At 33.3% G+C, this 136087-nt stretch overlaps 3 protein-coding genes and 1 long non-coding RNA gene across 6 annotated transcripts; 2 read left to right on the top strand and 2 right to left on the bottom strand.

The window, feature by feature from the left end:
* The first annotated feature begins 9478 nt into the window (after positions 1-9478).
* Positions 9479-14355, top strand: LOC126723607 (probable LRR receptor-like serine/threonine-protein kinase At3g47570). Its single transcript, XM_050427188.1, has 4 exons — positions 9479-11732; positions 11805-12673; positions 12940-13353; positions 14017-14355. Exons 1-4 carry the CDS (start codon positions 9970-9972, stop codon positions 14028-14030), a joined length of 3060 nt encoding a protein of 1019 aa, XP_050283145.1. The 5' UTR covers positions 9479-9969; the 3' UTR covers positions 14031-14355.
* Positions 14356-35759: 21404 nt separating this feature from the next.
* LOC126723608 (uncharacterized) lies at positions 35760-123398 on the bottom strand. The gene is made up of 2 exons (XR_007654386.1): positions 122751-123398; positions 35760-36218 (listed from the first exon to the last, which is right to left on the bottom strand). It is a non-coding gene; the product is annotated as an uncharacterized LOC126723608 (long non-coding RNA).
* On the top strand, positions 95948-100458 carry LOC126723604 (probable LRR receptor-like serine/threonine-protein kinase At3g47570). 2 transcript variants are annotated; one of them, XM_050427184.1, is made up of 3 exons: positions 95948-98819; positions 99092-99505; positions 100169-100458. In XM_050427184.1, the coding sequence occupies exons 1-3, from the start codon at positions 96116-96118 to the stop codon at positions 100180-100182; spliced, it is 3132 nt and encodes a 1043-aa protein (XP_050283141.1). In that variant the 5' UTR covers positions 95948-96115; the 3' UTR covers positions 100183-100458. The 2 variants fall into 2 exon arrangements, with proteins under 2 accessions (XP_050283141.1, XP_050283140.1); XM_050427183.1 differs by lacking the exon at positions 100169-100458 and having other exon boundaries at positions 99092-100147.
* An 8940-nt stretch (positions 123399-132338) lies between the features above and the next one.
* LOC126723603 (uncharacterized) lies at positions 132339-135053 on the bottom strand. 2 transcript variants are annotated; one of them, XM_050427180.1, is made up of 7 exons: positions 134457-135053; positions 134177-134263; positions 133831-134067; positions 133552-133716; positions 133382-133435; positions 133112-133258; positions 132339-132758 (listed from the first exon to the last, which is right to left on the bottom strand). In XM_050427180.1, the coding sequence occupies exons 1-7, from the start codon at positions 134643-134645 to the stop codon at positions 132396-132398; spliced, it is 1242 nt and encodes a 413-aa protein (XP_050283137.1). In that variant the 5' UTR covers positions 134646-135053; the 3' UTR covers positions 132339-132395. The 2 variants fall into 2 exon arrangements, with proteins under 2 accessions (XP_050283137.1, XP_050283138.1); XM_050427181.1 differs by having other exon boundaries at positions 132619-132761; positions 134457-135051.
* Positions 135054-136087: the final 1034 nt, after the last annotated feature.

Below are 136087 nucleotides of genomic sequence, written 5' to 3'. Positions count from 1 at the left end.
ATGGATTTTTTTTTTTTTTTTTTGAGAGAATTTCAATTTATGGCGTTTGCTTTTTTATGATAACTTTTTATTATCAAACCAAGACACCTATCGATTTTTTGTATAAGCGGTTTTGAATCTCATATCATTCTTATTCAACCATCAGAGACTTTACCAATTGAACTAAATGAATTAGGTGAATAGGTGTGAATAAAAAACCATTGGTTTGTTTATGGTATTAATCCATAATTAATCTTCAGGACACATAACGATCATAGAAGTGTATGGTCAATTGAAGTTTCAATATAAATTAATTTACCGAGTATGGACACTACACTTTTCCAAATATTTAATTGTTCAGGGGACAATTAGTAGTGTGGCATGTGAGAATTCAGGAAAAACTACAGCATTCCATGTGGATAATGGCTCACCGTCTAGGCGTTTATTACACAGTTTGATTAATAAAGATTATCAGACCGACCACACATCTTGCTACAGATCAAACTATAGCAGGATGTAAAATTTTTCCACTCCTAAATGTGGAATGTGTGTTGTGCATTTTTATAAACAATGAGAGCTATTTTGCATTTTTAACTCCCCGGATGGATGGGAATGCTCATTAGATAGTGTTCAATAAAAATAAAAAGATTTTCCAAACATGGGTTCATCCCAAAAATAGAAAAAGAAAAAGAAAAAAAAATTCACTCTTGGGTTTCAACTTCAATCGATCATTCAAGAAGCGACCAGCAAAAATAATTTCCCTTGAACACAACCATTGTACAATTAGCCAGCCCGCTCAATTTTTACTGCCTTTCTCTCTCTTTTCTGCCGGTTAGTTTCTCCTCTCTCTTCTTTTTATTGTGTAAATAGTGATTTCGTTAGTTTTAGAAGGTCACGTGCTTCTCACATGCTTACATTCTGATAGTGTTTTAACATGAAACTAACTGGTGTAATGATTTGGCAAGTTTATATGGTTTAGGGAGTAAATTGGCCAATAATAAAGTTTAGGAGGTGTCTTCACTAGTAGTTCAAAATTTAGGAGGTGTATGAGCTTTTTTCCAAATTAGTTCACATAAAATTGCAAAGTATGATGAAAATGCACAATCAAAAGGCAAAAGCACATTTACTAAAAGGATTTTATTAACGTGTACCTTAAGGGCACACAATAATATACTATTTTTTAAAAATATTTATTGGGAATTGAAAAAGTTTTAACAGCTTTTTCAATTTTCGGTAAAATTTTTCTAAAAACAAATTTGTTAATGTGTGATCTTAGGGAACACATTAACCAAACCCTTACTAAAATACTAATATAATGGTTGTTAGGTTTTTGGAAAATCCTTGCAAAACAGCGCGGTTACCTAGTTCGAGTCCTGCTACCTGCACTTTGAAAAGAATTTCCTAGGCTAGTGCTTTACCCCTTCGTGGACCCACCCGGCACGAACAATGATTAGTCTCTGGTTGAAAGCCTTGAGGAAACACTGTGGGAAACCAAAAAAAAAGCACGTGAGCTGTTTCCCGATGCAGTAATAGACATCAATAACTCTCTCTCTCTCTCTCTCTTCTATCTCTTTCTCTTTGCCATTCTTACACACACTAGCACTTCCCATCACACTCTCTCTCTCTTTTATATAAAGTATTTTTCTGATACGTTTGGACCCCACTAAAACACCCTATCATGTCAAACGTTAAGTCCTTTGATTTTGACCTCTATGATCATGTTTGGTCACCAAGTTCAAATAGCAATTTTCTCATTTTAAACAACATTACATACTTTTTTATCTACATGTATTTTAAAAAACTCCAAAAAACTTTAAATAACAATTTTCAAACTACTCTAACAAACACCCCCTATATCTCTCGTTCTTTATTTTCTTTCTTGCTTTTAGGGGTGTGCATGGATCGGGTTGGATCGAGTTGAGGGGATTTTTTAACCCAACCCACCATAGTGAGTCAAAAAAAATTCAACCCAACTCAATCCATCACATAAGTCCAACCCAACGCAACCAAACCCACATGGGTCGGGTTGGGTTGGGTTGAACAAATTTTTATTATTATTATTATTATTAAATTGAGTATAAAAAAAATATAAATATTAATATATTAAAAAAACCCAAAGATTATTATCAATGTAACTCCTTAAAGGTAAACAACACTAATGACTAAACAACAATAGTAATTTACTAGGGTTTGTGTGATAGGATTTTATATAGGATAGGAAGAGTTGGTTATTTTTAAAAATGTATTAATTATATAATATTATATATATATATATATATATTAAATATATGGGTGGGTCGACTTGGGTTTGGAGAGTTTGAAATTTTATTACCCAAACCCAACCCGACCCGCTATCAAAAAAAATTTTGTAACCCAACCCAACCTACCAAGGCCTAAAAATCGACCCAACCCAGCAGGTTAGGTTGGGTCGAGTCAGTTTTGGCAGATTGGCGGGTTGGCTACATTCCCCTACTTGCTTTCTCTAATTTGTGTGAGCTATATAGTGAGAGAGTGAGTCATTGTGTAATCGATGATGGAATGGGGAAGGTGGGTTTAGGCTAATGTGGCGCCAGGAGTCCGGTGAGGATTACTGTGCACCCATGTGGGAACTGGGGTCTATGGTATGGAAGGAACTAGGTATTTAGAGAAATTTAAGGGGTGTTTGTTAGAGGAGTTTGAGTAATGATGTTTGGGTGTTTTTGATATATGTGTGGGTGAAAAAGTGTGTGAAAAAGTGTGTAATGTTGTTTAAAATGCTCAAATGTGTATTTGAACTTATCTACCAAACACTCCCTTACAATCTGTTTGGAAAGGCCAGAGAAAAGAGGAAGAGAAGAGAAATGAGAAGATATGTAGTCCTTTCCTCTGTATGGTTACCATGGAAGAAATAAAAAGGAGGAAACCATTTTTCTTGGATCCACATATTTGCAATCAAATAAAGTTTCTCTCCAAACTTGTTTAGAAAAAAAACTCTATAAACTCCTCATATATATCTGTATTGAGTGTGAATTTTGAAAATCAAACTGTTAGATTGCATGTTCTTATTATATTCTTCATGCATGTAAAATTTCAAGAAGATCAAGGATCAATTTCTATTTCATCAAACAAATGTTAAAATTTCAAATTTTTATGATCTAAAATTATGTATAAAAAATAAGTTTATTGATCAAATAGTAAATAATATCTAATTTGAGCAAAATTTGATATATATGTTAAGAACACAAGGAACATGAAATTAAACGGTTAGATTTTCAAAATTCACACTAGAAAAAGAAACATAAGAGAAGTTTGAAAAGTACTTTGTTCTTTGCAATCTGCCCAAATTGGGTGGAATTGAAGGGAGAGAATGGTTTTTAAATAATAAAACCCACATACATAACATAATATGACATGAAGTTACATATTTGCCCATAAATTTTATGTATCTTTTACATTTATATGGGTATATCCATATAAAAAAAAACATTTATCTAGGTATAAAAGTAAAAAGAAACATATATTTTCTTTTCATTTTCTTTCTCATTGCAATCCAAACAATGGAAAAAGAAATACATTATTCTCTTTTCTTTTCTCCTTCTCTCCCTATTTCCAAACATACACAAGACATTTGGGGCCCGTTTGGTACATGTGTTTAAAAACTAAAAATTGTTGTTTGAAAACATTTGTGAAAATATGTATAAGTGAAAAAATGTGTTGAAATACGTGTAATGTTGTTTAAAAACTGAAAATTGTTGTTTGAAAACACAAACCAAACACCCCTTGATTTCTTTTCTTTTCTTTCTCATTTTCTTGCTATTATTCATTTCTTTTGTCTTATCTTCTCTTCCCTCTTTTCTCTTTAGTATTTTGAAAAAAAATGTATATTCCTAACTCTAGTTAATGCTAACAATACATATTTTCCCACACCTAAATCTAGTATCTTTATGTGTCAATTAGTGATTGAATTTTAACACCTTCACATAGGTAATAGGTTAACTACAATTTTTTTAAAAAGCTAAAATCTCTTATTGACAAAAAATTATTGTGCACCATAGGAATGATTTAATTTTGAAGTAGGACCCACATATCAGTGATACATGGGTCTCATACTTAGTCATTACGCTTTTCCAAGTAATTCTACTGGGCGGTTCATGATAGTGACAATGGTCACTTGCATGTGGAGTGTGGATCTTGGTTATGAAGTCTAGCAATTTTTTAATTCACTCAATATCTATCTTAGACATAAAAATCAAATAAATATGAATAATGTTAGAGATAAAAAAATTTTTACAAAAATTTTTACAAATTGCTAATGTAGTGAGTAATTATTGGTAAAGGAAAAAGTAATATTAATAGTAGGTCTGGATAAAAACCAATAAGAAGTTGGTCATATTAACATTTTGTAGAAATATTGTAAAATAGGTTGTAACTCTAGCATTACTCAATAAATATATCTCATGCAAAAATTTCATTTATTTTAATATAAAAATTTATTTCTTTTTAGGCCATTTTTCAAAAACATTCACATAATAATATTATTTTTTATTTTATTAAAATTTTAAAAAATTTTAATTGTTTCTCTCTCATTTCGTACATCCATCAAACAGCATTCCACAACTAAAAATTAAAACCTTATCAACACCAATATTCTTAAACAATAACGTGGGTTTTGGTCTTTTGGGTGAAGATTACGAATTTATTAATCTATAAAAAAAAAAAAAAAAAGAATTGTCCTTGCTGACAATAATCAATTGAAGCATTAATTTTTTTTTCCCCTGCTATGTTAAAAATTTCTTCATAGGAACATGATGGATTGGAATATAGTTGGTAATGGCAATTTAGAAAAAAATGAACGTGGTCATTTAGAGACTGGAGACCCATTAACCATCATGCACATCTTGTAGAATTCCGAGTCACTAATCCTTGTATAATCTATAACTACAAGAAAATTTCATCCTTTCAACTGAATTTTTATGTGGTTCAAAAATACCTTCATCAATGAAAGGTCTCTTAAAAATATAGTTAAAAATGTCAAATAACTAATTTCATTTTGAATTACAAAGGAGACTCCTAAAATTTAGAATTTTTTTTTTCTTTAGGTTCATCTTTTTATTTCCTAAAATTTAGCATTTTTTTATTCATTTTTCATCCAATAAAAGTAAAACAAGCCCCCAATTTAAAAAAATAAAAAACTAAGAGAACCTCTAAAATTCAGTCTTCTTTTACATTACATTCATCTTATTTTTCCTACCCAAACTTTTCTCTATATATCACTATACTACTTTCAAACACACGTCTAAGAAAGAAATTACACTTGCTTATTTCTAAAATTTATCATTTTTATTTGTTTGTAAAAAAATATATTTTCAAATTATAATAGATGCAAATTGTTAACCTTTAACCAAAAGAAAAAAAAGAAGAAGAGTTTTTGAGCACGAGGCTAGTAACTAACTAAATTAATTATATATGTAAATCAATGAATATTGAAACTTCAATTAACAATAAACCTCTACGATCATTATGTGTCCCGAAGATTAATTATGGACTAAGACCATAAATAAACCACTGGTTTTCTATTCACACCTATTCACCTAACCCATTGATTAGATGATAAAGATGCCTCATGGACCTACATGTCATGTTACTTTTCTTTTCCTTTCTTCTTTTATTTATTTTACACACACACACACACACACACACATATATATATATATATATATATATATATATCAACTGCAAATGAGGAACTAGACCCATTTCATGATAGACTTAATTCATCCGTTAATCATTTCAAGTTAACGACATTATGACAGATTTAACTAAATTGACAATATATTATTGGACAAATTTTAGCTACAAAGTTGGTTATAGCCTAAGGTTACAACTTTATTTAACATCATTAACATTACTACATATTTCAAAAAGCTAATTATTGAATTGCATGTTCTTTACGTTTTCAATACACATATCAAATTTTGTACTGATAAAATATTATTTACTATATAATCTATAATATTATATTTTACGTATAAATTTAAAATACAAAAACTTACAATTTAAACATTTTATTGATGACATAACTATTGATTTTTAATTTTTTAGAAATTTTGCAAGCATGAAAAATATAAGAAGAAAATTTAATCCAATGGTGGATTTATTAAAATTCATCTTCAATAAAAAGATATTGAGTAAGGTTGTACCCTTTGGCTACAATTAATTTTGTAACTAAGTTTTGTCCTATATATTTTCATTTGATGGAATTATCCATTCAGTTTGAAACAAATACTAGTGCATTTCCATCAATAAGTAAAACTCTCATATATAGTGCATTTGATAAATTATGTTTTATAACAGTGTACTCTTGGCGGGATAGTCACTTTACAAGTATAAGTGCTTGTAGGCAGTGGGGACAGGGCCAGAGTTCCAAGTCTATAGGAGAAAGCTTCACTCACATATATTTAGGTAGAGTTTCGTAACCTACTTTTGTTAAAAACATGGCTCAATATTTGATTTTGCTCCACTTTTATATCTCTCTCCTCTAAAAACACAAAAAAACATAGAAATACAAGATCAAATAAAATAAAAAAGAAACCGACGGAAGATTTGCATCATGGGATTTCAAACCACAAGTAGACAACTTAAATTTTAGTCAAATCTTAGGTAGGTAAAGTGTCAAATTCAAGATTGTTGATTCCGTACCGTACCAGCCGGAATATACCCTACCGGCCAGGAATTCGGTATGCTCGACCCCCCTGTTTCGTATCGGAAAAAATACTGGCCGTACCGGCCAATTTCGGGCGATACTGGTCGGTACAGAAAAAATTTTTTTTTTTTTTTTTTTTTTTTTAAGTTTTGTAATTTTTGAATTTTTGTTAGGACAGAATGATAACTTATTTGCATTAACTTATTAATATTATGTGTTTTCTTAGTATGCAATGGTAACTTTTAAGCTTTCTATTTTATTTTTTTATTTTTTTCCCTTTTAATTGATACTAAAGTCTAAAACCATGAATAATTAGTTCTGAATTGAGAAAATGTTTTATGATAAACTTTTATATTTATTATAATATATATATACAAAGACACATACATACATACATATATATATATATATTTATTTATTTATAAATATAAAAAATAGCGGTAAACCCGAAACGATACACCGGTATTGACCGGTATCCGAAAAATATCGTACCGGTGGCCAAACCGGTACGGTATTGACATCCTTGGTCAAATTTCAAACTACAAGTAAACAACTTTTATTTCAACCAAACTATAGGTGGGTAAGTTATAATTTGCCAAAAAAAAAAAAAAGGTTTTATTATACTACACTTTACAATTTATTTTATCCTAGTTGGATTAGAATTTTTATTGTAGATCTTGTTTATTTTATTTCTTCATATTTTTAACCGATAAAGGTATATTAAAAAATATGAATATACATACTTTAAAAAAAAATTAGAGAAAGAATTAATTGAATCTAAAAAAGGATCTCTTAAGAAATTTGTTACTAGTAAAAAAATAAACAGTTAGATGAAATTTTTTGTGGTATAGATTTGTTATCAAAACTACAAGTTATAAAGAGCTTTTAGAAATTGACGAATATACTTTGATTAAAAGATCTAAAGTTATATAAAATGAGTAGTCTAATTCTTTTCCAAATGCATTTATCGCTTATAGAAGTTTTTTGATAGCCCTGGTTACAATTTCTTACACAAAAAGAAGTTATAGAAGTTTTTTGATAGCACCTATTACATTTCTTACACAAAATGAAAATTTTTAAAATTAAAAATGGAAAAATCTTACTTAAAAATAACTATACAAAGTGTATGTTGGATGGCGGCCAGTGTTTTTGCGCGTCTAGCATTTTTTGTTGGTTTTGTGCATTGTTCATAGAACTCGCAATTCATTTTTTTTAAAAAACAAATTTTAAACTGAGTTTCATGATATTATTCATACATTTCAAAATTATTTTATTATAGTGTTTTCAGCTTTCAATAATAAACACTATTCAAACTGATTTTAAGAATCTTATAATTTAATAGTATTATCTGCTCATCTTTATGAGAGGTATGGTAGGAATAATTTTTTTTTTTTTTTTTTTGGTTGTTGCAACCATCAAATTTTAACAATAAAAAAGATGTTGGGTGTGTGGCACACGTCCAGCCCACACTTGATGGAATTGCTCAATTAATCAGCTTGTCTCTAAAGCCTTGAAGTCGACAACAAAAAAAAAAAAAAAAAAAAAAAAAAAAAAAAAAAAAAAAAGCCTTGAAGTCGACCATCTGCAACCATGTCTCTTAATCAGACTCAGGCGTGTGGGACACGCTGAAGGAAGAAGAAAATTGGCTGAAGAAAAAGAACTTGGCTGTACAAAAGTCAAACTTGTGTGGTTGCATTTATTGTGACTTGATGTGAAGACCGAAGAGTGTGGAAGGAAGAAAAAGTGAATAAATAAAAGGAAAGGCCATTCGGCCATTTGTTGCAGAAGAGAGAAGATCGAAGAGGATTAGGTATTTAAAAATAATTATATTAAGAGTGTGTTTAGATATTATTTATTTTATTAAAAATTAAAAATTTATTATTAAAAATAATAAAAAAATAATTTTTAGGTTACTATTTATGTTTCATAAACAGTATAAGAGATACTAGTAAAAAAAATAAACAAAAAAAGGAAAAAATGCAGACGCGTGAATTTTCATTCATATCTAAAAGGATACTAAGGGTATGTTTAGATTGAACTTATTGTTACTGAAACTGAAAGCTGAAAATACTGTAGTAAAATAATTTTTAAATGTATAAATAGTACCATGGGACCTATTTTTAATATTTTTTAATACGTAAACAGTGTATGCATAGTGCGTGAACAGTGCATACACTGTTCATAATAGTAAATGCTGTCTCCCAAAGTCAACAAATGCGGAAAAAAAAAAAAAAAAAAACGTAAAACTTTGAAAACGCAGACGCCGGATTCAGTGGAATCCAAACGGCCTCTAAGTGCATGGTTGGACAGCTACCACGTCCAGCATTTTTGTGAGTCCAGCATTTTTTGTGGGTCTTATGTACTGTTTACGAGACTTGCAAATACTTTTTATTAAAAAAAATATATAAAACTAGATCTTATAATATTATTCACATATTTAAAAAATTATTTTACTACAATATTTTAAATTTTTAATAATAAACAATATCCTGATAAATTTTAAGAGCCTTCTAATTTAACAGTATTGTCACTGCTCATCTTTACGAGAGCTATGGTTTGAGTAATCTTTTATCAAAATTTAACAATAAGAAAGATGTTGAGTGTGTGTGCCACACGTGGGTTCCAGCCCACACTTGATGGAATAGCTCAATTAATGAACTTGTCCCAAGTCTTCAAGCCAACCTTCTGCAACCATGTCTCTTAATCAGACTTAAGCGTGTTGATTCTCAAAAAAAAAAAAAAAAAAAAAAAGACTTAAGCGTGTGGGACACGCTGAAGGGTCTGGAAACGTGTATTTTGGACTGAGCCCAGTACGGACGCTGCACTTCCAAATCCTCAATTGTTAAAACTTAAAATACACCAAACAAACACACCTTTGGTTTAATATAAAGGGGGCAAAACTATAGCATTCCACGTGGATCATGGGTACACGGTCTGATTAATTAAAGATGATCAGACCGACTATAATCCCCAAAATTCTAACACCAAATTTCTTCTCTCTCGCCCTCTTTATAAATTTGCCACTTCTTGAGATTCTATACACAGCCAAATTAGCCTTCCCTCACAATACACCCTTGTGCCAACTGCCTCTTCAACCATATTGCATATGACTTTTCCAGTGGAGTTCATGAGATTCTATACACAGCCAAATTAGCCTTCCCTCACAATACACACTTGTACCAACTGCCTCTTCAACCATATTGCATATGAGACTTTTCCAGTGGAGTTCATGAGATTCTATACACAGCCAAATTAGCCTTCCCTCACAATACACACTTGTACCAACTGCCTCCTCAACCATATTGCATATGGGGCTTTCCCAGTGGAGTTCATCTCCACCGTCCTCTCCTTTTTTCATGCATGCTTTTATCCTTCTCTGGTGGTGTGGCTTGTTAGTCACCTCTGTTGTTGGCGGGAATAATGAGACCGACCGGTTGGCGTTGCTTGAGTTCAAAGCCAAGATCACTGATGATCCTCTCCAGGTTTTGAGCTCTTGGAATGACAGCATCCACTTTTGTCAATGGCGAGGGGTTACTTGTGGCCGTCGACATCAGAGGGTCATTAAGTTGGACCTGCGAAGTTCGAAACTGGTAGGCTCTATATCACCACATGTTGGTAATTTAAGTTTTTTGAAGAATCTAATACTCCAAAACAACAGCTTTCATGATGAAATTCCTTCAGAAATTGACCGTTTACGCAGATTGCAAATCCTATACTTGTACGGTAACATAATTAGCGGCAAAATTCCGAGAAATTTATTCCATTGCACCAACCTCAAACGCATTTATATCGGTCGCAACCTCTTGTATGGGGAAATCCCTACAACTCTTGGCACTTTGTCAAAACTCCAACACATTAATTTTGAAATTAATAATTTGACAGGAAGTATCCCACCTTCTTTCGGCAACTTATCCTCTCTAGAAAAGTTTGCTGCATATTCTAATAACTTGGGTGGGAGTATCCCTACTTCTTTTGGCCAATTGACGAAACTTACATTTTTTGGTGTCGGTGTAAATAGGTTGTCTGGAAGAATTCCTCCTTCAATCTTCAATTTGTCTTCGTTAAAATTTTTTGATGTAGGAATCAACCAAATCCGAGGGCATCTTCCGTCGGATATAGGTATCACCCTTCCAAATATCGAAAATTTTAGCGTTGACGGTAACCAATTTATTGGACCTATCCCTATTTCAATATCTAATGCCTCAAATCTAAAGTTTCTTCAACTTTCCGAAAATAAACTAAGAGGTGGAGTTCCTTCTTTGGAGAAGTTATATAGAGTTTCAATTTTTACCATATTTAATAATGAGCTTGGAAATGGAGGGGCAAATGACTTGAGTTTTCTCTGTTCTTTGACAAATTCTACATATCTAACCGATTTAGAGATAGACTACAATAACTTTGGGGGAGAGTTGCCCAAGTGCATTGCCAATTTCTCAACTACTCTCATCTTTCTCAGTCTAAAAGATATTAAAATATCTGGAAACATTCCTACTGGAATAGGAAATTTGACCAATTTGGAGGTACTAGATATGGGGAATAATAAATTATCAGGTCATATTCCTTTTGAAATTGGAAAGCTTCATAAATTACACATTTTGGATTTATCTGCAAACAATATCTTTGGGAACATTCCTTCCTCTCTTGGAAATTTTACTCTTTTGATAAGCTTGTTTTTAGAGGACAATAATCTTCAAGGAAGCATCCCTTTGAGTCTTGGCAAGTGTCAAAATATGATGGAATTGAATCTTTCTAAAAACAATCTCAATGGTACCATATCATATCAAGTAATTGGTCTCTCATTCTCATCAATTTCTCTAGACTTGTCAGCCAACAGATTTACTGGTGTCCTTCCTACAGAAGTAGGAAATTTAATAAATTTAGAACACTTGGATATTTCTGACAACATGTTGTTTGGAAAAATTCCAACAAGTCTTGGTAGCTGTGTAAAACTAGAATATCTAGCCATGAGAAGCAACTTCTTTCAAGGGGTCATTCCCTCATCTTTGGAATCATTAAGGGGCCTTCAACTTTTAGATCTTTCTAAAAACAATTTCTCTGGCAATATTCCAAAATTTTTGGAGAGTTTTATCTACTTGCAGTTATTGAATTTGTCTTATAACAATTTTGACGGTGAGGTACCAACAAATGGAGTTTTCAAGAACACAAGTGCAATTGTGATTAAGGGGAACCGTAAGCTTTGTGGAGGCATGCCTAAGTTTCATCTTCCTGTATGTAAATACAATAAATCCAAGAAGAGGAAGTTGACTCCTTCCTTGAAGCTAATAATCTCTATATTATCTGGCCTTCTTGGAGTAACTTTGGTAATGTTATTTTTACTTCTCTGCACTTTGAAAAAAAAAAGAAGAGAAAGTATTTTAAGTAATTCAGGAAATTTACTTTTGAATGTATCTTACCATAGTCTCCTAAAAGCTACAGATGCATTCTCCACCACTAATTTAATTGGTGTGGGTAGCTTTGGATCTGTATATAGAGGAATTCTTGATCATGACAGACGTAAAGTTGCTGTCAAGGTGCTCAACCTTTTGCAGCATGGAGCTTCAAAAAGTTTTATTGCTGAATGTGAGGCTTTGAGAAATATCAGACATCGGAATCTAGTGAAGGTACTCACAGCATGTTCAGGTGTTGACTATCAAGGTCATGATTTCAAAGCATTGGTATATGAGTTCATGACTAACGGCAACCTAGATGGGTGGTTGCATCCAGTTTCAAGAAGAAATGAGGTTCCTGAAGAACAAACACATTTGAATTTTCTTCAAAGACTGAATATTGCTATTGATGTTGCAAATGCATTGGAATATCTTCATCATCATTGCCATTCACCAATTGTTCATTGTGACCTCAAGCCTAGTAATGTTCTTCTTGATGATGAAATGACTGGACATGTTGGTGATTTTGGCTTAGCAAGGTTCCTTCGTGAGGCCACCCAAGAGTGTTTCACTAATCAATCAAGCTCTATTGGATTAAAAGGAACAGTTGGTTATGCTCCTCCAGGTGAATATCTTTTCCATTTTTGAACATTAAATACTTTTCTTTTCATAATATTTTTTATTGTGCAAATTTCAAGCATGAAAATAACTTAAGGAATCCTTTTAGACGATGGAGCATGTCCTATAAAAAGTTCTACATGTCATAATTTTTTTTCATTTTATATGCCGATAGAAATATCTTTCAAAGTTGTGCTATTATATTATTATTATTATTATTATTTTAACATGAAACTACATCAATCATATTCTAAATGCTATGTGCAATTGCAGAATATGGTATGGGAAATGAGGTGTCAACTTTTGGTGATATCTATAGTTATGGTATATTATTATTGGAGATGTTCACAGGGAAAAGGCCCACTGATAACATTTTCAAAGACGACTTGAACCTTCATGATTTTGTTAGAGGAGCTTTGCCCGAACGAGTGATCAACATTGTGGATCCTATTATTCTTTTGGAAAGAGAAGATATGGAAACTAGGACAAATGACACTCACATTCAAAATCAAATAGGATGTCCCAAAATTTTGGAGTGCTTGATTTTGATATTTGGAATTGGAGTTTCTTGTTCTATGGAATCTCCAAGAGAAAGGATGAACATTAGTGATGTTGTAGCTCAGTTGCATTTGATTAGAGACAAGCTCCTCAGAACAAGAAGACGCCGAGAAAGACTTCAATTTACAGGTAAATTGTTCATGACATAGTACTTGTTGCTCTTAACACCCCCTCCAAACCTTTATGGAGGGAGGGGGATCATATATCCAACACAATGCTATGTGCTTGTCACGGTACTTTCTTTTGTTCTAGCGAAATCGATAATATTGATGCTATGTGAAATTTGAATACATGATGGTACTATTCATATGATTAAGATTCATCTAATATGTTTTCTATGATTCAAAATATGCTCTTCTTTGTCCCGTCCCCCCTCAAAATGTTTGTTGTAAAATACATAAATGAAAATGACATTTAAGCTATTTTCGATTTGGTGATTTCTACCATTAGTGATTATTGGTATTGTACTTACACTCAGTACTTTTTATAGAGATGCGTTTGATGACTTTGATGTAGACATAGGCTTGAATTACTCTAAGTATGGAATTTTAATGGGTAAGAAGTTTAACTAATTTACTGAGAATTATTTAGTTGTTTATAATCTTATCTATCTCTCAAGTATCAGGATAACCATTTCCATAAAACATTTAATGAGTTTAGGATTCGAAAATTGAACCTTTTTGCATTACTATGAATCCCCTTTACTATTTTAAAAACCAAAACTTCTTATACATAGAAATGATTTCCCTTAAGTCAATGATTTAGAGAGATAATTGTCCTCCTTGAATGCAGGTACAGAGGGCTAGTGACCCTATTGGAAGGCATCATGACGTAATGAGGTTTTGATTTTGTATAATGTTGGAACAGAATAATCAGATTTGTAGCACCTCCTTTTGTTTCTTTTAACACTCACTTATTAGCTTATCTTGTATTTGTCATAGTTTTGTTTGTTTGTTTTTTTTTTTTAATATCCATGGAATAATTTGTGGCTGTAACATTACTTTTAAAAAATGATAGAGACTGTGGATGTAGGCTTTTATGGCTGAACCACGTTAAAATTGTTGTCTTCCTTCTTTTGTTTGCCTTCATTTTTCACAAAGGAATTTTACAGTTTCGAGCCTTGGATAGCACTAGTAGCCAACAAGGCTTCTAGTTTGGTAGTTACTAGTTCCTTTGTCACTGCAAATTATTAGCACTATAAAGATGTTTGTCACCCATAATTTGATGATTATCTACAAGAAAAAGCAATTTGTACTTCAAGATCATACCATTAAGGTTGGTGCTTATTGCCAAGCACCGAATAGTTTCTTATAGATCTTATAATGAAAGTCCTTTTATGTTGATAGGAATTTTTTTCCAAATAATATCTTTTGAAGTTAATTTACTTGAAATAATTAAAGATGGTCTATTTCATAGTTAATTTAGATTTTATTTTAGGAATTTAACTATATACAAACTATAACGTTATTTTAAAATTTAAATAATGCAATACTAAATATATTTTTAAATTTGTAATATTTAATCTTAATGAAGAATTTGATCAATTTCCAATTCAAGAAATACTCAAATTATGTTCAGAAGTGAGAAGAATGTATATAAATAAAACATCTTTGCATTTCTTGAATTTAAAACTTAGAAAAGATATAGAAAAAACTATCAATGTCTTGACACTTGATAGGCTTCTTTTTGTTCAACTTGAAAACTCTAACCCATCACGTACATCCCCTGCTTTGGGCCTTGGTTGAGGATGATGATGGTTGGTTCCCCTATATTGTTCCTAATAAATTATTATCCTTATTTGCGAAAGCAGTTGCATGCATACCAAATATGAATTCATAATCATTTTTGGTGTGGTTTAGAAGCATATCCTTTACATGAAAAGTGAAGGAAAAAAAAAGACTGTTTATTTCTCATAATTAAAATTTCAGATTTCTATTGGTTCATATCAAATTCTTGTAATGAAATAAAAATTGAGGATTTTTCCATAAAATAGGTTTAAGGCTTGTAGAATAAATGGTCACACATTTGGCAATTTCACTAAAAGTATTAAGGGAAATCTTATATTTTAAAACAGCTTAAAGGCTAAAGTTAATAAAAACTATTAATTGACATAAATTTTTTTCTTTTCAAAGTGACACATAATGATCCCTAATTTTAAAAGATAATGGTTGCACTAATAATAATAAAAATAAAACAACATTTTTTTTTTTGAGAAACAAAAATAAAACAACATTGACCATTGATTGAATTGATTGTGTTCATGTATGAAAATACAAAACATTGTAATATTTTATATTTTTTGTTTAAATCTTTAACCATTGGTTACCAAACAGTATTAATAACATTGATCAGTAATATAGTAATATAATGAACTATGAACTTACAGTTTAAATTAAAGACATTCTTTCCTAAAAGAAAAATGAGACTAGGCAAAAAGGCCCGCAAAAAGGTCCGCAAAAAGGTCCACAAAAAGAGCAACAAGTAACTGACTTTAAACAAATTGACTACACGGTAAATCCCCCTAACCAAACATCCATGTATCCCAAAATAATAATAATAATAATAATAATAATAATAATAATAATAATGGACACGTTAGTATTCAAATTTATTACATCAATTCAAATAATTGGTGAATTTTATCACTGAAGTTTGTTTCATTATTTAATTAATTAATTTTTACGGAAAGTTGTTTTCATGATTAGTATCATGGTGTCTTTATTATTATTGTTTTATTTTGTAAACATTTATAGTTTTGAGTCACTATGTCATAAAAATAAAATTCACTGTTTATTAGCATCTTCTGTTATATTTAATAAACATATCTAGAATTTAAATCTTTCCTATGGTGTAACTATAAAATAAAAAAAAAAGAATCCACTGTGCAAGTAATTAAGTAAAATCAAATTTATATACGTACTAAGCATGCTTCAAGTCGTAAGCCATTATTTTTTAGGGGAAAATAATAATAAATTTTTTTAGTTAGGGTTTTGTCTCGGTCCTTTTGGAAGATGTAAGGGGGTTCGTTAATAAAAAATGAAAAAAAAAAAAAAAATGTAACAGGTTAGGTTTTCAAGATATTGGGCCTCTCTTAGAAAAGTTAATGGGTTTCTTATTCAAAACCTAGCCTAAGTCCTGATGGACCTCCATTCTGTTTGACCGCCCATCTAGCCCATAAAAAATCCTTACTCGTTTTTAGTTAGTATCAAAATCTTTTTTCTTTTTCTTTTTTTCCTTTCACCAAGATCCATCTAACAATATACAACCTGATGGTGGAAAAAATCGATCATGTTTCAACTTAATACCACCACATTTGGATGTAGTGGATGAGATATTAAATATGAATTTGTTATTCTTGAAATAAATTTTATCCCTGCAACAAGGGCAGAACTACATTTAAGGGTGTGAGGGCCATCCCCCTCCAAATTTTTTTAAAATTCCTTTATAATATTTGTAACTATTAATCATTTTTTAAGTTATAGGTTACAAAAATAGGAATTGGCCCCTCAAGCAAAAATACTTAATTTTGCCACTGCTTGCTGACAATAATCAATTTCAGCATTGATATCTTTCCTGCTATGTTAGAATTTCTTCATAGGAAATTTTGGAATATCGTTGGCAATGAATTTTTTTTTTTTTTCAAAAATTTTTAAATATTTATAACTATTAAACATTTTTTAAGATATAACTTTTAAAAATAGGAGTTGTCCCCTCAAGCAAAAATTATTGATTTCACCCCTACATGTCAATAATAATCAATTGGAGCATTGATATATTTCCTCTCATGTTTGAAATTTCTTCCCAAGAATATCAATGGATTCAAATGTCGTAGGCAATGAAAATGTAGAACAATCAATGTGGGATTTGCGAAACCCTTCAATCATGATGGGGTGCACGGTTGCACCTAGAAGTCCAGCCCACATGGAATTCTATTTCAAGGTGAAATAGGTGAAGTTGGCTTGCATGAATAAAACTCCTATTCCTAATTATACTAGAAGTGTCAGGCGATGGCAGGTACTTTATATATAAAGCAAATATTGTGTGCCTGTGGTTTTTATGAGAGAGAGAGAGACTGCAAACTAAGACACAGTTTTGAAACCGACTGAAGGAAAAAGAATAGTGGTTTGTACAACACTAAGGGAAAAAATAAAAGATGATTTTTCTTTTGCTCAAGACACAAGGAAGATAAATTGGGGGTTTTCTCTAAATCGATTATTTGAGTGCTACAATCACATAGAGTTGAAATATTCAGAAGAATTCCAATCTAGCATATTAGAACAAGTTGATATATTCCTTGAACCAAGCATAAGAGAATCAGACAAAATGCGTAGCTCTACATTTCAATGCTAGAAGCTATGTGCACTTTTTTTTTTTGTGTTTTCTATATTCATTCATTGTCGCTTGCTTGCTGTGATATTATCCTCTTATTGTGTTCCCTCTGAATTATATTTGGGTTTTCACCATTCTTTTCATACTTATAAATCCATCTTATTTTGATAAACAATCAGGTCGTATTGTTACTGATGGGATCGATCATCCTTTGACTAAAGAGCCTGGTACTGAAAGTTTGACCTTACTCTTCCTTGCTAGCCAAAGGATGATTTTCCCTTCAACAATTAATAATGGGTATGTGTTGTGCATTCGAAATGGCTAAGGTCTAATCCTAGGGAATTTTAACATTTTTAACAACTTACTGTATAATTCTAAATTAATTTTAACAATGTGAATGGAGTAATGAGTAATCAAAATAATTTTGGATAATCTTAAAAATTTAAGTGTAATTCAGTTAATTATGGAGAATTTAATTTCAACAATTGAAGATGTAATTTAAAGTTATTTTGTGGATTTCAATCATTCAAGATTCAATTCAAAATAATTTTGGCGAATTTTAACCAATTAATAAATGTAATTTAGAATTAGGTTGTGAATTTTAACAACTCAAGTGTATAAGAAATTAATTTTTATGAATTTTATTTATTGAAGGTGTGATTCCAAATCATTTTGGGGAATTTCAACTGTTCAAGGTGTAGTTCAAATTCCTTTTTAGTGAATTTCAGTCATTATTTAATCCATTCAAAATGTAATTTGAACCAATTTTATAAATTTTGTGGGAAATTTTCTCTTTTTCTCTTTTTTCTTTTTGTGCACTTGAGCATTTGGTTCATTTTATGTGATTTGGGATGTTGTAGACTTGTAGTGTACCAATTGGTCTTTGCCCCTTTTTCTTGATCTCGGTTCAAGCATTTGATGCAAGCTCAACTTCGGTTTGGCCCAATCACTTTTGATCAATTGCCAATTAGAACTGGGCTTATTCACACCTAATCAAATTTTGAACAAAAGTTAGTGTGTTTAGGCCTAATTTAGTTCGGCTTGACTAGTTTAGATCGGGCCTAATCTTATGTTAATGTGCCATTGCAAAGGAGAGACACAGTTAGGCTTAGCCAAGTCTATTTATTATTGTCTTTACCTTATGAGCTAGATTTTTATTTTATTTTATTTTTTGTTAATTTAAGGAGAAATTTACGTGTTTGAGTGCATGAGTGCATTTAGGCAATATGATCTTTTTTTTTTTTTTTAATAGAGAATTTCAACTTATAGCATCTACTCCTGATGATAGATTGAACTCCAGATCTTTTATTTATCCATTAGAAACTTTACCGGTTAAGCTAATTAAAACTCACATTTAGGCAATATGCTTGTAAATGGGTTTTGGATGCATAGGTTCTAAGTTCAAATATCAAAGGAATTGTTAAAATCCTTGAATGAACAATTTGGTAAAATTGTAGTAGGATGTAAAATTGTTTGCATTCCCAAATGTGGAATGTGTTTTGTGCATTTTTGTAAACAGTATTGAGAGCATTTTTGCATTTTATAATATCGGCATACACAAGGAAAATTGACTTCGTACAAAACGACAACATATGCAGTAATTAAGGGGAATCTGGGCCAATGCCCTTTTCACACAAATTATACAGCCTTCTGCCCCCTTTTCCAAATTAATTTGGAAAATGCTCCTCTTTTGTAACTCGATTTTCTCAAAATCGAGTTTCAATGTAAAACTCGATTTGTAGAAAATTGAGTATGGGGCGATCAAACTTTAAAAAAAAAAATTAATAAAAAAATAAAAAAATTGCATGGAACTTGAGCATTGCCCGAACTAGTCATTAACATTGTGGATCCTATTATACTTTGGGAAAGAGAAGATATGGAAACAAGGACAAATGATACTCACATTCAAAATCGAATAGGAAGTCCCAAAATTTTGGAGTGCTTGATTTTGATATTTGGAATTGGAGTGTCTTGTTCTATGGAATCTCTGAGAGAAAGGATGAACATGATTGATGTTGTAGCTCAGTTGCATTTGATTAGAGAGAAACTCCTTAGAACTAGAATATGCGAAGAAAGAGTACTTTAACTTACAGGTAAATTGTTTCTTATAGTACTTGTTGCTCTAACCTTTATGGAGGGAGGGGGATCATATAGCCTACACAATGTCATGTACTTGTCACGGTACTTTCTTTTATTATAGTGAAATTGATAATATTGATGCCATGTGAAATTCGATTACATGATGGTGCTATTCATATGATTAAGATTAGTCCAATTCGTTTTCTATGATTTAGGATAAGCTCTTTTTTGTCCCGTCCCCCCACCCCCCCCCCCCCCCCCCAAACAAAATGTTTGTTGAAATATACATAAATCAAAATGACGTTTAAGCTATTTTCAATTTGGTGATTTCTACCATTGGTGTGGTTGAGATTATTGGCACTATACTAACACTCTGTACTTTATATAGAGACATCTTTGATGACTTTGATGTAGACATGGGCTTTAATTACTTCAAGTACTATTTTTTTTTTTTTTGGGGGAGAATGTCCAAGTATGAAACTTTAATGGGTAAGAAATTTAACTAATTTATTGGGAACGATATAGTTGTTTATAATCTTAACTATCTCACAAGTACCCAAAATCCATTTCTATAATCTATTTTGAAAACCAAAGCATGTTTTTCTTATACATAGAAATGACTTCCCAATTCCTCACGTAGATTGGCGGTATGGAGACTCGCCCGAGAACAAGTAGGATGCTATTATGGTTACGCCCAAATAAGGAAGCCACACTGGTCAACCTTGCTCCTTTCAAAAAAAAAAAAAAAAAAATGACTTCCCTCAATTCAATGGTTTAAAGAGATGATTGTCTTCCTTGAATGCAGGTATAGAGGACCAATGACCCCATTGGAAGGTGCGATCAAGTTAGTACACAGGGCCAATTTTTCCATTGGAAGGTGCGATCATGACTTGATGAGGTTTTGATTTTGCATAATATTGGAAAAAAATAATCAGATTTGTAGAACCTCCTTTTGTTTCTTTTAGCAATCACTTATTAGTTTATTTTGTATTTGTCATAGATTTTTTTTTTTTTTTTGGTAATCATATCTATGAAATAATTTGTAGCTATAACATTACTTTAAAAAATAATAGAGACTCCGTGGATGTAGGCTTTTATGGCCGAACCACATTAAAATTGTTGACTTCCTTCTTTTGTTTGCCTTCATTTTTCACAAAAGAATGCTACAACTTCAATCCTTGGATAATTTGTCATCAAATTATTAGCACTATTCAGATGTTTGTCATCCATAATTTGATGATTATGTACAAGAAAAGATACGTACTTGCAATATCATACTGTTAAGGTTATTGCATTACACCCAATAGTTACCTGTAAATCTTGTAATGAGAGTCCTTTCATGCTTAACAGGATCATTTTTTCTCTCTCTTTTTTTTTTTTTTTTTTTTTTTTTTTTTTTTTTTTTTTTTTTTCAGGTAATATTTTTTGAAGTTTACTTGAAATAAATAGAGAGAGGCGATTTCATAATTAATTATATTTTATTTTATAAATTTAACAGTATACACAAAATAACGTTATATTAAATTTTAAATAATGCAACACTAGATGCATATTTAAATTTCTAATATTTAATCTCAATGAAGAAATTGATAATTCAAGAAAAGAACCAATGAATGGTCAGCAATGTCCCCAAGTCATGATTTTTAAAGAACATTTGGGTCTAGTTTATAGCCCAAAAGAAATACCATTATTACTATGTCAAAGCCAAAACCAGAAGGCAGTTGCAGTGAAGCAACTTGGAGATTCAACTAAGGCAGCTGAGGAATCAATAGCAGAACAAGTAGAGTTGAACTCATCCAAGCAATTTGAACAAAAACAGCCTCCAGGGACTCAAGCTTCGAGTTGCCAAGTGAAGAAAATGAAGTTACTGCATAAACGGCAGTGCAGCATTTGTTCTGTAAATGAAACTCGTACTTAACGACCTGTAGTTTAGCTTTTAGAGTTAGTTAGCTTTTTTTTTTCACGCGTGTAGCAGTTAGTTATTACTGTGCCAGCTAGGATTAGTTGTTAAGTCAGTTACAGAGTATGTATTTTAGCTTTGTATATATAGTTTTCATCATCAATCTATGAAATAAAGAAATCAGTTTTTACCAAATTGATATTTCTCACATACTAGGCTATTAGAAACTCAAGCCTGACCCATCAATTTCATTCATTTTAAATTATGAAAATTTGAACCCAAACAACACTTGGGTCTAGTTTTGAGCCCAAATAAAATGCTCTGGGTTGTGGTTATATAACTTTGGGCCTATTATTTCAAGTATCCTTGGACCTATTTATGACATTTTGGAATTTTGATCTGGTAAACACCGGGTTCTTGTCGTATAAAGCATGCTGTTTTTGCTACTTCCTGGACTAAATGGCTCCTATCGTATCTAATCACTTGCATCCAGCATGGTAATCTATAAAGAATGAAGATTAATCATATTGAGTAAGGACGTTACAAAACCTTGATTGCTAATTTGAAAGAATTGGACCGAAATTGAAGGAACTTGTCTAAGAAACTTGAATGCCAAATAGCATGGACTAAATTAGTTGCACTCTGCCAGTGACAACATTTAAGTTGACAAGAGTCTGGTTAGGAACAGTTTATTTAGTTGAAACTAAATTTTTTTTCTAAAAATAATGTAGATGTTTGAGATGATGAGAACACTCTTTGAAGAGATGAGAGGAAGGCCAAAATATTTGAGATGATTAGAACACTCTTTGAAGTCTTGAATGCTTAGATTTTCTGTTTGAAATTTAGACTCTCAGAGAATATAACCTCACTTTTTGATGGATTCATAGTCAGGCCAGACAGCTCATTGAATTGTTAAAGCACCTGCTGCTTAAATTGTGTATAGTTCTCAAACATAGATGTGAAAAAGCCACTTTGCCACACCTAGGATGAAACTAGAACCAATCAAATACCTACACGTGGCTAATTAAGAGACTGACTTCAAAGCGTGAACACTGAATAGAGAAGGTGAAAAGGAAGAGGAAGATGAAGAAGAAGGGAAATAGATAGACCCACGGTAAAAACTAAAAATATTAGAGAGAAAGGCTGGAAGAAACTAGAAAGTAAAGAAGGACAAAGGTTACAAATTTAAGTAAACAAAATGAGTAGGTGGGGATGTCAGGATGTGGGTGCATTTCACGTGGGTGCATCTAGGAATTTGGAAAAAGTAATTAGTTACATTGTTTAGAATTACCTAATTCGTGGTACCATATCATATCAACTCAAGTTATTGGCCTCTCACTCTCACCAATCGCTCTAGATTTTTCAGCCAACAAATTTATTGGTGTTTTTCCTATAAAAGTATGGAATTTAAAAAATTTAGAATACTTTGATACTTTTGAAAATATGTTGTTTGGAAAAATTCCAACAAGTCTTGGTAGTTGTGTAAAACTAGAATTTTTAGCCATGAGAAGCAACTTCTTTCAAGGAGCCACTCCTTCATCTTTCGAATCATTAAGGGGTCTTCAAGTTTTAGATTTCTCTAAAAACGATTTCTCCGAAAATATTCCAAAATTTTTGGAGAGCTTTATCTTCTTGTAATTATTGAATTTGTCCTATAACGATTTTGATGGTGAGGTACCAACAAATGTAGTTTTCAAGAATATAAGTGCAACTGTGATTAAGGGAAACAATAAACTTTGTGGAGGCATGCTTAAGTTTGATCTTTCTATATGTAAATACAATAATCCAAGAAAAAGAAGTTGACTCTTTCCGTAAAGCTAATAATCTCTATAATTTCTAGCCTTCTTGGAGTAACTTTGGTAATGTTATTTTTACTTCTCCAAACTTTAAAAAGAAAAAGGAGAGAGTATTTTAAATAATTCAGGAAATTTACTCTTGAATGTATCTTACCAAAGTCTCCTAGAAGCTACAGATGCATTCTTCACCAGTAATTTAATTGGTGTGGGTAGTTTTGGATATTTAATATGTATTATATTGGCAAACCATGATCAAAACATAAAGTCTAGGTTTAAGCTTGCTCAAAGTGTGATTTATTGTAAAATTGGAATCGAGTGATTGCAGAATTTATTGGACAAAATCTACAAGGCTCGATTTATTGAAACTCGTGCAGATTTAATTTTCTGCAGAATTTCCAATTCAGCCCAAGCCCAATAAACGTGTAGGGTTAAGTGTTTTACTCCCAGTATATAAAGGAAACTCTAAGCACGTTTTTCTGAGTTTTTTGAAGAGATTAGAGTGCAACTTGTTCCTCTTTTGTAGATCTAGGGTTTTGTACCCAAAAGCTCTCTAAAGTCTTTGTTGAGTTGTATGTTGAATTTTTTGTGAAATCTAAAGGTGTTTACCTTTATACACACATTTAAAGTTGTCAAGATCAAGATTGATGTCAAAAACTTGGTGATCTTTTCAGTTGCTGCATAAAGAACTTTCATGAAGATTTGAAACCTTTGAGTGGAGTCAAAGTCACAAGTAGGAAAACTATTGTTCCAGCTTTTTTTTTAAAATTATTAATTGACATAAATGTTTTTCTTTTTATTTTTTAAATGAGACATAATGATCCCTAATTTTAAAAGATAATAGTTACATTAATAATAATAATAAAACAACATTGGTCATTGATTGAGTTGATTGTGTTCAAGTATGAATATATATATATATATATATATATTTATATATTTGTTTCTCACATAAAATGACTCTCTAACCATTGGTTACCAAACAGTATTAATAACATTGTCTTGTAGTACAATGAAGTTAGAGTTTACGGTTCAAAAGACGTTCTTTCATGAAACAAAAACGAGACTAGGCCACAACAAGAAGTTAAGAACAAAAACAGAATTCAAAACAAATCTCTACAAGAAAAGACATTTTTCCCATACCAAAATATTTAGATAGAATGATGGAAACATCAAATAATTTTAACCATCTTATTCTCTACCTCAATATTATAATTGACCCACCATGTTTTATTTATGTTTTTAGAAAGATAGATGGTCATGACAAATGGGTGGAATTCAAAGCCCAAATATATGATACTATAAAAGATATCATTATTACTGATTCAGTAATAATGAATTATCACTTGAAAATTGAAACCCAAGCCTCCCCACCAATTCTATTCATTTTAAATTATGTCATTTGGACCCAAACAACACTCGGGTCTAGTTTCAAGCCCCCCCAAAAGAAGTACTGTGGTGCGGTTGTAAATAGCATCGGGCCTATTCTTGTAACCATTTATGACATTTTGGAATTTGGATCCGGGAAACACCAGGTTCTAGTTGTATTTACAAAAAAATTGGAATTTGCAGATCTAGTAATGAAAGCCTTTTTTATGCTTAACAGGATCTCCTTCCCTATTTTTTTTTATATTTTTTATTTGTTTAAGATAATATCCCTTGAAGAGTACTTGAAATAAATAGAGAGGGTCAGTTTCATAATTTGAATTTATTTTATGAATCTAACATTATACAAAGTATAACGTTATTTTAACATTTAAATAATGTGACCCTAGTTGCATCTTACATATGTAATATTCAATCTTAATGAGGAAATCGATCAGTTTCCAATTCAAGAAAAGAATCAATGAGCTTCTCAAGAAAAAAAAGAATCAATGAATGGTCAGAAAAAAATATGAGTAAAATATATACTTTGCATGTCTTGAATTTAAAATAGTCCCTGCCTCTACACTTGATGGGCCTCTTTCTGTACGTTAATGTACAACGTGAAAACCCATCACATGCATCTCTCTTTGAGCTTTAGTTGACGACCTTGAGTTCTATTCACTCCCCTGTGTATCCTTCCTAATAAATTATTCTCCTCAAAAAACAAAATGAAGCTAATATATGTTTGTTTTGTCTTCTGTGATGATTAGGAGCAAAACTTGTAAGACATTTTTATTCTAACTTAATCCCGGTCATGCGATGTATGGAAATATATCATTATATTGAAATGTGATATAAAATGTATACTTTGTTTTCAAAAATTTTATTGTAAATGATTTGTTCTTCTTAAAAATTAAACAGTTAATTTCTAAAAATAATTTTTATATCTCTATTTTCTAAATATATAATATTATTATTTTAGTGTTTTTTATTGATATTATTCTTTTTTGAAGTAATCCATATTCTTCTAATTATTGTTATTACACATTATATTTTTCTAATTTCTTTTAGTACAACTTAAATTTTTAATTTTCAAAATTTCTTATTTAAAGTTTCAAATAAATATCTAAATAGAAGGATGAAAACATCAAATAATTTTGACTATCTTATTCTCTACCTCAATAATTGACCCTCCATTTTTTTTTTTCCAAATAGGTAGATGGTCAAAAAGGGCACTATAAAGAATTATGGCATTTGGGAGGGATTTAAAAGACCCAAACAACACTTGGGTGCGCGCCCCCAACCCCCCCCCCCCCAAAAAAAAAAGCAGTGGGGTGTGGTTGAATATAGCTTTGGGCCTATTATTTCCAGTATGCTGCCTTTGTAACTTGGGAGTTGGAACTAAAAAGTCATCTACAAGACTACAAATGATGCTGAGGTAGTGCTTTCAAATCCACTAAAATGTTGAATAATGTTATAGTCTATGACATGTCAAATCCACAAAACGGCATGGAAGAGTTAGGGCAATCCTATGTTCCAATTAGAAATCCAATGTTGTGTAGTTGGAACCTGCCCTTTAATTTTTTTTTTTTCTCTTTTTTTTTCTCAACAAAAAGTGAAAGGGACTTAGGTTTAATAACATCGAAAGAGATGAGAAAGTGTATATTTTGTACTCCCGAAATATTTTATAATTTTCTTGTGTTTATATGTCATTAAATTGCTCACTTTTGGTGGTGGTTGCTCAGCCATTTTGTCTTCATGGTTATTCATTACACATATGTAGGAAAAGTTGAAAAAGTAAAAAAAAAAATAATAATAATTTTTGTTTTTTTTAAAAAAAAACCCTGGAATAAGGATGAAGTAACTCAAATAACTTTACCATTTCTTAACTTTAAATTATGTTTTTTCACAATACTTCTTAATACACTTTCTAAGATGAAATATAACTTAAATAATTAAGAATATCTTGTAGAAGATAGAGCATGCCTTGAAAAAACTTTTCTGCTTGTCATAATATTGTTCCTATTATATGACACTAAAGAGCTCCTTCAAAACTAGTGAGATTATATATATTTTTTCTTCTTTTTTTTTTTTTCTTTTTTAATATGGAATTAGATCAATCAAATAATAAATTTTATTTGCAATTGTAGAGTATGGTACGAGAAATAAGGACCCAATGATATCTAGAATTATTTTATACTATTATTAGAGATATTCACAGGCAAAAGACTCGCAAATAATTATTTTTTTTGAAGATAGCTTGAACCTTTTTGATTTTGTTAAAAAAGTTTCGCCCAATCTATTGCTTGACATTCTGGATCCTGCTCTAAATTTGGAAAAAGAAGATTTTGTTAAAGGGTTAGCGACTAGTTTACGGTATCAGCATACACTCGGCAAACTAAGTAACTAACTTCTTACAAAACGATAACACAGTAATTAAAGGCTACAACCAACGACTTGTCGCTTTACTGTCCTTCAGTCTTCGCAATTTCATAGATTTGCCATCTAACAGTGCCTCCAAAAATCAATGACTTCAATCTTGTCAACCTGATGAGACAAATTTCAAGAAATTGGGCCTCTCTCAGAAAAGTTAATGGGTTTCTTAATTATTTGAAACCCAGCCTAAGTCCTGATGGACCTCCACTTTTGCTTCCCATCTAACCCACGTTAAGTCAACTCAAGTACCAAAATCTAATTTATTTTCTTTCACCAACATCCATCCAACAATAGACAACGCGGTGGTGATAGAAATAATCTATCATATTTCAGCTACATGTAATATCACCTTGTTTAGATGCAGTGGATAAGGACTATAAATTTGTTATTCTTAAAATAAATTTTTGTCCCTGCTGATAAGGGCGAAACTACAACCAAGGGTGCGGTGGCCGTGGCCCTCACAAGAGTTTTTAAAAATCCTTTATAATAGATAGTATTTAAAAATAGGAGTTGTCCCTAGCAAAAATGCCTAATTTTGCCCTTATCTGTGGATAATAATCAATTTGAGCATTGATATCTTTTCTGCTATGTTAGAAATTTCTTTCATGAATTGGAATATCGATGGATTGGAATATTGTAGGCAATAAAAATGTAGAACAATCAATGTGGGACGTGCAAGACCCTTCAACCCATCATGCACAGAACACGACCCCTTGTACAAGGGTCAGCTGTGGACCGTGCCTTATTCATTCTCATAGGTAGTAAGGTGATCTATGTAATCTGACAATGGCAGGTCAGATTACTCTTACACATAAAAGGCAAATAAATATATATGTCCCATAACTATTTCTATAAATCTAAGACACATCCATTTCATACACAATTTCATAGTCTGGTGAAGTTGTATACTATGAGTGATGGGTATTTTTTATCCATTTTTTTTAACGGTTTATAATCAACCATTTCAACAACTTATAAAAATCGGTGTTAATGTGGCATTTGGTATATTTGACTTTTAAAATTGACCAGGGTTACAAGCTTTAGAAAATATTGAATAATGTAGATAGGAAGGTTCCTCCACTTTGTTCCATTATCAAATATCCCTTTTCAAGCAGAGGAAAATAAAAAAAATGAAAAGAACGAAATCTCTAAAATCCCTCTTGTCCTCCTAATCTTTTGGATTAGGTATGATTTGTACCACATGGCTCAACCCTCTGTTATGAAAAAAACAGAACCCAATAGAATAGGGATGAAATTAAGTCTAAAATATTATGATTAGTATCATTCTATCTATATTATTTTCTTATTTTGTGAACATCACGTAGATTTGGGTCACCATGCCATGAAAATAAAATTGACCTCTTATTTGATTTTTTTTTTTTTGTTATTTTCAATAAAGATATTCATAATTTTAATCTCTCATTTCTTGTTATAACTACCAAAAGATTTTTTTAAAAAAAAAATTAAAAACCTTAACTGTAGGGACACGATTCTGTGGCAGCCCGACGGTGATGTTGGACTCGCACGTGAAAGATCCCTCACAATAATATTTGTAGAGAGTGGGCTTGAAAGGCTAGCGTTGGGTCGCAGGGCGTTAGTCCAGACCGGACTTTAGATAAACCTAGACAAGAAAAGGCTTTAGTCTGGATATCCAAGCCCTATAACTTTATAAATTGAGGGATTGGGCTCCTCGGATAATGTCCGAGGAGCACTAATGTTTTTCTCCGGTTACCCGACGGTGAGTTTTCCGTGGTGGTGCGCATATATTGTCTGGGCATTCTCATTCCTCCAGCTTTTTTCAGGAAATGAGATGAATCCCCTTCCTAATTAGTTTACCTTTCCTTTTATACTAGCCTACGTTTGTTGTCCCTCGTCCACGTGTAGGGTCAGTTTTTCCAGGACTGATATTTGTCCCGTCAATCCCATCCCAGCATTGTTGGGCATGGTTAATAAAGCCTAAGAATCCGGTTCTGTTAGGTGTATTGTCATATCAATGAGGGGTATTAAGGACAATTTCCCCGAGATATTTTCTGATCTTTTAAGTTTGCTTGTATGCCACTTTCATCAATGAGACTTTGGGTCTGCCGAGGACTAAGCTGTCCTCGGCCGTATCTTCAGGCCACTTTGGGCTTACTATTTTTGGGCTTGGGCCTTGGCCTCCTTCAGTTTGGGGTCTGTGGACTCCCCATAAGCGAGCGGGCCGAACCCACAAACTATTGGGCCCCACATTAGCCCCTCAAAACCCTGCTGTCCAACGTCTTGGTTGGAAAGGTGGGTTTTGATAATACCAAGCCTTTACTGCGGTTCATTTAATTCAGCCCTTGACCAACGTTGGCGACTCTTCACCTTCCCGAGGAATGCGCCGGTCTACAAGACGTTTCCCTCAATTTACGCGTGATGCGTTTATGCCGTTTGGTTATCCGAAGCACGCTTTTAATGTCTTCCTTTTACGAGGCCTCCCAGATCTAACGGTTACTGACAGCGTGAGGAACGAAACGGATGTACATTTATCTGCAGATTTCCTTGGGGATTAGAACGTGTTACGTACCCTTGTCTTCCTCTCCTATATAAAGAGAGAAGACAAAAGGTGATTCTCTCATATTCAAACCCCTCAGGCTCTTCCCCAAGTTCACTTCTTTCCTCTGGTTATACCCTATCCAATAATATGTCCATCATAGCAGCCAGCCATGAATAAGCCCTTCCTTCCCTAGAAACGCCATGTCCTAACAAAACTTGAGATGGCTCGGTCGGGGCAAGGATGGCGGAGACTCAAGATTTGCCTCCCCACTCTTTTAGCCAAAATCCGAAGCAGGGACTCGTCACATCTCACTTCCGGTGTGACTGAGTCGAAAACCTCCCTTATCATCTCCATCCGCTCTCTCATGAGCATACCTAATATGGCTCCAGTGTGCTAAGAGTTAGGATTGAGGCAGGGACTAAACGCCCTTGCTTCTTCCTCTCTTTGTTCACTGGCGCCATCCTTTGATTCCCCTTCTCCCTCTTTTGCTCCTTTCTATTTTCTTCATCTCTTCCCTCTTCTTCTCCTCCTTCCTGCTCATGTCCTCCATCTTCTTTTCCCTTTGCTCTCCTCAGCGACAAGAGCTTGCTGAAGTGCTTCCATGTGTTCCAATTCTTCTTCCTTCTCCTTCTCCTTTTCTATACAAGGTTCTTCTTCTGATATGAACAGTACTGAGGCAGAGATTTTAGAGAGACTTTGAAGGCGAGTTTAAAGGACACTTGGCAGTTTACTTATCTGTATTACGGATGTTATTACTGCTTCGGCAGTTCATTTTTTGTATAGGCTTGCTTAAGCCCTTCCTTGTACGTTGTAATAATTTTTTTATATTAATAAAAGTTACCGTTATTCTATGTCGCATGTTCTGTTTATATGTTTTAATAAATTTGCAAGCTCTGCTCGGCACAGTAGTATAGCATTTGAACCAATGACAACTAAGGCCAAAATACTCGATAATAAAAAGACGCCATAATAACTTTAACAAAATTATTATTCGACATAACAATCCGACCAGCGAAGAACGAGACTTACCTTAAAATTAGTCGAGATGGGGACTAAGTGTTCGATAAGGTGTAAGAAGTAGTTATCCGAGGACATGTCACCCTCCCAATGGACAATTTCCTTAGGCTAACGATCATCAGTTCGTTTCGCCATCTTCTTAACACACTGGCCTTAACTTTTTCCCGTATTTGAGCCGAGAGACTTCTCCATCCGAGTAGTTGATTTCCCAAAAGGCTTGAGTCCGAGGACTTCGCAAAGCCTGGGTTTTATCTAAAACTTACGTTTTTTCTTTTATGTACTTGGCTTCCCCATAGACTTGAGTTCGAGGACCATGCAAGCCCTAGGTTCTGTCCAAAACTTTTACGTCCTTGGTTTCCCCATAGGCTTGAGTCCGAGGATCATACAAGTCCCAGGTTCTGTCCAATACTTTTATGTCCTTGGTTTCCCCATAGGCTTGAGTCCGAGGACCATGCAAGGCCTTGGTTCTGTCCAGAACTTTTTTGTTTTTCTTTTGTGTACTTGGTTTCCCCATAGGCTTGAGTCCGAGGACCATGCAAGTCTCAGGTTCTGTCCAAGACTTTTATGTCCTTGGTTTCCCCATAGACTTGAGTCCGAGGACCATACAAGCCTTAGGTTCTGTCCAAAACTCTTCGAGTTCAGATTCTCCCTTTCATCAGGCATTTCATAAGGCGCCGAGCAGGGGTTGTCCTCGGTAACGGCTATTTCTCGGCGTGGGCCGCAGTCCTTGGGCCCTCATGCAGAGCGGGCCTGGGCCGCGAATCCACTTAGCCCATGAATTAAGAGATATTTCTGCAACCTCTGGCCACGCGGTACTCTCTGATGTCACAATGATCGAGGTGCGCCTTTACGAGGCTTCTTTAATCTTGTGGTTGCAGTTGATGTTGGAAGTTGAGCCAGAACTGTTTTGTCTGTAGCGTACCTTGGGATGCTGCGTGAGTTGACTGCCACCACCTTATCTTTTCAAATAAACAGAAGGGAGAGAAAGTTGCTTTATATACGCACAAATCCTTCAGTTTTCTCCCATATCATAACTCCCACATCCGGAGCTCTCCTCCCTTAGCACAACATGTTTAAGGCAAGGGTTGGGAAGAAAGAACTCTCTTCGCCGCAGAAGTACCGTGTCCTCATGAGACTCAAAGTAGTAAGGTATGGGCACAGGAGGCATAAGTTCCGGAGAACACTCCGTTTCGACCGAGGGGAAAGGGGGATCTCTCCCTCTTTTAGTCAAAATCCGAAGCAGGTTCTGTTCATGCCAAAATTTTGGTGTGTCAGAAGAAAGATTTTCCGCCATTATCGCCTCTACTTTGCGGCAGGCGAATATTTAGAGAAAGCCCCTCAACTTCCCACTCCCTGCACCTTTCCTTCAGTGGTGTCAGGCTCCAGTTGGGTCTCTTTTGCTGTTTGAGTTGCGGGCATGTGAAAGTATTGAGGAAGAACAAGGTCTTGGAGCTGTAGCCAACCTCTCCTCTGATCTACTTCCTCGGCTTTATCTTATTCTCTTGTATCTTCCTTTCTTTTTGGTTATGTAGTGAGCTTTGACTCAAACTGATTCCAGTTTCTCATTGTATGTTGTACTATTTCTTTGTTTTAGTGAAAATAGAAATTTATTTACATGTTTTGAGTACTGATCTTTTGGGCAACACTACTTTGGGAATAGGTGTGCTCCATGTGTGTGCTGCTTCAAGAATATTTGGAGCAAGATATCTCGAAACATAATCTAACTAATTCTAATTTACCAGCACTATCAGGCATTATATCGATGATTCATAGTAAATCAAACTTAGGAAACTAACCGGGGTAACAGTTGAATACTCTGTGATAAGCGCGCGAATACCGTTCAAGAATGATGATCTCTAAGTAATCCATCCGAGCTGTCAACTGGGAAGTAGGGTACTCCGACTGTGCTTTGTGTATTTGTACTTGGTTTCCCCACAGGCTTGAGTCCGAGGACCATGCAAGGCCTTGGTTCTGTCCAAAATTTTTTCGTACTTGGTTTCCCCATAGGCTTGAGTCCGAGGACCATGCAAGGCCTTGGTTCTGTCCAAAACTTTTTTGTACTTGGTTTCCCCATAGGCTTGAGTCCGAGGACCATGCAAGGCCTTGGTTCTGTCCAAAACTTTTGATTTTTCTTTTGAGTACTTGGTTTCCCCATAGGCTTGAGTCCGAGGACCATGCAAGGCCTTGGTTCTGTCCAAAACTTATCGTTTTTATTTTGTGTACTTATTTGTTTTTCGAAGACCAACCCCTAGACCATGGCGGGGAGAGTTGGCTTGAGACCGGGAGCCCCTAGAGCTGCCCACGCCGTTGGCACTGCAGGGCGTAGCCCCTAGCAGAGGTTTATGTCGGAGCAACAACTGCATGTCACCGGAGATGGAGGAAACCCGCAAACCTCTGCTTGCTTGAGTGTTGACTCAACCGCCACCTGTGCCAACGCGCAAGCTTCCCACAGACGGCGCCAATTGTAGGGACACGATTCTGTGGCGGCCCGACGGTGATGTTGGACTCGCACGTGAAAGATCCCTCACAATAATATTTGTAGAGAGTGGGCTTGAAAGGCTAGCGTTGAGTCGCAGGGCGTTAGTCCAGACCGGACTTTAGATAAACCTAGACAAGAAAAGGCTTTAGTCTGGATATCCAAGCCCTATAACTTTATAAATTGAGGGATTGGGCTCCTCGGATAATGTCCGAGGAGCACTAATGTTTTTCTCCGGTTACCCGACGGTGGGTTTTCCGTGGTGGTGCGCATATATTGTCTGGGCATTCTCATTCCTCCAGCTTTTTTCAGGAAATGAGATGGATCCCCTTCCTAATTAGTTTACCTTTCCTTTTATACTAGCCTACGTTTGTTGTCCCTCGTCCACGTGTAGGGTCAGTTTTTCCAGGACTGATATTTGTCCCGTCAATCCCATCCCAGCATTGTTGGGCATGGTTAATAAAGCCTAAGAATCCGGTTCTGTTAGGTGTATTGTCATATCAATGAGGGGTATTAAGGACAATTTCCCCGAGATATTTTCTGATCTTTTAAGTTTGCTTGTATGCCACTTTCATCAATGAGATTTTGGGTCTGCCAAGGACTAAGCTGTCCTCGGCCGTATCTTCGGGCCACTTTGGGCTTACTATTTTTGGGCTTGGGCCTTGGCCTCCTTCAGTTTGGGGTCTGTGGACTCCCCATAAGCGAGCGGGCCGAACCCACAAACTATTGGGCCCCACATTAATGATAGTGCAATTAATTAAGGATTCAATGTGGGTTCCAGTTAGCTCAACTGGTAAAATCGTTGATAGTTTTTTGATACAAGATAGAAATTCTACTCTAACATAATCTAAGTGTATGTGTATGAAGCTCCCTCTTGGAGACTTGAACCCTGACCCTTGCCCTCCATGCCTTACAAGTACTTATACTTGTGGAGTGACCATCGCACCAAGGGTGTGCGGTGGTATCATTGATAGTTGAATAAGATATCTAGGATTCAATCCTTGCCTACACCAAAAATCGATTGGTGTCTTAATCTGAAAATAAAAAACACAATTATCAGAAACGGACACCATAGTTTGAAACTCTATAAAAATAAAATAAATTTACGGACTCAATCAAATTCATTATACGAAGCATGCTAAAATGTCCTAAGCCATTAGTATTTTGTAAGGAGGAAAAATAATAAGGGATAATTATAGTAAACCCACTTTTGGTATAGTCTGTTTTCACTTTGTTTACTTGTGATTTAAAACTTTATACTTTGCTCACTTGAGGTTACTTCCGTTAGGATTCTGTTACCTACCTCCATTAAAAAGAAGGTTAAATTTGTATTTTTACACCATTTTTATGTCTCTCTCCTCCCAAAACATAAAACACATAAAAATTCAAGAGAAAATAAGATCAAAATGTGCTATTGGTAAAAAATATTATTCAATTTCTTAGAACTTCAACTTGTATTTGAACTTATCATCTCAACCACAAACAAACTAATTATACATCTGAAAGCATGATAAAGCCGTATGAGAAAAATTGGATAAAAATTAAAACTCCTAATTTAACTCAACAACATTCAAATAAATCAAATCAAATCTCCTGCTCCCCATGTCCAAAAACTAGAAACCCAGAAAAGTTGAAAACCCAAAAAAGTTCAAACAACAAAAATTGTTTTAAACAACAAGAATTGAAACTCCTCATGTCCAAAAACTGGAAACCCAGATAAGTTTAAAACCCAAAAAACTTCAAACAACAAAAATTGAAACTCCTCATGCCAAAAAAAATTGAAAACCCAGAAAAATTCAAAAACTAGAAACCCAGAACTGCCACTATCTGACATGTGGATAACGTATTTGGGGATCTTAACTTGGCTGGGTTGTAACCTTAGGCCCTCGTTATGTAACCCAACTTGTGCACCTTATAACAGGAAACCGAATTAATCTTCCACAAATTCAAAGACTGGCTCCTCGAGAAGAGTGGTTTCTCCTTGTACACAAATTCAATCTTCTAAAGGACCCTTCCGATGAGTCAACATTCCTTGTCATTGCAATCTTTGGTCCTATGAATAGTTTGGCTTTTACTATAGTGAGACTAGGAGCTGCTTTGAACAGAAGAGAAGAGGTGAGTGGGTTGTTGTTGCCAATCCAGAGAATTTGAAATTCATGGATGTTGCACATTTTAATGATCAAATATATGCACTTTGTGATAATGGCAAGCTGGTTCTTTTTCTTTCTCTTTTTCTGGTACAAAATGGCAAGCTGGTTCGCTTTGAACCTGATGCTCCTTTGGCAGGTATGGTCCAAGTTATTGCTGACCATCCACAAGATGTAGGGGCACACTGAAAAATATAGGCGTACCACTTTTAGTCCCTACATTTTAACTTTTTTTTCCTACATTTTAACTTTTTTTCATTTTGGTTCGTACATTTTAATTTCACCATTTTTAGTTTCTAAATCAATTAATGCGTGTTATTTTGGTCATTTCCATCAGTTAACAGTCGGAAATATCTAATGTGGCAAACGGAGACTTAAATATTATTAAAAATCCACATCACCCATGACACATCAGCATATAAATTTAAAAAATTAATTTATTAATTTTAACTAAATAAAAAAATTAAAAACAGAATTAAAAACCAAAATTCACAATAATTAAGATCTAAAAGTTTCTTGAACAAGAACACCAAAAACACCAACCCAAATCTAAAAGATTCTCTCATTGTTTCTCTTCTTACATTTTCTTAGCAACCAAACATGTAAAACACACAGCAATCTTCAAATGAGACCAAAACCCAACAATCACAAAAATACCAAAACACAACATCTCAACCAAAACACTAAAACATCTCTACCGGACCCAACCAACCAAACATAACAATAGACCAAGAAAATCCTCCACTGATTCACCACCTTTAAGCCCCACCAACGGCCAAAAAATCCAGATCTACCCACCACCTCTGAGCCCAGTTGACCACCTTCGAGGGCTTGATGTAGCGATGGACAATGTGTCGCTGGTGCAAGCAGGCGAGTTCGGCGAGGATTTGGTGGGCTAGATTGGAGAGTTGGCGCTTGTTCGCGATGTGCATACCTTCCAACGAGCCTCGATCCATGTACTCCAACAGGACTTGGATTTCGCCGTTGTGGTCAAACAGACCATGTTTGGGTTGTCCACGTCGTGGAGGATCTCGATTTCGGTGTAGATCTGGTGGCGCACCAAATCCTCATGGTTCCTGTATATGACCTTGAGGGTGAAGACTCTACTCGTCGGCTTGTGGATCACTCAGTACATGGTCCCTCCCGTGCCGCTCCCGATTCAATTGGCTCGCTCGAGCTGGGAGTAGCGGAAGCATAGAGGAGTCGCGTTTCTATTTCTGTGATTCGAGGTTTCTTCATAAGATGACGTGCTGGCGGCAGAGTTGGAGTTAGAGTTGGTGGAACATGGTTTGGAAGAGAGAGATCTCGTGTTTTGGAAGAGAGAGAGGAAGCTTTGAGTTTTGGAAGAGAAAGGAAGCTTGGAGAATGTTTTAGAAGGATTGGGGGAACCGGCTTTTGATAAGGAAGTTTTGGGTTGAAGTTTTTATTCTGATTGTGTGAATTTTTTATGGGTTTGTAATAAAGTTTAACTCATTGATCTAAGAATATGATTCCTGTTCTGGGGATGAACACAAGGAACGTGAACACGTTCTTTAGAAAAAATAATGAAAGAAATAATTTTTTTAAAAAATTTAATTATCTTATTTTATTTTAAAAGAATTTATAAAAAAACATGAAAATGTCTTTTTTTATTATTATTTTATGTTGACTTGGCATTTATTAAATAACAAATAAATTTATTATTATTATTTTATTTGCCATGTCAACATTTACTGTGTCAACAGTGCACTCCGTTTGTCACGTCAAATATTTTCGGCTGTTGATTGATGGAAAGGACCAAAATAACATGCGCTAATTGATTTAGGGACTAAAAGTAGTGAAATTAAAATGTAGGAACCAAAATGGAAAAAAGCCAAAATGTAGGGACTAAAAGTGCATTTATGCCAAAAATATATTTGGTGGAGTCATCGGGAAATCTTTATGGGGTTTTTTGTAACAAACTTCTTATTTTTGTAATTTTTATGAGGGTCCAAGTGTTGATATTAGCACAAGCTCTTTCAAAAAATTCAAACCCTAACTTTTTAATTCGTATTATGTTTTGTTTTGGTGGTAAAAGTTGTTTTTTAATGGAAAAACCAAAAGGTGGGTAACAGAGCCCTAACGGAAGTAACCCTAGGTAAGCAAAGTGTAAAGTTTTAAATCACCGATAGGCAAAGTGAAAACGGATCATACTATATGTGGGTTTATTGTAATTATCTCAAAATAATAAATTTGTTTAGTTAGAGTTTTGTTTTGGAAGAGGTGATGGGTTATGTTTTCAAAAAATTGGGCCTCTCTTAGAAAAGTTAATGGGTGTTTTATTCGGAACCTAGCGTAAGTTCTTCTTCAACCAAACTCTACTGAAATAGATTAGCCAATGATAATTACTCTATAATTGGAAAGTCTTGAAGGGCCCATCTAGGTCACGTTAAGTAAACTCAAGTATGAAAATCTATTCTTATTAAAAAAATCAAAATGATAATTGCTTTATAATTGAAGCAATTTTTTTTTTTTTTAACTACTATGTGAGAAATTTCTTCATTGGTATACGACGGATTGGAATATTGTTCTCCGTGAAAATTTAGAAAAATGAATGTGGCCATGTGGAGACTGGAGATCCGTCAATTCGTCATGCTCGACCCCTCGTACATGGGTCTATGCATGTAATATCACCTCCAGCAATAGACCTTGACTTATTCATTCTCATAGATGACCCACATAATCTGACAAGGGCAGGTCAAAAGTCCATCAATCTTGCAATTCAATTCTAAATCCTTTACACGAGAATTGACTTGTTTCCAAGATTAATTTCACATATTTTTCATTAGAACCTAGAAAGAGAGAGTAGCGGTCAAGCATCTCGTCTACCTTATCTTAATGTTTGGGTTCTAGCAGTTTGGGACGCATTTGTACTAGGGTTGGCAGGGTTATCTAGTTGCGAGTATTACTTTGATACTCTAGTTCTATTTATGTCTTTTGGTATTGTACCGTATGACCATGTTTAGGTCATGTACTTTTATGAAGATTTGGATTTTATTTTTTTATATCTATTCGGTATTTGGTTTTATTTTCTTCCATTGCATTGTTTTGTGCTTGGACATGCATTAATCTTATCATTGTTGTACTTACTTGCTTACATGTTTGGATGATCATAACTTTACGTTATTGATCATTGTAGCCATAGTCTCTATGGTTGTCTGGTGTTTGATCAAGTTGCATTCAAGCATACCATTCATATCATACTTGATAGTAGTGTACTTGTTACTTATTCCTGCCTTTATACTTACTATTTTAGACTTTAGGGTCTAACCTATTTTATGCAAGTGTTTCAGGTATTGGTTCTAAGTTCAAGTTCTTGGTTTGTCTTTAGAGTCTTGGTGTGAGTCCCTTGTTAGTCTTAGGTTTCCAACTCACATTACAGTCGTGTTTGGCATTGGCTTAAAAAGCCAGCTTTTTTTTACTATTTAGCTTATTTTTGCTACTATTCAGTTTATTTTTGGTACTATTCATAGGTCCCATTCTACTTTTTGGTACTATTCATGAATCTCACTATACTATTTTAGTTACCTTTTAGCTTTATCTATAATACATTCAACAAAACGTTTTTAGTTTCAGCTAAATAAGCTATACCCAAACGAACTCTAAGTATAGAGTCTGTATAAGTGTGTTTTGTCAAAAAATAGCCAAAGGGGGAGACTGAGAAGTAATGTTTTATTGTTGGTTTAATTCAATGACAAAAGTTTGTAAGTAATGCTTTTAATGTTGATGTACTATTTTCTAGGTTTTCATGTATTTTGGGGTAGAGTATTTGAGCCTCTCCTTGAAGAATTGAAGGCTTGAAGCAACATTAGCCAGTGATCTCGCGACCTAGAAGGCAACCTGCTCGTGATCTAGCTTGCATGAGAGATCCACGTGGCAGTTACTTTTGATGAGAGTGTAGATGTGCACCTCGTGACCTTAGGGGTGACTAGGTCTCGAGCTACACCATCTTTGTACTCTATATGTACCTTCCATTGCACATCTACTAGTGCACACAAATACACAATTGTGAGGTGTGCCAAGCACTTTTATGAAAAGAGAGAGCTTTTCCTTGAGAAAAATCAAGTTCCCATCTTTCTTCTCCATCTCTTTCATTGTATTGATAGAGATTTTGTAAACCCCTTCCTCATCTACAAACACAAACCTTGTGAGTGAGAGAACATTGAGGTCTTATATTACCAATCACACCGGGATTGTGGCAAGTAGGAACGAATTTAGATCCATGGAAATCCCTAGGATAAGGCCTAAACAAAGGTTTTGACTTAAAGAGCTTTTCTCTCTAATATATGATTTCTTTTATGTGGAGGTATGTACACAAATTTGTCTTTAGAGATAGAACTCATAGTAGGCACAAAATTGAGTCTCACAAAAAGATTGTAACAAAGATTTTATTCCTTTTTATCATTAGGTTTGACAATCAAACACTTGGCATGCATCTTCAGAGATTCATTTTCATATTTAAGATCATCAACAAGTTTGTTAAACAAAATAAGTTTAGCATCTAAGTCCAAACATTCAAATTTTTTTTAATTTTTCAAGAGAATGTTCAGTAAGTTTCTTATACATTTCAATCAATTTGTTGGATTCATTGAGCTTAGCAATCAAATCATCATTTTCACAAACAATTTGCTGAATTTCTCTTCAAATTTCAAAGCATTTTTCTTCAAGAGTTTGACATTAACAATTTTAACACCACCCAAGGAGTCATGCAATGTATCATATCAAGCATGAGGATAAACACTCATAGAGGCATTTTCACAAACACATGGCATGTTACATTCAACATCATCAACAACATGCAAAGAAGCATCATCCATGGAAATTAACACAAAGGGTCAAGGATCACACTGAGATAATTAAACAAAAACAAGTGTACTCGCTCTGATACCTATTAAAAGCTCACTAGTATACATACTGTAGTTAGTTTAGACCCCAAAATTTTAGTTTTGGCTTGATTATTTTTTAATCTGAACACACTTAATGCGGAATATATGTGATTAGCAAATTAATTAATCAAAGCACTCAAAAATTGTGTGGATGAACATATATGTGCAAGGAAAATATTTTAAGGGCAGTATGGTAAAGAATAGCAAACCTAGGATAACATGTGATGTGTTATCAAAGATGAAAACCAAAAAACTAGACATAGAAACCTCTTCGTAGCCCTCTAAGCCCTCCACATGTACGATGTTTAGCAAAGAATAACTCGTGTAGTGTGTGCAACTAGCAAAAACTTGAGATACATGTGAGGTGATATGTGAATAGCAATCAATCACAAAGTCTACAAAATTCATCACAAAGAATTTAAAAAAGATTATCACCTAAAGAGTTACATCATATAACTCTCACATCTCCTAGATCATAAGCTTGCAATCATGTAAGTTTCTTGTATTTATGCCTCATAATATACATTCCAATTTTAAGTTATGTGAGTTTGGCATCAAGCCTAATAGTAGACACCAATTTTGATTTTAAGAATTAAGCACTTTAACCGAGGCTTCACCTTATGTTCTTTTTGTGCATGTGCTACACTTTCTCGAGCACAAAATCTTATGATATGCACTAAGGTGTTCATGATTGGCTAGTGAACAGTGGTGAGATGGTTATTTATGCCTTTCTCTAAAAGTTCAAGTCCAATATTTAAAAATATGTGACTTCAAGATTAAGACATAGTAATAAAAAACCATAAACATCTTTCCCACACAACATGCACTACAAATCTTCAACTAGTAAAGTGCAATAAAATAAGCTCATCAAAGCTAAACAAGGTACAAAAGACATGTTATGTGAAAATAAATTGACCAACCTTGTTCTCAAAAACCAAGAATAATAGTGCAAAAACAAAATGTGCTTCCTTTTTCTTCCTTTTTTTTATTTTTTTATTTTTTTTATTTTAATAAAAATAAAAAAACACCTAGAATGAAATGCATGAATGTTATGCTATGCAAATCCTAGAAAAAAAAAAAAAAAAAAAAAAAAAAAAAAAAAAAAAAAAAAAAAAAAAAAAACAAAACAAAACAAAACCAAAGAACAATGGTCACAAAGGGTAGAGCAATGAAGCACAAGGACCATGTCAGAAAGACTCAGTTAGGTCGAGTCTTTTGCATCCAAAACCTTTTAAATGCACTACGAGCATTGGAGTTTTTATTTACTTGAGAATGATTACCAACTCCAGGATTGGAATAAAGGTTTAAAGCCTTTACCAAATCACCAATAAGTACCATAGGATCAAGTGCTTGAGGCACAAGTACTTTTGGTTTGTTTGCTCTCTTAGCAGCTTGCAGCTTGCAGCTTGTAGCAATTTGGACATATGTGTCCAGTCTTTCCACAAAAGTGACAAACCCATGCAGGTTTATCATGTGTCTTGTCCTTTAGATAGGGTAGGCTTCTTAGGCTTAGATTCTTTCAGATCAACCCTAATATTCCTAGATGATGAACCTTCTAAGGGTTTAGCAACCTCACTCACAGAGGGTTTGACAGTTTCACTCACTATCTCACTCACTGAAGGTTCAGAAGAAGAAGATGAAGGAACAAACTTAGTTGAATGGGAAGCGGATACACAGATGCTATCAACATAACCTAAACCAGTTTTGTCAAAAGATGACTTTTGAACACTCAGCATTTGATCAAGTTTAGAACTAGCAAATCTAGCAACAGTTAAATCAAGTTCCAAAGATTTAACTTTATCAAGCAAAAGCATGTTTTCAGTTTTCACATTGTTCAAAAGATCATTAGTATCAAACAATTTAACAAGCAAAATTTTCTTTTCAAGCTCAAGAGATTCAATTTTCTTCAGGCCAAGTTCAACATTCATAGCATCCTTTGCAGTAACTTTGCAAAGTTTGTTATAGGCCTCTTGAAGATCTGCATCTTCAGAGAGTTCCCCATCAGAAGGGTTCTCTTCAACAGATATGCTCTCATCAACTACAGCAGTAGTAGTGAAAGCAATGAAGTTTCCATCCTCATCACAATCAGACTCTTGATCAGAAACTTCACCATCACTAAGGGTTACAGCCATAGCCTTACCCTTAGACTTCAAATAGGTTGGACATTCAGATTTCATGTGTCCATACCCTTGACACCCAAAACACTGAGAGCCCAAGGAATTATTAGAAGCTTGACCTACTCTTTCTCTAGGCTTATCATTGTTGTTAATCTTAGTGGGATCATGCTTCCTAAAATTTCTAAGTTTAGCAGTGTTTGTGCCTCTTGCCTTTCTATTGCTATTCCTGAAAAAGTTTCTAAAGTTCTTAGCAAGATAGGCAATCTCTGTAGTAGAGAGCTCATCATCAAATCCACCACCTTCAACATCATCAACTGACTTAAGAGCCATTGATTTGGATTTGGTAGTTTTGGGTAGATCCAACTCATAGGATTGAAGAGATCCTACAAGCTCATCAACAGGGATGGAGTCCACATCCTTGCTTTCAGTAATGGCAGTCACCTTGGGTCTAAAGTCTTCAGTCAAAGATCTAAGAATCTTCCTAACAATTTTAGGTTGATCATAGATTTCACCCAAGTTAAAAGCAGAATTAACAATATCATTCAGTTTAGCATAGAATTCATCAAAAGATTCATCATCAGACATCCTAATGCTTTCAAATTTAAAAGTCAATTGCTGCAATTTGTTTATTTTGACAGCCTTTGTGCCTTCATGCACAGTCTAGAGGATATTTCAAGCAGTATGAGCGATCTCAACATTCGAGATTCTCTTAAATTCCTCCATAGAAACAGCGTTAAAAATCGCATTCATAACCTTGCTATTAAACGAAACTGCTTCTTTCTGAGAATTTTCCCACTCACTAACAGGAGTAGTGGGCTTCTCCCATCCGTATTCAACGGAGTTCCACACCCTCTCATCAATGGATTTCAGGAATGCTTTCATCCTTACTCTCCAGTAAGCATAATTATTCCCATCAAAGTGAGGAGGAATAACTAGAGAGTGTCCGTATTCCATGACAACTGGGGTCAAGGATCAGCTCAGTGATTAAAGAATCAACAACAGAAGAGCTACCCACTCTGATACCACTTGATAGTTTTTAGACCCCTTAAACAATTGATTTAACCTAGGTAATTAGCCAAGTTGTTACTTAGTCCAATTAAACAAGTCTAGGTTATCACAATAATAAAGATCAAATCATGCAAAGCAGTGGAAAATAAATAACACAAGATATGATCACCTAGGAAACCAAACTTGTAAAACCTGGAGAGGATTTGACCTAGCTATCAAGATAAACTTGAATCCACTATCTTGAAAGAATCGAAGTTCATACAATAAGACTTACAAGCCCCCACGCTCGACTTCTTATTGCTACCAACCAGTAGAACTTACTGACACGACCATGTGCAAGTTCCGAATCCATGGACTCCTTCTTTCTTGGATTCACCACCAGCTACAAGCACACCCGCTTGTGTATTCTTTAAGCTTTAATGGCAGCAACTGAATTGATCATCAAGGTGTAGAAAATATCTCCTCCTTGAAAACCCTAAGTTTGTGTAAAGGAAAGCTCCTCTAGATCTCACAAGAGATTTACACAAACCGCAAATATGAGCAACACTAAAACGTGGCTAGGGTTTGCCTTTTATACTTATGACAAATAAGAAACCCTAAAAACGTTTTAAAACAAATAGGGCTGAGTTGGACGAATCTGCAGAAAAGCAATCTGCCCGAGCTTCGATCGGTCGAGCCTAAGCTTCGATCGATAGAGCCAGGCCGAAAGCCACAGTGCTTCTTGCTTTCACTCGATTCCAACTTTACATTGACACACAACTTTGAGCTAGTTTTAAACACTTCTAAACATAATTTTTTGATCATGATTTGTCAACAATACACATTAGAGTTCTAAGTACATAAAATCCTAAACTTCAGAACCTAACACCTATTTCAATATCTAATGCCTCAAATCTAAAGTCACTTCAATTTTCCAAAAATAAAATAAGAGGAGTTCCTTCTTTGGAGAAGTTATATAGAGTTTCAATTTTTACCATATTTCATAACGAGCTTGGAAATGGAGGGGCAAATGACTTGAGTTTTCTCTATTCTTTGACAAATTCTACATATCTAACCCATTTAGAGACAACCTACAATAACATTGGGGGAGAGTTGCCCAAGTGCATTGTCAATTTATCAACTACTCTCACCACATCGAGTCTAGGTAATAATAAAATATCTGGAAACATTCCTATTGGAATAGGAAATCTGACCATTTTGGAGTTACTAGATATGGTATATAATAAATTATCAAGTCATATTCCTTTTGAAATTGGAAAGCTTCATAAGTTACAATATTTGAATTTATTTGCAAACAATTTCTTTGGGAACATTCCATCATCTCTTGGAAATTTAACTCTTTTGATAAAGTTGTTTTTAAGCAATAATAATCTTCAAGGAAGTATCCCCTTAAGCCTAGGAAACTTAAAAAAAAAAAAAAATAGATAGGAGTATAAAATATTAAAAAAACTGAAGGAGTACAAAGCGTGCAGAAAAGGTGGCTCCCACTGACCAGACCCTAACAGCCAATACAACCAAAAGGAAAAGAAAAACTATAAAGTAAAAGTATGCAAGAGTCAATCTGTGAGGGTAGCACACTCAGGTGCTCAGATGGTAGGCATGCTACGAGTGAACCGTTGGTATTCATCCAATAACATTTCTGCACTTTTGAGTATTGCATGCGGCGGGGTTTGAGTCTCTTCAAAGTAAATCTATTTCGCACGTTCCATATGGACCATGTCACCATGGTCCACAACTCAAAATCTTTGTGGGACAATCTACCCTTTAAAGATTGGGCTAAGCTGAAGAACGTCCTAGCCGAGGAGTCACTCTTTTGTAGTTTTCCTTTGACAAGAGCCCATACATTTCGCGCTAGAGGGCATTGCCACAGGATGTGGAGAACCGTCTCATCACTCGAACCACACACCGCACACTTAGGGTCAATGGGTACTCGCCGACATGCTAAGCTTGCTCGAGTGGGTAGGATATCCGAGCTAGCCCGCCAAACGAAGTTCCAAACCGTAGGAGGGATAGATAACTGCCACAGCCAGTTCCACACGGGCTTATCTTCTTGCACCCTGGAGTGTTCGCCATTCCTTGTCCCCTTCATCCGGAGTGCTACTTGATAAGCAATTCATACCGAGAATGTTTGGGCCTTATTTTCATTCCATATCAGTGTATCCCGACCCTCTAAACTCCCTAGGCGAATCTGCAGAACTTCATCTCTTGACGGTGGTTGAAACCAAGCATTGACCTTCCCCCTGTCCCATTGTTTAGTTTGTGGGTTTATAAAATCCACCACCCTCAACATCAAGTCCACTCCATCATGAAAAGTCAGGGTGTAAGGTAGCCACTTGTGAGACTGAATACCAACCGAGCACCCATCACCGATCTTCCATATGGACCCCATCCTAATCAACTCCCTAGCATTGAGGAGACTACGCCACACGTAAGAGGGGTTACACCCAAGTTCGGCCTCCATGAATGAGCATGTGGGGAAGTACCTTGCTTTGTACACTCGGTAGAACAGCGAGTGTGTCCCATGGATGAGCCTCCACGCCTGCTTAGCCAACATCGCAAGATTAAACGCATGAATATCACGAAAGCCCACCCCCCCCCCCCCTCTATTTTTAGGAGTGCACAGCTTGCCCTAGTTGATCCAGTGAATTTTCCACTCATTTTGTGTCTGCCCCCACCAATACTTTGCCAATACTGAGTTCATCCCATCGCACACAACTCTAGGGATTTTGAAGATGCTCATCGAGTATGTAGGAATTGCTTGGGCCACCGTCTTAATGAGGACTTCTCTCCCAGCCTTAGAGATATTTTTTTCCTTCCACCCCATCACCCTATTAGAGACCCTTTCCTGGAGATCCTTGAAGGTATTGACTTTTGATCTTCCCCCCACCATGGGTAAACCTAGATACTTTTCGCAACTTGTCATTACCTGCGCCCCAAACATAGACCGAATATTTTCTTGAACCTCTCGACATGTGTTCCTGCTAAAGAACAAAGCAGTCTTTTGGCGATTAATAACCTGCCCAAAGCCTTTTCGTACTGGGCTATCACGTCCATCAACCAACGGCATTCATCTGTTTTTGCTTCGCTAAATAGTAGGCCATTGTTAGCGAAAAGAAGGTGAGAGATGCGCACCCCACCCTGACAAGAAGTCCTCTCAAGTGGCGGGTTTCAGTCGCCTTTCGCAGCAAGGAGGAGAGCCCTTCAGCGCAAAAAAGGAAGAGGTAGGGAGACAATGGGTCCCCTTGCTTGATACCACTAGAGGGGGAGACATATCCGCATGGTTCGCCATTAATAATGATGGAGTAAGAGGCTGTACGTACTGTCAGCATTGCGAGGTTCACCCACTGCGCTGGAAAACCGATTCTCAACATGATTTTTTCTAGGAATTCCCAATCCACCCTATCGTAAGCCTTGCTAACATCAAGCTTGACTGCCATGTGTCCGACCTTTCCTCTCCGCCTATTCCACATCCTGTGTAACATTTCGTATGCAACAGAAGTATTATCTGTGATAAGCTGGTCAAGTACAAATGCACTTTGGGAGTCCGAGATAACATTTGATAATATAGGTTTCACTCTATTTGCAAGTACCTTTGAGATAACCCTTGAGACAACGTTACCCAAACTTATAGGACAGTATTCAGTGATGAGTTGAGGATCCTTCTTTTTAGGTATTAGCACAATATGTGTATAGTTCATTTTGTGCAAGTACCTCCCTGAGTGTAACACCGACAAAACCGTTGTAGTGACGTCATGCCCTACAACGTGCCAAAATTTTTGGAAAAAGAAAGGGGACATACCATCCGGACCCGGTGACTTAGAGGGGTGCATCTGGAAGAGGGCTGCCCGTACCTCCTCCTTAGTGTATGAACACGTCAAGCTCCTTGCCATCTCTTCAGTCACTACACTATCCACAGAGGTTAGCACATTCTCCACGCTAAGTTCCGTCGAAGCAGTGAACAAATCTTTGTAGTATGCTTCTGCTATGGCTGCTATCTCCCCTGCGTTTGTGCACTAAACCCCATTTGAATCATGTAGGCCCTCTATGGTATTTTTCTTGCATCATTGGCTAGCCCGTTGGTGAAAATACTTCATGTTCTTATCTCTAGCGAGAAGCCAGATGGACCGAGATTGTTGACGCTAGAACACCTCTTCGTGGTGTAGAAGGTCATTAATCTCTCTTCGAACCTCATTTATTTTGTCCAAGTTTTCCTCGAAACCCGCTGCCCTTAGCTCCTCCAGCTCGCCCTGTTTGGCATTTAACCGGTCTCGGGTGTTCCCAAAGGTATTCCTACTCCAAGCCACGAGGTCCATCCTGCACCTTTTAATTTTTTCAAACAAACAAAACATAGGACTACCTGTAGGTTGACTCTGTGTCCAAGAGGTTCTAATCTAGTCTTCACACTCTGGGTGGGCCACCCACTTCTCCTCAAACCGATGAAGCTTTGGTTTTCGGTGATGGCGTACACCAGTGGGCTCAGTAGTTAACAATATGGGGTCATGGTCAGAATAGGCTGCTGTCGTATGAAGGACTTTTTCCTGTGGGTAAAGCTCTCGCCAATCCTCTGATGCACAAACTCAATTAAGACGTTGTTCTACAAAGTCAACCCCATGTCTTCTGTTTCTCCATGTGTATCTATAGCCTTGAAAGCCCAAGTCCACTAGCCCACATTGAAGAAGTGTGGTCTGGAAATCCTGCATAGGCTGTAGCGGTTTGGGAGTTCAGCTGTTCCTCTCATCAGAGCTGAGTATTTCGTTAAAATCGCCGAGACACACCCAAGGAAGTGATGCCCGACCCGCTAGATGCCTCATCAAAAGCCATGTCTCACACTTTAGCCTTTCTTCTGGGTGCCCATAAACCCCTGTCAGTCTCCAAAGTAATTGCGATGGGGAAGAAATATGAACGTCGATATGGTTAGGTGAGTAGGTCTGGGTAGAGACCACCACTTCATTCTTCCAAAGCAAAGCAAGCCCACCACTGCGGTTCACACTAGGCACAACTAGCATCGAGGGAAACTCCAACTCCCTTTTAACGGACTGCATCTCACTGACTTTCAATTTTGTTTCCATAAGAAACAAAATTGTGGGTCCTTTTTTCTTACCAAATCGGTAAGTACCTGAACTGCCCGGCGGTTCCCAAGCCCCAACAGTTCCAGCTCATGATGATCATGGTGTTCGGCGGGGCTGAGAGGCAGCCGTCGCCGTTGGGATAGTTGGTTTAGTTTCATCGGCCAAAACCTTATGCCGCTTATTCTTCTCCTTCTCTGTGTTAAACTCTTCTTTGTGCTTGTGGTCTCTTTCAGCTCTCTTAGTACCAACCCGAGGGAAAAAGGTGGTGGGTTTGTCTTTTTTTTCTTTGCATTGAGTTTGTGAATTTATTTTCCACGTAGTTGCTTTTTGTGGAAAATTACTAGCAGACCCCTTCTCCCATGCACGTGGATGTGGTTTCATTTTTTGCACGGTTTGGGTCCCGTGACCTTCTATAGTTTCCTGTTTATCCATGCTATATAATATAGGTACAGTGAAAAGGTCATGTGCTGGTATGTCTGAGACCATAGAGTGTCGGTGTGGGCTGTCATGGGGATGGCAGGTCTGTTTCGGTGTGTGGTCGGCTTCCATGGTCTTTGGTTTCAAGGTGTCAGGTTTAGGTGGCAACTCTTGCATGATATGTGGAGAAAGGCTGGCTTTGTCAGTCCCATGAATTCCGGGTTTGCCGCCTTTGCAGGTGTCTGCATTTGCAGTGCCTCGAAGATTGGTATTGTCGGTCAACTCTCTCAGATTCAACCTTGGAGTTTCTGTGACCTGTGGGTCCCTTGGCGACGTCAAAGTCGCCGGCACTTCGACGTCGCTGGTCTGTGTCATGGAGGGCTGTCCTCGGTACTTCGTGGACCAACTGGTTTTGTTCGACTACCAACACGAAGCCATTCTCCGTATGGCCTACTCTCGGTGGTTCCTTCGTACGGATGAGGGCATCGGTTTGCATCGTGACCCACTCTACCACACTGAAAGCACATTCTGACGAGCCTCTCGTACTTGTAAGCAACCTTGACTTGGTTGCCTTCTGGATTGATCACCTAACCACCTCTCCGTATTGGTTTCTCAAGCGGTATCTCCACTCTAATTCGCAGAAAATGGGCCTGGTCCGACGCGAGTGCCTTACAGTCTACTTCCACCACTCGGCCGATACCCCGACCGATGTCCAGCCCCGCTTCCTCGTTGATGAGGTCAAAGGGCAGACCCCATACCTGAACCCATATCGGCAAAAACGTGAACCGAACTGACCTAGCTATCAAACCCTTCTCCCATCTCTGCAACACCAACATATTGTTCTCGAAGCTCCATGGACTGTTGTCCCACACCCATTGTAGTTGGCTTTCCATTGAGAACCTAAACTGAAACAGTCCGTCCCTAACGTCTACGATTTTAAGGTTGCTACCCATTTTCCACACAGACCGTAGAAGGTTTTTTGCGACTCTTGCATTGAATGGGCGAGTGGTCAAGAATTTTCCGATGAGGCTAAGGGAGTATTCCTCAAGAATCTTGTCCCTATGGGCCGCTCGAATGGTGATAGGCTCCTCCTCTTCAGATGTCAATGAAATGTTTTGGATCCGTTCAATGAAGTCAGACTCCATTTAGGAAGAAAGAGAGGGTGGGGAAAAGGAAGTATACTGAAACAAGGAAGAAAAGTTTACGAAGACGTCCGCTCTTACTCCGCCAGTAGAGCCCCGGTCAAAGGATAAGAGAAAAAGGACTCACCCTTGGTGAGAGGAAACACTCCTACGAGAGGAGAAAAAAATCTTGATACTAATCCTAAAAGTTAAAGTTAGGCAAAATAGCCTAGGCAACTGTTAAACAGTGAATGTATTGGATCTTGCCTATAACAATCTTAGTGGTACCATGTCATCTCTGGTCAATAGTCTCTCATTCTCACCATTTGGGATAGACTTGTCAGGCAACAAATTTATAGGTGTCCTTCCCATGGAAATAGCAAATTTTTTTTAAAAAAATCTAGAACACTTAGATATTTCTGAAAACTCGTTGTTTGGTGAAATTCCTGCGAGTATTGGTAGTTGTGTAAAACTTGAAATTCTTACAATGAGAAGCAACTTCTTTCAAGGGGTCATTCCTTCATCTTTGGAATCATTAAGGGGTCTTCAAGTTTTAGATCTTTCTAAAAAAAATTTCTCTGGAAATATTCCAAAATTTTGGAGAGCTTTATCTACTTGCAGTTATTGAATTTGTCTTATAACGATTTTGATGGTGAGGTACCAACAAATGGAGTTTTCAAGAACACAAGTGCAACTATGATTAAGGGGAACGGTAAGCTTTGTGGAGGCATGCCTAAGTTTCATCTTCCTGTATGTAAATACAATAAATACAAGAAGAGGAAGTTTACTCCTTCCTTGAAGCTAATAATCTCTATATTATATGGCCTTCTTGGAGTAACTTTGGTAATGTTATTTTTACTTCTTCGTAGTTTAAAAAGAAAAAGAAGAGAAAGTATTTTAAGTAATTCAGGAAATTTACTTTTGAATGTATCTTACCATAGTCTCCTAAAAGCTATAGATGCATTCTCCACCACTAATTTAATTGGTGTGGGTAGCTTTGGATCTATGTATAGAGGAATTCTTGATCAAGATGGTCGTAAAGTTGCTGTTAAGGTACTCAACCTTTCGCACCATGGAGCTTCCAAAAGTTTTATTGCTGAATGTGAGGCTTTGTGAAATATCAGACATCGAAATCTAGTGTAGGTACTCACAACATGTTCAGGTGTTGACTATCAAGGTCATGATTTCAAAGCATTGGTATACAAGTTCATGACTAACGGCAACCTAGATGGGTGGTTGCATCCAGTTTCAAGAAGAAGCGAGGATCCTAAGGAAAAAATGAATTTGAATCTTCTTCAACAATTGAATATTGCTATTGATGTTGCACATGCATTGGAATATCTTCATCATCATTGCCATACACCAATTGTTCATTGTGACCTCAATCCTAGCAATGTTTTTCTCGATGACGAAATGATTGGACATGTTGGTGACTTTGGCTTGGCAAGGTTCCCTAGGGAGGCTACCCAAGAGTGTTTCACTAATCAATCGAGCTCTATCGAATTAAGAGGAACAATTGGTTATGCTCCTCCAGGTGAATATATTTTCCATTTTTGAACACTAAATTCTTTTCTTTTCATAATATATCTTAATGTACTTCCAAGCATGAAATTAACTCAATAAAGCCTTTTAGAAGATGGAGCATGTCTTGAAAGAAATTTCCACTTGTCATTATTTTTTCCATTTATATGCCACTAAAGAGCTCCTTCAAACTTGTATTACTATTTTTTTTTTAATATGAAACTAGATCAATCATATTGTAAATGTTATGTGCAATTGCAGAATATGGTTTGGGAAACGAGGTGTCAATTTATGTTGATATCTACAGTAATGGCATACTATTATTGGAGATGTTCACAAGAAAAAGGCCCACTGATAACATTTTCAAAGACAACTTGAACCTTCATGATTTCGTTACAGGAGCTTTGCTTGAACAAGTGAGTAACATTGTGGATCCTATTATTCTTTGGGAAAGTGAAGATATGGAACAAGGGGAAATGATACTCACATTCAAAATCGAATAGAATGTCCCAAAATTCTGGAGTGCTTGATTTTGATATTTGGAATAGGAGTTTCTTGTTCTATGGAATCTCTAAGAGAAAGGATGAACATTGGTGATGTTGTTGCTCAATTGCACTTGATTAGAGAAAAGCTTCTCAAAACAAGAATACGCAGAAAGACCTCAACTTATAGGTAAATTGTTCTTGACATTGTACTTGTTGCTCTAACACCCACTTCCAACCTTTATAGAGGGAGGGGGATCATGTATCCTACACAATACCATGTGCTTGTCACATACTTTCTTTTATTCTAGTGAAATTGATAATATTGATGCCATGGGAAATTTGATTACAAAATGGTACTATTCATCCAATTTGATTAAAAATGTTTGCTGAAAAACACAAAAATCAAAATGAAGTTTAAGCTATTTTTGATTTGGTGATACCTACTGGTGTGGTTGAGATTATTGGCACATGTTTACACTGTACTTTTTATAGTCTGCCTTTGATGACTTTGGCATAGAAAAAGGCTTAAATTACTCCAAGTATTTGGTAAAACTAAATTACTGGGAATGATTTAGTTTATTATAATCTTAACTATCTCACAGGTACCTGGATAACCATTTCCATAGAACATTTAACTAGTTTGGGATTCAACAACTTAACATTCTTGCATTATTATTAATTTTCTTAGTAGCAAGACTAAAACTAAAAATAGTTTTTCAATTCCTTACTCTTGAAGGGATAATTTCATTCATTGCATAGCATCAATCTATTTTGAAAACCAAAGCATGTTCTTCCTATACATAGAAATGATTTCCCTTAATTCAGTGATTTAGAAAGATAATTTTCTTCCTTGAATGCAGGTACAGAGGGCCAATGATGCTATTGGAAGTTGCCATAATGACTTGATGAGGTTTTGATTTTGTATAATGTTGAAGCAAATTAATCAGGCTTGTAGCATCTCTTTATGTTTCTTTTAACAATCGCGTATTGGTTTCTCTTGTATTTCTCATAGTTTTCTTGTTTAACTATCTCTATATTTGTAATGTACTATTGATTACCTGGTTATGGCCTAGGTCTCATGTAGAAAATGAATTCCAATATGCTTTAACAAAGTTGTGACACGAAGTGATGGAGACATAGATGAAGATGAGAAAAATTAAAAACCATAAGTTTAGGATATTTCTTTTAAATAGTAATTTCTAATATATTTCAATTTTTTTTTCTTTTTAAAGATTTGAAAAGTAGCAAAACATGGTATTTAACAACATATTGAAAATTGAAAACGAATGAAAGTTGAAGAACTTTATTGAAAAATAAAATAAAATGAAAATACAGGGAAAAAGAAATTAAAAACATGCTAAATTTAGAGAGTGCAATTTATAATTTAGTCCTTACTTGAATTTGTTAAAAAAAAAAAAAATTGAACCTTTTTACTGTACTGTTTCTCTTGTTGCACTTACTTTCAAAATATATAGTGATGGCCTGATGGGTATACGATATAGTTGAAAGTTCTAGACAAGATGGGACATTCTCTCTCAAACCCCTCCCTTTTTTTTTGTTGGCATCTTAAATTGTAGTTCTATGAATAATTTAGTTTTGAGTTATTTTCTAAGGTGAACGCTGGGCTTGATGCCTTGTATCCTTGCTGACATTTGAGAAGAACAGATTATGATCTAGAGGGGGAAGGACTACAAGCCTACTGTAGAAGATGGATACTTCATACTTCCTTCTTGATTGTGAATCATTTGATGATCCTTTGAATTGTGGTGCGAACTGCAAAGGATGTTGAAGATCAAACATTTAAGGAAAGTCCACCAACCCAGTTTATTGAGGAAGACCAAATCATTAACGAAAATGCACCAACCCAATCAACAAAGTTATACCTGTGTCATCAGCAAAATCAAATACAAGAGGAAGCTAATGAATATGATCATGAATATAGATTGTATAAGTGTTGGGATTCTGTTTCCCAAAGTTGTATGTGTAAATTAACAAAGCTCTATAACAGATTTTTGCACTGCAAAAAAGAAAATAATAGAGACTTAGTGGATGTAGGCTTTCATGGCCGAACCACATTAAAATTGTTGTCTTTTTTCTTTTGTTTGCTTTCATTTTCACAAAGCAATGTTACATCTTGGAGCCTTGGATAGCACCAGCAGCTAGTCAACAAGGCTTCTAGCACTAAATCATATGTTTGTCACCCATAATTCGATGATTACGTACAAGAAAAAGCAATACATTCTTGGAAGATCATACCATTAAGGTTATTAAGAAGCACCCAATAGTTGCTTATAGATATTGGAATGAGAGCCTTTTTATGCTTAGCGAGATTTTTTTTTTTCTTTTCTTTGCTTTCTAGATAAGATCTTTTGAAGTTTACTTGAAATAAATAGAGTCCATTTCATAATTAATTAAATTTTATTTTATGAATTTAACAATATACACATTATAATGTTAATTTGAATAATGCGACACTTTTATACGACTAAAATGCTCTACAAGAGAACATTGTTCAATACCAAATTATTTAGGGAAATGCTAATGAGTGCCCTTAGGTAGGGATGGCAATGGGGCGGGGTGGGGCGGGGCTGAAGGATGGGTTCTTCGTCCCCGCCCCGCATAGTTTTGTCTTAACCCATTCCCGCCTCGCCCCACATGACGGGGAATACTTTCTCACCCCATCCCCGCCTCTTGAGGCCCCGCGAAGCCCCGCCCCACCCCGTAAAACTCTACTTTTTGTTAATTTACCTTACAACTAGTACAATTTTTTTAATGAAACCTATTTCATTACTACAAATATATTTGAAATTACAACTAAATTTATCCCATCAAATCAAATCAATTTTTAGAAAAAATTGAATAATATGTCAAAGTGTTTAACAAGACAATCATATTAAATAAAAATCTCATAACAAAATAAAGGTAGAGAATCACATTGGGTAGAATAAAATATGCTAATAATAATATGTTTGTTTAAATAGTAGGATTTTAGGGTATGAAAAATTTACAATTATAACCCTTAATAACGCGGGGCGGGGCGAGACGGGGATGGGGAGGGGCGGGGTGGGGGGTCTAAAATCTTGCCCCATCCCCGCCCCATCGCCTTTGCAGGGCGGGGAAAACCTACGCAGGGCAAAGTGGGCAGGGGCGGGTTAAGCAAGGCAGGGAAAAATTGCCATCCCTACCCTTAGGCACTGGTTAAGAATCTAGTTAAAGAAAGTTTTTATTAAAAAAAAAAAAAAAGCGATTAATGTTTTGACAGCTTTTTTCATTTTCCACAAAAATGATGTCAAAACTTTCTTTAACTGGATTCTTAATTAATACACTAAGAACACTAGTTAGCATGACCCAATTATTTAAATGGAAGGTTGAAAACATCAGACACTTTTATCTTACCATTTCTATTAATGCAACTTACGACATCTTGGGCCCAAATTACTCTGCAGCCTAGTTGTAATCAGCTTTGGACCTAATTTCAAAGAAAGTATCTTATAACAATCTGGTGGGATTGACCAATGAATCTCTGAAATGGGTAAAAAAATCCAACTTAACATTACCTCTCAACATTAATCAAGAACATTACCTCTCAAAATTTCAATCGCCCGCCAAATATTCCGAATTTTCCTCTTTCTTTCCAACCTGTTCCTATTTTCATTTATCTCTCTCCGATTTCTCCGTTTTCTCTCCACTCACTATGTCGTTGTCTCCAATGATTCCGACGATCTGTTTTACCAAATTTTCTCATCGGTCTTGTTATTCGCCACGAGCGCCAGAGCTACCTTTGCTTTTTAGTTGTTGACCGTACCACCATCACCAGTTTTTGCCCTCAAATCTACCTCCATTCTCACTGTAAACTATAAAAGGTACCCATCTTCCACTTTTTTTTCTTCTAGCTTCATTTGTGATACAAATTGATTTCTTGTGGAACGTCTTGAGATTTCAATAATAAGTATAAATAATAAATTTCAGCTGTGTGCGCGTGTGTTAATGGCTAGGAACCGACGGTTGCTGGCGGCATTTCTTGGGTTGGTGCGTGCCGACAGGAAATGTTTGTTTGATATTGCAAGTTTGGGTTTTGCATTTTATTTTTGGGTGTGATTTATAGGCAATTTTTTAAACGAGCCTGATTGATTGGATTTAGTTAGATTGTTATTTTCTGAATTAGATTTATTTAGTTTTTTTATGAACCGGGTAGTTTCATACGTAAAGATTGTGTTATTGTTTTTATTTTCTCCTGAGTTTGCTGATTGAGATGGAGCTCTAGAATTTTTACTGGTTCTTTTTGTTAGTGACCCGTGGTTTAAAATGTTTGTTGATGGGTTATTAACAAATTTTAGACGAAAACAAAAGGAGGCATATTTTTTCTTTTTAAATCTTGTTAAATTAATTTGATGCTTGGAATGAGTCATACTTGGATACTTGGATACTAAGAGGAAGCAAATACTAATAAGAGGGTTGGAGATTATAATGTTAATGTTTGAGTCAAAAGATGGTGGCGTCGTTGATGACGGCTTGTTCTGCAATTGACGAATCCATGTCTAAGCATGGAGGGCACGCCGTTAGTTCCTGTGGTGGCTTCATAATTATCCAACTCTCAACCTCACAAACCCAACAACAACAAAAATCTAAAAAAACCAGTTAAAATACTAGAGCTCCCATTGTGATTGCAATGTGCTACAACTGTCCTAGATAATTGTTGCAAATTGGGCCAAAATTGGGAATTAACCATGATTCCCCAACTATATAGTTAGTAGGCACTGTTTTGAAATTATATATTTTATTAACATCTCGAGTTTCTAAAACTCGATTTAAGGATTATAAATTTAGTCTTAAAGACTCAATTTCCATGATTTGATCAGGTTTGATTTGGCACTTTTCCACGTGGCATCCACCTAGAAATTGAGTCTTAGAGACTTGATTTATATCTCGACAATTAAATACTCGATTTATGTGTTCACTTACATCCACATGGACTCCAGCTAGATATTGAGCCTTAGAGACTCGGTTTTCAAAAAGAGAAATCAAGTCTTAAAGACTCAATTGGCAAGCTTTGGTCCACAGACGTCCACGTGGTTAGGGTAGTTGCTCTTAGTCCTTATAATGTGGGTCTGGGGTCCTGTCTCTCCATTTCCCACACCAAAAAACCCAGCAGCTCTCTCTTCCTCTCTCACTCTCTCTCTCTCACTCTCACACAAAACTCACCCTCATTACAAAACTTCAAATCAAACTCACCCCCCATTTACACATCCTCATGTCAGGTATGGTTTTTATAGCACTCTCTCTCTCTAGTTGTTAGTTACATATATGTAATGTTAGGTTTTTTTATGGGTACGTATCATGATTTTTTTTTTTTTTTTTTGTTAGGATTTTTATGGGTATGTATCATGAATTTTTTTTTTTTGTTTGGTTTGATATTTTTCTTTATATTTTTGATAGAATGATTTGAAGGTTTGTAATGGGATGAGTTGTCTGTTTAGTTTTTTTTTTTTTTTTTTTTTTTTTTGGAGTATGATTAATGAATTTTTTTTTTTAGAAACAAATGATAATGATTGAGTATATATGCAAATGTGGGGTTTGTATATGCATATGATGTAACAAGTTAGTGTATATATTTGCTAGGCTTTTTTTTTTTTTTTTTTAATGTATTTATAAAAAGTAAAAAATATTTAAGATATATTTGTATTGTTAGGCTTTTATCATGACTATTGTTATTGTTGTTTGGTTTAATATTTTTCTTTATTTTTTTGTTAGGATGATTTGAAATTTTGTAGTGGGGTGAGTTTTGTCTTTAGCTTTTTTATTTGTTTGAGTATGAAATGATAATGATTGAGTGTGTTTGTATGTGATGTGGGGTGAGTATATGCAAATGTGGGGTGTGGTTGATGTAAGAAGTTGTAATTTTTGTACTTTGAGTAGATAAAAAGGTTTTGTAATTGATGTTAAATGAAAGAGATAAAATATGTCATTAACATATTACACTTAACTCTAACAGATTCACAATCTCTGAAGAATATTGATATAAATGTATACTACAGTGGACCCCTTGTCAATCCTGAAGAGATTGACGGATTCCTATTTCAAGGGTTGGGTATCGAATGCTATTACATGATGATATGTTGTAAGTTAAAGACGTTGAATGATTTGAAGATGAAAATAATGGAAGAACTGAGTTTGAAACCTGTTTGTTATGACATAAATATTATTTATCATTACCCACAAGAAGTCCTTCATGAACGGATAAATTATAGATATATGGCAATCAAAGAAGAAAAACATGTAAAGATCATGTTTAATAGGATCCATAAAATGCCCCAAGTAAATGCTGCTGAGTTGTATGTAAGTTCGGAGCTGCTCGCAGAAGTTGATGCTGAGGGGGTGCAACAAACAATTACATCTTTACAATTTATAGCCCTAGATGATGGATGCACAACAATGGGAGGTTATACAATGGGAGGTTATACACTCCCATCTCAAGATTATGCTGCCAATACTAGGGATGGCAATTTATACCCAACCCGCAGGTACTTGGCTCGGCCTGACCCTATTGGGTCCAATTTTACCCGATCTGATAAAGAATAGGGTCAGGTTTTGACAAAAACCCAGCCCTAACTCAGACTTGACCTGACCCAGTTAGCATAAATATAAAAGTACAAAAAAACCTACCTATATAAATATATATTACAACCCTAACCTAAAACTCATTTCTCTCATGTTTCTCTCTACTTAGTTGCCAGCCTCACCTCAGTGACCTCACCTTATCTCACTCTTACTTGCATCTCATCCGGTCCTCACTGACTCTCACTCTCACTCATATCTCATCCTCACCCTCACTATCGTGGAGGAGCACGAAGATGGTACACAACTGTAGTAAAAGCAAGTTGTTACCAAAAAGTTTGTTTCTTTGGGCTTGTTTCCCTTTTTAGTTGGGGTTGAATTCCATTTGTCTGTTTTCTTTACGGCATGGGTGTGGCTGTGTATGCATTTGAAGGGGTTGGAATGGTTTTGCCGTTGAAGTCAAAGGCAAAAGACAAAGACAAGTTTGGGAAAGTTTTAGGGGAGTGTATGACTTTCATTTCTCTATTGTACGATGGATTTGGAGCTTTGGGTTACTTTGCTTTTGGTGATGAAATCAAAGCCATTATCACAACCAATTTTGGTGAAGGATTGGTCCATAAGTGATAAATGGAGTTTTGTTTCTTCCATTTTTTGTGTTTATTTATTATTTATTTTTTGTCTAAGAATCTTATTTCAGCAAGATTGATGACAATGTTGATTGTGTTTGGGTTTTTTTATTTATTTATTTTTTTTAATTTATATATATATATATATAATAAGATTGAGTTGGATTGGGCCCAGAAGTGGCTGGACTGGATGGGGCCTGCGAGGCCCGTGGAGACCCGATGGGCCTGGTCTGGGTCTAAAAAAAAGACCCATTTATTAAACAGGCCGGGTTTGGGTAACAGAGAAAGACCTGTGGGTTGGGTTCGGGTATTAAAAAACTCGACCCGTTGCCATTCCTAGCCAATATTGGTTAAACACTCCAACCTTAAGAGACACATTTAGGGGAGGAAGACGAAGATCATATTGTGAATAATGATGAAAATCTTGATGATATTAATGAGTACGAAGAGAGGATTGAGCGAGGCGACTTTGACAGGGATATGGATGACCATGGACTTGCTTCTAATTTTGAAGAGGAAAATATGGAGTGCCATGATGAAGGTGATGCAGACGATGATATTGGCGTCTAACATGTTACAAATACGAGCATTGCCTACACATCTCCTACTGAGTCATTCTATGCAAATACTTGGGAAAATTTGGTTGGTACTTCATGTCTTCAGATACCATTTGTTTCTACTTGGGAAGATAGGATGCATTTTAGTAAATGGGTGACTTTTGCAAATAAAGAGGCAGTGAAGCATGCATTGATAATATACACAGCAAAGGACAATAGAAATTTTACAATCCGGAGGTCGACCAAAACTAAATTGTGCGCCGCATGCATTGACACCAATTGCAAGTGGTACATTGGGGCATTCATGAAGGCTAAACTTAATGGTTTATGGATGGTCACGTCTTATGTGGGTTCACATAGTTGTATACCCTTTGGCCTGCAAAGAGACGGTAAAATGATGGATTCTAATTTTGTTGCATCAGAAACTGTGGGAAAATTGCGACAGAATCACACTGCTCGTATTGATCAGCTCTGGGACATCATACATACTAAGTATAATCATTAGCTTTCTTACTATAAGGTATGAGACGCAAAACAAAAAGCAATTGCCAAGATATTCGGGGATTGGGAGCAGTCTTACCAAAAGTTGCGAAAGTTGTTGGCATACTTGGATCAGGATTCGGATACCCAGTACAACTATTACACAATACCTAGGGATGTACCTAATACTACATTACTGCGCTATGTATTTTGGGCATTCGCTTCATGCATTGCTGCATTTAGATATTGCAGGCCAGTGATAAGTATTGATGGGACTCATTTGTATGGTAAATATCGAGGGGTGTTGATGATTACAATGGCAACCGATACTAACCAAAAGGTTTTGCCTCTCACCTTTGCTGTTGTGGACAAGGAGTCAAGGCCTAGTTGGGGGTGGTTTTTAGAATGTCTCAGGAGTTCAATAGGGCATGTGATACCTAACAAGGGCATTTGCATTATTTTTTACCGACATAAAGGTATCAAATGTGCCATTGCAATGTGGCCTAGAGGTGATGACGGAAGCTTATAGGTATTTCATCGATATTGCCTTTGACATGTTGCTAGCAACTTCAACACACGCTTTAATGACCTGACTCTAAAGGCATTGATTTTGAAAGTTGGATATGCGACTCATGAAGCTAAATTTGAGTCCATGATGCAAACCATTAAGGATGTCAAGATTAATGCACTTAAGAGGATAGACCCTGATGATAACGAACCTGAACGCTATATGCCATACACATATCTAATGAGTGAGGATTTGGACAAATGGACCCAGTCACATGATGGTGGAAGACGTTACGGGACAATGACAACCGATATCTCTAAGTGCTTTAATGGGGTACTTAAAGGTGCCCACGGTTTGCCCATTGCTACAATGGTTGAGTTCACTTGGTGCAAACTTATTGCATATTTCCATGATCGACATAAAGGAATTACTTCTGATATCTCTAAAGGTAAGGTGTGGAGTGATTATGCACTAGGGATCTATACCAAAAATGTGCATAAAGCTTCAGGACATAGTATGAGGGAATTTAATCATGAAATTGGTGTATATCAAGTGCTTACCTCTTACAACGACCACAAAGGTGGAGGGGGAAACCATAGTCATGAAATAAACATATTCGCTAGAACATGCTAGAACATGTCGTTGTGGAAAATGGCAAAACATTAAGATCTCTTGTTCACATGCAATTAAAGTTTGTCAAAGTTTATGGTTCGATGCGACCAGCTATATTGACCCATGTTACAGTTTGGACAACATCATTCACACATATTCACATCAATTTATGGTACCAAAATCAGAGTCATTGTGGAGGGATGTTCGCGGACCATGGTGGGTGCCTGACCTAGCTCTGTTGCGGGCCAAAGGTCATCTTGTGAAGTCAAGAATAAGGAATGAAATGGATGGGGTATGGCGAGAACAGGGAAGTCAGAGGGAAGATTCAGACTTGAGGGAGATTCAACCGAGGCAGTGATGCAAAGTGTGTCATGAAGAAGGGCATAACCGTAGAAGATGTCCCAATTCCCGTGGGGCTTCGACAAGCAGTAATGCGATAAACTAGGCAATTGCTGTCGCTGTTTTTATATAACATGCTTAGAATTTCATTTGCTTGTTCTTCGCATTTGGGAACTAATGACCATATTTTAATGTTTGTCAGGCAAGCAGAGACTTGATTTTGGAATGGCATTGTACGTGGGAGTTGTGGTTATCTTTAGTATGGACAAGTGCTAGGCAACTATGTAAACTATGTTGAATCAGTATGGACAAGTGCTAGGCAACTATTTAGACTATGTTGTATCGACTCAGTTGTTATTTTGTTTATTGCTAAATGTTGTTGTAATTGAACTATTCGCTATCCTTTGTACTCGTTACATTAGTTGCATTGTGCAGCTTTTGCCTATAATGCCAGCAATATGGAGGGAGTTTTTGTCTTTTCTAGTGCAGCTAATACTTTGGCAAGTTCAACCACAGGGGCCTTGTTTGAAGCAATGATACCTGATGCTTTCGTCATATTTTGTTCTTTATGGTCTGTTTTGTAATGTTTATTGTGTGCCGCATGTAGTGGTTAAATCTGTCTGGTCTGTACCTGAGAGGGCAATTATAATGGAAAATTTTTCTTGCATTTTCTTGGGAACCAAACAGAGTAACACACCAAAAAAGTTCTAAAATAGTACAGTCAACAATCAAATCAATCATAATTTTGGAAAAAAAACCACAAACCCACATGAAAAGATCACACAATAAGAAAAACAACCGAAAATGTACTTCAAAAGTGGGTTTAGGAGAAGAAAATCACAACTCAAGAGAACTGGAGAAGGTGCTTGAGAGTGGAGACTGAGAGAGAGTGGAAAGGGTGAATGAAAGAGGCGTGACAGTGGAAAGGTTCTATGTGAGAGTGAGAGGGTGAGTGATGAGTGAGAGTGGAGAGGGTGAGTGAGAGAGGCGTGAGTCTATGTGAGAGTGAGAGGGAGAGAGGCGTGAGTTTGTGCAAGAGTGAGAGGGAGTGAGGCGTGAGAGTGGAGAGGCGTAAGAGACTTGGTTTAATTTTGAAAAAAAAAAACCTATTAGAAATTGAGTCTTAAAGACTTGGTTTCCAAGTGGCTTCCACGGATCAGTGGCTTCCACGTGGATGAACCACATCACATACAAATTGATGCTTAAAGGGTCAAAATATAAATCGAGTTCATGAGGGATTTTCACAATTCGCACCAATACCAATGGGCTTGGTCTGCGATCGAATGCTATAAAAGATTTGTGCCCCCTCATCTTTCACCAATTGGTTGTTGGATGGATTGATAAGGCACACGGTCCGACAAGTGGTATCAGAGCCCGGTCATAGGTTCGAGTCGTTGGAGCCGCATTGTGATGGAGGGATTATGAGGGATTTTCACAATTCACTCTAATACCAATGGACTTGGTCTGCGATCGAATGTTGCTCCCTCATCCATCACCAATTGGTCATTGGATGGATCAGTAAGGCACACGGTCCAACAAAGTTCCTAGAACTCGATTTCCAGGTGGACGCCATATGGAAAAATGCCAAATCAGACGTGATCAGAACAAGGAAACCGAGTCTCTAAGAGTCGATTTATAAGCCCTAAATCAAGTCTTTTAAACTTGAGATGTTATTAATATATATACTTTTAAAACAGTGCCTACTAACTATATAGTTGGGGAATCATGGTTAATTCCCAATTTTGGCCTACAAACTGCATAATTAGGATATTCTTGACGAATTAATTCCAAATTTAACTTCTTAGATGGTTAAGTGACTCTTAGATGCACATGTCACGTGTGGTATGCTTTCATTATGGTTTGCTTCAACTATATATGGGGTGGTCTCTGCTCATGACTCGTGAGTACTTATATATATATATATATATTGTCAAGTTTAGTACGTTGCACAAACTTTGGGATTTTAGTTATATCATTAGGTAGAGATCATTCTTTATATCATTTGTGGATTCATTGGGACATCAACCCAGAAATTCTTTTGCTTGTTCATGAGGTATGCTAAAAGTGCTTGTGACTCCTAATTGTTTTTGGGTACCTGTTCTTTCTTAAATTTGGATTGAATGTGCAAATGTGTGTTTTGCTTGTGGTTGATATGTTTGTTGTATTGTAGTTCTTCCCATAAGTGAACTTGTGGGGATTTTTTTTCTTGCTTGAATTGTTATTAAATCATACTTTTACAGGTTTAGCCCAATTGTATTCTATGTTATTCAGATATGGTATCAATGACTATATGTCCTTTGTTTTCTTGTTAGCAGGGTAAAATTTTAGCTTTGGCTGACCAAAAGTTCAATGTATGATGCTAGAATTAGGTTTTGAAGCCTTCCATATTGGATTGAAGTCACATACTATGAAGTCAACAAGGCTGATTTTAAATTTTAGTGAAATATTGTAACTAGATGTCTTTATTTAAAGTTTTAGTGAAAACATAACTAGATGTCAAAAAGTTCAATATGCCAGGTTCATAATTTGTAAGTAAGTTGTAACAGTGTAAGGAAAAGATTTTCCAAAACATTCGTTGTCTTGTATTCTCTAATTTAAACAATTGAGTTTTTTCATTCATTTGTACAAAAACTCTTACTAGGATTTACTATATGAACTGAGAGAATGCAATAAAATGTATTCATCCTTTTCTGCTATTGGTAAAATTTTATTATAATAATGTTCTTTTTTTTTAAACCTACATGCATATATAGAAACCAACACATTATGGTAGCATCAATAGTCAAAATATTACTACAGCAAGATATTTCAAATTCTTGTATTTGTTATTTAAAGGATTGAATCTTGATCAATGTTCGAAAGAACATGTGTAATCCATGCCTAAGGAAATAATTTGGATAATTTATTTGATAACACCTTCCTTCATCGTCTTTATACACAGGTGACAACAACGTTTACATTCAAAATCAAGACTAACTCAATACTAAGCTAATATAGAGGACTTAAACAGGACTAAGTTTTTTAAAATACTACTTCCTAAGACTTGGTCAGGACTCAGGACAATAAGAATTTCCAATATTGCAATGTATATACAACTCAAACACAACAACATAAACATCAACATAAATGCATTGCATCTCCACATCTCCACCTATGTTTCAGATTTGCTCCACATGCAACAGCTCAAGAAATACTTGTACCACTATCTTCCTTTGACGTGGCAGAGTCCTACATGAAAAATGTCATAATCTTAGAAAAGCAATAAACAAAATCATACAATACAATTTAACTTATAAAAAATAAGTGATTTCATTGTGGGATTAAAATACTTTCCTAAATCATATTCTTATAAAGCTAAGCATAGGATAAACACCTTAACTGGAAAAAATTGATGCTTTAACATCTCCTAAGAAAGGGGGAATGGAAGCAAAGAGTTAAACTCAACAAGTAAAACTAAGAAAAAAAAAATGATTGAAATAATGGAATTGAATTTGGCCATAACCAACCACACTCAACTAGGCTTCAAGCCATTATCAAAATATTATAATTTCCACAATAATTCAATTAGTAACAGTATATTTACAAAATTTCCTAAAAAATATATTGATTAATCCATCTAAAGATGACACTGAAATTGATAGAGCTTTGGTGGGTCTTTTGGGCCTTTTAATTGAGGAAGGGAGAACGTGTATCTAGCTAAAGATAGGGAGAAGAGACAATATCTTTTTGTAACCGCAGATGATATACTTCGCCATATTTGTAATATTAATGAAGAAAAAAGATATATCCAGTATTTTTTTAAAAAATGTTGATAAATTTGATAGCAACTTCACTAATTGAATTATAAAGAAAGAAACAAATAAAAACGAAGATCGAAATTTGTTACTAGGTCTGAGTTTGTTGAGCAGGAGAGGGAGAGAGACGAAGAGCATGAAGTTTTTTTTTGGGTCACCCTTTTGAAACGGAGGTTGGTAGCTGAAAGAGCTGAAACTCGCGATGTTGAAGCGGTTGCCCTGGTGAAGGTTGAGACACAGGCAGGCAGAATATGAAAGAGAGAGAGATGGAAAGTTTCTGAAATTTGATTTCAAAATGAAAGAGAAGAAGAGGCTGGCTATTGAAATATTCATGGGTAAAATGGTATTTTGAAAATATGAGATGTGTCCCATTTTAATTGGCTGGTCTTACCAAATGTGGGGCTGATGTGGAGAGAGTGTCTCATAAGATACTTTTTCCTAATTTCATACATGCCCTTGGTACTTGGAGTTGGAGCCCTATTGACATCTTGGACTCGGAAAATGCCGGGGTCTAGTTGTATTGGGCCATGTAAATATTGTGTCCGGCATTCTCTCTAGCTATGATCCCCAAGCTTGAATTTAGATGCGTCTCTTTGGACTGAACCAAAGGCAGCACATCTAGAAGTTCCCAAAGCGAATGAAACGAGCTTGTCAAACACAATTCTTGAAGGAGAAATGTTGAATTTTATCAAACTTATTCTATACCCACATATGAGTATATATCATATAGCTTCTGTAATGGAAGACATTATTAGCTTTGATACTTGAATGTTGCCCAACTTATTCATTGCTCACAATTTTCTCCCCTCACTGGTTTATAGCTTTTATTAGTGGAAGACGCATTTATTTTCTACCCCGAAAACAACGGTGTTGTTTTTATATTATTATGTATTTATAAGACTAATACGTATTTCATGATAAACTAATAATAAATTCTTCCAAAGACAATGAATACCCTTGTGGAATATTTCATGTGCTTAGGCAGATTGATTAACACTACCCCATAATCCCAAGCTGAATGATTACTCCTTAATTTTGTAGTGGATTAGGTACATATGCACTACATTGCTCATGAAAGTTCTCAGAAATTTTGTTCTTTCTCTACCTTCTTATAAATATGTGCTTTTCCCTGATTATCCCAGCAGCAACATCAAACCCAGAATGTTTTCACAAAAAGACACCCAATTGGACCTCTTAGCAAAAAACAAAAAAAAGAGTCTGTACCAAGTTACGTGACTGTTGATGGGGCTTTACCACTTGAGTTTAACTCCACCATCCTCATCTTTTTACATGCATGCTTTTACCCTTCTCTTGTGGTGTGGCTTGTTAGTTACCTCTGTGGTTGGTGGAAATAATAAGACAGACAGGTTAGCATTGCTTGAGTTAAAAGCGAAGATCACTGATGATCCTCTCCAGGTTATGAGCTCTTGGAATGACAGCATCCACTTTTGCCAATGGCAAGGGGTCACCTATGCTTGTCGACATCAAAGGGTCACTATGTTGAACCTGCAATCTTCAAAACTGGTAGGCTCCATATCACTACATGTTGGAAATTTAAAGTTTTTTGAAAAATCTAACACTCTTGAACAACAACTTTCATAATGAAATTCCTTCAGAAATTGACCGTTTATGCAGATTGCAAATCCGAAGTTTGTACAATAACACACTTAGCGGAAAAATTCCAATAAATTTATCCCATTGCACCAACCTCAAACGCATTAATTTCGGTCGCAACCTTTTGGATAGGGAAATCCCTACAACTCTTGGCACTTTGTCGAAACTCCAATTAGTTTCTTTTGAAAATAATAATTTGACAGGTAGTATCCCACCTTCTTTTGGCAACTTATCCTCTCTACATCTTTTGGCCAATTGACGAAACTTACATTTTTTGGTGTCAGTGTAAATAGGTTGTCTGGAAGAATTCCTGCATCAATCTTCAATTTGCCTTCGCTACAAACATTTGATGTGGCATCCAACCAAATCCAAGGGCATCTTCCAACGGACATAGGTATCACCCTACCAAATATCGAATTCTTAAGCATTTCCCTCAACCAATTTATTGGACCTATCCATATTTCAATATCTAATGCCTCAAATATGAAAGTACTTCAATTTACCAAAAATAAACTAAGAGGAAGTGTTCCTTCTTTGGAGAAGTTACATAAAGTTTCATTTTTTGTCTTGGCTCTTAACGAGCTTGGAAATGAAGGAGCAAATGACTTCAGCTCTCTCTGTTCTTTGACAAATGCCACATATCTGACCACATTGGAGATAAATTTCAATAATTTTGGAGGAGAGTTGCCCAAGTGCATTTTCAATTTCACAACAACTCTCATCAAATTTATTATAAATAATAATAAAATATCTAGAAACATTCCTACTAGAATAGGAAATTTGACCAATTTGGAGGCACTAGATATGAGAAATAAAAAATTATCAGGTCATATTCCTTTTGAAATTGGAAAGCTTCATAAGTTACAAATTTTTTTTTTTTTTTTTTTTTGAGAAACTATAAGTTACAATTTTTGGATTTATCTGCAAACAATATCTTTGGGCCGGGAACATTCCATCTTCTCTTGGAAATCTAACTATTTTGATAACTTTGTATTTGCACGATAATAATCTTCAAGGAAGCATACCCTTAAGTCTAGGCAAGTGTGAAAATGTGATTGAATTGAGTCTTGCTAAAAACAATCTCAATGGTACCATATCATATCAAGTAATTGGTCTCTCATTCTCACTAATTTTTCTAGACTTGTCAGCCAACAAATTTACTAGTGTCCTTCCTATAGATTTCAAAGATTTAAAAAATTTAGAAGACTTGGATATTTCTAAAGACATGTTGTTTGGAAAAATTCCAACAAGTCTCGGTAGCTATGTAAAACTAGAATATCTAGCCATGAGAAGCAACTTCTTTCAAGGGGTCATTCCTTCATCTTTGGAATCATTAAGGAGCCTTCAACTTTTAGATCTCTCTAAAAAAAATTTCTCTGGCAATATTCCAAAATTTTTGGAGAGCTTTATCTTCTTGGAGTTATTGAATTTGTCTTATAACAATTTCAAAGGGGAGGTACCAACAAATGGAGTTTTCTAGAACATAAGTGCAACCGTGATTAAGGGAAACAGTAAGTTATGTAGACAGCATGCCAAAGTTTGATCTTCCTATATGTAAATACAATAAACCCAAGAAGATGAAGTTGACGCTTTCCTTGAAGCTAATAATCTCTATACTTTCTAGCCTTCTTGGAGTAACCTTGGTAATGTTATTTTTAGTTCTCCGCACTTTAAAAAGAAAAAGGAGAGAAAGTATTTTAAATAATTCAGGAAATTTAATATTGAATGTATCTTACCAAAGTCTCCTAAAAGCTAAAAATGCATTCTCTACCACTAATTTAATTGGTGTGGATAGCTTTGGAGCAGTGTATAGAGGAATTCTTGATAATGATAGATGTAAAGTAGCTGTCAAGGTGTTCAACCTTTTGCACCATGGAGCAACCAAAAGTTTTATAGCTGAATGTGAGGCTTTGTGAAATATTAGACATTGGAATCTGGAAAAGGTACTCACAACATGTTCAAGTGTTGACTATCAAGGTCAAGATTTCAAAGCATTGGTATATGAGTTCATGACTAATGGCAACCTAGATGAGTGGTTGCATCCAATTTCAAGAACAAATGAGGTTCTTGAAAAACAAAAGAATTTGAATCTTCTTCAAAGATTGAATATTGCTATTGGTTGTTTTTTAAGCTATGGGTGATGAATAGATTTTTTCAATTCCTTACTCTTGAAGGAAAACCTCATTCACCACATAGCATCAATCTATTTTGAAAACCAAAGCATTATCATTGTCATACATAGAAATGATTCCCCTTAATATTTAGAGAGATAATTGTCTTCCTTGAATGCAGGTACAGAGGTCCAATGACCCTATTGGAAGGTGCCATCATGACTTAATGAGGTTTTGATTTTTTATGAACTTGTAGCATATCTCCTTATGTTTCTTTTAGTAATCGCATGTTAGTTTCTCTTGTATTTGTCTTTTTCTTTTTCTTTTTTTTAATCATGTCCATGAAATACTTTTTGGTTGTAACGTTACTTTAAAAAATAATAAAGATTCTGTGGAGGTACTCTTTTATGGCCAAAACACATTAAAATTGTTGTCTTCCTTCTTTTGTTTGAGTTATATATGTGTATATATATATATATATATATATTAATAATCGAAGTTCAGAGAAAATTCAATTAGGGGATTCTCAATTTTGTGCCACGTGTCCCATTTAGTTTTTAATATTATGCTAAGTAAATTATTGATTGTAAAAATTGAAGAGTCCAAATCCAATTATATTCAAAAATTGGATTTCAATTGAAGTCTAATTCGAAACCAAGTTTGATTATCATTTTTTTCACCAGCTTTACGTAAAGCTTCGTGCTTCTCCTAGAACAGTAGAATAGTTGTCCCTTCTCTTAGAAGGTGAGTTTGTACTCCTTAAAATAACAAGGTTATTTTAAGGTTTGTTGGGTATTTCTTTGTGGGGTGGGGAGACACTTCAGTGTTTCTTTTTGCAGTATCATCTTTCAATTTTTTTAAAATCATCTGGAGGATTTGACCTCTAATCAAACGATAAAGCAGTCCAATTTGAGGGAATAAGGTACAGGTTCCGGGGGGGGGGGGGGGGAGAAAAGTCTTCACGAACAGAGTGCTAGACAAACCAGTGTGCCTGGTCCGGTGAACAGAGTGCTAGACAAACCGATGTGCTTGGTCCGACGAACTCATCTTAGCAGCAAAATTTCTCACAAGCATATTCCTCAAGATGGCACTCTACAAACAAATCTAGCGCTCTACAAATGGTCTCAAAATCAAGCATTATGGCAACCATACGATACATGATGTCCCCTACAGATTCATGAATAGGGCTATGGCAAAGTATCTGTGAAATAATAGGAAGGAGAATTTTCAGGCGTCCTATGAGACCTCCACCAGTTCAGCGACAAGAAGGCGAATTTTCAGGCACAGTGGTTGATCAGACGGGAGAAGGAGAAGCAATTATGGAAATCGAAAATTCAAGGGATGATATTAATTCCAAGTTCATTACAAATTCAAAATCTGTAATTGATAAGGAAAGGGAATTTGAGGCAGGAAACATGCTAAACCAAGAGAAGCCAAATCCGTTATTCTCTCAATCAATTTCCAAAAATAATTTCCACCATAATTTCTTCTTTTGTTTCTAGTGAACTTTGATGGTTTTTCTTTGAATAAAAGGTACTACATTGATTCTCCAAAAAAAAAAAAAAAAATTAAAGTCTAATTTTCTGCCATTTGTCCATCTAAGTTTTTAATTTTTCTGACAAGTGAATTATTGGGAGCAAAAATTGAAGAGTCTAAAACCAATTAATTCTAAATTATATATATATATATATATATATATAATATGAGAAACTATTACATACTTTCGAAATGTATGGTTTTAAAAAAGTATAAGATAATACCATGTATAATTTGAACATCTTCTAAAAAAATGTATAATTTGAATTGTATAATTATGACTGTTTTAGTTGAACCTGTGCATATGCATGTGTTTACACACTAGTCTATATCTATATATTACTAAAAGTTAAAGCTTAGCATTTAATGTTGCTACGCTCCAGTTGAGCCATCTCATACTTAAAAAAAAAAAAAAAAAAAATCCTTTTTTCCTTTATGATTTCTCTCTATTTTAAAAAAAAAAAAAAATTTAATATAGATCATGGGCAAACATGTTGATGCACTCTATTAAGATGACTATTCATCTCCTTCTCAAAAAAAAAAAAAAAAACAAAAAAAAAAGACTATTCATTTGCTACTAATCTACTACATATACTAAATCATCTCAATTGTTATCCATACAACATGAGTTATTATCTTTAGTTATGACTATCCACATCCTTCCATCCAAAATTGGAATTTGGAAGCAAAACGGTTTCTTTGTAACGTAAATGCAAAGTTAGAGTCTTCTATCCAAATCACCCTTCCACTTTCAATAGCTAATTTGAAACTTATATATTCTGCTTGTAAGTTCTCTCTCTCCATCTCCACTTTAGTTCTTTTTTTCCCCCAAATTTCTGTACTTAGCCAATGCCCAGTGAATATGCAAGACAAAGGTGTGCAAACTATCAAGAATTCAATTCAACTATTGATTATTGCTTACAATCCTAGAGGAATTTATAGATTCTTTATTGAAATTTTGGGTAATCAATTTCTTTTACATATCACTTTTGATTTTTGTTTAGGTGTGTTTCACAATGTTGAATTATCACTATATTTGTATCACAACTTCTGATGACTTTTTGAATTGTTAGTATTTTTTGTTTAACGTTAAGACTAAATGCTAATTTGCTCACAATGTGCATGATGTTATATTTCTAGAAGGTAGCCAACCAATCAATGTAACTCTTTTTTTTTTTTTAAATAATAATTATTTTGTGTTTTTTCATTTAGTCACAATACAAATTGTTTTTTTACCAACCATTGGCACTAGCACCCCTATCTATGTGTTTAGCAATATTCATGAACTCTTCTTTTGGCTATATATTTTGACTTATTTTCTTTACATATACGAATTTTGGTCTGTAAAAAATGCGTGCCTTTATTATTTTCTAGGTATCTCTCTCTCTCTCTCTCTCTCTCATTACATTTTTCTTATGTGTATAATGTTTGTATTTATCTATCTAACTTTATATATATATATATATTTTTATTTTTTTTTTTTCTGCCCTTAAGGTTAACCCTTACAACAAATATATTTCATTCTAAACAAAAACTCAATTATGTTGTCATCATTTTTGTTTGTTTGTTTTTTTTTTTTTTATTATTAAAAATTTTGAGGGATATTGAAGGAGAATAAAAGTGACTTTTAGAGTTGCTTGGAGTTCCAATCTTTTTAGATAGACATAAAAGTTTGAACTATTTTATACAAAAATTATTGTGTATATTTGTCAATTTTTCTCAACATAAAACTTATTTGGTTGGCATATTTTGTCTATGAAAGTCAAATAGAATCCATTGGCATTTCTTTAATGGCGGAATTGTCTCCCTCTAAAGACTCATATCTTAATGAATTTGATAGCTCTACTTAGTAAGCTTCTATTTTCTCTCTTTCTTACTCTATTCTCACAATTCAATATTTAATTACAATTAGCAGATAAAAAATATCTAGATTGTTATTTTGATTGTTTGGACTCTTTATGTTAATGGATTCTCATAATTTTGATCATATTTTATTCAATAGGTAATCGATTAGGGTTTGGAATTATTTTATGTAATGGGATTGTAATTATGGTTTACTTGGATTAAAATAATTCATTTTGGAATTTTTTCTTGCAATGTGTCTCCAAGCAACTTGATACACAGTTCTCATGCCCAATAAAGACTAAAGTTTTTTTTTTTTTTTAGTTGTTTAGAATGAAAAAATATCAATATATTTTGTGGGAGATATTTTTGTTACATTAAATTGACTTGATTCTTTTAACATTCATCTAGTGATAATCAAACCATAAATTGTTAGATTTTTTTAGAACTCAAAAGTTTTATACATAACTTTTTTTTTAGAAACATTTTATACGTAACTTATTGTATAGAAAATGATATTTGGATTCTTTTTCTTTTCTTTAAGTAGTGAAATTGAAGTAAACATGTTCAATAGACTTTGTTTGTTGTTTGAGGACTTAGAATGTGGTTTAGTTGGGACATATTCCAACTCTATAAATGTGTAATAATCATTGCTTTGATTTATACAAATTTCTAGAATTTTGATAATATATATTTTTCACTTCTACTTTTTTTTTTTTTTTTGGTTACATTCGTTTGTGTGATTATGGTTGGTAATAATTTCTATGCAATATATAGTCTTATTAATTGAATTTTCACTTTAACATTGTCCTATGTTAGTCATTATCCTTTGTAAGTGAGCTATGTTTGGATGATACGGTGCTAAGGTGCTATGTGTCATATTTGGATTGACGTATGGCAAATTTCAACAATTAATTTCTCAATAATTGTTGAAATTTGAAAATTTTCTTTACATTTCAGAATAATTGTAAGTAAATAAGAATCAAATGATTTTTTTTTGGAAATTGTTCATGTTAATATCTTTTCAAAAATATACTTAACTTTTCATCTAATTATTTGAAAATTGTTAAAAGAATCTTAAATTTCTAGAAATTGCATTTGACAATGCAAAATTTCACCGAGATAAAATTTTTAACTAATGAAGGATTAAAATATATTTAAGTTTCAAGACTTGCATTTCTTAATTTTAGAATGAATGTTTAAGGGTTGTGTTCTTTGAAAAGATATGGATAAAAGGTGGGCTTATTAAACTAAATATCTAATAATAAATATTTAAATTACAAATGTTACTATATATTAGATACAACGGTTTGACTATTCAGCCGCCCAAATTGATTTCAACTTTTCATTTTCTTCTTTCTAATTTCAAGTAATTATTAAAATTGAATAGGCCATTATCTTTTTAGTGGGTACAATTAAAATTTCAAGCATAATCTACAGCCCAAAGATGAGTTTTGTGTCTCTTCATTTATCTTTAGTTACAATGTTTCCTCTTCCAAATTTTCAGTTTTTCACAACCGTATTTCTCTCACTCACACATCAATCAATTTTTTATTTAAGCTTTACAATATATCTACCAATGTGCATTCTAGATACGATCATCCCATCATTGACAACAAAAAAATTAGTTCAATACTACTTGCTCTCCACATTTTTCAATCAAGCTTTAGTTTTCACCATTTAGAGAAGACATCGATTGTTTTTGCTAGAGATTTTCAAAGTTAAGTCGGTAATAGGATGACCATTGAGGTGAACAAAGCACAAATAGAAATGAACTTTTTTTTTCCATTCTTTTTGGTATTCTTACATTTAGTCTATGTGAAGTGATTTTGCTGTTTTCCTTCCCAAATTTTTTAATGATATTGACTTTTGTTACTCTTAATTGACTTAGAATTGGCAACACAATTTTAGTTAATCTAAGTTTTTTTGGTAAGTCTTTACTTTACTTAGTTGATCATCTTTGAGGAAAATATCAAAAAAAGAATAAGACAAAATATAATTTACTTTAAAGCATCATTATGCTATTAATGTTTTTATGTATAGATACTTGAGGAACTTTTGTCCCCCCCCCCCCCCTCTCTTTGGTCTCTTTGTGATTTTGAAATTGCACAAATTCTATTACATAGAACCTAATTAAGCTTATGTTGTGGTAACAACAGAAACAATGCCTAAGGTGCCCCCAGTTTTGGCAAATTAAGCATTACACCACATAAACTTCTCAATAGGGTTGATTTTTATGATGAAGTCATTGGTATTTGTAATGCAAGCCTTAATGGAGAGTGAACTTTTAAATTCCATAAGCATGTACAACATATGGAATAGGAAAATGAACTTATTTGTACAGAGTTTTGAATAATAGTTTTTGAATAGTTTTGTATAACTACTCTATAATTGTCATAGTTTAAATTTGTCAATGTCACCTTCATTTGGAAGAGAAACCATGAAAAACAAAGAGCAAACTAAGGAAGAGAAATCATGAAAAACAAAGAGCAAACTAACATAGTTAATAGTGATTAAAAATTCTTTGACTAATTCCTCTTGGTTGAATGTGTACACTCATTATAAAAAAATATCTTAATATCACTAAGCTAAAGGTAGTATACTATTTAATCATTTTGCCAAATTTTTGTATTTAAGTTATAGATTCTATCTTCTAATAGATGTTTGTGTTGGTTGATTTATATATCTATATATAATTGGTTATTCAAATTGAGAATTCTTCGTCATATGTTACTCGTTAAAGATCTTATTAGCTATATAGATGTTACTTTTAGATTAATGAGACAAGATCAACAAACATGACTTTTATATAATTATATCTAGACGATATTGCAATGTTATGATGGATAGGTTGGTCTTATTTTACTATATAATTTAAGTAATCATATGGTTTATGAATTTGAAGAGTTTTATATTGCGGGATTTATTCAAATGTTCATATCATGAAAAAAAAATTGTTTTTTGAATTTTATTTTATTTTATATTTTCACTTTATGATATATGATTTATTGATTATGAGAAAGAACAAAATGTTGATCTATGTTTAGGAGAAAAATATACCTATAGGCTATAAGAGTTGATTTGCATGTATATTTATAGTAATTAACAAAGTATATATGGTTACAACTTGGTCTAATAGTTTTCACACTATAAAATAAGAGAACTTTTTTTATTGCATTGTGTTTCATATTTTCCTGCACATCGCACAAGTTTACGACTAGTTTTTATAAAAGGAATGTTACAGCTTTGAGCCTTGGATTGCATCAATAGCAATCAAGGCTTCTAGTTTGGTAATTAATGGTTCCTTAGCCACTGCAAATTATTAGCATTAATTAATTAAATCAGATGTTTGTCATCCATAATTTGATGATTACATACAAGAAAAAAGCGATAAGTTCTTGCAAGATAATATCATTTAGGTTATTGCGAAGCATCCAATAATTCCTTGTAGATTTTGTAGTGAGAGCCTTTTATGCTTGACAAGATCTCTCTCTCTCTCTTTTTGTGCTTTCAAGATAGTATCTTTTGAAGTATACACAATATAACGTTATTTTAAATTCTGAATAATGCAACACTATATATATATTTAAATTTCTAATATTTAATCTTAATGAATAAATTGATCAATTTACAATTCAAGAAAAGAACAAGGAATGTTCAGCAGTGGAAAGAATTTAGATCGGTGGGCCATATTCAGTCCTTTTCTCTTTCTCTCTGTTTCTTTCTTCTTAGAATTTTCTGCTATAGAATTTGTGGATTTGAGAGAAGCTTTTACATGGTATCAGAGCTCTGATCCATATCAATGGCTTCTGCTGACTCTGGTTCATCTTCTTCATCGTCTGCTTCAACTACTCTACCTGCTATGGCTACTGCGAGTTTACCAGTGAATTCTTCACTGCTATTGTTGTCAAACATGTCATCCATGATGACTGTGAAGCTTGATTATGGAAATTACATAGTTTGGAAACATCAAATTGAGGTAATTCTTGATACCTATTCAATGATTGATGTTCTTGATGATTCAATCACTGCTCCAGATAGATTTCTTAAAGATTCATCTGGTGATTTCACTGTTGAGGTTAATCCAGCTTTTATAGAATTTATGCATGCTTCAAGAATATTCACTGAGAAACTGTCTAGATACAGATATAATGGACGTACCAATCTATATATACATACAGAGCAAGATAGTATAACCAGAGGGCACGAGAGAGGAGGAAAAAACAGTGATAACTGCCTCACATGTGCTCTAACAAACTCACACACGTGCACAACCAGAAATAACAAACTCTCAGTTAATAACATTACACCACATACAAAATGGCACCGTTTATTTTAGTGAGAAACGGTGGCGTTTTGTTTTAATTTTGCTTTATGCTTTCCTAGCCTTATACGCGACATTGTTTTGGAATTAGGAATGGCCGTTGGTTCTTCTTCATGATTTGAATTCTCTGTACTTGAAGCACCTGAACCAGAGATAGAAGCACTGCCATCAAAAACGACAACGGGGTTATCATATGGTGGCGAAGCAGATTGATTCGGTGCATAAAGTATTCTATGTACCGCATTTTCTTATTGTTTTTCTCAATTCGGACAAAGCTACATGAATAAACTGCCCCCAAAAACACAAATATCCCAATGATTATTTTGTTAATTTCTTTCCGAACCCATAAAATAAATTAAACAGTAATACCAATAGCAACTTAATCATAAATATTTAAGAAAGAGCCACTTTGCCACACCTAGGATAGATGAAACATGAACCAATCAAATACCTACACGTGGCTAATTATTAAGTAACTTGACTTCATGCAAAGTGACAACACAGTAACTAAAAACTAGAACCAACGACTTGTAGTAAAATTCGAGCACAATGACATGACGTAAGTGTATAAGAACTCAATCCAAAATACATGAATCTCTCAAAACTGACACTTTCTTAATCCCATGACTTTCTTGGAACGGCGGAAATTCAAAGAAATCTCCCTATTTTAGTATGTTGTTATTTCCTTTTCGTGATTAATAGTATTGCAAATTATCAAAAAAACAAGCACGAAGGCATGCTATCTCAAATGAAGGAGATGATATTCCCTGTTTCAGGTGCATATGTCATCTCTCTCAATACCATCTATAGATGGTGTGCATCAGTTCATCACTACTGAATTTCTCAGTTGGTATGAAATATACTTGAATAAGTGTGACAGCCTAAATAAAATAAAATGTACAAGATGTGATGTGCTAGTAGGAATTGAAAGCACCAGTAAAAAAATCCAAATGAAGAAGGTTTGGTGCTTTATTTCGAAGTCGAAATTCCCAAATAATGTTAAGATGTTTTATTTTTCATGGAAAGCATGTCATAACATGTTACTTACATGTACTAAACACCCATATTATGGGCTAACTAATGCCCAACTCAATATGGATAGCTCGAAAACCTTCGACCTAAAACAAACCCAAACCGAACTAATAGTTGTTGTTAAGAACATTTATCCAAGATTCACCTACTGATCTAAAACAGGAATCCCAAAGCTGAAGTAAATTTTAATTATCCCCAAATCCCCTTTGCCTCTTAGTTAAACAAAAATCTATAAACAGAGTGGGGTGCCCCTTTTTTGAATGATTCCTCAAGCTCAAGCCCAAGCCCAATACAGAATAATGGATCTGCTAAAAGGTCCAAGGAAATATGAGATGCTAAATGCAAGAATTGGGCTCGGTCCCATCGTTACTAGACTAAATTGTTTTACTGGACCAATCTAAAATTACTCAAGAAATTGGCCAAAATGGCCCAATACCATGTTTTTTTGAAATTTTTAGCAACAGAGCACTGTTTCGGAAATAATTTGGGATCTACCACTTTTTGTGGTACTCGAGCTCACCAAGCTTGAGTACCACATTTTTCCATTCCACCGTCGCCCTATATTCAAGGGGGCCTATAGTGGCGTTTTTAAGTCCTATAGTGACGTTTTCGGGCCCTATAGCGGCGTTTTCCTGCAAAATTTTTTTGCTAGTGCCATACCAGGTTAAGGGGCCCTATAGTGGCGTTTTTAAGCCCTATAGTGACGTTTTCGGGCCCTATAGCGGCGTTTTCCTGCAAAATTTTTTTGCAAGTGCCATACCAAGTTAAGGGGCCCTATAGTGGAGTTTTTAAGCCCTATAGTGACGTTTTCGAGCCCTATAGCGGCGTTTTCCTGCAAAATTTTTTTATTAGTCCCCATACCAGGTTCAAGGGGCCCTATAGTGGCGTTTTTAATCCCTATAGTGACGTTTTAGGTCCCTATAGCGGCGTTTTCTTGCAAAATTTTTTTTATAAGTCCCCATACCAGGTTCAAGGGGCCCTATAGTGGCGTTTTTAAGCCCTATAGTGACGTTTTCGGGCCCTATAGCGGCGTTTTCAGGCAACTGTTTTTTTTTTTTTTTTCAGAAGATGTTGACCAATGAAAAGATGGTACTCGAGCTCACCAAGCTCGAGTACCACAAAAAGTGGTTGATCGCAAATTATTTCCGAAACAGTGCTCTGTTGCTAAAAATTTCAAAAAAACATGGTATTGGGCCATTTTGGCCCAAGAAATTAGTTGTATGCTTTTGGTGAAATTTACAAAGAAACAATTTCAACAAAGTCTTTCTATTTCTTTTAGAGTTTAATTAGTTCTATTTGATGATTTGATCAAAAAAATGTATTGTTAAAAAATAAACCAATGGTTTTTAAACCAAATGTATTGTTTCATGTGCGTGTGTAGATGTGGGAGTGTTATGCGTTAAGATTTCTCTTATCTAAAAATTAAACTTAGATTATTATTATATTGAAAAGTGCACGTTGTTCCATCGATATGTTGAAGTTTATGGCTATGGATGATCTCTTGGTTGGAACTGAAAGAAAGGAAGATGATGTTACCCTCCAACTTGATCTATTCATGAATGTAGCAAATCAGGTATGAATTACTGAGGTCACTAATTTGGTGGCAATAGCAATTTACCTCATTAGACGTCTTTGTTACAGTGTTTTAGTCGTTCCTATGAGTTGAACTAAGCTGAGTAAGAGCCTATGTAAGAGTAACGAAACCGGCCACAGGCTGGTCCAGTAGCCCAGCTCATTAACTCGAAACTTTTAATAAAATAATATAAGTGGGTGGGGATTAAACTTGAGATTTGATATTCCAAAAAAAAAACTTGAGATTTGAGAGTAATATCTTAAGACCATGCACCTAACCACTAGGATACTTATTAAAATGATTGTGCTAAATTATATTTCTAAATATATTTTATGCCAGTAGCTTAGTAACTTTGATTTTTTTTTTTTTTTTTTAACCTTAAATTTGGACTTTCTTTTATTAATACATACAAAAAGAAAAACTATATATAACCTTAAAAAAATTATTAGGTTTTAACCTTAAAAATTTAAATAAATTTTGAATTCTTGATTTTTCCTTAAAGAAAATAATTTGATTATTTCCATTAAAAAGAAAGAAGAAATTGATTTTTTTTTCCCCATCAAAAAATTAAATGGCTAGCCCATTTGGTCCTGCCCAATACCCTAGCTTGCTACAGATAAAATTGGCATTACCCATGGGCAAGGCCATGGGTTGGAGTTTTTTCTCCTGGCCGAACTTCTTGACTAAGCGAGCTGTTAAATGCATGGGTCAATTAAAAATGGGGTGGGCTAGCCCAACCCAGCCCATTGATGACACTTAGGCCTATGTAACATTGGAATACCTTTTTTTTTTTTTTTTTTTTTTTTTTTTTTTTGGAGATAGTTTCAACTTTCAACCTATGATGTCTGCTTCTGATGATAGATCTTTATTATCAGACTAAGACACTAATCGATTTTTGGTGTAGGCGGGAATTGAATCTCAGATGTCTTATTCAATTATCAGATCTTTACCAGATGAGCTAACTTATTTAAATAAATTTAGCAGTTTGCAGAAGTATGCAAAAATGCATTTTTAAAAATGCATTACAGTAGAATGCATTCTTAAAAATGCATTACGGTAGAATGCATTTAAAAAAAAAAAATTATTTGGTGTTCTGTTAAAATCATTTTAAAAAATGAATTATGCACCAATAAATAATTTTCTTTATTTTTATCATCTCTTTCTTAGTTCTTTCTCTACTTGTTTTTTTCCTCATATATCCTACACAATGCCATGTGCTTGTCACATACTTTCTTTTATTCTAGCGAAATTGATAATATTGATGCCATGGGAAATTTGATTACAAGATGGTACTATTCATCCAATTTGATTAAAAATGTTTGTTGAAAAACACAAAAATCAAAATGAAGTTTAAGCTATTTTTGATTTGGTGATACCTACTGGTGTGGTTGAGAGTATTGGTACATGTTTACACTGTACTTTTTATAGTCTGCCTTTGATGACTTTGACATAGACATAGGCTTAAATTACTCCAAGTATTTGGTAAAACTAAATTGCTGGGAATGATTTAGTTTTTTTATAATCTTAACTATCTCACAGGTACCTGGATAACCATTTCCATAGAATATTTAATTAGTTTGGGATTCAACAACTTAACCTTCTTGCATTATTATGAATTCTCTTAGTAGCAAGACTAAAACTAAAATAGTTTTTCAATTCCTTACTCTTCAAGGGAAAATTTCATTCACCGCATAACATCAATCTATTTTGAAAACCAAAGCATGTTCTTCCTATACATAGAAATGATTTCCCTTAATTCAATGATTTAGAAAGATAATTTTCTTCCTTGAATGCAGGTACAGAGGGCCAATGACCCTATTGGAAGTTGCCGTAATAGCCAAATAAGCAATTTCTTTGTACAATCGAGCTTTGATCTTACTAACTCGTTGTAGTCTCCTTGGGACACACCACACCGGTGTATTCCAAGCCTACTTATCCATTTTTTCAGGATTCTGCAGCCATTGATTTGACATTGTCCATCTATCTTAACGAGGAGTTCAACTAACGATTTTCTGCATCATCAAATAGTTTAATAAAAACTAATAATTTTACCGTTCTTTAACTATGACGACAGTTTTGGATGAACATTATGAATTTGTTAATCTTGAAAAAAAAAATGTCCCTAATAATAATAATAATAATCAATTGGAGCACTGATTTTTTTTTCCTACTATGTTAGATGTTTGACAAAAATCCAAAATTGACCCTCTAACTTTCAGCTTTTTTCATTTCAGTCCTCTAACTTTCAGTTTTGTCATTTCAGTCCTCTAACTTTCAATTTTTGTCAATGTAAGATTCTGTTAGAGCTCGGTTAGGCCAATCGTTAAGGGTACCGAAACGATGCTATTTTGCCTTTTTTTTTTAATTTCAGAATTAAAAGAAAATAACAAAAATTTAAAAAAAATAAAAAATAAAAAACATTTTAGGGGAACGACGACCCTTAAATGTTTGGGGATAATGGTTCAGTTTGTGAGAGAGAGAGAGAGAGAGAGAGAGAGAGAGAGAGAGAGAGAGAGAGAGACTGAGTTGAGAAAGAGATCGAGTTTGGGAGAGAGACCGAAATGGAGATAGAGAGATTGAGACCGAGATAGACCGATTTGCAGAGATAGAGAGATTGAGACCGAGATATTGTGGAGCATACACGTGACGGACACGGAGGTGACCAAGAAGGTCGTTGGTTTTCCAAAGCCACCTCCTGCGTTGCTTCCTTGGGAACATCTTGGATATTGATGCTCCTATAAATGTAAGTTTTAATACCTGATCTTTCAACTATGAAAACAAAACAAATATTTAGTTAGAAGTTGATAAGAACAATGATTGAATTCCTGCAACTCAGTCTCTCTCTCATACTCGGTCCCTTTCTCAAACCGATTTAGTCTCTCTCTCTTAATCCAACTCAACCTCTCTCTTAAACGGACTTGGTCTCTCTCTCTCAAACCACTGACTAGTTCTTCCTTTTCCCCAAATTCTCACGTTAGGGATTTGGCCCATTTGGGTGTCTCAATGTTTCTTTGTTTTTAATTTTAGGTAAGGGGAACGACTTTTTTTTTTTTTTTTTATTCAGATTTTTCTTATTTTCTTTTAATTCAAATTTAAAAAAAAAAGAAAAAAAAAGGAAAAACGGCGTCGTTTCAGTACCCTTAACGCCAGTCGCTAACTAAACTCTAACGAAATCATGCATTGACAAAAATTGAAAGTTAGAGGACGGAAATGACAAAACTGAAAGTTAGAAGACTGAAATGAAAAAAGCTGAAAGTTAGAGAATTAGTTTTGAATTTTTGCCTAAATAGTTTTTCATAGGAGTACAATGGATTGAATAATGAATGTGGCTACGTGTGACTTGCGAGACCCGTCAATCCGCCCAGCACGATACATGGGAAAGCTGTGAATAAAAAAAGCTAAAACTAAAATCACTTGTTGACGAATGAGACTTATACGTCTCATATACTTGCTCATTACGCTTTAAAGAGGTAATAATTGTGTTGGGCTGTGCTTGACAGTGACGAGGGCCAGCTGTATTTGGAGGGTGGATCCTTCTTCTTTTTTGGCTGAATAATTGGAGTGTGGACCTTGACTACGAAGTCTAGAAATCTTTTAATTCGGTCAAAAAAATCAAATAAATATATTCCATGCAAAAATTTCAGTTTATTTTAGTAGAAAATTTTATTTCTTTTTATACCACTTTTAAAAACATTCACAAAAAAATATTTTTTATTTTATTAAAATATTAATTTTTAAAATTTTTTTATTGTTTCTCTCTCATCTCATACATCACAATTACCATCTATTTTTTCTTTTGTTCTCGAAAAAAGAAAAAAAGAAAAAAAAATGGACTATATATGCATAACTTTAAAGATGTGAATGATTTTTATGATTGGTTGGCCAAAATTTTGCATTTAGGTCATTTTATTTGGACCAATGCAAGTACTCCAACTATTGCAATAAATTTAAGACACACCTAATTTACAATTTTACAACATGATGAAATAAAAAAAAAATTTATGTCAAGGTAAACTTACATTGCACTTGCAAGGTAAACTTACATTTACCTCTTTTAGCGTGTCTATAATACAATTTGCATTGTAAGTACAATATAAACATATAAAGGTCTGATGAAATGATCTACAGTATAAGTGATGGATACTTTATGTCCATTTATTGCATGCATTCACCACTATTTTTTCTTTTTTCATTTACAATCTACCACCTCAATAAATTATAAATTATAAATTATAAAGTTGAGTGTGAACTTCATAATAAAAATATATATAAATAAATAAACTGAGTGTGAACGTAGTATTTTACAAGCTTTGGAAAATATTGAATGAGGTTGATAGGAGTAGGTTCCTCCCTTTTCTTTCTTATCAAATGTCCCTATAATCGCTAAAAAAAATAAAAAGGATGTCTCTATAATCGCTCAAGTCCTCGTAGTCAATGAGGACCAGGGGAAAAGTAATGCATGTAATAAATGGACATAAAGGATTACATAGGGGAAAAGTATATGTCATAAGATTCCCACCCCATAGGGGAAAAGTAACATGACATATAGGTCCATGAAGCATCTTTATTATCTAATCAATGGATTTTTTTTTTTTTTTTTTGAGAATTTCAATTTATGACGTTTGCTCTTTGATAATAGTTTTTTAATATCAGACCAAGACACCTATCGATTTTTTGTGTAAGCCGGAATTGAAACTCATATCACTCTTCTTCAACTAATAAAGATTTTACCAACTGAGTTAAATGAATTAGGTGAATAGGTGTGAATAAGAAACCATTGGTTTATTTATGGTATTAACCCATAATTAATCTTCAGGACACATAATGATCATAGAGGTGTATGGTAAATTGAAGTTTCAATATAAATTAATTTACCGAGTACGGACATTACACTTTTCCAAATCTTTAATTGTTAAGGGGACAATTAGTAGTGTGGCATGTGAGAATTCAGGAAAAACTACAACATTCCATGTGGATAATGGGTCACCGTCCAGGCGTCTATTACACGGTTTGATTAATAAAGATTATCAGACCGACCATACTCCTCAAAAGTTTCTTGCAATCTTGGACTGGGACCGTAATCTCCAAAAGTTGGGTTTTTTAAAAAAATAACTATAAAATACATACTATATTATAAGTTAGACAAGGTTTCAAACTAATTGCATTTCTAGCAATTCGAGTCCAGTGGACTCGATTTACCTAGAAAAATGACGTGGACAAAGTAGGAAATCGAGTTTGCTGAACTCGATTTCTATACATAGAAATCGAGTTTATTAAACTCGATTTCTATGCATAGAAATCGAGTTTATTAAACTCGATTTCTATGCATAGAAATCGAGTTCAGCAAACTCGATTTCTATACATGGAAACCGAGTCTATTAAAATCGATTTCTATGTATAGAAACCGATTTCAATAAAACTGAGAATGCTCATTTCTGCTCAAAAAATCTAAACATTACACCCAACAAAAAAAAAAAAAAAAAAAAAGAACAAAAGACCCAGAAACCACACAGAAGATCAACCCAAAAACCACATAGAAGATCAAATGAGAAAATGATACCGGTTGTTGGGACGGCGACGGCGACGGAACGGAGGGCGACAGCATCGGAGCGGAGGGGCGATGAAGATGGTTTTTGTCGGCGGGTACGGGTGCTTGAAAGAGAGGTTCGGGTCGGATCGGATCTCACCGTTGGAGTCGTCGAGCTGGACTATCTCGACCCGGTTGGGGAACTGCTCGAGGAGGCTCGCGATGGCTAGACGGTACTTCTTGTCGCGGCGGACGCTCTAGTTCATGGCGTAAACGTGCCACGGCGCCTCGTACGTGTATATTTCTGACCGCTTTTGTTGCTCGTCGGCCCCTCCGCTCCGATGCCGTCGCCCCTCCGTTCCGTCGCCGTCGCCGTCCCAACAACGTGTATCATTTTCTCATTTGATCTTCTATGTGGTTTTTGGGTTGATCTTCTGTGTGGTTTCTGGGTCTTTTGTTCTTTTTTTTTTTTTTTTTTTTTTTTTTTTGTTGGGTGTAATGTTGAGATTTTTTGAGCAGAAATGAGCATTCTCAATTTTATTGAAATCGGTTTCTATACATAGAAATCGATTTTAATAGACTCGGTTTCCATGTATAGAAATCGAGTTCAGCAAACTCGATTTCCTACTTTGTCCACGTCATTTTTCTGGGTAAATCGAGTCCACTGGACTCGAATTGCTAGAAATGCAATTAGTTTGAAACCTTGTCTAACTTATAATATAGTATGTATTTTATAGTTATTTTTTAAAAAAACCCCCAAAAGTTTCTAAAAAAGCTACTTTGCCATACCCAGGATAAGACATGAACCAATCTAATACGTACACGTGGCTAATTAAAGTAACTGACTTCGTGCAAAACGACAACACATTAACTAAAACCCGGAACCAACGACTTGTAGTATAATTCGAACACTTATATAGTTGTTAACTGACATGTCGTATGAACTCAATCAACTGTACAACTTAGTCGTTTATCTTCCTCTTTTTTAATCTGTATATCTTTGTACAGGATGCTAGTTTTCCTATGCTAACATGAGTATCAATAAATAAATAAATCAAATCAGTTTGTGCATGTTCGTCACTGTATACCGACTCTTAAAAGATGAGTTGTTTTTTTATTGTGTTTTCTTCTACGAAAATATCATTGAGTGGATTCTTTTAACTTAAGAGTCATGAATAACCCAAAAATAAGATTGTCCACTAAATCAAAATTGAGGGTAATATACACAAAATAAATAAATTGTTATCAACAATTTACCATCAAATTAAAGTTAAAAACCTTCTCAAAAAAAAAAAAAAAAATATATATATATATATATATATATATTAAGGGGTGGAAACAACCTAGTAACATTGGAACCTATGTCATAAACATGTAATTTATATATGATATACAAAATTGGAACCCACTTTATCTTTGTAGTTAACTAAAAACTTTAATATCAATAAAAATAAGGGAGATCATGAGAGAAGAATTATAAAAAGAAAATTCTTACATGCAAGTTCATAACAATTTTTTTACAATAATATACAAAATATTATAAAGTCACCTCTAACCATATTTAATGATTGATTCTCAAACCATAAACATATAAATTGGATAAAACTTAAGGAAATAAGATTAACAAAAGAAAAAAAAAATACACAAAATCTACAAAATCTATTCAATTTGATGAAAAATAAAAATACATACCTCTGCAAGGTTATGTAGGTAGGAGAAGAATAGAGTAAAAAGTTGTACGGTAGGTAGTAAAAGATCATAATTTTATCACATATATTTATACTTCACGTTGAAGAAGTTGATATGAACAAAACATCTCTACATTGAAGAAGTTGATATGAACAAAAAATTGTGCCGTGCAATGAGAGGAAATAGCAAAATATTCTAAACTAATGTCTAACATAAAATTTTAGATAAAAAAAAAAATGATCAGGCACCTAATCTGAAAAGTTAGATAAAAAGGATGTACATCAATTAATTAGAACTCTTTTGTAGATAAATAAAAAATAAATAAAAAATTGCATTTCAGACACCTAATTTGAAATATTTTAGATTAAAAGGACTCATGTATTTAGAACTCTATATCTATATTAACGTTAATCATAACACTATATTAAATTTTGGAGTTTATCCAAAGAATAAAAAAGTGAAGGAAAAAATAAATAGTTTTTAAAAAATGAGTCCATGAGATGTTTTGAGATGTTAAATTAGAAAATATATGGATGAACAATTTTAGTATATCAATTAACGTAGGCCTCATGTATTTAGAATTTTATATCTATATTAACATTAATCATATATAACTGTATTTTGGAGTTTATCCAAAGAATAAAAAAGTGAAGGAAAAAAATAGTTTAAAAAAAAAAGAAAAAAAGAGTCCATGAGACGTTAAATTAGAAAAGATATAGATGAACTATTTTAGTTTTTTCTATTCAAACTGATTTGATCTCTCTTAGATATAGTAGTTGTATGCCATCAATTAACTAAATTTAATTTTTTAAAAAGAAATTTAATAAGCTTTTTTGCAATTTAGTGCAGCCACTTGGCGCAACCATAACTTCTAAGCTCATTTTTTATTATATAGTGTATAGGTGATGTGGGTTTTGGATGAACACTATGAATTAGTTAATCTTGAAAAAAAAATTGTCGCCGGTAATAATAATAATAATCAATTAGAGCACTGATTTTTTTCCCCCTGCTATGTTAGATATTTCTTCATAGGAGTACGTTGGATTGAATAATGAATGTGGCCATGTGTGACTTGCACCTCAAGCATGGAGTAATGCTAAGGATACTAATTTTAGTACAACTTTGTGCTATAACTCGTCATATGATGAGTTATGATTAGTAAAAATATGTCCTCACATGGCCTACTCACACACCCTTACCAATCACAATTCGCCATATGACGAGCTGTGGCATAAAATTATGGCAAATTGTAGCACAAATTATGTCAAAATTGGTGTCTGCATTGCTCATCAAATTAAAACGTCAGAAAGGAAAGCTGTGACTAAAAAAAGCTAAAACTAAAATCACTTGTGACAGAAAAGTTTTTTATGCACTAGATTAATGTTTCATAGTGAGACATGGGTCACATACTTGACAGTGACGATGGGTACAAAGTGTGAAGTCCAGCAATCTTTTAATTCAGTCATTATCTATCTTGGCCATAAAAGTCAAATAAATATATTCCACCTAAAAATTTCGGTTTATTTTTAGTATAAAATTTTTTTTTAGACCACTTTTTTTATTAAAAAAAATTCACATAATAATATCTATTACATTTTTTATTTTATTAAAATATTAATTTTTAAAATTTTTTTATTGTTTCTCTCTTAACTCGTACATCACAATTACTATCTATTTTTTCCTTTGTTCTCGAAAAAAAGAAAAAAGAAAAGAAAAGAAAAAGAAGAATAATAATGGACTATATATGCATAACTTTAAATAGATTGATGTGAATAATTTTTAAGATTGATTAGCCAAAATTCTACATCTTCGATCATTTTGCTTGGACCAATGCAAGTGCTCCAACTATTTCAATAAACTTAAGACATGCCCAATTTACAATTTTACAACATGAAATAAAACTTTATTTAAATAAAAAACCATTGGTTTATTTATGGTATTAATCCATAATTAATCTTCAGGATACATAATAATCATAGAGGTGTATGGTCAATTGAAGTTTCAATATAAATTAATTTACTGAGTACGGACACCACACTTTTCCAAATCTTTATTTTTAAGGGGATAATTAGTAGTGTGGCACATGAGAATTCAGGAAAAACTACAGCATTCCATGTGGATCATGGGTCACTGTCTAGGCGTCTATTACACGGTTTGATTAATAAAAATTATCAAACCGACCACATTCCCCAAAAGTTTCTGAAAAAGCTATTGTACGACTTAGTTGTTTATCTTCTTCTTTTTTAATCTGTATATCTTTGTACAGGATGCTAGTTTTCTATGCTAATATGAGTGCCAAAAAAAAAAAAAAAAAAACCATGATCTCAACTCGATCTTAACCCACACATCTTGCGTAGATGAAACTGTAGCAGGATGTAAAATTTTTCCATTCCGAAATGTGAAATGTGAAATGTGGAATGTGTTTTTGTGTTTTGTGCATTTTTGTAAACAATGAGAGCTATTTTGCATTTTTTGCTCCCCTGATGGATGGGAATGCTTGATTAGATAGAGTTCAATAAAAAAAAAATAAAAAAAAAAGATCTTTCAAACATGGGTTCATCCCAAAAATAGAAAATTAAAAAGAAAAAAAAAAAGATTCACTCTTGGGTTTCAACTTCGACCAATCATTCAAAAAGCGACTAGCAAAAATAATTTCCCCTGAACACAACCATGGTACAATCAGCTAGCCCGCTCAATATTTACCGCCTTTCTCTCTCTTCTCTGCCAGTCAGTTTCTTTTCTCTCTTCTTTTTATCGTGTAAATAGTGATTTAGTTAGTTTTTAAAGGTCATGTGCTTCTCACATGCTCATATTTCGTTAGTGTTTTAACGTGAAACTAACTAGAGTAATGATTTGGCAAGTGTATATAGATTAGGGAGTAAATTGACCAATAAAAAAATTTAGGGGGTGTCTTGGCCGGCCACTAGTTCAAAGTTTAGGTGGTGTATGGGTATTTTTCCTAAATTATTTCACATAAAATTGCAAAGTATGATGAAAAGGCACAATCAAAAGGCAAAAGCACATTTACTAAAATACTGATATAATGGTTGTTAGGTTTTTGGAAAATCTTTGCAAAACTTACCTAACCAATGAAATAAAAAGGCAGAATCAAAAGTTACCTTTGGAAAATCTTGGCATACTTGACTTGCGGTCTTGCACTATCAACTTTAGACTTTGCAGAGTCTTTTAAGTAACTATACTTTGAAATCTCCCCTTCCAAGTGGAGATTCGAGATTAATTACTTGATCAAAAAGCAAAAGCACATTCACTAAATTACAAACATAATGGTTGTTAGGTTTTCGGAAAATCTTTGCAAAAACTTACCCAATAACCCAGCCAATGAAATAAAAAGACAAAATCAAAAGATGCTTTTGGAAAATCTTGGCAAACTTTTTTTGAGAAGGAAAAATCTTGGCAAACTTGACTTGTGGTCCTGAAGTATCAACTTTAGACTCTGCAATATCTTAAAAAAAAAAAAAAAAAAATTCACACATAAGTTTTCTTATTTCTTGAACATCACGTAGTTTTGAGTCACTATGCTATGAAAATAAAATTCACCTCTTATATAGAATTTTTTGTTACTTTCAATAAAAATATTCAGAATTCAAATCTCTTATTTGCAATCGAACAAAGTTTCTCTCCAAACTAATTTAGAAAGAAATTCTATAAACTCCACATATATCTCTATATTGAGTGTGAATTTTGAAAATCTAACTGTTAGATTGCATGTTCTTATTATATTCTTCATGCAAGTAAAATTTCAAGAAAATAAAAGATCAATTGCTATTTCATCAAACAAATATTAAAATTTCAAATTTTTATGATCTAAAATTATGTATAAAAAAATAAGTTTAATGATCGAATAGTAAATAATATCCAATTTGAACGAAATTTGATATATATGTTAAGAACACAAGAACATGAAATTAAACGGTTAGATTTTCAAAATTCACACCAAAAAATATATGAGAAGTTTGAAAAGTACTTTGTTCTTTGCAATCTGCCCAAATTGGGTGGAATTGAAGGGAGAGAATGGTTTTTAAATAATAAAACCCACATATATAACATAATATGACATGAAGTTACATATTTTCCCATAACTTTTATGTATTTTTTACATTTATATGGGTATATCCATCAAAAAAAAAAAAAAACATTTATATGGGTATAAAAGTAAAAAGAAACATATATTTTCTTTTCATTTTCTTTCTCATTGCAATCCAAACAAAGGAAAATGAAATACATTATTCTCTTTTCTTTTCTCCTCCTCTCCCTATTTCCAAACGTACACAAGACAATTGTTTTTTTTTTCTTTTCTTTTCTTTCTCATTTTTTTGCTATTATTCATTTCTTTTGTCTTATCTTCTCTTCCCTCTTTTCTCTTTAGTATTTTGAAAAAAATTTCTATTCCTAACTCTAGTTAACGCTAACAATACATCTTTTCCCACACCTAAATCAAGTATCTTTATGTGTCAATTAGTGATTGAATTTTAACGCTTTCACATAGCTAATAGGTTAACTACAATTTCTTTTAAAAGCTAAAATCTCTTATTGACAAAAAACTATTGTGCACCATACGAATGATTTAATTTTGAAGTAGGACCCATGTATCGTTTTTTGTGCACCATACGAATAATTTAATTTTGAAGTAGGACCCACGTATCAATGATACATGGGTCTCATACTTAGTCATTATGCTTTTCCAAGTAATTGTACTGGGTGGTTCATGATAGTGACAAGGGTCACTTGCATGTGGAGTGTGGACCTTGGTTACAAAGTCTAGCAATCTTTTAATTCACTCATTATCTATCTTAGACATAAAAATCAAATAAATATGAATAATGTTAGAGATATAATTTTTTTTACAAAAAATTGCTAATGTAGTGAGTAATTATTGGTAAAGGAAAAAGTGATATTAATAGTAGGTCTAGATGAAAAGCAATAAGAAGTTGGTCACATTAACATTTTTTAGAAATATTGTAAAATAGTTTGTAACTGTAGCATTACTCAATAAATATATCTCACGCAAAAATTTTGTTTATTTTAATATAAAACTTATTTCTTTTTAGGCCATTTTTCAAAAACATTTACATAATAATATAATTTTTTATTTTATTAAATTTTTTTAATTTTTTAATTGTTTCTCTCTCATTTTGTACATCCATCAAACAGCATTCCACAACTGAAAATTAAAACCTTATCAATACCAATATTCTTAAACAATAACGTGGGTTTTGGTCTTTTGGGTGAAGATTATGAATTTATTAATAAAAAAAAATGTCCTTGCTGATAATAATCAATTGAAGCATTAATTTTTTTTTCCCTGCTATGTTAAAAATTTCTTCGTAGGAACATGGTGGATTGGAATATAGTTGGCAATGGAAATTTAGAAAAAAAATGAATGTGGTCATGTAGAGACTGGAGACCCATTAACCGTCATGCACATCTTGTAGAATTACAAGTCACTAATCCTTGTATAATCTATAACTACAAGAAAATTTCACCATTTCAACTGAATTTTTATGTGGTTCAAAAATACCTTCATCAATGAAAGGTCTCTTAGAAATATAGTCAAAAATGTCAAATAACAAATTTTATTTTGAATTACAAAGGAGACTCCTAAAATTTAGATTTTTTTTTCTTTAGGTTCATATTTTTATTCCCAAAAATTTAGCATTTTTTATTCATTTTTCGTCCAATAAAAGTAAAACAGCCCCCAATTTTAAAAAATAAAAAAAATAAGAGAACTTCTAAAATTCAGTCTTCTTTCCCATTACGTTCATCTTATTTTTCCTACCCAAACTTTTCTCTATATATCACTATACCACTTTCAAACACACGTCTAAGAAAGAAATTACAGTTGCTTATTTCTAAAATTTATCATTTTTATTTTTTTGTAAAAAAATATATTTTCAAATTATAATAGATGCAAATTGTTAACCTTTGACCAAAAAAAAAATAAATAAAAGAGCCTCTGAGCACGAGGCTAGTAACTAACTAAAGTAATTATATATGTAAATCAATGTATATTGAAACTTCAATTAACAATACACCTCTACGATCATTATGTGTCCTGAAGATTAATTATGGACTAAGACCATAAATAAACCACTGGTTTTCTATTCACACCTATTCACCTAACCCATTGATTAGATGACAAAGATGCCTCATGGACCTACATGTCATGTTACTTTTCTTTTCCTTTCTTCTTTCATTTATTTTATACATACATACATATATATATATATATATATATATATTATCAACTGCAAATGAGGAACTAGACCCATTTCATGATAGACTTAATTCATCCGTTCATCATTTTAATTTAGCGACATTATGACAGATTTAACTAAATTGACAATATATTATTGGACAAATTTTAGCTACAAAGTTGGTTATAGTCTAAGGCTACAACCTTATTTAACATCATTAACATTACTACATATTTCAAAAAGTTAACTATTGAATTGCATGTTCTTTACGTTTTCAATACACATGTCAAATTTTGTACTAATAAAATATTATTTACTATATAATCTACAATATTATATTTTACGCATAAATTTAAAATACAAAAACTTACAATTTAAACATTTTATTGATGACATAATTATTGATTTTTAATTTTTTAGAAATTTTGCAAGTATGGAAAATATAAGAAGAAAATTTAATCCAATGGTGGATTTATCAAAATTCATCTCCAATAAAAAGATATTGAGTAAGGTTGTACCCTTAGGCTATAATTAATTTTGTAACTAAACTTTGTCCTATATATTTTCATTTGATGGAATTACCCATTCAGTTTGAAACAAATACTAGTGCATTTCCATCAATAAGTAAAACTCTCATATATAGTGCATTTGATAAATTATGTTTTATAACAGTATACTCTTAGCGTGATGGTCACTTCACAAGTATAAGTGCTTGTGAGTAGTGGGAACAAGGGCCAGAGTTCAAGTCTATAGGAGAAAGCTTTACTCACATATATTTAGGTAGAGTTTCGTAACCTACCTTTGTTAAAAACATGGCTAAATAGTTGATTTTGCTCCACTTTTATATCTCTCTCATCTAAAAAAAAAAAAAAAAACCATAAAAATACAAGATCAAATAAAATAAAAAAGAAACCGACGGAAGATTTGCATCATAGGATTTCAAACCACAGGTAGACAACTTAAATTTCGGTCAAATCTTATGTAGGTAAAGTGTCAAATTTCAAATTACAGGTAAACAACTTTAATTTCGGCCAAATTATAGGCGGGTAAATTGTAATTTGCCAAAAAAAAAAATTAGGTTTTATTATACTACACTTTACAATTTATTTTATCCTAGTTGGATTAGAATTTTTATTGTAGATCTTGTTTATTTTATTTCTACATATTTTTAACCGATAAAGGTATATTAAAAAATATGAATATACATACTTTAAAAAAAAAGCAGAGAATAGAAGAATTAATTGAATCTAAAAAAAGGATCTCTTAATAAGAAATTTGTTACTAGTAAAAAAATAAACGTTTAGATGAAATTTTTTGTGGTATAGATTTATTATCAAAACTACAAGTTATAAAGAGCTTTTAGAAATAGACGAATATACTTTGATTAAAAGATCTAAAGTTATATAAAATGAGTAGTCTAATTATTTTCCAAATGCATTTATCGCTTATAGAAGTTTTTTGATAGCCCCAGTTACAATTTCTTACACAAAAAGAAATTATAGAAGTTTTTTGATAGCACCTATTACATTTCTTACACAAAAAGAAATTTTTTAAAATTAAAAATGGAAAAATCTTACTTAAAAATAACTAGACTAAGTGTATGTTTGGATAGCGGCCATGTCCAGCGTTTTTGAGCATCTAGCATTTTTTGTGGGTTCTATACACTGTTTACGGAACCCACAAGTTTTTTGTTCAAAAAACAAATTTTAAACTGGATCTCATGGTATTATTTACACATTTAAAAATTATTTTGCTATAGTATTTTTAGTTTTTATTTTTTAGTAATAAACAATATCCAAACTGATCTTAAGAGTCCTATAATTTAATAGTATTGTCTGTTCATCAAGTTATGGATGGAATAATATATATATTTTTTTTTTTGGTTGTTGCAACTATCAAATTTTTAACAATAAAAAAGATGTTGGGTATGTGGCACACGTCCAGCCCACACTTGATGGAATAGCTCAATTAATAAGCTTGTCTCTATAGTCTTCAAGCCAACCATTTGCAACCATGTCTCTTAATCAGACTCAAGCGTGTGGGACACACTGAAGGAAGAAGAAAATTGGCTCAAGAAAAAGAAGTTGGCTGTACAAAAGTGAAAGCCTGTGTGCTTGCATTTATTGTGACTTGACGTGAAGAGTGTGGAAGGAAGAAAAGAAGAAAAATGTGAAGAAATAAAGGAAAAGGCCATTCGGCCATTTGTTGCAGAAGAGAGAAGAGTGAAGAGGATTAGGTGCTTAAAAATAATTATATTAAGGGTGTATTTGAATACTTTTTATTTGGTTGAAAATTAATAATTTATTGTTAAAAATAAATAAATAAGTTTTTGATTATTGTTTACTTTTTCAAACATTGTATATTTGCTTTAATATATTGTTCATGTCCCATAAACAATGTAAGAGGCGCTAGTCAACAAAAAAAAAAAAAGGTAAAAATGCAGACGCGTGAGTTTTCATCCGTATCCAAACGGATACTAAGTGTATGGTTGGACAGCGGCCACATCCAACGTTTTTACATGTCCAGCGTTTTTTGTGGGTCTTATGTATTGTTTACGAAACCTGCGAGTATTTAAAAAAAAAATTAAAACTAGGTCTTACAGTACTATTCACACATTTAAAAAATTATTTTATTACAGTATTTTCAATTTTTAATAATAAATAGTATTCAAATATATTTTAAAAATCTTGTAATTTAGTAGCATTGTCTGCTCATCTTTATGAGAGCCATGGTTCGATTAATCTTTTCTTTTTTTCTTTTTTTTTGTTGCAACTATCAAATAGTAACAATAAAAAAAGATGTTGGTGTGTGGCACATGTGGGTTCCAGCCCACACTTGATGGAATAGCTAAATTGTCTCTAAAATCTTCAAGCCAAATCTGCGACCATGTCTCTTAATCAGACATAAGCGTGTGGGACACGCTGTAGGGTCTGGAAACGTGTATTTTAGGCTCAGCTCAGTACGGACGCTGCACATCCAAATCCTTAATTGTTAAAACTTAAAATACACCAAATAATTACACCTTTGGTTTAATATAAAGGGGGCAAAACTATAGCATTCCACGTGGATCATGGGTTAACGGTCTTATTAATTAAAGATGATCAGACCGACTATAATCCCCTAAATTCTCGCACCAAATTTCTTCTCTCTCGCCCTCTTTATAAATTCGCCACTTCTTGAGATTCTATACACAGCCAAATTAGCCTTCCCTCACAATACACACTTGTACCAACTGCCTCCTCAACCATATTGCATATGGGGCTTTACCAGTGGAGTTCATCTCCACCGTCCTCTTCTTTTTTCATGCATGCTTTTATCCTTCTCTGGTGGTGTGGCTTGTTAGTCACCTCTGTTGTTGGCGGGAATAATGAGACGGACCGGTTGGCATTGCTTGAGTTCAAAGCCAAGATCACTGATGATCCTCTCCAGGTTTTGAGCTCTTGGAATGATAGCATCCACTTTTGTCAATGGCGAGGGGTTACTTGTGGTCGTCGACATCAAAGGGTCATTCAGTTGGACCTGCAATCTTCGAAACTGGTAGGCTTTATATCACCACATGTTGGTAATTTAAGTTTTTTGAAGAATTTATCACTCCCAAACAATAGCTTTCATAATGAAATTCCTTCAGAAATTGACCGTTTACGCAGATTGCAAACCCTATATTTGGACAACAACACACTTAGTGGCAAAATTCCAAGAAATTTATCCCATTGTACCAATCTCAAATTCATTAGTTTCGGTCGCAACCTTTTGGATGGGGAAATCCCTGCAACTCTTGGCACTTTGTCAAAACTCCAATTCATTAATTTTCAAGTGAATAATTTGACAGGAAGTATCCCACCTTCTTTCGACAACTTATCCTCTCTAGAAAAGTTTGGTACAACTTCTAATGACTTGGGTGGGAGTATCCCTCATTCTTTTGGCCAATTGACGAAACTTACAATTTTTTATGTCGGTCTAAATAGGTTGTCTGGAAGAATTCCTCCCTCAATCTTCAATTTGTCTTCATTACAAATGTTTGATGTAGGAGTCAACCAAATCCAAGGGCACCTTCCATCGGACATAGGTATCACCCTACAAAATATCGAATTTTTTAGCATTGCTGGCAATCAATTTACTGGACCTATCCCTATTTCAATATCTAATGCCTCAAATCTACGGATACTTCAATTTCCCAAAAATAAACTAAGAGGAGGAGTTCCTTCTTTGGAGAAGTTATATAGAGTTTCAGTTTTTACCATATCTTCTAACGAGCTTGGAAATGGAGGGGCAAATGACTTGAGTTTTCTCTGTTCTTTGAAAAATTCTACATATCTAACCTTTTTAGGGATAAACGTGAATAACTTTGGGGGAGAGTTGCCCAAGTGCATTGTCAATTTCTCAATTACTGTCACCCAATTGCATTTAGATAATAATAACATATCTGGGAACATTCCTCTTGGGATAGGAAATCTGATCAATTTGGAGGATCTAGAGATGTGGAACAATAAATTATCAGGAAATATTCCTTCTGAAATTGGAAAACTTCGAAAGTTACAAATTTTGGATTTATCTCAAAACAGTTTCTTTGGGAACATTCCTTCCTCTCTTGGAAATTTAACTCTTTTGATAAGCTTGCATTTAGAGGATAATAATCTTCAAGGAAGCATCCCTTTGAGTCTGGGCAAGTGTCAAAATATGAATGATTTGAATCTTGCTAATAACAATCTCAGTGGTACCATATCATATCAAGTCTTTAGTCTCTTATTCTCACTAATTTTTCTAGACTTGTCAGACAACAAATTTACTGGTGTCCTTCCCATAGAAGTAGGAAATTTCATAAATCTACAAGAGTTTCATATTAATGAAAACATGTTGTTTGGTAAAATTCCTGCAAGTATTGGTAGTTGTGTAAAACTTGAAATTCTATCAATGGGAAGCAACTTCTTTCAAGGGGTCATTCCTTCATCTTTGGAATCATTAAGGGGTCTTGAAGTTTTAGATCTTTCTAAAAACAATTTCTCTAGCAATATTCCAAAATTTTTGGAGAGCTTTATCTTCTTGCAGTTATTGAATTTGTCTTATAACGATTTTGACGGTGAGGTACCAACAAATGGAGTTTTCAAGAACACAAGTGCAACTGTGATTGAGGGGAACGGTAAGCTTTGTGGAGGCATGCCTAAGTTTCATCTTCCTGTATGTAAATACAATAAATCCAAGAAGAGGAAGTTGACTCCTTCCTTGAAGCTAATAATCTCTATATTATCTGGCCTTCTTGGAGTAACTTTGGTAATGTTATTTTTACTTCTCCACACTTTAAAAAGAAAAAGAAGAGAAAGTATTTTAAGTAATTCAGGAAATTTACTTTTGAATGTATCTTACCATAGTCTCCTAAAAGCTACAGATGCATTCTCCACCACTAATTTAATTGGTGTGGGTAGCTTTGGATCTGTATATAGAGGAATTCTTGATCATGACAGACGTAAAGTTGCTGTCAAGGTGCTCAACCTTTTGCAGCATGGAGCTTCAAAAAGTTTTATTGCTGAATGTGAGGCTTTGAGAAATATCAGACATCGGAATCTAGTGAAGGTACTCACAGCATGTTCAGGTGTTGACTATCAAGGTCATGATTTCAAAGCATTGGTATATGAGTTCATGACTAACGGCAACCTAGATGGGTGGTTGCATCCAGTTTCAAGAAGAAATGAGGTTCCTGAAGAACAAACACATTTGAATTTTCTTCAAAGACTGAATATTGCTATTGATGTTGCAAATGCATTGGAATATCTTCATCATCGTTGCCATTCACCAATTGTTCATTGTGACCTCAAGCCTAGCAATGTTCTTCTTGATGATGAAATGACTGGACATGTTGGTGATTTTGGCTTAGCAAGGTTCCTCCATGAGGCCACCCAAGAGTGTTTTGCTAATCAATCAAGCTCTATCGGATTAAAAGGAACAGTTGGTTACGCTCCTCCAGGTGAATATCTTTTCCATTTTTGAGCATTAAATACTTTTCTTTTCAATATATTTTTTAGTGTGCAAATTTCAAGCATGAAAATAACTTAAGGAATCCTTTTAGATGATGGAGCATGTCCTATAAAAAGTTCTACATGTCATAATTTTTTTTCATTTTATATGCCGATAGAAATATCTTTCAAAGTTGTGCTATTATATTATTATTATTATTATTATTATTATTTTAATATGAAACTAGATCAATCATATTCTAAATGCTATGTGCAATTGCAGAATATGGTATGGGAAATGAGGTATCAACTTTTGGTGATATCTATAGTTATGGTATATTATTATTGGAGATGTTCACAGGGAAAAGGCCCACTGATAACATTTTCAAAGACGACTTGAACCTTCATGATTTCGTTAGAGGAGCTTTGCCCGAACGAGTGATCAACATTGTGGATCCTATTATTCTTTTGGAAAGAGAAGATATGGAAACTAGGACAAATGACACTCACAATCAAAATCGAATAGGATGTCCCAAAATTTTGGAGTGCTTGATTTTGATATTTGGAATTGGAGTTTCTTGTTCTATGGAATCTCCAAGAGAAAGGATGAACATTAGTGATGTTGTAGCTCAGTTGCATTTGATTAGAGACAAGCTCCTCAGAACAAGAAGACGCCGAGAAAGACTTCAATTTACAGGTAAATTGTTCATGACATAGTACTTGTTGCTCTTAACACCCCCTCCAAACCTTTATGGAGGGAGGGGGATCATATATCCAACACAATGCTATGTGCTTGTCACGGTACTTTCTTTTGTTCTAGCGAAATTGATAGTATTGATGCTATGTGAAATTTGAATACATGATGGTACTATTCATATGATTAAGATTCATCTAATATGTTTTCTATGATTCAAAATATGCTCTTTTTTGTCCCGTCCCCCCTCAAAATGTTTGTTGTAAAATACATAAATGAAAATGACATTTAAGCTATTTTCGATTTGGTGATTTCTACCATTAGTGATTATTGGTATTGTACTTACACTCAATACTTTTTATAGAGATGCGTTTGATGACTTTGATGTAGACATAGGCTTGAATTACTCTAAGTATGGAATTTTAATGGGTAAGAAGTTTAACTAATTTACTGGGAATTATTTAGTCGTTTATAATCTTATCTATCTCTCAAGTACCAGGATAACCATTTCCATAAAACATTTAATGAGTTTAGGATTCGAAAATTGAACCTTTTTGCATTACTATGAATCCCCTTTATTATTTTAAAAACCAAAACTTCTTATACATAGAAATGATTTCCTTTAAGTCAATGATTTAGAGGGATAATTGTCCTCCTTGAATGCAGGTACAGAGGGCTAGTGACCCTATTGGAAGGCATCATGACTTAATGAGGTTTTGATTTTCTATAATGTTGGAACAGAATAATCAGATTTGTAGCACCTCCTTTTGTTTCTTTTAACACTCACTTATTAGTTTATCTTGTATTTGTCATAGTTTTGTTTTGTTTTGTTTTGTTTTGTTTTATTTATTTATTTTTTTTTAATATCCATGGAATAATTTGTGGCTGTAATATTACTTTAAAAAAATGATAGAGACTCTGTGGATGTAGGCTTTTATGGCTGAGCCACGTTAAAATTGTTGTCTTCCTTTTCACAAAGGAATTTTACAGCTTTCGAGCCTTGGATAGCACCAGTAGCCAACAAGGCTTCTAGTTTGGTAGTTACTAGTTCCTTTGTCACTGCAAATTATTAGCACTATGAAGATGTTTGTCACCCATGATTTGATGATTATGTACAAGAAAAAGCGATTTGTACTTCAAGATCATACCATTAAGGTTGGTGCTTATTGCTAAGCACCGAATAGTTTCTTATAGATCTTATAATGAAAGTCCTTTTATGTTGATAGGAATTTTTTTCCAAATAATATCTTTTGAAGTTAATTTACTTGAAATAATTAAAGATGGTCTATTTCATAGTTAATTTAGATTTTATTTTAGGAATTTAACTATATACAAACTATAACGTTATTTTAAATTTTAAATAATGCAATACTAAATATATTTTTAAATTTGTAATATTTAATCTTAATGAAGAATTTGATCAATTTCCAATTCAAGAAATACTCAAATTATGTTCAGAAGTGAGAAGAATGTATATAAATAAAACATCTTTGCATTTCTTGAATTTAAAACTTAAAAAAGATATAGAAAAAACTATCAATGTCTTGACACTTGATAGGCTTCTTTTTGTTCAACTTGAAAACTCTAACCCATCACGTACATCCCCTGCTTTGGGCCTTGGTTGAGGATGATGATGGTTGGTTCCCCTATATTGTTCCTAATAAATTATTATCCTTATTTGCGAAAGCAGTTGCATGCATACCAAATATGAATTCATAATCATTTTTGGTGTGGTTTAGAAGCATATCCTTTACATGAAAAGTGAAGGAAAAAAAGAATGTTTATTTCTCATAATTAAAATTTCAGATTTCTATTGGTTCATATCAAATTCTTGTAATGAAATAAAAATTGAGGATTTTTCCATAAAATAGGTTTAAGGCTTGTAGAATAAATGGTCACACATTTGGCAATTTCACTAAAAGTATTAAGGGAAATCTTATATTTTAAAACAGCTTAAAGGCTAAAGTTAATAAAAACTATTAATTGACAATTTTTTTTTCTTTTCAAAGTGACACATAATGATCCCTAATTTTAAAAGATAATGGTTGCACTAATAATAATAAAAATAAAACAACATTTTTTTTTTGAGAAACAAAAATAAAACAACATTGACCATTGATTGAATTGATTGTGTTCATGTATGAAAATACAAAACATTGTAATATTTTATATTTTTTGTTTAAATCTTTAACCATTGGTTACCAAACAGTATTAATAACATTGATTAGTAATATGGTAATATAATGAACTATGAACTTACAGTTTAAATTAAAGACATTCTTTCCTAAAAGAAAAATGAGACTCGGCAAAAAGGCCCACAAAAAGAGCAACAAGTAGTAACTGACTTTAAACAAATCGACTACACGGTAAATCCCCCTAACCAAACATCCATGTATCCCAAAATAATAATAATAATAATAATAATAATAATGGACACGTTAGTATTCAAATTTATTACATCAATTCAAATAATTGGTGAATTTTACCTCTGAAGTTTGTTTCATTATTTAATTAATTAATTTTTACGGAAAGTTGTTTTCATGATTAATATCATGGTGTCTTTATTATTATTGTTTTATTTTGTGAACATTTATAGTTTTGAGTCACTATGTCATAAAAATAAAATTCACTGTTTATTAGCATCTTCTGTTATATTTAATGAACATATCTAGAATTTAAATCTTTCCTATGTTGTAACTATAAAAAAAAAAAAAAAAAAAAAAAAAAAAAAAAGAATCCATTGTGCAAGTAATTAAGTAAAATCAAATTTATATACGTACTAAGCACGCTTCAAGTAGTAAGCCATTATTTTTTAGGGGAAAATAATAATAAATTTTTTTAGTTAGGGCTTTGTCTTGGTCCTTTTGGAAGATGTAAGGGGGTTCGTAAATAAAAAAAGAAAAAAAAAATGTAACGGGTTGGGTTTTCAAGAGATTGGGCCTCTCTTAGAAAAGTTAATGGGTTTCTTATTCAAAACCTAGCCTAAGTCCTGATGGACCTCCATTCTGTTTGACCGCCCATCTAGCCCATAAAAAATCCTTTACTAGTTTTTAGTTAGGGTGTGTTTGGATAGAACTTATTTTGCTGAAACTGAAAACTGAAAACTGAAAACACTGTAGCAAAATAATTTTTAAATGTGTGAATAGTGCTGTGGGACCCATTTTTAATGAAAAAATTGATAAAAAATGAAATTTGTGGGTCCATAAACAGTGCACGGACCCACTGATTGACAGAAAAGTAAAAAAATCAGGGCCAAACAGTACTAAACAGTACTCGCTTGTCTCCTGAAAGTCTTAAACGCGTGTAGAAAAAAAAAAAAAAAAAAAAAAAAAAGCAAAACGCAAAACGCAAATCGAAATCTTTTTTCTTTTTCTTTTTTTCCTTTCACCAAGATCCATCTAACAATATACAACCTGATGGTGGAAAAAATCGATCATGTTTCAAGTTAATACCACCTCATTTGGATGTAGTGGATGAGATATTAAATATGAATTTTTTTTTCTTGAAATAAATTTTTTTTAAATTCCTTTATAATATTTGTAACTATTAATCATATTTTAAGTTATAGCTTATAAAAATATGAATTGGCCTCTCAAGAAAAAAATACTTAATTCTGCCCCTGCTTGCTGACAATAATCAATTTGAGCATTGATATCTTTCTTGCTATGTTAGAAATTCTTCATAGGAAATTTTGGAATATCGTTGGCAATGAAATTTTTTTTTTCAAATTTTTTTAAATATTTATAACTATTAAACATTTTTTAAGATATAACTTTTAAAAACAGGAGTTGTCCCCTCGAGCAAAAATTATTGATTTCACCCCTACATGTTGATAATAATCAATTGGAGCATTGATATATTTCCTCTCATGTTTGAAATTTCTTCCCAAGAATATCAATGGATTCGAATATCGTAGGCAATGAAAATGTAGAACAATCAATGTGGGATTTGCGAAACCCTTCAATCATGATGGGTGCAAGGTTGCACCTAGAAGTCCAGCCCACATGGAATTCTATTTCAAGGTGAAATAGGTGAAGTTGGCTTGCATGAATAAAACTCCTATTCCTAATTATACTAGAAGTGTCAGGCGATGGCAGGTACTTTATATATAAAGCAAATATTGTGTGCCTGTGGTTTTTATGAGAGAGAGAGAGACTGCAAACTAAGACACAGTTTTGAAACCGACTGAAGGAAAAAGAATAGTGGTTTGTACAACACTAAGGGAAAAAAATAAAAGATGATTTTTCTTTTGCTCAAGACACAAGGAAGATAAATTGGGGGTTTTCTCTGGATCGATTATTTGAGTGCTACAATCACATAGAGTTGAAATATTCAGAAGAATTCCAATCTAGCATATTAGAACAAGTTGATATAAGAGAATCAGACAAAATGCGTAGCTCTACATTTCAATGCTAGAAGCTATGTGCACTTTTTTTTTTGTGTTTTCTATATTCATTCATTGTCGCTTGCTTGCTGTGATATTATCCTCTTATTGTGTTCCCTCTGAATTATATTTGGGTTTTCACCATTCTTTTCATACTTATAAATCCATCTTATTTTGATAAACAATCAGGTCGTATTGTTACTGATGGGATCGATCATCCTTTGACTAAAGAGCCTGGTACTGAAAGTTTGACCTTACTCTTCCTTGCTAGCCAAAGGATGATTTTCCCTTCAACAATTAATAATGGGTATGTGTTGTGGATTCGAAATGGCTAAGGTCTAATCCTAGGGAATTTTAACATTTTTAACAACTTACTGTATAATTCTAAATTAATTTTAACAATGTGAATGGAGTAATGAGTAATCAAAATAATTTTGGATAATCTTAAAAATTTAAGTGTAATTCAGTTAATTATGGAGAATTTAATTTCAACAATTGAAGATGTAATTTAAAGTTATTTTGTGGATTTCAATCATTAAAGATTCAATTCAAAATAATTTTGGCGAATTTTAACCAATTAATAAATGTAATTTAGAATTAGGTTGTGAATTTTAACAACTCAAGTATATAAGAAATTAATTTTTATGAATTTTATTTATTGAAGGTGTGATTCCAAATCATTTTGGGGAATTTCAACTGTTCAAGGTGTAGTTCAAATTCCTTTTTAGTGAATTTCAGTCATTATTTAATCCATTCAAAATGTAATTTGAACCAATTTTATAAATTTTGAGGGAAATTTTCTCTTTTTCTCTTTTTTCTTTTTGTGCACTTGAGCATTTGGTTCATTTTATGTGATTTGGGATGTTGTAGACTTGTAGTGTACCAATTGGTCTTTGCCCCTTTTTCTTGATCTCGGTTCAAGCATTTGATGCAAGCTCAACTTCAGTTTGGCCCAATCACTTTTGATCAATTGCCCATTAGAACTGGGCTTATTCACACCTAATCAAATTTTGAACAAAAGTTAGTGTGTTTAGGCCTAATTTAGTTCGGCTTGACTAGTTTAGATCGGGCCTAATCTTATGTTAATGTGCCATTGCAAAGGAGAGACACAGTTAGGCTTGGCCAAGTCTATTTATTATTGTCTTTACCTTATGAGCTAGATTTTTATTTTATTTTATTTTTTGTTAATTTAAGGAGAAATTTACGTGTTTGAGTGCATGAGTGCATTTAGGCAATATGATCTTTTTTTTTTTTTTTTTTTTTTAAATAGAGAATTTCAACTTATAGCATCTACTCCTGATGATAGATTGAACTCCAGATCTTTTATTTATCCATTAGAAACTTTACCGGTTAAGCTAATTAAAACTCACACTTAGGCAATATGCTTGTAAATGGGTTTTGGATGCATAGGTTCTAAGTTCAAATATCAAAGGAATTGTTAAAATGCCTGAATGAACAATTTGGTAAAATTGTAGTAGGATGTAAAATTGTTTGCATTCCTAAATGTGGAATGTGTTTTGTGCATTTTTGTAAACAGTATTGATAGCATTTTTGCATTTTATAATATCGGCATACACAAGGAAAACTGACTTCGTACAAAACGACAACATATGCAGTAATTAAGGGGAATCTGGGCCAATGCCCTTTTCACACAAATTATACAGCCTTCTGCCCCCTTTTCCAAACTAATTAGGAAAATGCTCCTCTTTTGTAACTCGATTTTCTCAAAATCGAGTTTCAATGTAAAACTCGATTTGTAGAAAATTGAGTATGGGGCGATCAAACTTAAAAAAATAAAAAAAATAAAAAAATTGCATGGAACTTGAGCATTGCCCAAACTAGTCATTAACATTGTGGATCCTATTATACTTTGGGAAAGAGAAGATATGGAAACAAGGACAAATGATACTCACATTCAAAATCGAATAGGAAGTCACAAAATTTTGGAGTGCTTGATTTTGATATTTGGAATTGGAGTGTCTTGTTCTATGGAATCTCTGAGAGAAAGGATGAACATGATTGATGTTGTAGCTCAGTTGCATTTGATTAGAGAGAAACTCCTTAGAACTAGAATATGCGGAGAAAGAGTACTTTAACTTACAGGTAAATTGTTTCTTATAGTACTTGTTGCTCTAACCTTTATGAAGGGAGGGGGATCATATAGCCTACACAATGTCATGTACTTGTCACGGTACTTTCTTTTATTATAGTGAAATTGATAATATTGATGCCATGTGAAATTCGATTACATGATGGTGCTATTCATATGATTAAGATTAGTCCAATTTGTTTTCTATGATTTAGGATAAGCTCTTTTTTGTCCTGTCCCCCCCCAAAAACAAAATGTTTGTTGAAATATACATAAATCAAAATGACGTTTAAGCTATTTTCGATTTGGTGATTTCTACCATTGGTGTGGTTGAGATTATTGGCACTGTACTAACACTCTGTACTTTATATAGAGACATCTTTGATGACTTTGATGTAGACATGGGCTTTAATTACTTCAAGTACGATTTTTTTTATTTTTTTGGGAGAATGTCCAAGTATGAAACTTTAATGGGTAAGAAATTTAACTAATTTATTGGGAACGATATAGTTGTTTATAATCTTAACTATCTCACAAGTACCCAAAATCCATTTCTATAATCTATTTTGAAAACCAAAGCATGTTTTTCTTATACATAGAAATGACTTCCCAATTCCTCACGTAGATTGGCGGTATGGAGACTCGCCCGAGAACAAGTAGGATGCTATTATGGTTACGCCCAAATAAGGAAGCCACACTGGTCAACCTTGCTCCTTTCAAAAAAAAAAAAAAAAAATGACTTCCCTCAATTCAATGGTTTAAAGAGATGATTGTCTTCCTTGAATGCAGGTATAGAGGACCAATGACCCCATTGGAAGGTGCGATCAAGTTAGTACACAGGGCCAATTTTTCCATTGGAAGGTGCGATCATGACTTGATGAGGTTTTGATTTTGCATAATATTGGAAAAAAATAATCAGATTTGTAGAACCTCCTTTTGTTTCTTTTAGCAATCACTTATTAGTTTATTTTGTATTTGTCATAGATTTTTTTTTTTTTTGGTAATCATATCTATGAAATAATTTGTGGCTATAACATTACTTTAAAAAATAATAGAGACTCCGTGAATGTAGGCTTTTATGGCCGAACCACATTAAAATTGTTGACTTCCTTCTTTTGTTTGCCTTCATTTTTCACAAAAGAATGCTACAACTTCAATCCTTGGATAATTTGTCATCAAATTATTAGCACTATTCAGATGTTTGTCATCCATAATTTGATGATTATATACAAGAAAAGATACGTACTTGCAATATCATACTGTTAAGGTTATTGCATTACACCCAATAGTTACCTGTAAATCTTGTAATGAGAGTCCTTTCATGCTTAACAGGATCATTTTTTTTCTCTCTTTTTTTTTTTTTTTTTTTTTTTTTTTTTTTTTTTTCAGGTAATATTTTTTGAAGTTTACTTGAAATAAATAGAGAGAGGCGATTTCATAATTAATTATATTTTATTTTATAAATTTAACAGTATACACAAAATAACGTTATATTAAATTTTAAATAATGCAACACTAGATGCATATTTAAATTTCTAATATTTAATCTCAATGAAGAAATTGATAATTCAAGAAAAGAACCAATGAATGGTCAGCAATGTCCCCAAGTCATGATTTTTAAAGAACACTTGGGTCTAGTTTATAGCCCAAAAGAAATACCATTATTACTATATCAAAGCCAAAACCAGAAGGCAGTTGCAGTGAAGCATAAGGAAGTTGCAGTGAAGCAACTTGGAGATTCAACTAAGGCAGCTAAGGAATCAATAGCAGAACAAGTAGAGTTGAACTCATCCAAGCAATTTGAACAAGAACAGCCTTCAGGGACTCGAGCTTCGAGTTGCCAAGTGAAGAAAATGAAGTTAGCTTTGTATATATAGTTTTCATCATCAATCAATGAAATAAAGAAACCAGTTTTTACTATCTTTACAGAAGGTTTTCCAGCGAAACAAACAGAGCGTAAATTGATATTTCTTACATACTAGGCTATTAGAAACTCAAGCCTGACCCATCAATTTCATAATATTTCATTCATTTTAAATTATGAAATTTTGAGCCCAAATAAAATGCTCTGGGTCGTGGTTATATAACTTTGGGCCTATTACTTCCAGTATCCTTGGACCTATTTATGACATTTTGGAATTTTGATCTGGTAACCACCGGGTTCTTGTCGTATAAAGCATGCCGTTTTTGCTACTTCCTGGACTAAATGGCTCCTATCGTATATAATCACTTGCATCCAGCATGGTAATCTATAAAGAATGAAGATTAATCATACTGAGTAAGGACGTTACAAAACCTTGATTGCTAATTTGAACGAATTGGACCGAAATTGAAGGAACTTGTCTAAGAAACTTGAATGCCAAATAGCATGGACTAAATTAGTTGCACTCTGCCAGTGACAACATTTAAGTTGACAAGAGTCTGGTTAGAGAACAGTTTATTTAGTTGAAACTAAAATTTTTTTCTAAAAATAATGTAGATGTTTGAGATGATGAGAACACTCTTTGAAGAGATGAGAGGAAGGCCAAAATATTTGAGATGATTAGAACACTCTTTGAAGTCTTGAATGCTTAGATTTTCTGTTTGAAATTTAGACTCTGAGAGAATATAACCTGACTTTTTGATGGATTCATAGTCAGGCCAGACAGCTCATTGAATTGTTAAAGCACCTGCTGCTTAAATTGTGTATAGTTCTCAAACATAGATGTGAAAAAGCCACTTTGCCACACCTAGGATGAAACTAGAGCCAATCAAATACCTACACGTGGCTAATTAAGTAACTGACTTCAGAGCGTGAACACTGAACAGAGAAGGTGAAAAGGAAGATGAAGAAGAAGGGAAATAGATAGACCCACGGTAAAAATATTAGAGAGAAAGGCTGGAAGAAACTAGAAAGTAAAGAAGGACAATGGTTACAAATTTAAGTAAACAAAATGAGTAGGTGGGGATGTCAGGATGTGGGTGCGTTTCACGTGGGTGCATCAAGGAATTTGGAAAAAGTAATCAGTTACATTGTTTAGAATTACCTAATTCGTGGTACCATATAATATCAAGTTATTGGCCTCTCACTCTCACCAATTGCTCTAGATTTTTCAGCCAAAAAATTTATTGGTGTTTTTCCTATAAAAGTAGGAAATTTAAAAAAAATTAGAATACTTTGATACTTTTGAAAATATGTCGTTTGGAAAAATTCCAACAAGTCTTGGTAGTTGTGTAAAACTATAATTTCTAGCCATGAGAAGCAACTTCTTTCAAGGAGCCATTCCTTCATCTTTCGAATCATTAAGGAGACTTCAAGTTTTAGATTTTTCTAAAAACGATTTCTCTAAAAACATTCCAAAATTTTTGGAGAGCTTTATCTTCTTGCAATTATTGAATTTGTCTTATAACGATTTTGATGGTGAGGTACCAATAAATGGAGTTTTCAAGAATACAAGGGCAACGTTGATTAAGGGAAACAATAAACTCTGTGGAGGCATGCTTAAGTTTGATCTTTCTATATGTAAATACAAGGATATTTTTATAAAATAACTATAAAAGCCAAACTTTATTATTAGTTAGCCAAGGTTTGAAACAATTTTGGTATCTAACGACTCGAGTCTGTGAAACTCGATTTCATTGTAGCAAACCGAGTTTAAGAGACTCGATTTTTGTGTGCATCTTCTTCCTCCATTCTTTTTTCTCCATTTCAGGTCCTGTTCACCATCTTCTTCCCTTCTTCCAAGCCCCCAAAAATCCATTTCATCTAAATCCCTTCTTCCTTCTCCATCCAAATCCATTTCTCAAAATCCCAAACCCAAATCACGATCTTAATCGGAGCAAAAATCCAAACCCAAAAATCACGATTTCTTCTTGCGTTGGTGTTTTCTGGGCTGCATTGCTGTGATTTTTGGGTTGCTGTGATGCGATTTTTGGATTTCTGCATTGCTGTGATTTCTGGGTATCGTCTTCTGGAGGGAAATCGAGTATTAGAGAGTCGAGTTCCAATGGAAATCGACTCTTTCAAACTCGATTTGCTACAGTAAAATCAAGTCTCACATGCTAGAGTCGTTAGATACTAAAATAGTTTCAATCCTTGGCTAACTAATAATAAAGTTTGTCTTTTATAGTTATTTTATAAAAAAATCCTAAATACAATAAATCCAAGAAGAAGAAGTTGACTCTTTCTGTAAAGCTAATAATCTCTATAATTTCTAGCCTTCTTGGAGTAACTTTGGTAATGTTATTTTTACTTCTCCAAACTTTAAAAAGAAAAAGGAGAGAGTATTTTAAATAATTCAGGAAATTTACTTTTGAATGTATCTTACCAAAGTCTCCTAGATGCTACAGATGCATTCTCCACCAGTAATTTAATTGGTGTGGGTAGCTTTGGATTTTTGTATAGAGGAATTCTTGATCATGATAGACGTTGTTAGGTTTTAAGACTTTAGGAACCAATGTATTAGAACTTCAATATGTATTATATTGGCAAATCATGATCAAAACATAGAGTCCAGGTTTAGGCTTGCTCAGAGCGTGATTTATTGTAAAATTGGAATAGAGTGATTGCAAGATTTATTGGACAAAATCTGCAAGGCTCGATTGATTGAAACTCGTGCAGATTTAATTTTTTGCAAAATTTCCAATTCAGCCCAAGCCCAATAAACATGTAGGGTTAAGTGTTTTACTCCTAATATATAAAGGAAACTCTAAGCACGTTTTTATGAGTTTTTTAAAGAGATTAGAGTACAGCTTGTGCCTCTTTTTTAGATTTAGGGTTTTGTACTCAAAAGCTCTCTAAAGTCTTTGTTGAGTTGTATGTTGAATCTTTTGTGAGATCTAGAGGTGTTTACCTTCATACACACACTTAGGGTTATCAAGATCAAGATTGATGTTAAAAACTTGGTGATCTTTTCAGTTGCTACATAAAGAACTTTCATGAAGATTTGAAACCATTGAGTGGAGTCTCAAAGTCACAAGTATGAGAACTAATGTTCCAACTTTTTTTTTAATTATTAATTGACATAAATGTTTTTTTTTTTAAATGAGACATAATGATCCCTAATTTTAAAAGATAATGGTTACATTAATAATAATAATAAAACAACATTGGTCATTGATGAGTTGATTGTGTTCAAGTATGAATATATATATATATATATATATATTTGTTTCTCACATCAAATGACCCTCTAACCCAGTGGCGGAGCTATGTTATGGCCCAAGGGGGCCATGGCCCCCCCAAATTTTTTTAAATTTTTTAGGAAGGAAACTTACGAGCTTAACAATTTTTTGTCTCAAATCTGGGTCTTGGGAAAATATTAGGAGTAGAAAACTTATTTCTTCTTTTCCCTGACTTGTTTTCTGAAGCCTTTTAGTGCTTCACAGATTTCTAAGTCCTAAAATACTTTACTATTTGCTCTAATCCTAGAGGACCACATGTGTATGATTTTAAAACTATACATTTTAAAAGAAAAATGTGATCTCAGTTACTCCCAGCTACGTGCCTAGCTTATTGGCTTTCATTCTCTTGTTCTATTATTCATTAATTTTTTTTTTAATAAAAGTGCTACACTCACTATATTTTCACAATAAATTATAGTTAATAAGTTGATATTGATTCTAATTTTTTAATTAGTTCTAATTTAAATTCACAATTGAAATTAATCTTTTGTCCACCAATAACAACTAATAATAATTTGTTACTTAAGATTTATGGTGAAAATATTGTGAAAATATTTTGGACAAAGCATTTTTTTTATTATTAAAATGGTGAATGATAAATATACTATAATAATATATCATATAAATATAATATATTATTATAAATTTGACAAAAATATATGATTGGTTATTCACTTATTTGATTATATGTTTTTTTTATGCATTCAATGACAGAAAGATTATTGTATATAGAAAAATGTCATGTCCATAACATTTTAACAATATTTTCACAATAAATTTTAGGTGGTGGGTTGTTATTTGTTGTTATTGGTGGGTAAAAAGATAATTTTAGTGGTGGTCTTAGATTAAAATCAGTAACAACCTGTCACCTAAAATTTATTGTGAATATAACATTTTTCATTATACATAATATAAATATAGTATATACATGTTAAAAATTTATGATCTCATTTTAAACATGGCCCCCCCAAAGAAAAATTCCTGGCTTCGCCACTGCTCTAACCATTGGTTACCAAACAGTATTAATAACATTGTCTTGTAGTACAATGAAGTTAGAGTTAACGGTTCAAAAGACGTTCTTTCACGAAAGAAAAACGAGACTAGGCCACAACAAGAAGTTAAGAACAACAACAGAATTCAAAACAAATTCTCTACAAGAAAAGACATTTTTCCCATACCAAAATATTTAGATAGAATGACCGAAACATCAAATAATTTTGACCATCTTATTCTCTACCTCAATAATTGACCCACCATTTTTTATTTAGAATAGGTGGGATTCAAAGCCTAAATATATGATACTATCAAAGATATCATTATTATTGAATTATCACTTATTGAAACTCAAACCCCACCCACCAATTCTATTCATTTTAAATTATGTCATTTGGACCCAAGCAACACTCAGGTCTAGTTTCAAGACCCAAAAAAAAGGCACTGGGGTGCGGTTGTATATAGCGTTAGGCCTATTATTTCCAGTATCCTTGGACCCATTTATGACATTTTGGAATTTGGATCCCGGAAACACCAGGTTTTACAAAAATTTTGGAATTTGCAGATCTTGTAATGAGAGCCTTTTTTACGCTTAACAAGATCTCCTTTCCTCTCTCCTTTTATTTATTTTTCTTTTTTTTTTGTGTTTTTTTTTAAGATAATATCCCTTGAAGAGTACTTGAAATAAATAAATAGAGTCAATTTCATATTTTGAATTTTATTTTATGAATCTAAAATTATACAAAGTATAACGTTATTTTAACATTTAAATAATGTGACACTAGTTGCATGTTACATATGTAATATTCAATCTTAATGAGGAAATCGATCAGTTTCCAATTCAAGAAAAGAATCAATGAATGGTCAGAAGTGAAAACAAAAAATATGAGTAAAATATATACTTTGCATGTCGTGAATTTAAAATAATCCCTGCCTCTACACTTGATGGGCCTCTTTCTGTACATTAATGTACAACGTGAAAACCCATCACCTGCATCTCTTTTTGAGCTTTAGTTGACGACCTTGACCCTTGAGTTCTATTCACTCCCCTGTGTATCCTTCCTAATAAATTATTTTCCTCAAAAAACAAAATGAAGCTAATATATGTTTGCTTTGTCTTCTGTGATGATTAGGAGCAAAACTTGTAAGCCATTTTTATTCTAACTAATCCCGGTCATGTGATGTATGGAAATATATCATTATTTTGAAATGTGATATAAAATGTGTACTTTATTTTCAAAATTTTATTGTAAATGATCTGTTCTTCTTAAAAATTAAACAGTTTCTAAAAATAATTTCTATATCTCTATTTTCTAAATATATAATATTATTATTTTAGTGTTTTTGATTAATATTATTCTTTTCTGAAGTAATCCATATTCTTCTAACTACTGTTATTACACATTATATTTTTCTAATTTCTTTTAGTACAACTAAAATTTTTTAGTTTCAAAATTTCTTATTTTAAGTTTCAAATAAATATCTAAATAGAAGGATGGAAACATCAAATAATTTTGACTATCTTATTCTCTACCTCAATAATTGACCCTCCATTTTTTTTTTTTTCCCCAAATAGGTAGATGGTCAGAAAGGGCACTATAAAGAATTATGGCATTTGGGAGGGATTTAAAACTCAGATATAGCACATTATAAAGAATACAATTATTATTGGGTTATCATTTATCACTTAACCCCAAGCCTGACGCACAATTATATTAATTTTAAATTATAGCATTTGGACCCAAACAACACTTGGGCCTAGTTTCGAGCAAAAAAAAAAAAACAGTGGGGTGTGGTTGAATATAGCTTTAGGCCTATTATTTCCAGCATGCTGCCTTTGTAACTTGGGAGTTGTAAGTAAAAAGTCATCTACAAGACTACAAATGATGCTGAGGTAGTGCTTTCCTCGGCTAAGTGACTCCTATCTAGGAGTAGCAAAGTAAGCTCAAACCTATTTGTCCACCTAAATCCATCCACTCTAATTGAACCTAAACCCACCCAATTATTAGTTGGGTTAAATGGGTATCAACTCAATTAGACCCAGTAATTATTGGGTTTTAACTAAAACTCATTTAACCCAAAAATAATATACCCAAATTCAACCCAGCCCTTTCTATAAAATAAAAAAATAAAAAATAAAAAATAAAAATAAACAGCCTTAGATGTTTTAGTGTTTCAAGATTTGATTTGTTCTTCTAAAAATTAAACAGTTTCTAAAAATAATTACTATATCTCTATTTTCTAAATATATAATGTAGGGCCACAATTTGATGCCCAAACCCCTATTTTGTAAGTCTTGGTCCAAAAAGCCCAACACAATGAATTTTTGTAAAGTATGGGTCAAAGAACTAGGTTTAAATAAGTTAAGCGAGGTATTGCATGGAATAAAGGAACACGTGAACAAGAACAAAAGCCATTACACAGAAAGATCACACGATCTGATAGGCTAAAAACTTAATTTGAGTATACAGATCAATGCAATAAGGTTCCTTTGCATGCTATAGTACTCTCCCTTCTTTTCTTCTTTCTTCCCTCTTTTTCTTATGGGGGCTTCTACACATTATATAGGCATTTTCTTATCATCTGGGTTTTACACTTGTCGATCATCCAAACCTCTACTTGAGCATCAGTCCCATCAGACACCTCTTTCAGTTCTTTGTGAGTTGTGGTAGCTAAGGTAACACTGTTCAAGGGTCTTCTCCACATTAAAGCGGCCAGGAAAGTAGTTGTAGTGCATTCAATGTGGTGGTGGCAGCTTTTGCTTAAATATTTTGTGCTTCTTTCCTTTTCACGTATCTAGGGAGTGGGTTTCAGTGGCTTGGACGTATGTTTGCTCCGGATTTTCAGTGTCCGAGGAGGAATTTGCTCCTCGGACCTGTTTTCTTGGTTTCCAGTGATAGGCTTAACATGGATTGCCTAAGCCACGTTAACTTCTCGGACGAGCTGGTGTCCTCGGACGGGCCCAAGGCCCCACTTGTTACTTTGGGCTATAGTCCCCACATATAATATTATTATTTTAGTGTTTTTGATTGATATTATTCTTTTTTGAAGTAATCCATATTCTTCTAACTACTGTTATTACACATTATATTTTTCTAATTTCTTTTAGTGCAACTAAAATTTTTAAGTTTCAAAATTTATTATTTTAAGTTTCAAATAAATATCTAAATAGAAGGATGGAAACATCAAATAATTTTGACTATCTTATTCTCTACCTCAATAATTGACCCTCCATTTTTGTTTTTTTGTTTTCAAATAGGTAGATGGTCAGAAAGGGCACTATAAAGAATTATGGCATTTGGGAGGGATTTAAAACTCAGATATAGCACATTATAAAGAATACAATTATTATTGGGTTATCATTTATCACTTAAACCCAAGCCTGACGCATCAATTCCATTAATTTTAAATTATAGCATTTGGACCCAAACAACACTTGGGCCTAGTTTCGAGCACTAAAAATAAAAAACAGTGGGGTGTGGTTGAATATAGCTTTGGGCCTATTATTCCAGCATGCTGCCTTTGTAACTTGGGAGTTGGAACTAAAAAGTCATCTTCAAGACTACAAATGATGCTGAGGTATTGCTTTCCTCGGCTAAGTGACTCCTATCTAGGAGTGGCAAAGTAAGCCTAGACTTATTTGTCCATCCAAATTCACCCACTCTAATTGAACCTAAACCCACCCAATTATTAGTTGGGTTAAATGGGCATCAATTCAATTAGACCCAGTAATTATTGGGTTTTAACTAAAAACCCATTGAAACCCATTTAACCCAAAAATAATATACCCAAATTCAACCCAGCCCTTTCCATAAAAAATAAATAAATAAATAAACAGCCTTAGATGTTTTTGTGTTTCAAGATTTGATTTGTTCTTCTTAAAAATTAAACAGTTTCTAAAAATAATTTCTATATCTCTATTTTCTAAATATATAATATTATTATTTTAGTGTTTTTGTTTGATATTATTCTTTTTTGAAGTAATCCATATTCTTCTAACTACTGTTATTACACATTATATTTTTCTAATTTCTTTTAGTAAAACTAAAATTTTTAAGTTTCACAATTTCTTATTTTAAGTTTCAAATAAATATCTAAATAGAAGGATGGAAACATCAAATAATTTTGACTATCTTATTCTCTACCTCAATAATTGACCCTCCATTTTTTTTTTTTTTTTTTCCAAATAGGTAGATGGTCAGAAAGGGCACTATAAAGAATTATGGCATTTGGGAGGGATTTAAAACTCAGATATAGCACATTATAAAGAATACAATTATTATTGGGTTATCATTTATCACTTAAACCCAAGCCTGACGCATCAATTCTATTAATTTTAAATTATAGCATTTGGACCCAAACAACACTTGGGCCTAGTTTCGAGCCCAAAAAAAAAAAAAAAAAACAGTGGGGTGTGGTTGAATATAGCTTTGGGCCTATTATTTCTAGCATGCTGCCTCTGTAACTTGGGAGTTGGAACTAAAAAGTCATCTACAAGACTACAAATGATGCTGAGGTAGTGCTTTCCTCGGCTAAGTGACTCCTATCTAGGAGTGGCAAAGTAAGCCCAGACCTATTTGTCCACCTAAATCTACCCACTCTAATTGAACCTAAACCCAACTAATTATTAGTTGGGTTAAATGGTCATTAACTCAATTAGACTCAGTAATTATTGGATTTTAACTAAAAATCCATTGAAACCCATTTAACCCAAAAATAATATATCCAAATTCAACCCAGCCCTTTTCATAAAATAAAAAAAATAAACAGCCTTAGATGTTTTAGTGTTTTAAGATTTTCATTTTCCTTTATTTTCTAAGCCTCCAAACACTTCTCTCTCTCTCTCTCTCTCTCTCTCTCTCTCACTTGCTCTCTCACTTTTCCTATCTCACTATTGCTCTCACATAGATGCAGACAAACTCAAGTTCACAGCTCTACCTTTCTCCACAGAGCACTCTCTCTACCCAGGATTTTCTTTGGCCAGCCTTCCCTCCACCCAGCCCAGCCCCCTCTCCCCTTCACCTAGCTCTCTCTTTGCCTAGCCCCCTCTCCCTTGTGTTGGTTTTGTCTCGGAGGTTTGGGTTTTTTTTGGTGGGTCTCGAGCACAAAAATTGGCAGTGATTGTAATGGGGATTTCTTGGTGGTTTTTTTTTTTTTTTTTATTATTATTTTTTTTTTTGTGGTTGTGGTTGTTGTAAATCGTGGGTGCGTGGGGCATGTGGGTCAGTCGGAGGCTATGGAGTCGAGTGCTGACATGGCAGTGGCAATGTTGGTGGTGGTGGTTGAGAAGGTGGGGTTGGTGAAGGTGGAGAGGCATTGGAGAGGAAAAGGGTTGGATCTCTAGAGTGGTAATGCCAGTGAGGCCTTTTTTTTTTTTTTTTTTTTTTTTTTTTTTTTTAATTTCTGGTATCGGAGAGGAATTTTCTCAGGAAACATAGAGAGGGAAAATGAATGAAATGAAAGTTTCTTGGAAATCAAAGAGAGAAAGAGAGAGCAGAAGTGAGAGTTTTTTTGTCAGAATTGAAGTGGGGAGGCAATGGAGGAGAAAGAAAAAGAAATTTTAGATCCAAGAAAAGTTTTTCCTTTGTTTTTTCTTTTTTCCGGGAAAGTAGAGTGGGAATCAAAGAAAGTGTTGAGGTTTACATTTTAATGGTATTTTAGTAATTTTGATAATTGGGTAATTGGGTGAGTTGGGGTTTACTTATAATAATTGGGTTGAGTTGAATTTGGGTTAAAAATAATTAGTTAAATGGATTTTAATGGGTAAATGAGTTTTATATACCCAACCTAATTATGCTCATCTCAAATCCACCTAAACCCGCCCATTTGACACCCCTACTCCTATCATATCCTAATCACTTGCATCCCTAAAATGTTGAATAATGTTATAGTTTATGACATGTCAAATCCACAAAACGGCATGGCAGAGTTAGGGCAATCCTATGTTCCAATTAGAAATCCAATGTTGTGTAGTTGGAGCCTGCCCTTTAAATTTTTTTTTTTTTCAACAAAAAGTGAAAGGGACTTGGTTTAATAACATCGAAAGAGATGAGAAAGTGTATATTTTGTACTCCCGAAATATTATATTATTTTCTTGTGTTTATATGTCATTAAATTGCTCAATTTTGGTGGTGGTTGCTCTGCCATTTTGTCTTCATGGTTATTCATTATACATATGTAGGAAAAGTTGAAAAAGTAATAAAAAAAATTAATAATTAATAATTAATAATAATTTTTGTTTAAAAAAAAAAAAAAAAAACCCTGGAATAAGGATGAAGTAACTCAAATAACTTTACCATTTCTTAACTTTAAATTATGTTTTTTCACAATACTTCTTAATATACTTTCTAAGAAGAAATATAACTTAAATAAGAATATCTTGTAGAAGATAGAGCATGCCTTGAAAAAACTTTACTGCTTGTCATAATATTGTTCCTATTATATGTCACTAAAGAGCTCCTTCAAAACTAGTGAGATTGTATTTTTTTTTTTTTAATATGGAATTAGATCAATCAAATAATAAATTTTATTTGCAATTTTAGAGTATGATACGAGAAATAAGGACCTAATGATATCTAGAATTATTTTATACTATTATTAGAGATATTCACAGGCAAAAGACTCGCAAATAATTAATTTTTTTGAAGATAGCTTGAACCTTTTTGATTTTGTTAAAAAAAGTTTCGCCCAATCAATTGCTTGACATTCTGGATCCTGCTCTAAATTTGGAAAAAGAAGAATTTGCTAAAGGGTTAGCGACTAGTTTACGGTATCAGCATACACTCGGCAAACTAAGTAACTAACTTCTTACAAAACGATAACACGGTAATTAAAGGCTACAACCAACGACTTGTCGCTTTACTGTCCTTCAGTCTTCGCAATTTCATAGATTTGCCATCTAACAGTGCCTCCAAAAATCAACGACTTCAATCTTGTCAACCTGATGAGACAAATTTCAAGAAATTGGGCCTCTCTCAGAAAAGTTAATGGGTTTCTTAATTATTTGAAACCCAGCCTAAGTCGTGATGGACCTCCATTTTTGCTTCCCATCTAACCCACATTAAGTCAACTCAAGTACCAAAATCTAATTTATTTTCTTTCACCAACATCCATCCAACAATAGACAACGCGGTGGTGATAGAAATAATCTATCATATTTCAGCTACATGTAATATCACCTTGTCTAGATGCAGTGGATAAGGACTATAAATTTGTTATTCTTAAAATAAATTTTTGTCCCTGCTGATAAGGGCGAAACTACAACCAAGGTTGCGGTGGCCGTGGCCCTCACAAGAGTTTTTAAAAATCCTTTATAATAGATAGTATTTAAAAATAGGAGTTGTCCCTAGCAAAAATGCCTAATTTTGCCCTTATCTGTGGATAATAATCAATTTGAGCATTGATATCTTTTCTGCTATGTTAGAAATTTCTTTCATGAATTGGAATATCGATGGATTGGAATATTGTAGGCAATGAAAATGTAGAACAATCAATGTGGGACGTGCAAACCCATCATGCATAGAACACGACCCCTTGTACAAGGGTCAATTGTGGACCGTGCCTTATTCATTCTCATAGGTAGTAAGGTGATCTATGTAATTTGACAATGGCAGGTTAGATTACTCTTACACATAAAAGGCAAATAAATATATATGTCCTATAACTATTTCTATAAATCTAAGACACGTCCATTTCATACACAATTTCACAATCTGGTGAAGTTGTATACTATAAGTGATGGATACTTTTTATCCATTTTTTTTAACGGTTTATAATCAACCATTTCAACAACTTATAAAAATCGGTGTTAATGTGGCATTTGGTATATTTGACTTTTAAAATTGACCAGGGTTACAAGCTTTAGAAAATATTGAATGAGGTTGATAGGAAGGTTCCTCCTCTTTGTTCCATTATCAAATATCCCTTTTCAAGCAGAGGAAAAAAAAAATGAAAAGAACGAAATCTCTGAAATCCCTCTTGTCCTCCTAATATTTTGGATTAGGTATGATTTGTACCACATGGCTCAACCCTCTGTTATGAAAAAACACAGAACCCAATAGAATAGGGATGAAATTAAGTCTAAAATATTATGATTAGTATCATTCTATCTATATTATTTTCTTATTTTGTGAACATCACGTAGATTTGGGTCACCATGCCATGAAAATAAAATTGACCTCTTATTTGATTTTTTTTTTTTTTTTTTGGTTATTTTCAATAAAGATATTCATAATTTTAATCTCTCATTTCTTGTTATAACTACCAAAAGATTTTTTTAAAAAAATTAAAAACCTTAAGATAGTGCAATTAATTAAGGATTCAATGTGGGTTCTAGTTAGCTTAACTGGTAAAATCGCTGATAGTTTTTTGATACAAGATAGAAAATTCTACTCTAACATAATCTAAGTGTATGTGTATGAAGCTCCCTCTTGGAGACTTAAACCCCGGCCCTTGCCCCCCATGCCTTACAAGTACTTATACTTGTGGAGTGACCATCGCACCAAGGGTGTGCAGTGGTATCATTGATAGTTGAATAAGATATCCAGGGTTTAATCCTTGCCTACACCAAAAATCGATTGGTGTCTTAATCTGAAAATAAAAAACACAATTATCAGAAACGGATACCATAGTTTGAAACTCTATAAAAATAAAATAAATTTACGGACTCAATCAAATTCATTATACGAAGCATGCTAAAATGTCCTAAGCCATTAGTATTTTTTAAGGGGGAAAAATAATAAGGGATAATTATAGTAAACCCACTTTTGGTATAGTCCGTTTTCACTTTGCTTATTTGTGGTTTAAAATTTTACACTTTGCCCACTTGAGGTTACTTCCATTAGGATTCTATTACCTACCTCTGTTAAATAGAAGGTTAAATTTGTATTTTTACACCATTTTTATGTCTCTCTCCTCCTAAAACATAAAACACATAAAAATTCAAGAGAAAATAAGATCAAAATGTGCTATTGGTAAAAAATATTATGCAATTTCTTAGAACTTCAACTTGTATTTGAACTTATCATCTCAACCACAAACAAACTAATTATACATCTGAAAGCATGATAAAGTCGTATGAGAAAAATTGGATAAAAATTAAAACTCCTAATCTAACTCAACAACATTCAAATAAATCAAATCAAATCTCCTGCTCCCCATGTCCAAAAACTAGAAACCCAGAAAAGTTGAAAACCCAAAAAAGTTCAAACAACAAAAATTGTTTTAAACAACAAGAATTGAAACTCCTCATGCCCAAAAACTGGAAACCCAGATAAGTTAAAACCCCAAAAAACTTCAAACAACAAAAATTGAAACTCCTCATGTCAAAAAAAATTGAAAAGCCAGAAAAATTCAAAAACTAGAAACCCAGAACTGCCACTAGCTGACATGTGGAAAACGTATTTGGGGATCTTAACTTGGCTGGGTTGTAACCTTAGGCCCTCGTTATGTAAGCCAACTTGTGCACCTTATAACAGGAAACCGAATTAATCTTCCACAAATTCAAGACTGGCTCCTCGAGAAGAGTGGTTTCTCCTTGTAGACAAATTCAATCTTCTAAAGGACCCTTCCGATGAGTCAACATTCCTTGTCATTGCAATTTTTGGTCCTATGAATAGTTTGGCTTTTACTAGAGTGAGACTAGGAGCTGCTTTGAACAGAAGAGAAGAGGTGAGTGGGTTGTTGTTGCCAATCCAGAGAATTTGAAATTCATGGATGTTGCACATTTTAATGATCAAATATATGCACTTTGTGATAATGGCAAGCTGGTTCTTTTTCTGGTACAAAATGGCAAGCTGGTTCGCTTTGAGCCTGATGCTCCTTTGGCAGGTATGGTCCAAGTTATTGCTGACCATCCACAAGATGTAGGGGCACACTGAAAAATATACGCGAAGCACTTTTAGTTCCTATATTTTAACTTTTTTTTTCATTTTAGTCCCTACATTTTAATTTCATCGCTTTTAGTTTTTAAATCAATTAATACATGTTATTTTGGTCATTTCCGTCAATTAACAGTCGGAAATATCTGACGTGGCAAACGGAGATTTAAATATTATTAAAAATTCACATCTCCCATGATATATCAGTATATAAATTTAAAAATTAATTTATTAATTTTAACTAAATAAAAAAAAAATTAAAAACAGAATTAAAAACCAAAATTCACAGTATTTAAGACCTAAAAGTTTCTTGAACAAAACCACCAAAAACACCAACCCAGATCTAAAAGATTCTCTCATTATTTCACTTCTTACATTTTCTTAGCAACCAAACATGTAAAACACACAGCAATCTTCAAATGAGACCAAAACCCAACAATCACAAAAATACCAAAACACTAAAACATCTCTACCGGACCCAACCAACCAAACACCAAACACCAAACATCAAAACTCAACCAAACATAACAATAGACCAAGAAAATCCTCCACTGATTCACAACCTTTAAGCCCCACCAACGGCCAAAAAATCCAGATCTACCCACCACCTCTGAGCCCAGTTGACCACCTTCGAGGGCTTGATGTAGCGATGGACAATGTGTCGCTGGTGCAAGCAGGCGAGTTCGGCAAGGATTTGGTGGGCTAGATTGGAGAGTTGGCGCTTGTTCGCGATGTGCATACCTTCCAATGAGCCTCGATCCATGTACTCCAACAGGACTTGGATTTCGCCGTTGTGGTCGAACATGTCGTGGCATTTGACCATGTTCAGGTTGTCCACGTTGTGGAGGATCTCAATTTCGGTGCAGATCTGGCGGCGCACCAAGTCCTCATGGTTCCTGTATATGACCTTGAGGGTGAAGACTCTACTCGTCGGCTTGTGGATCACTCAGTACATGGTCCCTCCCGTGCCGCTCCCGATTCAATTGGCTCGCTCGAGCTGGGAGTAGCGGAAGCATAGAGGAGTCGCGTTTCTATTTCTGTGATTCGAGGTTTCTTCATAAGATGACGTGCTGGCGGCAGAGTTGGAGTTGGAGTTGGCGGAACATGGTCTGGAAGAGAGAGATCTCCGTGTTTTGGAAGAGAGAGAGAGAGAGGAAGCTTTGAGTTTTGGAAGAGAAAGGAAGCTTGGAGAATGTTTTAGAAGGATTGGGGGAACCGGCTTTTGATAAGGAAGTTTTGGGTTGAAGTTTTTATTCTGATTGTGTGAATTTTTTATGGGTTTGTAATAAAGTTTAACTCATTGATCTAAGAATATGATTTCTGTTCTGGGGATGAACACAAGGGACATGAACACGTTCTTTAGAAAAAATAATGAAAGAAATAATTTTTTTTAAATTTAATTATCTGATTTTATTTTAAAAGAATTTAGAAAAAAACATGAAAATGTCTTTTTTTATTATTATTTTATGTTGACTTGGCATTTATTAAATAACAAATAAATTTATTATTATTATTTTATTTGTCATGTCAACATTTACTGTGTCAATAGTGCACTCCGTTTGTCACGTCAGATATTTTCGGCTGTTGATTGATGGAAATGACCAAAATAACATGCGCTAATTGATTTAGGGACTAAAAGTAGTAAAATTAAAATGTAGGAACCAAAATGGAAAAAAGTCAAAATGTAGGGACTAAAAGTGCATTTATGCCAAAAATATATTTGGTGGAGTCATCTGGAAATCTTTATGGGGTTTTTTGTAACAGACTTATTATTTTTGTAATTTTTATGAGGGTCCAAGTGTTGATATTAGCACAAGCTCTTTCAAAAAATTCAAACCCTAACTTTTTAATTCGTATTATGTTATGTTTTGGTGGTAAAAGTTGTTTTTTAACGGAAAAACCAAAAGGTGGGTAACAGAGCCCTAACGGAAGTAATCCTAGGTAAGTAAAGTGTAAAGTTTTAAATCATGGATAGGCAAAGTGAAAATAGATCACACCACAGGTGGGTTTATTGTAATTATCTCATAATAATAAATTTGTTTAGTTAGAGTTTTGTTTTGGAAGAGGTGATGGGTTATGTTTTCAAAAAATTGGGCCTCTCTTAGAAAAGTTAATGGGTGTTTTATTCGGAACCTAGCGTAAGTTCTTCTTCAACCAAACTCTACTGAAATAGATTAGCCAATGATAATTACTCTATAATTGGAAAGTCTTGAAGGGCCCATCTAGGTCACGTTAAGTAAACTCAAGTATGAAAATCTATTCTTATTAAAAAAATCAACATGACAATTGCTTTATAATTGAAGCAATTTTTTTTTTTTTTTTTTTTTTTTTTTTTTTTTTTTTTTTAACTACTATGTAAGAAATTTCTTCATTGGTATACGATGGATTGGGATATTGTTCTCCGTGAAAATTTAGAAAAATGAATGTGGCCATGTGGAGACTGGAGATCCGTCAATTCGTCATGCACGACCCCTTGTACATGGGTCTATGCATGTAATATCACCTCCAGCAATAGACCTTGACTTATTCATTCTCATAGATGACCCACATAATCTGACAAGGGCAGATCAAAAGTCCATCAATCTTGCAATTCAATTGTAAATCCTTTACACGAGAATTGACTTGTTTCCAAGATTAATTTCACATATTTTTCATTAGAACCTAGGAAGAGAGAGTAGCGGTCAAGCATCTCGTCTACCTTCTCTTAATGTTTGGGTTCTAGCAGTGCGAGTATTACTTTGATACTCTAGTTCTATTTATGTCTTTTGGTATTGTACCGTATGACCATGTTTAGGTCATGTACTTTTATGAAGATTTGGATTTTATTTTATTTATATCTATTCGGTATTTGGTTTTATTTTCTTCCATTGCATTGTTTTGTGCTTGGACATGCATTAATCTTATCATTGTTGTACTTACTTGCTTACATGTTTGGATGATCATAACTTTACGTTATTGATCATTGTAGCCATAGTCTCTATGGTTGCCTGGTGTTTGATCAAGTTGCATTCAGGCATACCATTCATATCATACTTGATCATAGTGTACTTGTTACTTATTCCTGCCTTTATACTTACTATTTTAAACTTTAGGGTCTAACCTATTTTATGCAAGTGTTTCAGGTATTGGTTCTAAGTTCAAGTTCTTGGTTTTAGTCTTTAGAGTTTTGGTGTGAGTCCCTTGTTAGTCTTAGGTTTACAACTCACATTACAGTTGTGTTTGGCATTGGCTTAAAAAGCCAGCTTTTTTTTACTATTTAGCTTATTTTTGCTACTATTCAGCTTATTTTTGGTACTATTCATAGGTCCCATTCTACTTTTTGGTACTATTCATGAGTTTCACTGTATTATTTCAACTACCTTCTAACTTTATCTATAATACATTTAGCAAAACGTTTTTAGTTTTAGCTAAGCTATACCCAAATGGACTCTAAGTATAGAGTCTGTATAAGTGTGTTTTGTCAAAAAAATAGCCAAAGGGGGAGACTGAGAAGTAATGTTTTATTGTTGGTTTAATTCAGTGACAAAAGTTTGTAAGTAATGCTTTTAATGCTGATGTACTATTTTCTAGGTTTTCATGTATTTTGGGGTAGAGTATTTGAGCCTCTCCTTGAAGAATTGAAGGCTTGAAGCAACATTAGCCAGTGATCTCGCGATCTAGAAGGCAACCTACTCATGATCTAGCTTGCATGAGAGATCCATGTGGCAGTTACTTTTGATGAGAGTGTAGATGTGCACCTCGTGACCTTAGGGGGGACTAGGTCGCGAGCTGCACCATCTTTGTACTCTATATGTACCTTCCACTGCACATCTACTAGTGCACACAAATACACAATTGTGAGGTGCGCCAAGCACTTTTATGAAAAGAGAGAGCTTTTCCTTGAGAAAAATCAAGTTCCCTTCTCCATCTCTTTCATTGTATTGATAGAGATTTTGTAAACCCCTTCCTCATCTACAAACACAAACCTTGTGAGTGAGAGAACATTGGGGTCTTATATTACCAATCACACCGGGATGGTGGCAAGTAGGAACGAATTTAGATCCATGGAAATCCCTAGGATGAGGCCTAAACAAAGGTTTTGACTTAAGAGCTTTTCTCTCTAATATATGATTTCTTTTATGTGGAGGTATGTACACAAATTTGTCTTTAGAGATAGAACTCATAGTAGGCAAAAAATTGAGTCTCACAAAAAGATTGTAACAAAGATTTTCTTCCTTTTTATCATTAGGTTTGACAATCAAACACTTGGCATGCATCTTCAGAGATTCATTTTCATATTTAAGATCATCAACAAGTTTGTTAAACAAAATAAGTTTAGCATCTAAGTCCAAACATTCAAAAATTTTTAATTTTTCAAGAGAATGTTCAGTAAGTTTCTTATACATTTCAACCAATTTGTTGGATTCATTGAGCTTAGCAATCAAATCATCATTTTCACAAACAACTTGCTGAATTTCTCTTCAAATTTCAAAGCATTTTTCTTCAAGAGTTTGACATTAACAATTTTAACACCACCCAAGGAGTCATGCAATGTATCATATCAAGCATGAGGATAAACACTCATAGAGACATTTTTACAAACACATGGCATGTTACATTCAACATCATCAACAACATGCAAAGAAGCATTATCCATGGCAATTAACACAAAGGGTCAAGGATCACACTGAGATAATTAAACAAAAACAAGTGTACTCGCTCTGATACCTATTAAAAGCTCACTAGTATAAATACTGTAGCTAGTTTAGACCCCAAAATTTTAGTTTTGCCTTGATTATTTTCTAATCTAAACACACTTAATGCGGAATATACGTGATTAGCAAATTAATTAATCAAAGCACTCAAAAATTGTGTGGATGAACATATATGTGCAAGGAAAATATTTAAAGGGTAGTATGGAAAAGAATAGCAAACCTAGGATAACATGTGATGTGTTATCAAAGATGAAAACCAAAAAACTAGACATAGAAACCTCTTCATAGCCCTCTAAGCCGAAATGATCCACTAGTGAATAAGTTGTACAATGATACCAAAAAGACTGTCCAAGCCTAATCTACTCAAAGTACTTGAGCTCTTCAAGCTCTAGCTACCAACGGACTTTTTAGAGTTTTGTCTTCACTAACTTCCTAAATCCCGCAATATAGCCCAATTTCACCGCCAAGCCTCACCAGCTTATTTTGATTTCTCTCTACTTTAGGATTTCGATCTTTTATGTGGAGGTATGTACACAGATTTGTCTTTAGAGATAGAACTCATAATAGGCACAAAATTGGGTTTCACAAGAAGATTGGAACAAAGATTTTCTTTCTCTTTATCATTAGGTTTGACAATGAAACACTTGGCATACATCTTAAGAGAATCATTTTCATATTTAAGATCATCAACAAGTTTGTTAAACAAAATAAGTTTAGCATCTAAGTCCAAACATTCAAACTCTTTTAATTTTTCAAGAGAATATTCAACAATTCTCTTATACATTTCAACCAATTTGTTGGATTCATTGAGTTTAGCAATCAAACCATCATTTTCACACAAAAAATTGCTGAATTTCTCTTCAAATTTCAAAGTTTTTTTTCTTCAAGAGTTTGACATTCACAATTTTAACACCACCCAAGGAGTCATGCAATGTATCATCACAAGCATGAGGATAAACACTCATAGAGACATTTTCACAAACACATGGCATGTTACATTCAACATCATCAACAACATGCAAAGAAGCATTATCCATAACAATTAACACAAAGAGTCAAGGATCACACTTAGGTAATTAAACAAATACTAGAGTGTTCAAATTAGAGTGTTCAAATTAAAAAAATCTTATGTGACAAGCTGTTATACGGGTTGCTATTAATGGGGTAGAAAAATAATTTTAGTGATATGTTCAAATTAAAACCAATAACAACTAACCACCTATGATTTGTTATGAAAATATTGTGAAAATGTTGTAAATGTAGCACCCTTCGAGGGATATATGGGTTTCAAATTAGACATAACTAGTCGCAAACCCGTGCTATGCACGGGAACCTACTTGTTTGTTTAATAGACTAAAATAATTATATAAAATTTAAAATTGATTATGAAACTATACTATTTCATAAATTTCTCCTGTTTTACTTCAATTTTTATTACGATTTGATAAAGAAGTCATTGTTTGAACGTGCAATATCTTGGAAAAATCAACCAATTGATTTCAGATATTAAAATTCTCGAAATGCCAAAAAATATTAAAGAATAAGAAGATTCACTGCCTAGAAAATTTTGAAACAAAAAATATATATTTATGACTACACAATAGAGAAATACAAGAGAAAAATAGGTTATCTTTAAAAGAATATATAATTCATGGTATAACCGTTGAAATCTGCTAAACATGTTCAGATATTGCAATAACTAATGCAAAAATGCATTTTTTAATTTTTTGTTGTTATCTAATATATAATAGCAAAATAAATAAATTAACGCATAATCAAAAGATTTTGAAATAAAAAAAAATTATATTCTATAACGTAGAGTTCAAGAAGTTTGGTAGGGTTTTTAAAAAATTAATTAACTTTTTTTTTTGGGGTTTATTGCAATAAAGCCGATACTTATCCTTTTATTGCAGTTTTTTATTTTTATTATTATTTTTGTTTATAAATAATCATCTTTGTGGCATATGGTGATATATATATATATTTTTTTTTTGTTATCTAATATATAATAGCAAAAAATAAATTAATGCATAATCAAAAGATTTTGAAATAAAAAAATTATATTCTATAATGTAGAGTTCAAGAAGTTTGGTTGTAGAGTTTTAAAAAAATTAATTAACCTTTTTTTTTTGGGTTTATTGCAATAAAGCCAATACTTATCTTTTTATTGCAGATTTTTTTTTTTTTAATAATCATCTTTGTGGCATATGGTGATATATATTTAATTTTTTTGTTGTTATCTAATATATATAATAGCAAAAAATAAATTAACGCATAATCAAAAGATTTTGAAATAAACAAATTATATTCTATAACGTAGGGTTCAAGAAGTTTGGTTGTAGGGTTTCTAAAAAATTAGTTAACTTTGTTTTTGGATTTATTGCAATCAAGCAGATACTTATCCTTTTATTGCAGTTTTTTTTTTTTAAATAATAATCTTTAGATTAAAGTCAGCTTAAAATATTAGATTTTATCCAAAAAAAGAAAAACAAATTTTTTTTAAAATAATAATATTTAGATTAAAGTCAGCTTAAAATATCAGATTTTATCCGAAAAAAGAAAAATAAAAAAAGAAGATAAGTATCAGGTTTTGGAGAGAAAAATAGTGTTTTTAATTTAATTTTTTATTTTTTAAATATTATGTTGTGCTGACGTGGAAAATTGTGATGCCAGTAAAGGTTTCGGTTTATATATATACTAGTATTATGCCTATGCGATGCACGGCTTAGTAAAAAAACTTATATATAAATTATTATTATTTTTTATAATATAATCAAATTTAATAACAAATAAAATGGTAAAAATATTTTTAAAATTAAGTACATGGAAAATGTATATTATGTAAGTATTTTTTTTTTTTTGCAAAAAAAGATATTATAAAATATTTTAAAAAAATTATGGCAAGTTATAAATTTCTAAAAGATCTTAGTATTAAAATTGTAATTTGATTATGTGTGTGTGTGTGGCACTTAAAAATATTTCCATTCTAATTATAGATAAATTTCTTGCATATATGGCCAAAAAAAATTCCATAAACTACCAAAAAAAAAAAAATCCATAAATTACAAAAAATGTAAGTATTTAGACTACAATATAAATGTAAAATTTTATCTATAAATTACCAATCATAACCACTTTAATGTTTCCATAAGGGAGGAGATAATCTGTATAATCAATTAAGAACACCAAATAAAAAAATAGTATCAATAATTAAGATAAATTGCATTATCTAATTTTTTTTAAATCATATAATTTAAGCAATAATTGAACTACTTTAATAGAAAAATAGAAACTAAAAAAAAAAAATGAAGATAGCTCTTCTCACATAAATCTCATAATTTCATATTGTAGATGAGCTCCATCCCAAATAGATTCAATGATAATATTTTGACCGAAACAAATATTCCATAAATTACAAAAAAAAAAATATAAGTATCTAGACCTTCTAGAGTATCACAATCAAAATAATTTAAAAAATAGATAAATGAAAGTACATAAAGAAAAAAGAAAAATTGTATTGCAATGTAAATGTGTAAAAGTTTACATATAAATTACCCGTGTCTAACTATTTTGATGTTGTCATTTGTATCTAGCCATCTTGATATTGCTATAAGTGAGGAAATAATCTGCACAATCAATTAAGAACACTAAATCAAAAAAATACATCAATAATTAAGATGAATTGCATTATGTAAAATATTTTTTAAAAAGCATAGAATTTAAGCAATAATTGAACTACATTAATAGAAAAATGCAAAAAGTAAAAAGTAAAAAGAAGATAGCTATTCTTATTGAAGAAGCCAAATCCTCCATTTAGTAGTTCTTCACTTAATTAATTTTGGTTTTTTATGTATTGATTTTAGCATTCTTAAATAGTAGAGTGGAGTAGGTTTAGTAGAGTTTTAGTTCAACTCAATTTCTCTTGGATTCAAGAGTTTTAGTTCAACTTAATTTCTCTTGGATTCAAACTTAATTGGTAGAGCTATTTTCTTTTTACGTGTATTATTATCTGTTTTTTTTATTGACTGTTTTCTTTTTAAGTGTAGCTATATCGATTTTTTTTTTTTTAAATCATAAAAACGTGCTCTATGTTGCTGTTTTTTTTTTTTTTTTTTTTTTAATTAAGTTTTTTTTTTAAAATTTTTTTTTTTTATAAGATTTTTTTTTCAACTCAAACGTGTGCTATGTTGCAGGTTTTTTTAAAGTAAATTTTTATTTTTATTTTTATAAAGGATTAGATAAAGAATTTAGATTGAAATCAAATAAAGATAAAATTTTGATTGTAATTAAATTATGATTTTTATCAACTTAGATTTTACCTTTTTTTTTAATTAAGAATTTTTTTATAAAGGATTAGATGAAGAATTTGGATTGTAATCAAATTAAGATAGAATTTGGATTGTAATCAAATTATGATTTTTATCAACTTAGAAATTATAGGAGAAGTTAAAATCATATAAATGTGTACTATGTTGTTGGTTTTTGTTTTTATAAAAAATAAGGTTCTTTTTACGTGTAGTATTATTATTATATGTTTTTTTTTTTTTTTGCTATTTTCTTTTTAAGTGTAGTTATATCTTTTTTTTAATTTTTTTTTATATCATAGAAATATGTACTATGTTGTTGGTTTTTTTTTTTTTTTAATTAAGATTATTTTTTCAACTTTAACGTGTACTATGTACGTATTTTGTTTTTACGTGTACTATATTGTTTTTTTGTTACACGTGATAATATAATTTAAATTAAAAAAAAAAAGGATTAGATGAAGAGTCTATTGATTTTAGACTTTGTTGATAACATTTTAGATAAACACAACTGCTATAGTTGTAAATCAAATATTACTTTCTTTCATTACTTGATTTGTCATATTTATCCAAAAAATATGTATATATCTATTCTTAAAATCTAAAAATTTATTAAAATTTCTGCAATTTGGTGAAGCCACTTGACACAACCACGGCGTCCAAACCCAACTTATATCCAAAAAATATGTATATATCTATTCTTAAAATCTAAAAATTTATTAAAATTTCTGCAATTTGGTGAAGCCACTTGGCGCAATCACGGTGTCTAAGCTCAACTTTAATTATATATAATATGATATGATATGATATATATATATATATATATATATAGATTATAATAGGGTGAAATGACGTTATTTGTCCAAAAAATGTTTAATTTCTCACTATTGATAAAATAAGGGTGGCGTTTACTTCGTAACACATACTCCTTGGTCTATCAGGTGCTTCACTGCTTAAGTCTAGAAACTTTCCAAATCCCCTTTTTTGACGGCTTGAGGTTGGGCCAATGGACTTATACATTTGGAATTTTTAAATCATTATTTCTCAAGCAGTTGGTGACTTGGTGTGCAAATTGAAACACAGATAACCTCTAATGCTATGAAACAAGGTCTTAACAAATTGAAAGGTTACCTTAAATATTGCTTAATAAAAAAATTTAATTTGATGCTCAAATAATAGAACAAAACTACTGTGTTTCAACTATTTTATACATAGATTTAGACCCAAAAAAAAAGTTCTGGATCCTGCCAAAGAGACCAAACCAATAAAGATTTTTTATTATATAGTATATGATATTGATTTGGTGTGACATGAAGAAAACAAGAAAATGATTCCCCTCTTCATATGTTTCCCTCTTTCTCCTTATTTTGAAACAATAATCTAAATGATCATGGACAATTGGGGTTTCTACCAGGACCACCATAATAAAAGTGGTCTCCATAATTTATGATATTATAGCAATTGGGATTCGTTATCATTGTATGACTGTTCCAGGGATGTCTGAGAACTTTTTTACCATCAATAACATTGAGTGAATCGAAGTAACTAGCCTTGCCAGGCCCTTCTTCAGGGAAATGCCCACTGCCCATTTGTGTTGTGGTGTGCTGTTCACCTAGCTTTAAGTTTGTCACCTCTCCTCCCCATTGAACGGATGAAGCACTATCAGACAGGAGCGAGAATAAGGAAGATGGCCAATATCCGAAGTTTCTTTGCGCAATTTTCAACCACCAGTCTCCATTTCCATTAATGTCCTACTTCATTGTACATGTCATGCAAATCAGTTTGTAAAATTTTGAATGATAAATGAAGGTGTAAAGACTAATGAAAGAGAAAAAAAAAAAAAAAATCTTTTTGTGCAAAACAACATGGACATTTAAATTCACTGTTTTAAAAAATAAGTTAGGTAAAAATAAATTTTTTATAGAAAAAAAAATTAAAAATATAAATTTAAAAAGTTGTATATAAGAATACATAAACCAAGAAACAAGAATTTCAAACATACACTGTTACAACTAAAACCAGAAGAATTTCAAACATATCTTACTATGTGTATCCAAAAAGTAAAAGTATTTGATAAAGTAATTAAATTGAAATATTTTACTACCTTATAAACATAGAATTCGAGTGTACGTTGGGTATCACCATAGATGGAATAAGGGGTGACGGTTGCACCCACTGCAATCTGGTTGTCGACTTGAACAAAGCCAGGGCAATTCAGATTGTAGCAACCTGTGGTTCTATATGAATCATCCTACAGCCATGATAAATAAATAAATAAATAAAATTAAAAATTAAAAAGACGTTTTATAAAAATGAAATAGTATATATAAAGATGGCTAGTGCTGGCAGGTAAGTTAAATATTAAAATACATACAGTCCAAAACGTGAAGAGTCTAGTTTGTTGATCGTCATATAGATGTTCGTAGACCTGTTTTTCCACAGAAAATAATTTTGTAAAAAAAAAAAAAAAAAAAAGGAAAATTATTAGTAATTAATTGTTTAGCATGCGCCTAAAAGAAAAGATGATGATGAAACTATATATACTGTTATGCCGGCTTCAATGGTATCAAGATCTTGATCAGGGTCACCAGCTGCAATCCAGAATTGAGACACGCTGAACTCATTTGAGTCCATGGTATGGGGATTCCACACGTTCAAATTTGCCATCATTCCATAGTACTTATCTCCTTCCTCAGAAAGCAATGCATACTAGAAACTCAACCAGAAAAATAAAGGCTGTGAATGTCGATTTGAGTCCTTCATTATAGTAGATACCGTTGAGCTCAAACCTATTAATAATATTGATTAAAAATTCAATATTACCTCATGGGTAATTCCAGCGATATCAGCATTAGGGATGGAATGGTGTTTTTTCCTTCCATAATTTGCTGCAGAGCCTGCCCTTAATAAATCTTCTTCTTTAGTTCTTCTTATGGGAATTGTTCCTTCTGGGCACCTTCCATTCAAGTGCCATGGCTGACTCACTTTGGGCTCGGAGTTTGAAGAGACGTCGTTGCTCTCATCGAATGAAAACCCTTCTGGGTAAGAACTTGGTCTCATCTATTGCATTCAGCATAGATACCAATGCAAACCCAGCCCACACCATACATACAATAAGTATCAAATTACTCGTGATACCAAATGAAATTTACTTAATAAAACTAGTTACCTGAATTGTGTGATTTTTTAACAAAGGATGATCAAAAGCTGGTTGCTTGTTTATATCTACGCAGTCGATTATATCTCCATCTGGGCTCTATATCAAATACATTTTCTCAACAAACGTACATAGATATGGTCTGAATTCTCACTACCATAATAAAATTACACTGCTATTTTACATGGGACTTACGAAGACACCACAACCCACAAAAGTGAATGACTCTTCTAAGACTAAAGCAGAAAATACAATATAGAACACAAACATGTTATATGAAGTGATTAATAACCTCGATGGATTTAAGAGCAGGCTTGTTAAGGCGCTTCAATTGCTGTTGAACCTCCAGTTTTTGTTTCTTATTGAATATGGTGTTAGTGTTTCTATTTCCAACTGATGACATTGGTATGAGAAAGAACAAGCAGAAAGCCATCTTTACCACCCTCGACCACCTCCTCCTGCTTCCACAAGGTAGAGCCATGAGTGACTAGCTAATATTCGAATCTAGTAGCTAGCTTTGGTTGTCCCCTTTGCAATACATAAATGTGAGATGTAATAGCTATCTTTGATTGTCCCCTTTGCAATCCTCAAACGTGCATTTGTTCACCCTCTTTGAACTGTTTCAAGTGCTATTTATCAATATATATACAGATACAAACTTCTATAGTAAGGATCACCCTATTTTTGTTCATGTCTAAAAAGATTTTGATTTAGCTGTTTTACATTAATTTTTTCACCTTATAAGTACAAACTTCCTATTTAATTTCCTATTGACTACTGCGATTCTTTTGTGTCTTTGTCATTTTGCAAGATTGGTCAAAATTCAAGGGAAATAATTCATCTTCTTAGAATTGTTCTACAGGCTAAAAATTTAGGAAGTTTGTTGTTTTATGTTAAAATTAGGGAATTTGAGATAAATGAGAAATTTTGTAATGATTTAATTTTTTATCCGATTTGAAGAAAGATAAGAATGTCTATTTGTTTTGGTGGAAAACCTTGTGTTAAGATAATTTTTCATATTTTTCAATGTTTGTTAGCGTAAGAAAAAATGAGTCAAAGGAAACTATTTTTAGTCAACAAAAAAATCATGCCTCATTTTCAGAAACTGTTTTCCGCTACTTTATAAATTTTTTTTTTTTTTTTTGGAAAACTACTTGAATCTCATGGCAAGTTAAATAAGGGAAATTAGGTGATCGTTTTCCAACACATTTAAGGTTGCTACCAAAAATAGTAAAATGACATAGTTTTATAGAAAATGCTTTTGGAAAATTACTCATTTTCTAGAAAATATTAACAACAAAACAAAAAGAGCAATAGTGGGAAGTGAGAATAGATGAGATTTAAATTTTGTAAAATAATTTTATTAATTTTTTTTGAAGAATGCCAAAATGAAATTTCCTTATATGTCTTTAAATTTATTTTAGGAGTAGTTTTAAATATTCTTTAGAGTTTTTATGTGAGGTGTACTTGTACTTCTGATAACAAAGTATTAGTCCCAAAATTCTGGGTCGGCTCCTATGGATCCAAAACAGAAAAATATAAACCATCCAATTCCTTCAACCTTTTGTAATCAAAAGGTTTCCTTATGAAAATTACACTACTCACACATAGAAAAATAACAAAATGATATACAATTTATATCCAAGAGATGCGTAGACATATTGCCATGAAAATATAAGTCATTGCAAAATCAAAAATCTATACTATCAAGATTGTAAAATACTTATTTTAAAAAAATTTGGAAACACTTTTATACAAATAAATTATATTAAACTTATATTCAAGCGATGCATAAAAATATTTCCATAACTTGAAAAATAAACCATTGTAAAATGAAAAATCTTTTATGTTAAGATTAAAAGAGTTTTTTTTTTTTTTTTGGTTGGAAACAATTTTGTACAAATAATGTTGTTCTTGCATGGT

This window comes from Quercus robur, chromosome 4, assembly GCF_932294415.1.
Source record: "Quercus robur chromosome 4, dhQueRobu3.1, whole genome shotgun sequence".
Lineage (NCBI taxonomy): Eukaryota > Viridiplantae > Streptophyta > Magnoliopsida > Fagales > Fagaceae > Quercus > Quercus robur.
Note: the sequence above shows the minus strand (reverse complement) of the source record. Positions and strands in the feature narration are given on the sequence as shown.

What these genes read in the sequence shown, in the direction of transcription:
- LOC126723607 (XM_050427188.1), top strand. Translation starts at nt 9,970, where the DNA reads ATGGGGCTTTCCCAGTGGAGTTCATCTCCACCGTCCTCTCCTTTTTTC. An exon ending in TTCTCTGGCAATATTCCAAA is followed by an intron (nt 11,733 to 11,804) that starts ATTTTTGGAGAG and finishes TGAGGTACCAAC; the next exon opens with AAATGGAGTTTTCAAGAACA. An exon ending in AGTTGGTTATGCTCCTCCAG is followed by an intron (nt 12,674 to 12,939) that starts GTGAATATCTTT and finishes GTGCAATTGCAG; the next exon opens with AATATGGTATGGGAAATGAG.
- LOC126723604 (XM_050427183.1), top strand. Translation starts at nt 96,116, where the DNA reads ATGGGGCTTTACCAGTGGAGTTCATCTCCACCGTCCTCTTCTTTTTTC. An exon ending in AGTTGGTTACGCTCCTCCAG is followed by an intron (nt 98,820 to 99,091) that starts GTGAATATCTTT and finishes GTGCAATTGCAG; the next exon opens with AATATGGTATGGGAAATGAG.
- LOC126723603 (XM_050427180.1), bottom strand. Translation starts at nt 134,645, where the DNA reads ATGGCTCTACCTTGTGGAAGCAGGAGGAGGTGGTCGAGGGTGGTAAAG. An exon ending in CTGCTCTTAAATCCATCGAG is followed by an intron (nt 134,264 to 134,456) that starts GTTATTAATCAC and finishes TATTTGATATAG; the next exon opens with AGCCCAGATGGAGATATAAT. An exon ending in TAAAAAATCACACAATTCAG is followed by an intron (nt 134,068 to 134,176) that starts GTAACTAGTTTT and finishes TGAATGCAATAG; the next exon opens with ATGAGACCAAGTTCTTACCC.